Here is a 141,651-nt window from a genome sequence, read left to right on the forward strand (position 1 = left end):
AACAATAGTAAACACTTTTTCCTTCTTTAAAATAAAGTTTTTAGAGTGAATTTTGCTTTTAAATGAGTTTATTGTTTTAAAGTTTAGAATTCTTTTTTAATTTATGAAAAGTTTAATAGATTGTCGACTATATAATATGAAATAGTTATTTTTCTTTTTATATTTGCTATAAAAACAACAACCTGCTTATTATAAAGTTAAGATTTTGAACTAAAAACAAATACTTTTTTAATAAGTGAGTTAAATCTCAATTGTTATTGGAATCATGTGTTTACATTGACAAAGGAAGCAATTATATTCAATTGTCATCGTTCAGATTTTGGACCCTTATTACTATAGTAAGATTGGCAGCCAATATTGACGATTAATAATCTCAGAAACGGGTAGAGATCATAAATTTAAGTTATGGTGTACTAGTTTTATACCTTAAAGGTAATTATTTAACCTATTTCGAAAAATCTTAACTCCATATCAATAATGCATCTACCACTTCAAGCTTGTATACATTTTCTAGGCTATTCTTTTGGTTAAATGAATTGCAGAAATTAAATTATCATTCCACTTTCTGTTTTTGAGACAATCACAGAAGTAATGAATTGAAATTGATCTTAGTGCTTTATAATTATGATAAAAAAATATAATGAACCCGTTTGCCTCAAGAGAGATAAAGAATTTTGATTGGTTAAGTGAGTTCTGAGAGCAAAAACAAGAATGGTCAAAAAAGAAAAATGGAAAAATATGAAAAATTTGAATCTCAGCTTAGGGTACAATGGATTAATGCAAGATTAACTCATTCGACCTAACTTAAATGAATCAAACCTTCAAACGTAAATGAAAAGAAAAAGTTCATATGCATGCATAAGTATAATAAATAAGTGAAAATAAATCAAAACTGAGACTGAAACTGAAAATAATTATTTGAAATATCAGGTTTGTTATTGAGATTGAAGATAAGAGAAATGAAATATAATAATTTGATTAGTTTTGTAAAAAATTCAAGAGAAAAGAGTTTACAATGTTATGCTACAGGATTATTTAAAAGACTATATCACCTCCTAAATCATGTTTAAAAAGAGAAATGGCAGAGATAACAACTTACCATCAAAGCAAACTATCATATTAATATTCAGGTATAATCGACTCTCTTGATATTTTAATCAATCAAATGGACTATCTAATTCTGAATTTTCATTTCAAGATGTGCTTATTAATTTTTATTAATGAAATATTCATATTTATTCTCAAAAGATCTCATAGCTTTATCATCCACTTAGGCCAATAGGAGCTTGATGTTTACTTAAAATCCAAATACTTAATCTTTTGTATATGCAATTTAATCAAACAAAACCTTTTATATATGAAATCAAGATTCATTTTTTCATTTTTCTTTTCCTTGATTTTGTTTAAGAACGACTTTAACTATCATTTAATAAATATTCAAAGTGAAGAAATTGATTGCATGTGTTTAGATAGTTAAATTGAACTCATTGTGGGAATCGTTCCCGCCTTTAATTGGAAAAAAAAAAAAAATATTGGCGATTCTTTCTCTATTTGATATTCCTCCTTTTTTTCTCATCGTTACGCTGCAATCTAATCTTTTAATTTTCAAGAATGGCTGAATCAGAGATTCAGAACTACAATAGTAGCAGCCCTGAAATTAAAGAGCCATCATCCGAGATCCCAAAGCTTCAAACAAAATGGCAATCATCAAGCCTTTGACTCTTTTCTCAGGGTAAAAAAAAATCTCTGTGATAGAGCCATTTTGCCCTCTAGAGGATCTCATCTTCCTGCTGGCTATGATCTTTCAGGGAATTCTACAAAACCCAATTTTACATCTTTATCCTTTCCGATTTCTTAATTAACTACCTGAATATATTCTGGATTATTTAACCGTGCAGTGCAATTGAGATTAAAATACTTTTTTAGAGAAAAATCTATAATTCCAACATGATAACTGACCAACGATCTCAATTCCTTTACTAGCTTAACCATTGGAGTGAATGGTCGGACAATCTCGTCCGATGCTCTTCAAACATCTCTTGGAGATATTTTAGAGCTATGATCAATGAAGGTTATTTTCTTTGATATCACAACATATTTAAGCACCGTTGTACTTGAAGGAACATATGCTCGCATTGTATTGGTAAATGATAAAGCCTTATTCCATGCGAGTTGAATTTGTTTTTTTTTTTTGAAAAATTAGATTTTTATTTTGTTCTAATTTTTTATAGGGCCGAGATTAGAACCGCGGTGGAAATGCTCAATTGATATGGAAACAGGATTATAGACGTTCATTACAGGAGACAGATCGAAGTTATATGATTTAATCATTATTATGTGAGTTTTAAAGATAGAATTGCCCAATTGATCATTGAGAAGATTATTATTACTCCTGACGTTGTGGAAGCTGAGGATTTGGATGCCAACAGTGAGAAAATGGAGGAGGGTTTTGGCTCTGCAGGTGTTTGAGATTTTTATTTCATGTATTTGACTAGGTTGGGTGTTGCTATGATCTTATGGTGCTCTCCTGTAATAGATACATATTGAATAAATGCACATTTGTTAAATAAAAACAGAAAAATACATTTAAGCATCACCTCATCTTTAAAAAAAAAAAAAAAAAGGAAAGAAAGAAAGGAAAAAGAAAAGAAGTAGGAAGGAAGAAGGAAGGAAATACATAGTCCACATCTACTTAAATACAGGATTTACTTGCATTTATGGTAATATAACGATAAGATCTCAGGCATAAACATATGTCTTCTCTCTTAGGCCTATATAAAGCTGATAGTGTTATCCCTTTTTTCTCATATATAAATTAATAAACTTAGTTAGTGCTTTAAACGTATCACTGAGGCTTAGACCTTAAAATGGAAAGAATGGCTTTTACGAATGTTCTCATTGTTTGTCTTACTACTATGGCTATAATCATATCTTCTGTTAGCTCAGGTAATCTCTCAGCTTCCAATCTCTTCATGGCGCATTGTATAGCTTTCCTTTTTCTTTTCTTTTTTCTTTCAATTGTACCCCCAATTGTTAACAATTTGAAACTGCTGCTTAGCAATTTCCAAAAGAATCACTATATCAATTTTTTATATATTTATAAGCAGAAATTGGAGTGGAACGTGCGGTTGATCCATTTTGCTATAAGACCTGCGCAGCATCCTACCGCGACAGTCAGTGCAAGTCGGACTGCGTCGCTAAAAACTTCAAGAATGGCAAATGCCTTTCCGATCAACGCCCTGGCCTTATAGTCTGCTGCTGTAGTCCTTGATGGAAAAAAATATATATTCTAAAATTTTAATCTTTCTGCTTGTATTTAGTAATTTGTAATACATGGAGACGTAGTATTACAATTTACTATTTGAATAATAATAAAGAAAGAAAGAAATTTTGTTAACTTAATTCTCTCTATTGGATTATGCCAATGATTCTATGCTTTTAAATTTTGTCACATAATTGATTTCACTAAACAATGACTTGATTAGCTAAATATGTAAATGGAATAACATGATACCGAATTTCTATTTGTATAGTATTTTTTATTCAAGAAGGTTCAAAGATGGTGAACTACACAATAAGAGTTAGTAGTAGAAAGATGGTAACTCATCTCATTCACCTCATTCAAAAGTAATAACTTGAATTCAAATTTTTCGAAATAAATGTCTTATTCGCTCGAGGTAGGTTTTATGTATTGATTGCAGATTCATTTGAGGGATATAATATCAAATTCAGACATATAAGCAAGGTTTTGTTTTGATAAACATCAAGATCAGATCATGCCATTGAATATATGGATGGTGCTCTTGTAGTAGATATATTAATAAATTGATGAAGATCTATCAAATAAAGATAAGTACACTTGAGCAATTTAACTTGAGGAAAAGAAAAAGAGAGGGACGAACTATAGTTTTTGTACTAGAAAAATTTCAACAACTGAGACTAATCAGTTATGATGATTAATGGAGATTGCTTATCTCTATATTATCTTGGGTTTGATCCTTAGGGTCAACATTAGTGAGAATAAAATTCTTGGAATGTACAAGTTGATACGGAAGAGGCGCCTTTAATGATCAAAATTACTTAATTGCAGGATTTCTTTAGTTGTTAATGAATATAATGACAAGAAACTTCTAAATAGGCTCTATCTAATAAGTCACATTAATTAATAATATCATCAATAGTTGAATTTAACTTAAAATAGATATATAATTAAAAAAATATTTAAAATCAATTATCATATAATGTGGCATCATAAATTAATGTGATTTATTTTTATTAAATATATCTACAAAATATGATATACTCTACATAAGAATTTTTATAATAAAAGCAAAATATATAGAAAAACATCTCTATAGTAATACTCTATATATGAATAATATTTACATAATAATAAAAAATTATAGTTTTAATTTGGGCCAATTATAAATAGAAATAAACTCTCTATTATAATAAATTATATATTTTTTAAGTCCCGCTTTAAAAAAAATCTCTCTATATAGTAATATTTATATATATAATTTTAAAAATATAATATTATATTATATTTTGTCTTACTATATTATTTGTCTTATAAATCTTATTTATATAATATGACAAGATACTTCTAAACTAAAAAAGTTTGAAACAATAACAAGCCGGTGATGTTTTTAGATGTTTTGGGCCGCACGCGTGCTACAATTGATGCATTCAACTATTTTACATATTTTATCTATAGTTTTTGTCAATTCACCATCAATATTAAATGTGAAATCCATAAAATAATTTAGTACTCGAACTTCCATTAAGTTATAATATTTTTAAAGTCATAAATTTTATTTAATTTTAAGTTTACCACTAAAGATTTTTAGTCTAATGGGACAATCGTACGAAGTTGGGGGCAAAGTTTTGAGCTTCCACTTTTCTCTTCCCACAGCATATTTGCTTAATTGCTGAACTAATTCCCGTTGGTAATGCGTAAAGGCCCCAATTTATTGTTTTCTCTCGTAAGTTGCCTAAATATATGATAAAATTTCACCAAAAAAAAAATATTTTAAAGAATTACTTAGATACAGGATTCTCTTCTCTTAAAGAGATCATACAATATAATAGAAAAGAACTTGCATGCCAGAAAGAAAATTGCAGACAAGAGTTGATAGATTAATACAGTCAGGATTCTATTGGATTTCCTCTGTTCTAACTGGCAACATCAGACAGATATTCTTAGTATATATATATATTATGCCTCCCGTTTTAACAAGAAAATACTATCCCAACAATTTCATCACTATTATACAATTACTTTTCAAAAACTTATATATAACCAATCCAATTCATTAGTTACCAGCTTTCCTTGTTCAAAACAATGTGTTGAAACCCAGTACTGAAATGGAAACGGTAATGATCACCAAGAATTTGAATAGCATTTCATCAGACATGCAAGACCCAGATGATTTTCTTGGACCAGCATGCTGCACAGGCTGTGGAGCACCCATAATCATCTGATCACTGTCACCCACCGGAGATGGAGCCGGCGGCAACGCTGTGGCCGGTGGTAAGGCCACAACCACCGGAGTGGTAGTATTAGGACAACTTGGTAACGTTTTCTTCCTAGTGGCAGCTAACACCCCATCAATGCCATGGCATCGAATGGAAGAGCCTGCAGTGCATATATTTGGACTGATGATTCTAACATCGTTGAGAAAGAAATTCCTTCTCCCCTTGTTGGTGATGTCAAGCATGTAGTCAGGGTCAGAGCTTGGAATCGTAGAACCTGATGGGATATGTTGCAGATGATCAAAAAGCAAAGGGGAAGGTATAGAGTGGTGAAGTAGAAAATCAGCGAGAGATTTCTGGGGGATTCTTGATTTCGACAAGATCCGATCATTGGGCATCAAGAAAGTGATATTCCCTTGAATTCTATGATCAAGAGGAGACATGTTAATGAGAGTGACAAAGGTGAAATAGTTAGCTGTTGTCATCTCATCAATGGCAACATCAAGTTCATGGCTTTTGGAAGTGTCTGTTGCTGAGGTCAGAGCAGCTATAAGGAGAAGAAAGTAAATGGATGATGCAGTTATGCAGTTAGTTGCCATTGCTTTTATGCTTACTGCAGGTGAAAGAAAGTATCTCCTGAAGAATGGAAATGTGTGTTTTTAGGTTGAGTTTGGTGTTGGTTCTTTTGAAGGGAAAGTGAATAGTTTGGGAGTTCTAATTATATGGCATGAGAGGTTAGCTTGGACATGCATCTATGCTGCTTCAACAACTAATTTCACACTTCCTGCATGGTCATTTAGTGTTGCTAATTAACTTAATTAAGGCTTCATTCTAGAAAATTAATCTTTCTATCAACAAATTAATTGGAAAGGAAAAGATTACCAATTTGGTCCCATTATTGGTGCTATCACTTATCTGTCTTATACAATGCAAATAGTAGTGAAAGACTGCAGAAAGGAATGATCATTAATACTCCAAAGGATTCCCCTACTCTATATTTTTGTCCCTTTTCTTTAAAAAAAGAAATGTTGCACTTTCATCCCTTAAATTTACATTTATAGAATGTTCCACAAAATAGTTCTTTTAATCGTCGTTAAATCAAAGTATATATATATGGTCAAAATGTTGAGATGTCTTTCTATTGAGGAGCAATGCGTCCTACATTTTAAATTTTAGCAACCAATTTATTATATCAAATAAAAGAATTTAAGGTTCATAACTATAAATCTCTAAAGGTTTTTATTTTTATTTTAAGAGCATCATTTGTATAATAAAATATATTTTAATAAATATTTAAATATAAAGAACAAAAAATATTTACAATAAAAATAAGAAATCTCTTAAATTCTGATTTTATATAATCATTATGTATAATAAAAATTTATACATATAAAAGATACATTAGAGATACTTTTAAATTATTTTATTTTAATATTTTACATTAAGCTGTTGGAAATATCAATATAGTTTATATGACATACAAAATTGTACATCCAAAAAATGATGAATTTTGTTAAAAAGGAAAAAAAAAATGAGAAAGAAGAATGAAAACATAGAATTTGAAGAACTTCATTTACTAAAAAAGAAAATGGAATGACTATGCATGAATCACCCCTATTTGTGTGGTCCGTTCTAGTGATAGCATTCCCACTTTTATTATCACTTCGGTACTGACAGGGGCAATTACCATGTCATTAACCGATCGAAACGTTCACGCTCAGCGCAATGCTAGTTGGGTCTGTAGATCTCCGGTCTCAATCCTTGCACCTGATTGTAGTCATAATTTGTTATCCTTTTTATAGATTCGTTTGTTTGTTGTGAGTTCTCCTCCCTCCCAACATGTGGTGCCTCGACTCTTTAACAGACCAATTACTGTCATCTCCCACCTAGCCTAGATTGCCAAGTTAACCAGCGGAACTTTGCTGAAGGCCGAGCACGAGTGTGTTTCAACGTTTTTGGCAGTTAGTGGGAGATTCAGTGATTAATCGTAGATTATTTACTTTTGGAGAATTGGTCCAGTGAATATAATTATATAAATAATGAATGATGGCTCTCCGTGTCCCTAACTTGAAACAATAGAAACTAGTATAGCAACAATCAAGTGAGCATATCGAAAAAAGTACGAGATTGGCTTAAGAAAGTAGGGGCCATATTAGCCTTTTGAAGGCCGGCCCTAGCTTGCTTTACTATATGTTAAGCTACACAAGCCTCCACTAGCTAGGGCTTTTATCCGCAAACGGAAGGAATTGATCTCAATCTCTCATCGACCACAGCGGTACTTGGTGTTGGTGCTACAAAGAAGACTTTGTGGGGACCAGGTAAGCGATGTTGAATCTTGCCATGATCTTTTCTAGAGTTAGGGTTTTGCAAGGTCGTCAAACGAAATTTTAAAGTAGCAATTCAGAATTGAAGGTTTTACCTTTAAAAGAAAAATCCATGTTGTGAAGGACCTAAAGACGGGCAGAATGACATAATACATGAGCAAGTAGGCATTGATCTTTTTATCATCTTTCTTACTGGCCCGTAGACTTGTTTCCAACGATGTCTAGTCGCATCGGTACAGGATTCACTATGGCCCACCTCTTTGGTGTAGTTGTAGTTAGTTTCTCACACAGTAAGTAAACCTCAAACTTAAGCTAAAGGTGATGAATGACCTGAGACACAACCCTTTTCTTTCATTTTTTGAAGTAAGAGTATGAGCTCGGAGCTTGCTAATCAATCTTTGAGCAAGAGGAGAGGGCCGACACCTTGCCTTTATTCTGTCCTCGTAGAGTAGATCCCTCATCCAAACCAATCCTATTTATGGCACTAGTACTTCGCGTTCTTTCTATCTTGTCCCATTTTATTTCAGGATAGACGGCTAATACTAATCTAATAAGTGAAATAGTCGTCGTCTGACCAATTGGCTCAGACACCAAACTGCTCATGCCCGCCCATTCTGTCTCGCCTTAAATGGAATGGCTTTCTTGGTTAGGTTGCGCCCCAACCCGAGTCCCCGCGTCCGCTCTTTCTCTGCCCGCAACCCAAGGAATTGGCAAAGCCAATAAATATTACTTAGGGTCGTCTCCTTCATTCTATGCTAACCCCGGCTGGGGCCTGGCTTTTTGGGAAGTCTGTTCCCACCACGCTCACGGCCAGTTGGCCTGCCAGCAGTAGTGGGAATTCTCCCATTCTCTGGTCAAAGACTTATTTGGATGAAGGATTTACTCCACGAGGAGTGATACATATGTAGATGATATCATCGCGACCTCTCTTTTCGTACCGCTTGAGATGTTTAACGCCACTACGCCAACTGGTGTTACCTGCACTTTCATGCCTCTCGGTGTGGTTAACACTTGGTATTTTTTAGCAGAGAAGCTTACACCCATTCGTATTAGTTCATCCAGAATTGCTTACCTTTATGGATGAATTATTTAATAAGCCATCTTTTTATCAAGGTTGGAGTCAACTGAGCATCTCAGCGTCAAGATTGAATACTCGGATCGAATCAGAGCTTACATCGCCCGCCCTAAACAAATAGGAGGCGTGAGCCATAGGTCCCACATAAGCCATCAGGTCGCACGATAGAAGAACACCCAACATAATGGTAAGGAACTCTTGATGAACTAATACGAATAGGTGTAAGCTCCTCTACTCGGAAACACCTAGTGCTGACCATACTGAAAGACACAAAAGCGCAAATAACACTAGTTTGCGAAGTGGCGTTAAGCATCCCTAGCAGTACGAAAGGAGAGGTCGTGATGATATCATCTACGTCTGTACCGCTCCTCATGGAGTAGATTCCGCATCCAGCCAAGTCTTTGACTAGGGAACGGAAAAGTTCCCATTACCGTTGGCAGGCTAGTCGGACCGTGAGCGTGATGGGAATGAACTTCCTAAAAATCCAGCCCTTGGCTGGGGTCAGCATAAAATGAAGGGGACGGCCCTAACTAATTTTGTGTTGGCTTTGTCAACTTCTTGGGTTGTGGGCCGAGAAAGAGCGGAAGAGGACGGCCCTAACTAATTTTGTGTTGGCTTTGTCAACTTCTTAGGTTGTGGGCCGAGAAAGAGCGGACATGGGGACTCGGAGCATCCTCGTCGCGGCATTAATAAACATTTAGTATTGAAGACTAAGCGAGCCAGCCTAAAATGGAGCACATGCTACTTCTTCAAATCGAGAACATCTTACCTTTCTTAATAGTCTGATCCGGGCACTCCAAACCCCGATTCTTAGGTTTGATCCAATTCCGAAGCTCGTTTGCTTACTAGTCGATGTCATTTTCAATTAACTTAGTTAGAAAAAAGTATGGAGAAAGCGTACCGCCTTAAACAAGTGCCAAAAAGATGGAGCTACCTATGCTGAGTTATGTCGTAGGCAAAGCTTTCGGTTCGACAAACTCTTCCCCTCCGAGGTCTAGTTCAAGGGCTGGTCGAGTGGCTATGCTCCTACTTTTGAAATTGTTGAGCTCGAGTCTTTAGGGTCAGTAGGCTGAGCCTGCGGTTCTAATAATTTCATAGATACAGAAAGAGCCAATCTCTGCTTTATATTATTTTCTAAAATATATATTTAGGCTTTATTCCCTACGATGACTTATGTGCGACCTATGGCTCACGCCTCTTGTTCTAGGCCAGTTGTCATAGACTCAACAAGTTGTTTATAGAATGCCTACTACTAAGTGAAGAATTTCTACTTCATTTAATAAAGGAAGGGGGGAGGTAGTTTCGCTTAGGGAGCTTTATAAGGCCGACCACTACATAAGCTGTTGTTGGAGAAAGCTCGAAGAGCTTCCCTTTATTCACTTTGTGGTAGCCGCACAACACATAGCTGGAATTTAGAAGGCCCATACTACCTTCCTAACCCTTCGCTTCGAAGGACCGTAGATCGAAAAGCGCCTTCTAAACCACCTCATTCTCATTCATCCAAAAGAGAGGGGAAGGGGCCTATGTCTTTTCATAACCCCTGCAAATTTTACCTTATCTACAGCCGAAGCCAATCTCCTATAGGTCCTATCATCATGCTGCAGAAGTACGGTAAACTTGGCCAAAATAGAACACCCGGAGAACCCACCCTTTCTTCTTCAATAAAACCAACCCTTTTTCTTGCCAGTGCTGATGCAATGCGCACATAGATAAGGAAAGCAGAATCCCAGTGGGGGGAAGAATGGGGTCGGTGCCTTTCTTTACAGCCTAAACTCGTATTTGTTAGCCGTGGGGAACTACTGCTCAGTCGGAGATTCTCTATGCCCCACCTCTTTAGTGTAGTTGTATTTAATTTCTTACACACGAAATGATCCTCAAACTGGAACTAAAGGTAATGAATAACCTGAGACACAGCCCTTTCCTTTTATTTTTTGAAGAGTAATAGCAAATCTGAGCTAGAAGCTCACCAATCAATCTTTGAGCGAGAGGGGAGGTACCTCACTTTAAGACAAATGAATAAAGGGGCCTTACTTAGATGCCTCTTTCGGACCGTTTGAAAAATGCATAATTAGAAGGGAATGATAGCATTTCATGGAAATTCTGTGCCTGAAAAGCATGGATTTTGGGCGGGTGGGAATCAAATTCATTAAAATTCTTGCTCAATACCTGCAATCCGAAAACTGAGAAGAAGAAAAAGGAATTCATTTCTACATTCTTTCTATCAATCAGGAAAATGCAATAATGTCTACGACTTTTGAAAACAAAACATTACTACTAGTCATATTTTAATTGACAACCAGAAACTTTTCATGTTTCTTTTTCTTTTTTGGACAGCCTTTCTTTTTCCTCTTCTATTTTAAGAAAATTAAATTTAAAGAACAAAAATAGAGTTAATTGTTAACAGTAAAATTACCTTAAAGCAAAGCTCTTATAACGGCGGAGAACAAATTACATAAAGCATCTTGTCTTTTACGTTTGAACTTCAATGGAGGGAAGCTTCTGACAGTGCACTTATTATAGTTAAATTTGAGCAACAATAAATGGCCATTGCAATTTTAAAAGAAAAAGGAAAAACTGATGAAAAGAAATTCAAATCATTTAGTTTCTTTCCGGGTCTAATTTAATTTATTTTCTGAAAACAGTAGAAGCTGCCATATGAATATAAATGCATGGACAGTGGACAGTATCCTTGAGGTAGCAGTGAAGCATGTGAAGCTATGAATTAAGTGAATAAAAGAAATCTGGAGGCAGTTGCCTCTGTAATTAATTTGATGTTCAACTTTCTACATTACAAAAGAATACAATAAGCAGTCATCCATGAAAAAATGGAAAACTGATACTAGCATTTCACCTTCTTGGTCCTGCCGATCTTTCACATACATGAAGCGTTGCACAAGAAACAAGATCATATCTAGCCTGTTCTCCAACATGACAGATGAAAGAAAGGGAAGGGCAAAAGAAAATTATAGAACTAATGAAGGAATGTCATTGAACAAATGCATCTCGACAAGAAAAAATGGTCTCCTATCAAGGGAACTGGAATGAGCCTCCAATTTGGTCAGTATTTGAGGGGGGATTGATGGCCACCCAGAGGAGGGATATGGTGATTGCTATAAGTCCTGACCACACAAAAACAATGGTCGGTGTCCTCCCTCGTCTTCCCATCAGCCCTTTGGCAAAAGGGTAGAGATGAGCCAAGACCCAGAAACTGAAGAAAACTCCACCTATTAAACGGCTCCACTGTGGTATCACACTGTATATTGTTCGGCTAAATCCGACTGCGATTGCTATTAAGTTGACCATCATGATCACGATTGGTGGTATCATTAAAGAAGTCCATTTGACAACGTAGAGATCAGCAAACTCATCATCCACATCATCACCAGCTGATTTTGATGTCAAGGTGAAAGAAATTTCAATTCCTGCAACAACCTTCAACAGCCCTTGAAGCACAGCAGCAAGGTGAGCACTAGTACCTCCAATCAACCAAAATTGTTCATTTCTCCACCACTCCTCTAGTTCAATGCCAGACCATTTGATCTCAAGCAAAGCTAGTAAGCATAAAGTCAAAGAGATGACAAGGAGGTAGACAAGGAAAGTGACATTAAGCGTCTGAACAATGAACTGGCCAGAGAAGAGCGATAGTGCAGGCAGGAAGCAGTAAACAATCAAGAAGATGGACGTAAAAGGGTAGATACCGACGTTGAGATATGCTATCCTCTGTAGTAGTTTCATTCTTGGGCTGGCTAGAAGGGCATTGTTGCGGGAGAAGAAAATCTCAACAGAACCAGTAGCCCACCTGAGGACTTGATGAAGCCTATCTGTGAGATTAATGGGAGCAGTGCCACGGAAGGCATCGCGCTTGGTCACACAGTAAACTGATTTCCATCCCCTGTTGTGCATCCTATAACCAGTGACAACATCTTCTGTAACAGAACCATAAATCCACCCAATTCTGTGTCCCCACTCTGTCTTGTCTTCATACCAGCAAGAAATGACACTGATTGCCTCTGCAACAGTTGATGCATCTAGAAGGTCACGAGGAATTGTAAGAGCACCAGGTGGGCGGCCATTCTTAACAGCTGGGTGATCTGCAAGGGGACGACCTTGAAATTCAGCCACTGGAATTGAATCAACGAGGAATGTTGAGTTGCCAAACTTCTTAGGGAACAGAGAAAGGTTCATCTCTTCGTCATCAGAATCACCCATTCTTAATGCCCTATTCTCTTCCGGGGTGTTTCCAACAGAAGAATGCTTCTTGCGACGGGAAAAGCAACAGTCGCAGCAACCTGGGTGGTGTTCTTTTGCTCGAGGAGGGTCAAAGCCATACAGGGCTGTTCTTCTAAAGAGACATCCAGTTCCAACATAGACAGGGCCCATGAGACCATCAAGAGCACGCATATTAACATCAAAGAAAACCGTGTTGTGATTGGCATATCTATCAGAAGGGTCAATACCCTCGAATCTCTGAGGGAACTGAACATAACAAATGCGGTCACCTCCTCGATCCATCATGAAGCACATGCCTTCCCTCATTGCTTGGGAATTGTAAATATAGTGGTCACAATCAAGGTTGAGAATGAATGGGCCATTAGACATGATGGCTGAGGCTCTAACAAGTGCATTCATGGCCCCTGCCTTCTTATTGTGATCATAGCCTGGCCGTTTCTCACGAGAGACATAAACAAGTAAAGGCAAACGAATATCTACATCAGTAAAGTCTATAATCTTCGTATCATCAGCAGTTCCATGCAATGGTTCATCACTAGGAGGTTTCAACATCACCTGCACCAAAAGAATCCATTATTTCAGCCTCCTGAAATCTAGTTTTATTTTACTGTTTCCTATTGTCATTCCAGTCCCTAATTAACTAATTAGCCTTCAATAACATCATTGAAATTTGAAACCACCCATCAGAAAAACAACTAGTTCACTTATCAGCTAGTTTGAAGACCAACATAGAACACTTTGCAATAAAATATATACCTGTATAATACCAGCATGGTCACCCTTAGAATGCTCGGGAGCAGACTGCATCCAAGTTCCTGGCCAATGAGTACCATCTGCCATCCATGTAGCTTTTGGGATCTTTACACTCTCCACAGGTTCATCATCTCTGTTCTGTCTTTGAAGTTTCATGGCCTTAATTTCCTCACGAGCGTGAAAGGCATCAGATCGGCGGCGAATAGAATCAGGCAAGCCATTGATTCGAACCTTGAATTCATCATATTCACGCTTTACCCTCCTCCGATCCTTAACAAAATCAGGACGCACTTTGTTCTTGTAAGGATCCCTCTTCAAATTGAAGTAAGATTCTGGATTCCTGGGCTCAATATCATGTTTACGACAGAAAGGCACCCAAATATTAGCAAAACTTGCTGCTTCTGCCATGGCCTCAAATGTTAGAAGTGCACCTCCATCATCAGATACATAACAAGCAAGTTTTTCGACCGGATAATCAGCAGCTAGAATTGACAAAATTGTGTTGGCAGTGACTAGAGGCGGTTCTTTCTCTGGATCTGCTGTAGAGACAAAGACATCTATGCCTGGAAGATCTGATTTTCCAGTAGGATTACTGGGGGTTGGTGTTTCGAATTTCTCTTTTAAGACATTAAGATCTGTAGCTCGATTGATAGGGCATAGCTTGGGAAGTTGGTCAAGAAGCCAAGAAAAAGCAAACCAAATCTCACAAACAACTGACATTCCCCATAGCCATACTGCATCTTCATTTGGATGTGAGACTCTCCACATCAAGAACAAGGCAAGGACAACAACCCGAATACAGATGAGCAGCCTGTAAATCATATGCAAGAGAAAGGACAAGGTGTTCATCAGCATAAGTAGAAGTAAATTAATGGGATTTCTTTAACCATATTTGTAGTAGACTACCACAACCGTATAGCATGGAGAAGAGTAGATAAGAAGAAAAATAAATAAGACTTTTGCATCATGTATACTTCAAGGTCAAGGCCCAAAAACGAGACAAGCATGTATAATCTCACACAATAGTTATATTCACCCTTCATAAAATTTAAAGAGGGGAATCATTCATAAGGATATCATAGCATAAACAAAAGAAAAATGCAATAACAATGACGATGATGATCATCTCACTGCATTGTTAAAAACACAATATTGTTGCCCGGTGATGTGAGTTCCAAAATACAAACCAGCTATTATTAGATCAAATGCAGTATAGAATCTAACCATATTTGAACAGCTTAAAATGGCAGAAGTAACCATGAAACTAATGATCACTTCTTATTGCTGATTCTACTACACCAATTATGTCCCAAATAAACACAAGGCTACAAAACAGTTTAGATATTTAAGTGGATGCTGTCATAATCTTGCAAATATAGAAGGAGGCATTGTATCAGGAGGCTGTACCTATATGGGCTGATAATAGCAGCTGGTATCTTTAATTTCCGAGTAAGTGGCCTCCATGGTTTATTCATCAACTCTTTGGGTTCAACGACTTCTTCATCTTTTCCATTGCTAAAGCCTCCATCATTTGGCCATATGGCATTCCCATATCCATAAGTCCCCCTTGTTTCAAACAGCCACCTATTATGATCAAAATCCCCAGTTTGGCTCCTCATTAGCACCGACTTCGTGGACTTCATCAATGACAACCTCCTCTCCATTTTGGATACTGTTCCTGGTGGAGGAAGTGGAAGTGGCCTCCCATTATCCACAGCTACTTCATCCAATTCAGTGTTCTTATAAGACTCCTTGCAACCTGGGCAAATTCCACCTCCTGTTTTCACTGCATCAATATAACAATCCCGGCATATCTTAAAATCACATTCACAAGGGAGAATATCCACTCCACGCTCATCACTCATAACCTTTGCATCACAGCCTGGGATTGAACAAGAGGACCCCTTGGCACCAGCCATCTGGGGATGGCTTGTTTCAGACTCAATCACCTTGTCCATAAGATGAGCCCGTGTAACACTATTAAACCCGCCCGTAAAGAGTGAACTCGATACATATTGCTCTTCCACCTTCTGTGAAATAGATGGATCCATGGGTTGGTTATCAGGAGTAGGTGGTATATGCACTGTATAGTTCATGAAATCACTACTCCCCAATTCACTATCAAGATCATCCCTTGAATAGCTGATATAGCGACCTGAGGAAGTTCTCCGGCCAAATGTCACAGTTGGAGGCAGTGGAGGCTTCTGAGAATCATTGGCATCTGAACTCACTGATAGATTTGATCTGCTAAGTTTAAATGATTTTGAGGCCATATTTTATTCCTATCACAGAAAGTCTCTTCAGATCCTGTTGAAAATAAAGATCAGTATCAGCATATACTCATATAAATAACACTAAACCTTAAAATATCAAAACTTAAACCAATAACCTAAATCTGATTAAGAATTTATGTAGAAATGTTGAACCCAATGCTTCACACGTTAATAACAGACCACAAATTATCTAGAATCCATAAATTTTAGTTCATTATTCAACATTATTTTTTTAGAGAGAGAGACAGAAGAGCGCATGAGGCTTATGTCGCCAGAAAATCAGGTCCAGCGGCATCAAAATCACTACATAGTAAACAAAGTAACTGGATAGCCACAGATCATAAACAATCTCAGTTCGGCCGCAAAGAAAATACTAGATAAAGAACATAGAACCAAAATCCCATCCAAAAGTCTCATCAAAATAACGGGGTAGAGTACCATCAGAATTAACTGATTACTTTTGACTTGAAGTTTACTAGAATTAACAAATAAAACAAACATCTAAGATCAAAATTCTACTCTTTATATTTCCTACATTTCTCGGTATTGAAACAAAACCATTTTTGCAAAATCCCCATAATTAGCTGAAATCAGGTAAAAGAAAATCAGCAAATTTCAAGAACATAAGAAATGCGTGTACAGAAAGGTAATCAACATGGACTTAAAAGCAAAACCCCACAACAGCAACAGCAACAATATAGCAATAAGCTACTCTAAAAACGCAAGATCCAAAATCCCATTATACAAGCACTAACACGAAAAAGAAAACCCTTTTAACAACACTCCATTATACCTTTTAAGCAAGAAAAGATGGATCCGCATATTTCAAAAACAAGAAACTACAGATCCTGAACATAGTAAAGGCCTTACCTTTCTCTTTTTAAATAAGAACCAGTCTTTACAGACTGAAGAGGAAGATGGATAGATAGATCCCTTTTGTTTGATTCTATCAGAAATGTTAAAAGAGACTAAAACCTGAACCAATCTTTAAAAAGAAAAGAGAAAGCTCCAACGTCACCAACTGTCCACAACTTCTCACATTAGTTAAAATCAAATAACAAAAGAAAGTTTCTTGGTTGAAAGAAGGACCAGGTCGTGAGAAAGAAACAACAAGCCACTAACAGGGCATGATCAGGACTAAATACTTTATTTTATACAAAAGCTTTGCTGGGTTTTGAAGTGTTTATTTATTTATTTTCAAAATTTATAATTCAGGGAAGACAGAAGGTTCCTGGTTCTTGGCTCAGGGGCTAAAAGAAGAGAACATGAAAGAAAGATTAAATTAAAAAAGGAAGTGGGTTTTCAGTTTTGCCTCGCCGGCCAAGTATTATGACCAGAGCGGCTTCTATAGTTTTTTCCTTTTTTTTTTTTTTCCTTTTGATGTCTGATTGAGTACAAGTAGAAGTTGAGGTCTTAGGAGTTTAGGACCAAAACACAAGAAGATGAAAAGGAAAGAATTTAGGGGGTGAAGGAAAGGGTGAATTTGGGTTTTCAGGCAGATGAGGAGAATCTAAGGTAAGGGCAGTACTGGTATTTGGAAACAAAATGCTTTGGCCTTTTTACCAGAAACAGAGAGTGAGGCAGGTTAGGGACAGTAGGCTCGGACAATACATCGCACTGGACAATGAGGAAAGCAGAAGACAAAGGCAAGCTGTACTTAACATGTAAAGTAAACACGGTTTTGTCTTAAAATAAGCAATAATGTATGATATTATAAGATTTTTAAGACGCATGTACACTTTTAAAACAAAGAGAAGTATATCCTACTGTAATATGACATGTTCAACCAAAGGGGTGTTTTTGCTTTTAAACTTAATAAATTTATATTTATATAATAACTATGTGAATAATAGTTATTTATGGATCTTATTATCTATTACAAATCTACTTAGTGTCAGTAATTTGTTTCATCATATTCGGTGATAAATTTTATTAATATCGATGGACGGTGATGAAAGAATTCGATTCTTTGGTTAATATCTTAAAAACGATACAGAAATAAATAACAGGTCGTTACCGAATAGCTATATAGCCCACGATTAAAATATACCAATTTTAATATTTCTTCAATTAGCTATAATAATATTATAATTTTTGGCTGTTTTAATTTATTATTTCTTAAAATTTTTTATTTTCTTCATAATACATGTAAAGCTTGACTTTTTGAATATAAAATTGACAGTAGCAGTTGAACTTTGAAAAATTAAGATGTAAGAGTATGAACAGGTAAAAGATAACACTAGCTGCTAAAATGCACTTAAGGTTTTGAATGAAGTCAACCATTATTTCTTAATATATAAAAGGAAATAATAAATAAATATAAAAATTAAATTATCTGGAAAATGATATTAACAGTTGAATCACTATTTCTTATTCTCCATCACAAAATCAATTAGCTTATAAAATACAAAAAATAAAAAAAAATGAGGACATATATATAAAAATGACTATGGAGAATGGGAGGGGGCATCAAGTTGTATAGCCATAAATGAAAAAGGAAATAGTTGGGAGAATGCGTAACGTTTTAGGAAGTTGATTTGGTAGATAAAGTTGTTAAAGAATGGGAACAAACTTGAAATTAATTAGTACAAATATGAATTGAATTTGATAAGGAAGAAGGAAGCCCTGCCCTGGATTTTGATTTCAGCTGCTGTTGCCGTGTTGACATGGCAAATGCATGGTTGTTATTTTGCTGTCTTTACTCGCTTTCCTTTCCTTTTTCTGTCAAAAGCGACTTCTTCTTGTTTCAGGTTTCAGGTTTCAGGTTTCAGGCCTCTACTCTTACTGTTTGCCAAATGCATTTGAGGATGCCAACCCGTCCATTAATATCAGGTAATTGAATTTGGAGTGTTCCAATTTGACAGTCGGTAAGTGTGTATTTATACAATCACACGCTTTATTTAAGCTTTTACATATATATATATATATACTGAAACAAATACAATGATTTAATCACAGCTTGTTATATAAAATTATCAAAAACAAACATTTGTCTTTTTTTTTTTTAATCTATAACTATAATAATAGCTATTTTCTAACTTTTACATGTGTTTATTTATTTATTTTATTTTATTTTTATTATCATATATAATATTTCTTACTATATGATAAAATTTTAATTTAAACTTGATTATCTATTTGATATCTTTTTATTTACTAATCTAAGTTGATTAATAAATCTTGTATTTTTTCTTTCCATAATTTAATTACTTTTTTATTGATTTTAATTTTAGTTTTGTATTTATTTATACTTTTATATTTATTATTCATTAATTGTATAAGAATCTAAATATTATATAATCTTATAATATTTTACGATCTTTATCTATAAACGGTATCAAAATTAAAAATTTTATTTTAATAAAGAAGCACTAAAGGTATTTAAAATTTTCTTAAATTGCATTATTTTTTTTCTCTATACTTCAATACTTAAATATTTATTTTATTTTTTATATTACTAATATTCAAATAATTATGAATAATCAATTATATTTGTTCATGCATATTTTGTATTGTCATAAAATAGAGTTTAATTATAAATTTTTTATATATATTTTATAGATTCTCACATTATCTATATTAGTTTTCAATATTCAGATTAAGAATTTGTAAGTTGAAAATAATTGGAATCGAACTAGTCAAAACATAATAAAACCGGTTTAGATCTAAAAGCCGGACAAGACCAATTTTCTTCATATAGAATCAAAATTATTAGTTCCAATTCCAGCTCTTAAAACAATTCATCTTAATTGGTATTTTATTTTTTAAAAATTGGTTGCATCAGGTTGGAATCGGAATTGGCAGGCTCCATCACAATGTCTAATTTTATATATATTATGATAGTTATTATATTTATTTTTCATGTACAAATTAATATCAATAGAAAATATATAACATATATGTTCTATTAATTATTTAGTTTATGTTAAAAATATAACAATTTAGATAAGAATTGAATAATACAATTATTATGTAAGATATACTAAATTTAACCATAAAATATGAATATAATATTAATTCGTAAATAAAATAATATTTATATACTCTTTAAATAAATCTTGTAAGAATTTAAATGTTTATCTTCTATACGAATTTTATATTTCTTAACGATTAATATGTTGCTAACATACTAAGAGCATCTCCAGTGGTGCTCTTTATTTGCTTTTTACTCTTTATTTTAAAAAGTATATGTTGTTTAATAAATAGTCATTTTTATTTAAAAAAAAAAAAAAAATTTAAGTCCAATACTCTCTTAGTTTTTATGTTTATTTTGCTTTATTCAACCAGTATTGATGTTTTAAAAAAAAATTAGAAAAATATATTTTTAAGGAAAAAAGCTAAAAAAATAATAGATATCACTTAAAAAAATGTTTAGGAACTTGTAATATATTAATTACAATAAAAATAAAGAGTGCATTTGACTCTCCACATATAGAGAGCTAAATCCACTCTCTATTTTATATTTTAAAAATAGAAAGTGTGTTAGAGCTTTATATTATTGAATAGCTCTTTATAATAAAAATTTTAACACCAAAATGCTCTAAAGAGCATCTTACTTATAAAGAGTGAAAATAATTTTTCTAATCCAATATTATTTTTATTTTATCTTTATTTTATTTTATCCAATAATTATTAATAATTTAAATTATTTTTCTTTATGTTAGAGAATAAGAGAAAAATTATATTTAAAAAAAATTAAAAATAGCATATATCTATTAATAAAATATGTAGAAATTTATAATATATTAATTACAATAAGAATAAAAACTAGATTTGCCTTATTCTTTATTTTATATTTAGAAAATAAAAAACGCATTGGAATCTTATTTTGTTGAATAGATATTTATAATAAAAAATTTAATTTGTATAAAGAGTCATGCAATACGTAACAACTATTATTATGTATATTAATTTCTTATAAAAAAAAAGTAATAAATGTAAACATAAATATTATGCTCATGCACCGCAGATGTAAATGTGTTTCATTCATAAAATAAAATGAGCCCAATACATCTAATATACTGAGATGTTAATTTACTAATCCAGTGTAAACATTATCATCATTTGGGTAATGCAGCTTTTTACACTGAAGTCGGTCCATTGCTATAAAAAGGGATGGGAAGTGCTCAAATTCCAATATTACCCTTGTCCATCTGATTTGGTAATTCTCCGGAATGACCTTTTGTTGTTGCGGGTTAATTACGGAATTGCCACCCGAATTAAAATGCGAAAAGAGCGGAATGATTGTCGAGTGCCTGTCTGTCTCCTGACGTGGCTTTTCGTCTCATAAGAACACTGTACATTCCTCGAATTTCCATTCCAATCGCTAAACAAACATCAACCGAGGAGCGTGGATATCGCGGCCCAATCATGTTTTAGATATATGATTACGACTTAGAGCCACAAGTGACATAACATTCCAAGTTTAGAGCGTGCTTTGCACGAGCAGAAACATGCTGGTGCTGCTGTCACCAATGGATCAATTTATAATAACTTATTAATTTTTAGGTCATTGTTAGATAGATTTGATGGTATTAATGGAGAGATTAGCTTAAAAAGAAAGTTTTAGTTACCTTACAAACCTGATGAGGTGAGGCCCACAAGAACGGACTCAACGCAGAGATAATTGAGGCCCAAAAACATTTTACTTTCATGAAAGTGAGGCCAATCAGTGGATTTCATGATGGGGTTTGACCCTTTTTTCTATTTTTTTTTTCTTTTTAATGGGAGGACCCTATTTTAAATACCAAAGTATTAACTTTATTATTATTTCTATTTCAGAAAAAAAGAAAGATATTCTTAGCATATTGAATAGGATTTATAGCATGTCATTAATAAGGATTTTTGTAAACAGGTGGCAAATTCTCTAATTTGGTCCATAATCTTGCTATTAAGCCCTTCAAGTATAAATATAATTGAACTCCTAAACGATATGGATTTATGCTTATAAGCCCCTTTTTAATAGACACAAAGAGAATCTAATATACTCGCGGTTAAAAAAAGGGAGCAATTAATTTCTATATGCTAATGTAGAAAGAAAAAAAAAACGAGAAATTCTTAACCTTTTTATTTTTAGAAAAACAATAAAGGATGGTATCATAGGGATATTGGGAATGTCAAAGGTGCTATCTCATTAAGTAAGCTTCTTATATATTGGTTCAAGGGATTTTAATCTGTTTGGTTGGTAGGAAAGTATTGTAAAAAAACAAGAAAATAAGAAGAGAAAGAGAAAATAAAGAGGGAAAAGAAAGGAAATAGAAAATATTGAGCTTGATGTTTGTTCCCTCTCTCAGTTGTCAATAAAAGGAATTATAAACATTGAATTATGTAGTTTACAAGCTACTGAGATCATATGGGAATTGAATATAAACCAATTAATTTCATCTCAGCTTCTAATGGGACTTAAAAAATGACAAAAATGATCATATGGGTATTGAATTTAAACTAATTAATTTCATCTCAACTTTTAATGGAACTTAAAAGATAAGGTGTAATGTGATAAATTCTTAGGTAGATTTAATCTACCACGCCATTTATAAATAAATCTAGTTAAATATTAATATATGATATTATTTAACAAGTGTTATATTTATATTAGTTCATTTATTTATTATTATTAACTACCTATTGTTAAAATCTAATCAATACAAATGCAACAATCAATAGATAATGTTACATAGTATTACGCAATTGATTTTATCTACGGATAAATAACGTAGTAAACTGAGTCTAGCTAATTAAATTTCGATATAATCCAAGTTAGTACTCCTCTAGTACATTTAACCTTCAAATTCATGCATTAGTATTTATATGATAGCACCCATATTAATAAAAGAGCAAAGACGTCGGTTTCTAATTCCTTTTGTTGAACCTATAGAAGTTTTAAATTAAATAGAATGTATAATTAACTATACGCATTAATAAATCCAACAAATATATAAATAATTATAATAATTTCCATGTGACATAAAATAAGATATTTGGGTATCACCACTAAAAGAGGCTGTTTGAATATAAAGTGCTAAATTGAATATTTCAATATTCAATGTATTAAAGTGATAATTAGAATTTTAATCAGTTGGATCGCTGATGGGGTTTTAAGAAGAGTAATTGAATGTCAAAACCTTAGGGCAATTGCAAAGGGAAGGGACGCCAACTTTCAAATGCACCAATTTGCGGAAGAAAATGGTGGGGTTTTTTATTTTGGATTTGGACATCTGGTGGGACCAGGCGGTCAAGGCCACCAATAGAGAATTGACATGTTGGAATGCACAAGTTGCAAATATTGAGTCATGATAATTTTTCTGCTAGCTATCAGGAGGAATGCACGCAACTTTTGCCTATAATTCTAAAAATGCATGTTCTAATTTATTTATTTATTTTGTTTAAAAAAAAGAAAAAGTTTGTCATCAAAATAGTTTCAAAATATGTCCTTATATTGGATTAACGTCACCATTTTATAAAGCTATACAGTAGAAGAAAGTTTCAAAATAGGGAGAATTAGAAGTATAATTGAAACCAACTTTTGCCATCTTCTCTCAAAGACTTCTTTGTTGGAATTAGAGCAAATTAGGAGAAGATTTTATTGAAGGAGAAAAAAGAGTGGTATCAAATAGAGACTGTGATATCCAAGAAGCATATGTATGAATAAAAAACTAAGAAAAACAAAATCTGAAAATCAGTGACGAGAGGGGCCCAAATACGTATGCTAGGCACGACCAAAGGTTCTACGGGGATTTGTATGGTATGATTTTGTGTTTTGTCGAGGGGGATAAAAATGGGACCCACATATAAAGTTCCCATAGGCTTATTCAGGATGACCGTGTGAGCCCCACAAACATGGGCTGGCTTTGAACTTTTTCTAATGCAATTATCTTAGAATAATATATGTGTATAAACTAAAGTAATCATGATGACATCTTGAGAGAAGTTGATCATCTAAACACGTGCTCTCCACCCGGTTTGGCTTTGCTTTCACACACCTTTTGTCTTCTCTATGGTTATACTTAATACTTATATTATAGGTCGCCCCGTTTGCTGCCAATTGGAGTCACCGCCATATTACATATATACAACAATATGCTACTTGGTATTAAAATCTGAATCCTAAAGTTTTTCTTCTTCCTTTTTCTTTCAAGAGTCATGTGCTTTCTCATTCTCCCCATACAAATACAAAGTAGACTTCTAAACACAGTGCAGCGCAGCAGGCGTGTTCACATCGTATCATCTAATCAAAATAGTTTACTACAAACATTCTCATTCGACAGTGCTACAACCATTATTACTCACTCTGCGGTGTATTATATTTCCACATTTATTATTTTAACTAGAAAACTAATAAAAAAAAGTAGTGAATCTTACTTCATCAACAGTTATCATTTAAATTATGGAAGCACATCCCATCTTATGGTAATTCTAATGGTACCCCGAGTAGCAATTCTACTACAATCACTATGATAGCTGAACACCCCCAAGCCCAAATCATTAAAGAAAAGAATAAAAACAAAAACAAAAGAATACCTAAAACTCCTACTTGCGCACAATACTCAACCATCTGGCCCTATGCCACCGCGTCCCAAAAACAAAGAATTTGAATAGGTTCGCCACACTCCTACAAAGGTCTACTTGATTGTGAGATACCAAACGATCCCCGTACTCTATTGCTCCAAAAAACCGGAAAACGAAAATCCTCATTGGTCCTTCATTTTTTAGATAAAGTACAAAAAACATAATATCTACAAATTTATAGCGCCCATAATAATCTCTCCGTAGCCAATTCAAAGCAAACGGATGATCTGACCTATGAGCACTCCCCCTTGGGACATGTATGTTGGACCTTAAAATACCATGAGAAAATTCTACTGACAGAGCATCAAATAATATTTGTAAAATAAAAAGAGATCCAATTGTATCTGACACTCCCGAACCAAAAAAACCAATGAGGACTCGTACAACAAGTATAGCATAAATTTTCTCCAAATCAAAATACCATTAACTTTTTACCAATCAATCATCCAGAAGCAACATAACTAGACACATCTCCCACACCGAAGAACATTTTCTTTAGCAGCTGAATTCGGTGTCATATGATAGACAAGGAATGGACATTGCATCATATACTGCAGCAAGCCACTGCCCAACACATAATCCAACCATGCACAAAGTGGCACCACGGAGCTACCTCATACGATAACTTTTTTATGCAAAATGAAAACCATGGTGAAAGAAGGGTGAAGAGTGAGGATTGATAATGAACATGAAAGAACAAGAACCGTAAACCTCTACTTTTTCAGTTCAGTTCCAAAATCAAATGGCTGAATGTGAAAACTTTATATTAACTAAAAGATTTATAACCACACATGAAAGAATGATTTCACATAAACGAGATCTTAGTCTTCAATTATATGAAAGTGGGACCTGTAAAGTTGGCACGTTTACAATCACAAGTGCATACACTTCTAGATTCTTTCACCACACGCTGTGATCTCCGTGTGTGAAGCTTGATATTTACCAGTTTCCCAGCCATCTGTTTATATCACATAAAAGTAAGAGACACAAAAGAACACCACTTTAGACATGAATCAAAAGACAAGGATGAATTGATCACAAAAAGAATTTCCACCAAAATTACTTGTATAAGCAACATAATTTTAAACTTCAAATGATGGACAAATGCTTTATTGACTCAATAGGTGATTACTCTTAAAGTTTCACAAAATTGTAACCTATAAAGGGAGAAAATGGAATTCCTCCTACATGACTGCAACATGCAAAAAAGGTTCTCATATAATCCGATATCTAGGCTGCGACCAAAAAGCTTTTGCCGTAAGCAATGAAATACATTGACCATTAGAGGCAAAAGAAAGATTTATCATGCCAATTGCCAAAAGACAACAATCACATGGTCAACTAGTTATTTTGATTACCTTCTTATTCACAAACAAACATAGACATGCGTGCACATAAATATAATAGAAGAATAACTTTTAATAAGAGAAGAGATAGTCACTGACCATTCTCCAGACTAAATCTTCTGGACCCAAGGGCTGAGCTGGACTGGAATACAGAAAATGTCTCGAGTACTGAAATACACGAGTACAGAAATAAGTTGTCTCGGATATGAAGATCTCTCTCTCTCTCTCTCTCCTTTCTTTTATTTCACTCTTAATAAGTAGCTACCTTAACATTCGAGGTCAAAAAGATATGAAGGTCAAACATGACTAATTAATATAGAGATAATAACCAATGGAAGATTAACCTAATCTGTGCATTACATACGATCTAAGCAGAGAGGAATAGCAGGGTAGCTGACAAATCACAAGGCCACAACTAGGATTATAGTAAAATGAGCATATTTAATTAAAAAACCTAACTGTCCTTTTCTTGTCTTATATGCTTGTGTACAAGTGGCAGTTCATGATCAAAAGCTGGACCAGACAGCGACGTCCTCAACCTACTAAATCCACCACAACATCTATTTATTCATTTCCTTTTTAATTCCACAACCTCCTAATTATTTATTCCCTCCTTTTTCTCATAGTGTTTATGTGTATGTGTATGTGGATCAAGACAAAAGATACCTCTTGGAGAATAAAAGAAAATCAAGCAATCAATCTGTTGATCACTGAATAATTTTAAAAAATAGCAATTATGTAACCGAAATAGTCACAAACCTTGACAAGGTTCCTTTGCATTTCCCTCGTTTGAGCAGGACTAACATCTTTTAAGAATTTTATCAACCAACCTGGTTGTATGGCATCAGAAGAAGAAACAAATACAGCTATCTGCATGCAAGGAAAAAGTGACCGAGTATTAGCAATCACCTAGTATATATTTCAAGTCAAACCAAGCACTATATTGTTGTTAAGTTTTCCAAATTATACAAAGTAGTTACAACTTGCTAGTGAAAATCAGCAGTCACTATGTCCATAAGGGTTCAATCCCACGACCTCAAAACATGAAGACAATGAAAAACAATTATGTTCTTTGATTTTCTTCACCAAAAACAATAGGTGAAAAGAATTGGCCATGTCATACAATATATGCAGTCCAAAACTTCACTATATTCATGCAATTGAAAAGGTCATAACAAGAAAGTATCCCAGAGAAATTCTAGTAAAGATTGTTGGATCAAATTCCATACTTCCATTTGAAAATTAATATTAAGTACGAAACTTCACAAAAGCAGATGACAAGACTCCTGTGTTCTATGCATTTTTGGTAGTAGATCATCATTCAATTTTAAGGCTCTTTATGAGACTTGCCCCAACTTAAAATGCGAAATTAGACAAATTCCAATTTTTAAACAGGAGGTCAGCAAACTTCCTAGCACAATGACCAAAATAAAAATATCACATCAATGGCCTCAGTTTAAGGCTGTAAAAGATGCACCAAGCAAAACAAACACAATAAAAGCTACAAAAGTTCGTTCACACCTTTCTATAATCAAGTATCCCCTCGAAAGGAAGCTCCAGTTCGTCACTGACTATTACTGGAATGCAACCACTGACAATAGCATCAAATAATCTGGCAGATGATGGAGTATCGCCAGCTGGACTTAAGCAGAAGATAGACCTAAATACAAGGGAACTCCATTGTTTTTAAGGAAATACCAACAGGAAAGCTACATTGAGAAAGAAGTACGAATCCAAGTATGTACTTGCGCATTCCAGTCTGAGCTGCTGCTTTCCCTCCCTCTCCGGCTGTGCCCTCCTCTACAACCACACCCTCTGCACCACTTAGTTCTGCTACAAGTTTAGCACGTATCTTCCCACCCTACAATAGAATACAGCAAATATAGCAAGTTGTTCTTACAAAAAAAATTGGTGAACAAGCAAAAAGGTATATGCTAACACAAACAGAGCTGTGAACGGAAAGATGATCTTATGACATCCCATTCATGATTCCAAATGAACCATTATCAGAATCACCTAATCAGTACATCAGCTGCCAGGCAAGTTGGATAGTATTACTTGTCCTTATTTATTAGTAATAAAGCTAGCCAACCTGAATGAAAACATATAGAAGACTATTTAGGGCTAAAAATTTTATAAACGCTGGTCATTCAGGTAAATATCCTAAACTTCTTCAACCTTATTTTCACAAGTATCAAAGTCTTCATTGATTGAACGGCATGGGGAATTCTCTTTTCCACCATCTCTGTAATGGACATGATAGTCTCCAAAGTAAAGGCTAAAACAAAATTGCCTTTTACATATCTTGTCTGCTAATTAGTAATTATTAATAGAAGTTATCATACCATCAAATCAACTCTTAATCCCCATCAATGGAAAGTGTCATCCTTCTTATTCCACCAATCACACAGTATATAATGCAAACTGATTAATTAACTAAAATCTTACAGCATTTCTTTTAAGTCGCCCACGGAAGAAAAGCAGGGTTGTTCTCTTTGATTCATTTTCTGATGCACACTTGGCATCACACAGATCAACATTTGGGACATAAGGAAGAATCAAATCTTTCTCAAGAAACACTTGTCCTGGCTTGTACCTGAAATTTCAAATGATGATTAGCAGCTGTAATGACTAATCAACTATTCAAACATTGCTTTAATTTCCAAGAGTCATATTGTCACCAGTTCCCTGTAGAGTCCATATCTGGTAGCAACCAAATTGCATTTTTCACATATCTACGAACAGATTTGAAAGACCAGGGATGATGAACAGGAAGAATGTGATCCCTTCCTCCAGATCGTTTCCATGCAGGCTGATCTGTCACCCACTTCAGAGCTTCCTACAACCAGAGGCACCATGACATCATTGCAGGTTTACTAATCTCAAGCCATAAACATCACCGCCAGTTTCATTAATCTTTGGTTCCAACATGGTTTACCAATTTTCAATTGATGTGAAGCTATTTTTACAGTAATACAAGAAAAAGGATAAACTCATTACTTTAACTAGCATAATATACACAATCCAGAACTCTTTGCACTATTCAGAAAACTTAAAGATCAAAAACCAAACTGCAGAACAGTAACACAACCACCAACAAGCAAAGCACATAATCAAAATCACATGATCAAGGCATTCAAATTCAATTAGAGTCGCAGACAACATTCAACATCAATTAATTTATGCGTAATGCCACCTTTCACCAACACAGACCATAATACAGAACACACAGAATAATAGTTAATAAAAAGTAAAAGCTTGAAAGTGCACTCACACCCTATAAAGAGCCTTGCATTGTTGCTTCTCCAACAAGAAGAAGCTTATAGTGGTAAAGAAAGGAATGTAGAACAAATCAGCTTCCTCCTGTCTATAAACCCTAACCACACTTTTCAAAAGCCTTTCTGTCTCTGGCGCAATCAAATCCGCCCAAAGCCAATAATCAATTGAATGCTACACACACAGCACAACAATTCAATTAAAACCTAAGATTAAAAGCAAAATATAAAATAACATTATAATTTTTAGTATTATTAAACCTGCTCAATTAATCGGTGGACGGGGCTGCCATTAGAGGTGAGATTAACAGTATCTCTATAAGTATTCCTAAAAAGCCAAAGCAAGTCATAAGTGAATTTGTTAGGCATTTCATAAACATAGACCCTTATTGGAAACTGGAGAGGATAGTAGGGATCCGAATACAATCTTGCACTCTCTTTTGCAAACATTTTCTCGTCTAATCTATGTAAATCATCTTCGATTACTTCACGAACAGTATCGTCGCGATGTGAAGATGATGAAGAGAGAGATTTTTTAGTGAGGAAAAGTTCGAGAGAAGCGAGAAAGGAGGTGACGGGTTTGAGAGTGAAATTAGGGCTCGGGTATGGGTTATGGGTTTGAGAAGAGGAGAGAGAGAAGAGGAAGAAGAGGAGAGAGAAAGCGAGGAGTGAGAGAGTGAAGAGGAGAATTGGAGATCTGGATCTTGTCGATGATATCATCATGTGGTGAAGTTTATTTGCCATTATTATTTAGAAGAAGAAGAAGAAGAAGATGGTGATGGTGATGATGATGACCATCGATAATGGAGAAGTGTTTTCATTATGATTCTGGCATCATTTTCTTTGCCTATTCAGAAATGGATTTTCCTTTTCTCAGTAGAGAGACCGGAGAGGGTTCTGTTAGTCTGGTTTTTCTTTTTCTTTTTTTCTTTCGTTTCTTACTACTTATTAGAATGAGGGCGAGATGTGATAGTGTTACTGTTATGTCACGCGCTCATGAAGACAACATTTACAATTAGATTTTGTTTTATTTATTCTTATTTAGCTAACATCTTTAGATATTTATTTATTTACCATTACACTTATTTACACTTGAATTTTAGAAAACTAAATTTTCTTTCATATGGATTATGTAATCAGTTTGGTAGTTCGAATGTAATTTCATAAGTGATTTTGAAACATGATTTTTTTAAAGAGTTTTCACGGTGCATTATTTTTAAACTTTTTTTAATGATTTTTTTAAAATTTTTATTTATATAATTTTTCTTTTCAGAATTTTATCAAAAAATATTTAAAATATACTTACAAAATATTGAAAGATTTTTTTTCAAAATTTATATTTTTTTTTAGAATTTTATCAGAAAAAATACTAAAAGTATATCTATAAGATATTGAAAGGGTATTATCTTTTAATTTGTATTATTATAAATTTAGTTTTTATTTTAGATTTTTTTATTTTTTTTATAATTTTGGTAGAAAAAAATACTAAAGTATACCTAAAAGATATCAAGATTTTTTTTTTTAATTTTTTTATTATTAATTTACGTTTTTGAATTTCTTTTGAAAAAATACACTTATAAGATAGTAATATGATATGATTTTAATTTGTATTACTGTGACATCATCAAATGAGATAGATTTATTATTTTTATTTTATATTTTTATGTTTAATATTCGTGAATTGAATGATATTATATGTTTTTTATAGCAATTGCTATATGTTGATAACATGAAGATGTGTGTTTCAAAAAATATGTCAAATATTATTTAAAATACATAAAAGATATAATTAAAATAAAATATAAAAATATTTAACAGTAATAAAAATACACTAAAATGATATCAATAAAATATTAAAAGGATTCTGCAATCCAGTTACAACATCGTACAAATAAAATTTTTTGAAAAAAAATGATAAAGAAAAAGTTTATGAAGAAAAGAGAAAACTGTAAAAATAAAATTTTCAACATGCTTTTTCACATATTCCTGTAAATTTTCCTCTTCTTAAAAATTATTTAGTTGTTTTTGATAATTGGAGTTTTTTATTTTCAATTATCAAGTAAAGTTTGATAATTTAAATATTTTGGATTAAAATCTTTTTACGTTGAAGTTGGATATATGATAAGTTATATCTATATAATCTTAACCATTAATTTAAAATTAATAGATACAATTTATTATTTAACAATATAAAATTTAAATTTTAAATTTTAATAAAAATTTCAACCATTTAATTTTAAATCAAAAGTATAGATTACAAATAGATTGCAAACATAAGATTTATAAGTATAGATTGCGAACTTAAAACGACGTCGATTCAAATATTTTAATAAAAAATTGAATTTTAAGATCTCAAGCTCAAATATTAAAAAGATTCAAATATTTTAATAAAAAATTAAATTTTAAGATGTCAAGCTCAAATATTAAAAAGATATATTTAAATGTAAAAATATTTAAAATAGCATCAAAAAAAACACTTAAAAATATTTAAATTTATTATTATTATTTTTAAAGATAATAAATAACTATAAAACAAAAATTCTGATTAATACTTTTATTAATTTGTTTGATTATAACGACTTCAATAATAATTTTAATTTTGTTGATGTTATTGAAAATAAAAATTATGTTTCACAAAAATAATTTTTATTCATTTAAAGATTGATTGCATTTCATTGCCCGTGTATGTTGTAATCACAAAGTTCTGAAAATGGGAGCGATCTTAACATGCAACAAAATTCACTAGAGCAGAAGGCATAAGAAAGTGAGAAAATATGGGTCATCACCAGCAATCAGTTTCATTATGAGAAGTTCAAGAACCAAACTGTCTGTGCTGCATCAAGTAGGTATATACCATGTCAAGCAATTGTATCAAATCCAACACATAAACTAATTACAGAATTTGGCAGCAGAGAGTGCGAGTATGTGTCATGATGCTAATAATATCCATCAGCCATGTTCATGAAGTTTCCAACCAATTTGAAAATCAAACATCAATTCATGTTGAACACCTAACTGGCCTCACATCAAAGGCCTCTTTCCTAAACATGTAATTATCTCGACTAAGCAGCTCAGAAGCTTATGAGATCATCCTTTGAAGATTGCTGTTTCTTTGGATCTCGCGTACCTTCAGATGTGCCCCCACTTTTCTTACCGAAGATCATTTCATCAAGATCATCCATCATGTCATCATTGCTTCCTCCATGAGCTCCACCCCGAGAACCCGCTGGCTTCCTAATCAAGGCATCTTCTTTTGCATGGATAGGTGACTCGTCGGGCTCGACAGCCACAGGAATCATAGCAGGTTCAGGCTCAGAAGAAACCACTGATGGCTTCTTCAAATCTTCATACTTGGTGAGAACTTTCTGGATCTCATCGTTGACATTCAAAGCTTCAAAAAGCAAGGCTTCATTATCTCCTGCTGTCTCAATGATTCTCTGGACAGTAGATTGTGACTGACGACATTGCTGGACAAGTGTTATTGTCAAATCATCCTGCCAATGGAGAGAAAGCACTTCATCAATGAGATTGCACAACATTAGATGGTTGCTGGCTCAATTTCCCCAGATAGGAAATACTTAAAAGCTGACATGCTGACATATGACCTCCCCGATAGTGTTTTACTCATTCACTAAGGTAATAGCATTGCTTTGCTTACCAGGAGAACAATAAATTCATTTCACCACCAAAAACAGATATACAACTCACGCACTAGTCTTTACATTTTATGTTGCACTACAGTAATCAAAAGAGGGCCAGTTTGGCATTGATGTGGAGCATCCAACCAGCCCGAAAATGTCTTCCAACGTAAAAATCATAGTCAAATCAGGTATCATTCTAAAATAGAAAACATAAAACAAAAAAGATGAATGTACGTTGCATATGTACAAGTACAAAACATTCATGTTTAGATTTTGAATTTCCAATTCCACATGATGATTTCTCAAATAATCACTTTCAGGTACTTTTCTCAAGCATTATTAAGGCAGGACTAAATACAAAATAATTAAAATTGTTGGTGTTGAATAAAATGTGTTAGCAAAGCAACAGCACTAAATGGAGGATTATTTAGAAACAGCAACATATTAGGAGTTCAAGCATGCAAGAGAAAATATGATGAGTGAAAAACCAAAAAAGTCATAGCATCAATCTCCACACTGGAGATAGTTGGAACTTTAAAATAGTATGTAAGCACAAAATTTTGAAAATACAGCTGAAGCAAGCACCAGACTTTCAAGATGTTTGACTGACCCCTTTCCTCTTCTGGGACATGCATCACCAATTCACAAAGAACATCCTTTTAATCAAATCAAGAGTTAGATAATAGACTTGGACAGGTTTTTGTTTACAGATAAATAAATAAATAACCACTGGTATCTAGAATGTGTGATTTCCAATTCATCTATTTGCTTGATTTGATAAGTCATTCTAATACTTGATAGCAAAAGATGGATATGATTTATTACGTCAGTCTGAGATCCTGAAAATTCTCAGGACCTCAAATCACAAGTAGAACCAAGAAGACCAAATATTTCATAACTAATCCAGACCAGGACATGTAAATTAGATAAAGTATAAGATAAAGGTACCTTTAGAGCATCTTGTTCGGGAGAAGAGGACAACACAGTTGTGAGAAGTTCGATACTATTCCTCGCCACATCAAATGCTTCCTTTGTTTGTTCAGCTGTAAAGCTTACCACGGGAATATCATGCTGAATCTGCTGTGCAAGACTAGCATCCACTTCCGCTGCTGAAACTGATCGAGGTGGGGTAAATATGGGTGCTAAACTCTCGTTGTCACGACCAGGGAACCTGATACCCCTCGATCTTAAACTCTTCAATAGAAAAGAGAAAATCCCAGAAAAGGGAGAGAGGAAGGAGTTCAAGAAATCACATATATTAGCAAAAAAATCCAAATTTAATATTTAAATTTAGAGGCACAACAAAAACACAAAAAGCTCCTTGGCAATTCATTCAGAAATGAACATCATTATCTTAGCTAATGTAAAGATGTCCACAAATTCCATCATAGAAGAAAGCTATAGCCCTTATTAATAATACTTATTTAACAAACTGAAACAAATCTCTTATAGCATGACTCTTTGTTCAAGATTCTAAAGTTAATGTTCGTATTGTGTCAGATAAAATGCTTAATTTCTCCCCCATAAGAACGGCTTCAGTAAAATGATGACTAAGACCTCAATTTTAGTTATGAAAGAACGCTAAGCTGAAGTATAGACAATAATTTTCACCAAAATCAATGTTATTTATCATTTATCCAAGCCTAAAAATAATTACACAACCCAAACAAAATATTCCACTCCTTTTGTCAGATTTTCAGGCACCCAAAAAAAGAATGAAAATATTAGGAGCAAGCAGAATGAATACCTTATATGTTTCTTCATAAACAGGTAAATAACGAAGCTCACTAGTTGACTCCCCCCATGATTCAATCAACATCAGAGCCTTATTCCGATTATTAACAACAGTCTGCGGATCATCAATCAGCTTCACCATTTCATCAAGTACCCTCTCAGCTGCAACCTCGGAGAAAGCCTTCTCACAATTCTTAACAATTGTTTCAAGTAATACCAAAGCCAAATATTGTATTCTAGCATTCTTCATCATAATCCGTTTCTTTATCCCACGAATTAATTCAACACTATTAACTCTTTCATGATTAATTATATCACATATATCAAGATTCATAGCCCAATCAGGCTCTTCAAGGGTCTCAGCAGTAGCATCCTCAACAAGTTTATCAGCCTGATTTGGACCTTGGAAAAGCTCCTTCACCTTAAAGCTCATCGAGCTCATACCTGCAGTCATCTTTCTACCTACCTCAGCACCTCCAATCTTGAGTCGTTCTCTGAAAGCATTCACTTTATCCATCAAATTCTCGCCCATTTATACAGCCTTTTCAAAGCCCTACTGCTAATATATAATTGGAGTCCTGAAAATAAAATGCTTAACAAAATCAAACCAGAATACAACAAACTTATTAGAGTCAACTCAACTAGTCATATAAAAAAATTTATAATTCAAAAAACAAAATTCACCTAAAAATCTATTCTTTCCCACAAATTAAACCAAAAAAAAAAAAAAAAAGAGTAAGGAACTAATAGAATCAGAATTTCCAAGAGTAAATAAAGAACAGCCCTGATTATAAAATCTACGATACATCTAAAAGCTATAAACTTCAAACAAAATTTAAAAGAAAAATCTGCTGCTCTTTCGCTTGACTTTTTCTCCACGATAGAAAGTTATACATGACCAGATCGAGCTAAAAGAAATAAGCTTTAACTACTAGAAACAAAAAAAAAAGATAAAATTACCTTAAAAATTGAACAGAAATTAGAGAGTTTGTTGCTGTTGTTGTGGTTGTTGGCGGTGGTGGTGTCACTGAGTGGACTCGGTAAAGTTTTTCTTTAACGTTCCTTGAAGTTTCAGTCTTCTGCTTTCTCTCTCTCTCTTTTTCTCATATATGTTCGCTAAATAGAATTATTTCGCTATTTATTATTTTATTTTGGCTATTTCGCGTTTTTTAAGATTTTGTTTAATTTTTCATTACTATGTAGCTGCAACACATCATAACCCATGGACCTTAGCACTTTGATTGTGTACACGTAATTTGACTAGCGGATCAACTTAAGGAATGTAAAGTAGGGATATAGAGACGTGGGTGTTCATTAACCAGGGTAACCTGCAAACTAAACCAGAATCAAATTCTAAAAGTTTGATTTATTAAGATTTTATAGTTGTTTTAGTAAAACTCAAACCAAACTGCAAGCTGTAGTCTATATATTAATATATGCTTTATTAATTTTTAGTATTAATTCTATAAAACATATATTTTTTTTACTGTGATTTTATATTTTATATATATATATTTGAAATTTTATTATTTTCAATGCAACTTGTGGATTATATGTTATTTTTAATATAATTTTATTTTCATACAACTTTCATTATGTCTTAACTTACACCGATTACATAAAAAGTTATGCTATAAAGTCTATTTTTAAATTTATGGACAATCAATCACTATTATTTTAAATAAATTTTTAATATTATATATTATTCTACTAATTTAAATTGTTAGTGAATTTATATAATTTTTAATTATTTATATAAACTAAAATTATATAGATGGATTTTATAATTATCAAGTACCACCTATTAAATTTAAAAATATATAAAAATTTAATAAAAAAATATATTTAGTTTATCGATAATTAAGTACTTTATATAAGTAACTACTGTAATAGGTATGTGTTAGTTTGGTACGATCAATGCAATTTGGTATTTTATAAACTGATATTTGGTAGGCCGATAAATTAAACGTTTGATAAAATCTTATTAGTGGTACGTTGATATTATATAAATGACTGTTAAATATATACTTTATTTTTAAATATATTTTTTTATCTATATTATTTTTAATGATATAAATTAATAAAAATAATTTATAATAATTAAAAATATTATATTTAATTTTATTTGGGCCAATTGTCTTGTCATTAAAAATATTAAAAATTATTTTAAAAATAAAAATTTAAATTTAAACATTACTAATAAAAAATTATAATTTAAAAAATATATATAAATATCTTAATTATTTAACTATTAAATTTAATTTTAAAATAATAATTATTTATTATAAATTATAAAAGATTGATTATGTGAGATTAACTTAAAGTAACAATTTTTATCAGTACGTTTAAATAAGGATTATATTGTCTAAATAAATAAATCAATTAAATCAGTTATCGGCTGATAAGAAGAAACTTTAAAATAGAGCGAATGCAATCAACAGTTGGTTGAGACTAAATTAATGATAAATGGTTAATTTTTAAATATTTATCAAATATTTTAATATAGTTATTCAGTATAAACAACTATTCATTGTATAAAACCTTTTAACTAAAGACTTTTTATATTAATAAATTATTAAAATTAAAATGATATCAATTTTTATAAATTTATATTATATCACACACTTATGATCCATCAAAAAGACTCTTAAATATAATTTTTACAAATATTTATAGACTTTTTTCTAGAGTGAATAATTTTTAAAAAATTTATTTAAAAAGTTTATGAATTATTAATAGTTGTACGAGATTTAGAAAATTTATTCTTGAATTTTATATGCTTTGTTTTTAATCTTTATAAACATTTATAGATTATTAACTTTCAATTCTTATTAACTTTCTTAAGCTATTACTATCAATTATATAAACAATATAATTATCATTATATTATTAGTCTGTTCATATACTCTTTTTCTTTTTTTACTTATACTTTAATTATATTGTATATAATATTATTTACAGAACTAAATATAATGAATGAAATTTACTCTGCTATATTATATTCAAATTTATTAAAAATTTTGTCTCATAAAATAAATATTATTATTTTATTAATTACAATATTATTTTAAGAAAATCGCCATGACATATATGTTCCAACTATATTATTAAGCTTGTATCATATTTATTATATTTTGTACATAGTTAATTAAATACACAATAATTATTTTTAACTAATCATCCAAATAAAAGAAATTTGTTAGAGAAGTAGGAAATGCATAAAATCAAAGGGTAGATTATCCTAGTGCGTTTGGGCAAAACTAAATGCTATATAAAAAGATCAATTCTTTTTCATAAGGTGCTTCAAAAAAATAATGTATATCTATCTCAATACATAAATATGAAATTTAAATTTTTTATATATATGTGTTTAATTTTTGACATATAAAATTATTATTTTATATGCATATTTACTTTTGACACATAGAATTTAAATTTATATATAATATTTTTATTAATTTATTGATTAAAAGTTACACTTCTAATTAAACACTCATTATAATTCTAAAAAATAATATATTAATAATAAATTAGTTTTCTAGTTAAATAATGATTAGTTTTATAATTAGATAATTATTATTTTAAAATAACATATTAATTATATTTTGATATTATATTAACTAATAAATTAATTTTTAATTAGATAAATGATTCTAATTATAAAAAATAGCATTTTTAAGTATTATATTCATTAATAAATTAATATATAATTATATAATAATTATAAAAAATAGTAATATCAATTATATCAATAGTATTAATTTATATAATATTAAAATTAATAAATATTTTATATTATTTATATTAGGATTGAAGAAAGGTTTATAGCGTTTTATTGATTAGAAGAAAAAGGAGAACATCAAAAAAGTATAAAACCCTAATACAAAAGAGAGCTATATATACTCCTACACTAAGAATATAGAAAAGACTAAACTACTACCCTTACAATATACAAAGAATTACATTATTTAGCATCCCCCCTCAAACTCACGAGGCGATGGTAACAAGCATCGAGAGTTTGTCAGACAGAAAATAAAACCGTTAAGCAGTTAAACATTTTGTAAACAAGTCTGCAAGCTGTAAGGAAGAAGAAACAAAAGGCAATGTCAATGTGCCATTCTGAAGGTGATGACGGGTAATATGACAATCAATTTCGATATATTTGGTCCGTTCGTGAAAAACTGAATTGTGAGCAATCTGAATAATACTCTTATTATCATAATGTAAAAGAGTCGGTTGCCGCAGAAAGACACCCATATCAGCAAGCAACCATCGTAACCAAACTATTTCACAAGTAGTGGAAGCCATAACGCGATATTCAGCCTCCATTGAGGATCGAAAAATGACGTCCTGCTTCTTACTTTTCCAAGAGATAAGGGAATCACCTAAAAAAATACAAGATCCAATAGTCGATTTGCGGTCAGTAGGATCACTGGCCCAATCAGCATCAGAGTAAGCACATAACTCTAATGATGAAGTAGATGAAAGTAGAAGAGTCTGAAACTGAGTGCCGCAGAGGTATCTCAAAATGCGAAGAACAGCAACCCAATGAACTGTAGTAGGAGAAGTAACAAACTGACTAACTATATGAACAGTATATGCGATATCAGGATGAGTGATAGTGAGATAAACCAGACTTCCAACAATAGTCCGATACAGACTCGGATCCAGTGGTAGAGAACCATCAGAAGCAGAGTAACGAGCGTTGAGCTTAATTGGAATATCAACAGTCTTATTATCAGAAAGCCGAGCACGCTCAAAAATATCAGAAATTACTTAGATTGAGAAAGAAGATACCCTTTTAGAAGCAACTTCAATACCCAAGAAGTAATGAAGGGAACCCAAGTCCTTTATAGCAAAACAACGAGTCAGTTCAGACTTTAATAGACTAGTCCCGACAGCATCATCACCTGTAATAATCATATTATCAACACATAGAGAAAGCAAAATTCAACTAGCCGAAGTACATTTGACAAATAGGGCAGAGTCATGGTTGCTAGGATGAAAACCAAGTGAAGTAATCACAGTAGAAAACTTTTCAAACCAGGCACGAGGAGCCTGTTTGAGACCATAAAGAGCCTTCCTGAGTTTGCAAACTTCACCAGGCTGATGATCAAGGCCAGGAGGAGGAACCATATAAACTTCTTCGTGAAGATCGCCATTCAAAAAGGCATTTTTAACATCCATTTGAGTTACATCCCAATGACGAACAAAAGCAACAGCAATGAGTGCTCGAACTGTGGTCATTTTAACAACGGGAGCAAAAGTCTCCTCATAATCCATACCATATTCCTGAGAATAACCCTTAGCCACTAGACGGGCTTTATACCTTTCAATAGACCCATCATACTTAGTTTTAATCTTATAAATCCAGCAAGAGCCAATAGAATGTTTACCTGCAGGAAGGGACACTAAATCCCAAGTATGGGTTTGATGAAGAGCAGTTAGCTCCTCAACCATAGCATGCTGCCAAAGCGGATCAAGAATGGCTTCTTTGAAAGATGAAGGCTCAGAAAGACGATGAATAAAAGCTAGAAAAGAAGCAAATAAACTCGAATAACAAGAATAATCAAAATCAGGTTGTTTAGTGGATTTACGATTTCTTACAGGATAGCGAGGTTCGATAGTATCCGCAGTCTCAGGAGATGATATAGAGAAAGAGCGAGTAGAAGTGTCAGGAATACCAACAAAGGGTAGCTCATCAATATCAATAGCAAAAGGATCAATGTGGACAAGATCAGGCATAGATATATTATGAGGACGATCAGGAATGGTAAAATAAGGAATATGTTTAAGAAAAATAACATGACGGGAGACATATAACTTATGACTGACTGGATCAAAACAACGATATCCTTTTTGACCTGCACCATAACCAAGAAAAACACATACAATAGAGCGAGATGTTAACTTACTACGTTCAACATGAGGAAGAAGGACAAAGCATGTAGAACCAAAGACACGAAGGGAAGAGTAATATGGAGGACAACCATACAATCTTTCATAAGGAGACAAACCGGAATTATGAGAAATAGGAATTTATGTTAATTAAGTGAATAGAAGTAAGAATTCCATCCCCCCAAAATTCACTAGGAACGCTAGCAGACAACAAGAGGGATCGAGCAGTCTCAAGAATGTGCCCATGTTTTCTTTCAGCAATTCCATTTTGTTCAAGAGTATCAGTGCAAGAAGTCTGGTAAATTGTACCATCTAAAGCAAGTAGGTCTTTAAAAGCATGAGAAGTATATTCTCCTCCCAAGTCACATCTAAAACACTTTAATGACAATTGAATGTTGGGTTTTCACAAGAGATTGAAATTCATTATAAATGTCAAAAAAGTCTGAACGATGTTTCATAAGATAAACTCAACAATAACAAGTGCAATCATCAATAAAAGATACATAATAACGAGAATTCCCTTTTATAGAGACAGGAGAGGGTCCCCATACATCAGAATGAATAAGTTCAAAAGGAGTAACAGAAAAAGTAGTACTTTTAGATACAGGCAATGCAGTAAACTTTGCTAGTTTACAACCACTACAATCAGAAATATCATGAGTTTTTAAATTTTCTAAATCTCATGTAGAGACCAAAAATTGCAAACGAGACATAGAGATATGACTAAAGCGAGAATGCCACAAATAAAATACAGACGAGGATGGACTTAAACGAAAGGATGACAAATTGACACCAGAAGCAGATGCTGCAGTATGAGGAGTTTTGAGCTGATCCAATACATAAAGTCCTCCTTCTCTATGGCCGATTCCAATCACCTCCTGAGAATGTGGATCCTGATTTGAACAAGTAGAGGAAGAAAAAGAGACTGAGCATCTAGTATCATAAATCTGACCAACAGAAGCTGGATTCACAGTAAGAATAGGAATGTGATAAACATTGGATAAGGATAGAGAAGGCGTAATAACTGAACCAACACCTTGCAATGGCATAGGTGTACCACTTACATTCATAACAGGGACTAAAACTTTAGAGGTTAGAGAAGTAAATGATGATAAATTAGGTGACATATGGTTTGAAGCACCAGAATCTAAAATCCAGGAGGAAGGGGATATACCTGAAGAACTAGATGGCAAACCTATTTGAGAGGAAGCAAACATGGCATGAGGCTGAGAAGCAAAGAACTGCTGAAACTGCTCGATCAATGATGGGTCCAAGGAGGAAGTTGATACAGCATTGTGAGGACGAGGTAGAAGAGGAGGTCCATTGTGGAGAGGCGGTGGTCAATAAGACCACTATTGAGACTGCTGTTGTTGCTGCTGTTTTCCTCTGCCCAATTTCGGACACTGAGATTTCTAATGACCTTTTTGCTTGCAGAACCCGCATTCATCCCGAGCAACAGATCCAGATGGTCTGAATTGAGACTTAGAGTTTCGAGGAGGCATGGCAAAAATGGATGGAGTAGAAGCTGAAGAAACCTCTTTTACAGCCGAGTGCTTCAGATTAAGACGAATTTTTTCGGCCAAAAGCTCACTAACAACAGAGTCAACAGAAGGCAATAGATGACGATGTAGAATAGACCCGCGAAGTCCTTCAAACTCATTACGAAGGGCCATTAAAAACTGTACCAACCTTTGCTCCTCTCTTCGTGCAACATATGCCCCAAAGGCTCGCAATTCAGCAGATTCTGTGAGAGCCAATTAATCCTACAAATCTTTCATAAATTCATAAATTTCCTGAATACTCGCATTTCTCTGCTGAAGAGCACGAATGTTAGACTCCAACTGGTATTGTTTTACGAAATTAGACTGCGCGTACAGTCTGGCCAGATAATCCCAAACCTCCTTAACTGTCTCAAATTTTGCTAGCTGAGTGCCTATGGAATGTTTAACAAAATTATTGATCCAGGTGATAATTTTTGAATTATCGACCTCCCATTTATCCAGTAGTGCCACATAGTCCACGCTTGCCGCACTATCTTGGGGCTTAACAGAGACACCCGAAATATATCCCCACTTTTGTTTACCTTTTAGAAAATTTTTCATCACATAACTCCAATAGGCATAATTTTACCATCTAATTGAACACTGATTGCTTGGAGTGAGTCATCCCTAACTTCAGCCATCATGCCAACAGATTAACAGTAATCAATTACCCAAAGTATAACAGTCAACTTACTATAGAAAAATATTTAGCAGATAGTACCAACAAGCCAAAGTGAAGATAGTACCAACAAGCCAAAGTGATTAGCATAAAGAGAAAATGCCCACCCCTTTTGTACAGAAAATCAACAAATCAACAACATTCGATAAAACAACACACAGTCTAAAACACTAACAAACGGAAGCGAAACTAATTTCCAAAATCAATTTCAGTCTGAATACCTTCTTTTAGCTCATATGAAACGACACTGTTTCACAACAACAACAAAGAATCGAAGACAACACAACTCTACACAGAGACTTAGACGACGAAAGAACAACACGCTTAATCAAAACCAAAGAATAACGCATTTAGCAGAATAAACGGAAGCTAAACCAATTTCCAAAATCAATTTTAGTATGAATACCTTCTTTTAGCTCATATGAAACAATACCGTTTTACAGCAGCTCTACAACAGCAATCGACGCAGCAAGAAGAAGAATAGCAAGAAGCACAAAACGATGCACAACAGTCGACAAGCTTTGATACCATGTTAGGATTGAAGAAAGGTTTATAGCGTTTTATTGATTAGAAGAAAAAGGAGAACATCAAAAAAGTATATAACTCTAATACAAAACAGAGCTATATTTATTCCTATACTAAAAATATAGAAAAAACTAAACTACATTTACAATATACAAAGGATTATATTATTTAACAATTTATATTAATAAAATTTAAATAAAATTAAAATATTTAAAAATATTTATTTTGTTATTATCTTTTAATATTTTAAAAATTAAAAAATTTATTAAATTATCTCTATAAATTTAATTTTATAATTAGAATAATAATATAGCAGACTAAACCATTAATATATATAAAAAGCGACGTTGCCTTTCATAAAAGAGGGAGAGTATATATATCCATGCTAAGGACGTGGACGATGGTTTGCACAAGTTTGAATGAAAATGGTAAGACATGGAACATCGTATAATTTCTCTCAAGCAGTTGAGGAGATGTCAAAGTCCACGTTGAAGGGTGATGGGTCCCTTTCTCTGTTTCGCCGTTGATTATTTATTTATTTATTTCAATCTTGTCCTAATGTTACCCAATGGCTATTAGCAGGTAATTAGAACATAGTGATTTTAATTGATTTAGATTTTTATTTTTAATAAACAATTTATCTAAGAATTACTTTTTTCTTAATTCGTAAAACTCTAATGAACCATAAATTATGCAACATGAAATCATTTAATTAAAGATTATAGCCAAATTTAAAAGTAGTATTCATTTTCTGCTTATTTAGCATATAATATAATTTATAATTTTTTTATGGAAATAATTTATAATTTTAAAATTGTTATTTTTAAACAGCTTAAATTAATATTAAAGGAACATGTCTTAGCATTTAGTTACCGTCACATTTTGTTTCTTTATGTTAAAAATTAAATTTAAAATCAGATTCAAGAAACAGCATAATTTACTTATTTAATTTTAAATCAATCCATAATAAAGGTTCAAATGATATACTTTGATTATTTATAAGGACTAAGTTGTAATATAGTCTAGACTCCAAAGTCCAAACCTGAGAATAGTAGAGAGCAAGGAGTGAAAGAATGAACGCGGCGAAGAAAAATTGAACGCAAGAATCAGAAGAAGAAGAACCCATCTCAATTTATGTGACATTTGATTCTATTGTAAGCCACTCCTCCTTATATAGAATTTTAAAATCTTCTCTGGCTTCTTCTTATAGTCGTTGATTAAACAATACCATGTGTGTAGTTTTTAATTTTTTTTTTTTTTTTGTGCGTGTGTGTCTGTGTTAATGGCAGAGTTTTTATTGGAGAAAGAGGACTGATTCTTATCTGGGATTGATGGATTTGAGTTGGCTTAGTGCCATTTTAGTAGGGGCAGGCTGTCTTGCTTTGGGTTACTGCATTGGTTCACGCCGTCCTGCTTTTATCTTTCTTAGAGCTAAAAGAGTGGCTAAAGATGCAAAATTTGGGAATGGAAACAAGAAAAATGATAAGAAGGTTAAAGAGCCCCTTGAAATTGAAAAGCTTGCTGATATTCTTGATGATTTCAAAATGGTACATGTTTCTTTCTTCGCTTCTAAATTTAAAGATCTGTTCTTTAGCTTTTAATTTATTTATTTCTGTTTATCAGTTTTTTCTTCTATGCAGATTTTGGTTGTTAGGAATGATCTTAAGATGGGGAAAGGAAAAATTGCTGCTCAATGCAGGTAGCATAGTTCATTTCTCAGTTTAGATAAACATGTTTTGCTGACTTTATAACAAATACTTTTTTCCCCCTTCTTTTCTTGGTTATCTCTATGAACAGTTTCTGAATTCACTGTGAACTGCCTTTTATTGTGGAATTAAAAATTTCTGTTTTCATTTTGAGATTGCTTTGATAGGGGTCTAAATGGGAAAGTTTTGGAGATTAGATCAATGGACTCTTAAAAGAGCTCGATTCTTCAATAGTATTTGTACTCTAGGGTGCTTGACAGAGATACTTTCTGATTGTGAAGAAATCCTATGGTGACTGTTGGCTTACTGGTGATATGTTTCTTTTGGAGGCCAACTGCTATTGTCTTCCACATGTAAATGTGAAGATTTTCTTAAACATTACATGGGGTATAGGACTTAATATATTTTTGGGGAACCACAATATGCTTGTTACATTTGCATATAAATTTATGATGATGAGGGATGCATATAGTTTATGCCTGGTAGTTTTGAGATGTCTAGCTGCATCAGTAAGGGGTTAGGATGGGTACCACTAATTTACTGGCCTTTTGGAAGTAGATTTGACCATAAAGAACATAAGGCTAATAAATCCATTTGCCTAAGCTGTCAATTAAGTGTTCAGTGTTAAAATCTATGTCTCAGTTCATTGATCAGCTGAAGAAATGACTAATTTTAGCTTAAGGCTAGTGAAGCTACTACTGGTGCTGGAATATTATTATTATTCTTTTTTTAATAAAATAAAAATCTTTTACTACAAATGTTGTTCTTTTTCCTAGTTTCTCTTGCCTATTGAGTCAGGATTTTATGGTTTTTTCTGTATAAATGCACCACATTATAAAATGATGTTTTAACCTTTCTTCCTTTTAGAATATAGTATTATTCAATGAGATATTGACACTAGTAATCCTTTATTAATTCATTTGTCAATATTTTTTTCTTTTGCTGTTAAACTGTTCTTATTTTAGTCCGTGACCAGTGTTTTGTCTATTGGCAGTCATGCAACTTTAGGCCTATATAAAAAGCTCCTCCATCGGGCACCAAAAGCTTTAAACAGGTACAGTCACATGCTACTCTGAATAACATAATGCAGATTTATTTTTCTTTTGTGTTTTTTTCTTCTTCTTCTTCCTGCTCCTTTCCTGATTTTAAAGTTTTTCTTAAAATTCAGGTGGGAGATGTGTGCACAGCCAAAGGTTGTTGTAAAAATTGAAAGCGAGGAGGATATGCTTGTATTGCAAGTCAGTATGCCTTAGATTTTTCTTTTATGATGTTATAGTAGTTAAATGTTAACGTCATTTTAGGATCCATATACTGTTGTTCTAGTTGATATCAGTATAACATCCTCACTTTTCATTTCCTCACATATTTTATGTAGCTGAATATTCTGGTTAAATGTATTCATATGTCATGAATTGTAAGACGTGTATAATCAAAAAGTATAAGTTATAGATTTCCCAGGAGTACTCGCTTACTCTTATTTGTACCAGCTCTTACTTTATCCAACTTTGACAGGAGAGAGCAAAATCACTTAAATTACCAACTCATATTACAATTGATGCTGGGAGAACACAGATTGCCCCGAGTGAGTTGCTAAGCTGATTTCCTTTATTCCTTGCCTTTGGCAGATGACTTGTTTTTTGCATTGATTGTGTATTTTTTAGTTTCGGTTTGGGATTCAAGTCTCCATTTTGACCTGGACTTCTTGAAGTCATTTTCATTTGCATATTTGAAGCATAGCCTAATCATGAGTTCACATACATGTATTATATTAATAGTGGAAGAAAAAAAGAAAAGAACACTATGGTCCATATGGAGAATGGTAAGCAAGAGTTGAAAATTGGCTCTGCAATAAGTAGAAGCAACAAGGAACCACGGCAAATGCTTTTAAGAAGCTGACTATGAAGCAGTATGAAAACATTGCAACAAACCAGGAAAGCTTTTTTAGTTCTAGTTGCAAAGAAAAATTGAGTTTGCGCTTCTAGATTACTGATTTTGCAAAGTGGAAGCCAAGCTATAATGTCTCAGAATGCAAGAATGTGTAGGATAAGATTGTTTGCTTAAATCACCTGCTTTATCCCATTTATTTTTCCCAGAGAAGTCTGTTTTTCAATTACAGATTTTCAATAATATCCTTCTTTTCAGGTCTACCATCCAACTTAGCTTACACCGACTTTGTTTTTCCCCTAAACAAATGATACTAATTTTCTTTTATTTTATTTTCTTGCTTTTGTCTCAGATTCAAGAACGGTGATGGCTATTCTTGGTAAGTTTCTTCATTCCAGTAGGTGTTTACCTTGTGAGCTATCTGATTTAGTTGTAGGGACGACTCAATTCCTTGAACAGCTTCAAACTGGAGTTATCAGTCATACATATGTAGCTATGCTTCGTAAGTGACTTGGCAGACTAGGAAGTAGAGCATCTTCAGTCGTCAGTGTGCTGAATATCATTCATTCGTCTTCAACAAAAACAAACTCCAGATTTCTTCATTTATCTCTTGACAATCCTATGTGCAGGACCTGTTGAAGTGGTCGATGATGTGACAGGCGGACTGAAGCTTTTGTAGATGCTTGTCCATCAAAGTGTATCAACTGTGCAAATTCCACATTCATGAAAGGAACGGTGCCTCTTTATGTATGAGAAACTTCCAGTCTATGCAATGCAAGCCTTAGCCAGCAATGGTTGATAATTAATCTCTCCAATTTGCAACTATTGTTACTGATAATGGCGAAAATTCTGTGGTGCCCCATTTTAGTTTTAGGGGATGGATGGACAAACACCATGATATTTTCTTCAGGATTCTCGGCATATTCTTGTCATCTGTAATACCCAGTTGATAATATTATTAAGGAGTTGGGCCTTTTGAGGCTCATTTTTCTGCCAATCAAATGTGGCCTTTATTAGTAGTAAACCAAGAATTGTCTCTTTGATTTTCTTTTCAATCAAGTCAAATTAATTTAACCAAACAAATCAATATCATTTTCATTAATAATTAAAAAATGTATTCTGAAAAAAAACTCTTACTTATCCTAGTTCAATAATTTTTACAACCATTAGGGTCTCCTATTTGCTAACCATTATCCACTACTTTCACCGACAAAAGTCCTCCAATTAACCTGGCACTTTTATGTCTCACTGACCAATCAAAAACTCAAGAACTGCTCCTTCTCTCTCCTCTCTCTCTCTCTCTCTCTCCCTCAGTAGATCGGTCGACACTTGCACACACCCCTGTAATTCCTTCAAATATGATCCAACGGTGGTCCTCAGTGGGAGAGCAAAGGCGAAAGTACTGGACCGTTGACTTGGAGGCAGTGATAGTAGGACTAGTAGTAGTGCTTATGATAGACTACTCAGAGGAGCTGAAGTTGAAGCACCCAATGCATGGAGTAGTAGATAGAGTTAACGAGAATGGAGGTCCTTATATTGGCTTAGTTATGGCTTACCCTACTGAAGAAGTGGCCCTTCAAGGCTCTGGTTTCTTTGTCCCTAGCTCTCACACCCCTTCCGTTGACTTGGCTGGTACTACCCTGCTTCTATCCTCTATCCTGTCTGCTCTTTTTTACATGTTCATGAAAATTTACTTGTTTTATGCTTTACTTATGGATAAGCTGAATTAAGAGTCTTGCATATTTCGGGTTTATCGGAGGCCAATGAGCTATAGGTTACACAATAGTAGCTATTTTTATAGGTATATAAAACTAATAAACTTTTATGATATTAGTGGCCGGTGCACCCAGCGACTCAAACTCGAAGAGATCAAATTCTCACAAATAAAAATACTAATTATACCGCTCCCTAATTTGCAATTTATGCTGTTGTTAAACTTTGAATAGTCTCAAGTTTGAAGTATATGTAGGATGTTATGATAAGCCAATGCAATCACCAATTCAGTTGATCCACCCATTAATTTTACTGCACTTTGTTGGTATATTATATATATACATTTATAAAGGCAAGTTCAATAGAAAGTTGATTATTTTGGGTTTGAATCTGGTGATCAGCATTCAAGAGCGCACTTGAAGAACTTGATAATGACAAAACAGTTTAATTTATTAGCCGGCATTGTATAAGTTTGATGTGCCTAAATGTGGTTCTCAATCAATGCTTAGGAAGAAGATTCCACATTGGGAAGATTAGTGGTATTGATGTGATCTATGTCATGACTGGAGAGCAAATAGTAAGACTTTCATTTCACTTTCTTTTATTTTAGTTTGGTTTAAACAAGAGTCAAGTATCTTAGCTGAACCCATATCACAAAGAAATTTGATCAAATTCTTTTGTTTTCTCTTTTTTTTGTACAATTCATTCATCAATTTCTTTCAAATGTCAGTTTGAGTTTGTGAGTTTCTTTACATGTTCTGTTTTATATCATTAACCTTAGTATTAATATTGGAGGGTATACATACAGTTAAATGCAGGAATAACTGTTCAAATCCTTGTTGATGCATTTGACATTAAAGGGATAGTTCATTATGGAACAGCAGGAAGTGCTAATGACTCTTTGTCCTTCGGTGATGTTAGCGTTCTAAACTATGTCGCCCTTACCAGTTCTTGGAAATGGAAGGTACAATTTTCAAGTTCGAGCCTATGTCTATATTTGTTACTGATTGACCTTATATTGCCATTGGGATTTCTTTTCCTTCTTCTGCTTAAATCTTGCAGGAGTTCAAGTCAGGAAGAGGGCAATTACCAGAACTGAAATTTGGAGCCTTCAATTTTCCTGAAAAAGGAGATAATTTATTAGCAAAGATTGAATTCACACCAACACAGGTGTACTCCACCGGGAAAACCATGGAAGAGATGTTCTGGCTTCCAATTGATTCAAACTGGTTTAAAATCGCATTTCAACTTCAGGTTTGCCATTTCTTGATTTCCTCTACATAAGTTGATGTGAACCGTAGCAGATTAGTTCCTCAAGTATACTTGTTAAGTATTATCTCAGTAACTACGAGCACTTCTGCAGGATCTAAATTTGCAGCAATGTGTAAACGACACCTATTGCCTACCTAAAATGCCAAAAGTTGTGTATGGACTGAGGGGTTCTACTGCTGATATATTCCTTGCCAATGCAGCGTACAGAGAATTTCTTTACAAAGAATTTAGTGTTTCAACAGTAGATGAAGAGAGTGCTGCTATTGTCATGGTCAGCAAAGCACTTCCCTATAATATCTATGAACTTTAGCATAAATATTCTTATTAACTAATATGAAGTTGGCCCTACTCGTGTTGATACAGACCTCTCTATCAAATGGAGTACCTTGCATTGTATTTCGTGGTGTATCAGATTTGGCTGGTGGAGGAGGAATACTATCGGACACAAGCCTGAGTTTTCTGGCCTCTGTCAATGCTCTCAATGTGGCTATTGAGTTCATAAAACTAGTAGGTAATGTATATGCAGCTCAGGATCATTGAAACAATTATCGCTGTTGAGCCCTTTTGAGTGATATTAAAATTGCTCAGCTCTATTGAACATTGCTTTCTAATGGTAATTCTCATATATTGATTTATGCCTTCAGAGGTAATTTGGGTATATTTGCACTTCATCAACTTATATGGATTGCAAATGGAAAAAGATTACATTGATTGGTGAAGTTCAATTTTTGATAGGAGGAGATGATTCCAGTAATCAATAATTCGCCCTGAAATTTGTCGTTCCACTAACAGCACAAATGAAACTTACAGCAGCATTGAAAGCATTGACAGAACCCAAATAGCTATAGCTATCATACCCAGTCGATCCGCCTGCCATGTTGGAGACACCCCTGAACACAATTACAGGCACCTCATTTGATAAAGCTACCTGAAAAACCAAAGATAACCAATAACAGCAAGATCATTGTTAATTCCAGAAAAGTTTTAGATCAAGGGTATAATGAAAATAAACTGAAACTGATCTTTTTATCACTAACCAGTACAACAGAAGCAGTCTCTTCATCCACAATTGAGACCTTGAGTTTCTTGTAAAGATATTCTCTATATGCTACATTTGAAATAAACATATCAGCAGTGGAAGCTCTCAATCCGTAAGCAAGTATTGGTGTTCTAGGTAGGCATTTATTCTCAAGACATTGTTGCAGTTCTACATCCTGCAGTGGAAAGTCCATTTTAATATGGCAGCCAACAAGAATAGACAAATAGTTGTATGATTTGCAAAAATTTCTTGTTGAAAAGAACCTGAAGCTGAGTGGCAACCACCAGCCAGCTGGTGTTGATGGGAAGCCAGAACATGGTCTGCTCTTGTTCTGATGTGTACAATGTAGACGGTTCGAAGTCAATGCTCCCTAACAAATTGTCACCTTTTCCTGGATAATTGAAGTCTCCAAATCTCAGCTGCCCTTTCTTTGATTCAAAATTCTGCAGATTTTACATTACAATAGCAAAGTTTCATTTTTCAACAAGGGAGGAAAGAAGCATATTGTGGTAATTAATAGTTATAACAATCAATCATTTCAGATTTGAACCTTCCAATTCCAGTGTCCAGTGAAGGCGACTTGCTTAGGGACAACGACATCACCAACTAACAATGTATCATCAACTGCTCCAGCAGTTCCATAATGAACAATTCCATCAATACTAAACGTTGATATCAGGAGTTGCACAGTTGCAGCTGCATTTGCCTAACAACACTCCAGTAGTACAAATTAGAATTAAGAAGGAAAGTAACCCAAAGCTAAATCATAACTGATTATTAAGAAAAACAAAACACAGATAGAGAACGATCATACTGTTGCGTCCCCAGTCAATACATAAATAATATCAGCATCCTCAATCTTGCCAATGTGGAATGTTCTGCCTAATTACCAGGAATTAAAGAAAGAAATTGCCAATAACTTCTCGAAGGTATTGTAACTTAGAAAAATAAGCAGAACCCAAGATTGTGCAAGGTAGAGATAAGTTTACCTGACAACTTCAGGGAGGGTGTGTGATTGCTAGGAATGAAGAGATTGGAGCGTAGAAGAACAAATTCATTAGTTTCATATTCCAAAACAAGACCAAGGTAAGGGCCTTCACTGTTTATTTGTTGAATGATGCTGTGAAGATGGTTCTTTAAACTCAGCTGCATTGACGGCTGAACCATAGCCAGTAGACCAAGCACCACCACCACCAGCAGCAGCAGTTCATGACCCCATTTCCTATTAGGCCATGCCATTGATCTTCTCTCCAGTATGAGCAGAAGCAGGAGTGACAACTAACAGCAAAAATGTTGTGATTATGATCAGGTATGAAAGAATTTTCTCTTCCCCCCTTAGTGGTGAAATTGAAATGACTTTGTGGACTGGAATCTTACACATAAATGTTAGGTCCCTGTCCAACTCTTTAATGAATTTACTAAAAAGAAAATAGATATTTCTAAATTATACTGCAAAAGCAGAATATTTGTGGTCTAACTACAAAAAATTAGCGCATCTGCTGGCTCAAATTAAAAAAAAAAAAAAAGAAATTAAAAAATTGCACATCTTATTAATATCCACCAGAATTAGTGTGCATGATAGTTGAGTTTGATATTCAAAATTAACACTTTTTATTTTACTTTTTAGGGAAATATTAAAAAACTAGCATGACTACTTTTTTGTCATTTGTATGTATTTTTTATATAAAAAAAACATGGTGATAATTTTTATAAAAGCTATTTCATGTTGGAGTTTCAGATTTTCAACCATCTAGTCATCTTCATTTTTCTTAATCATTCATTATATACAAATATATAAACTCCTAATATTATTACTTAGTCATCTTTATTTTTCTTAATTATTATCATATATTGTCCGAGTCTGATTATATGAATTTTATAGTTTAACAACTTTTAATTCTATTATTTTAACCGTAAAGTCAATTTCATTATATCAAATGACTTGTTAAATCGCGATTTGATCCTATATATTTACTTTAGAAAACAATGCCAATTTTTTAAAAAATATTTCAAATAAAAAATAAAAAATAGAATTTTGTGTTTACTTATACTTATTTTATAAAATAAAAATAAAAAGTAGTTTTTTATGTTTTCAAAAATCTAACCAAACATATTGAAGAATTTTGAAAAAAATTTCAAACATCTTTTTTATATTTTTCTTTATATATATATACATAAATTTCACTTTATTTATTCTAAATTTTACACTTAGACTTAAAATATTATTCAAATAAAAAATATTTTTTATATGACAATAAATAAACCTATTTCAAAAAATTTATAAGTTTTCTATAAAAATAAAGAGTATTCATTTTTTTTAAAAATTAAAAAATAAAATAAAAGAAATTCTCAACAACTAAACTAAACGAGCCGGTGTCTAAAACCTAATTTTACAGTTATCTTTTTCCATTGTCGTATGGAGAGGAAACGTTTATGTTGCATTTGTTGATTGGAAAAGTCGTTGTTTGGATGAATTATTTTTCTTGATCTTGGTCATGGCAGAAGTCATTTATCGTCTTAGAGTGTCACTCACCTAAAATTTAATATAAAAGGAGAAGAAATTAAAATATGTTCAATAATTTTCTTAATAATAATCCAAATATTGATAAATTTATTAATCTATTTATAATTTTTAAAATTTAAATAAAAATATTTTTGCATTCGAACTTAAAAAATATCGTGTAATGATTTTACAATTTCAAAATCAAATAAATAGAAATTAATTATAGATGTTAATGTTAACTAATAAGAATTTTAGATATTTAATTATTAAATTAATATATAAAAAAGAAAAGTTGATTATATTCTTTGACGGACTAAAAACGAAATTGACCTATCAAAATTGAATAGAGGAAATAGTTAACTTCAATCGTGGATTGTTTGTTAAGTGATGCTTAATTTGAGTTTGATTTTGTACATATATGTGATGTGTCTTTCTTAGTACTTGCAAGTGTACGAACCATTCCTATAGTAAAGGTAAGTTCACCACGAGGTCGATCTCTCAAGGAATTATGAGACTACTTATTATAAAGACTAATTATCAACATAAAACAATAATAGTAAATCTAAACACTATAAATCAGTATGTTGGGAGAGTAATATTCATAAAGTAAAGTAACTAAACAATAAATAAATATGCAATGCAAATACAAATGCTTATGATCTAAAACTATATGTTAAAGATAGTATTTAGTCTAGTCATTTCCTTAGTAATCTCCTTGTTATACTTTAAGTCTAGATATAATAAATGAGATGGTGACGTGCCTTTTTTCCTAAATCACTTAAGCTAATAATGCAACCTAAGTTTCTTATATCAACATAAATTAAAGTAAAGATGATGTTTCTAATACTTTTGACCTAAAGATTTTCATAATAAATATTACCATAAATTGATATGATGATCAACAAATAATAATAGATGAAACTAATAAATATATGAAGGCAAAAAAATCGTTTATTAAATAAATAAATAATAAGATTCATACAAAAGTAAAAAGACTAAACTAAACACTTATGAAAACTAGCCTAACATATTTAACTCAATGACTATGGTATTAAATAGAAAGACATAAAACAAGACTGAAAATTAAAGCTCCCTCTAGATCCATGATTTCTTCAAGTATGAAAAAGATTAGTCATCAGTCTCTATTTCTTGAAAAGCTTCTTAGATCTTAAAAGAACAATCAAAATTAAAACTAAATGTTTATGAAGAACTGTAGAAAATTATTAAGAGAATAATAGTTAGCGGGTAGGAGCAAAACTCCTACCCCCCTCTTTAATTAGGTTTTGCAAAGATATATATAGAGAAGAGTCCTCCTCTATATAAATCTCCCTAGAGATAAGTATACTAATATAAATCTATCTAATAAATAAGACTTAAAGTATTTTAATCTCTACTAAATACTATTTCATAAATAACTTTTAATATAAATTCTAATAATTATACAAAACAACTAAAATATCCCTTGGACCTTGTAATTAGCAGTCATGCGTATTAATCTTGGGCCTTGATACGAACATGTCCAATTAAGCTTCTTTTAGTTCCATATTTTTCTCTTTTTGCTAATATTCCTGAAAATAGACAACTAAACTTAAGTGAAATAAAAACACATAGTTTCACTATTTTATATATATAAATATATCATCAAAGTTTTAAAATATACTTAAATATTTATACATAATTTGGACCGATCAATATGAGTTTTTAGATTGGTACTTTTTTGTTGTGTAACAAAGACAATTAAGCTCCCTGATATGAAGATCATAGGGAATTTTGATGGAGAAAACATTTATCAACGTGGTGAGGAAAAGAGTTTGATGATACACTATCATTATAGAATGTTTGGGTTGATAAATTCATAATCGTTAGTCTTAAATTTAGACATAATTAAGCCATAAAATTATTTATATTAAACCTTATTTTATATAAATATTTAGTCCATAGTATTAATTAATTGTATTTTTTAGTTACATTTGTCCATTTTAAGAAAAATATTTTCTTCAGCTGATATTTTATGGATAAAAGGTCAATTTGGTCCTTGAACTTGTATTAAGGGATTAGATAGATCCAATTTCATTTTCTCCAGTTATTAGACCGATAACTTCTTTTTTGAAACCAAATAAATCCAAATCTTTACTATATCCAATGCTTGCAGTTTTAAATGGCTTTTTTTTTTAATTAAAAAAATTTAACAGAATTTTCAATTTTCTAAACTGAAGAACAATTTTGTAATAAATTTAGCAATTGAACACAAGTAACATTCCAAATTTTTTTTATAAGAAATGAAACTCTAATTTTGTTAAAAAATGTTTGAGCAAGTAAAGAGGCCCAACATTTTGAGATAAAAAATATTTATAAAAAATGAATGAAGTGAGGTAGTTTTTGGTTTATTACTTACCAATGCAATAGCAGCAGTCTCTTCATCAATAATAGAGACCTTGAACTGGTTGGCAAGGTACTCTCCATATGCAGCGTTGGTGAGATACATATCAGAAGTGGCAGCTCTAGATCCAAACACAAGTTCCGGTGCGTCCGGTAAGCACTTGTTGGCGGTGCTATTAATAGATTGTTCAAACGCTACATCCTGCAAACTCGGAAATATTATTGTTAAAATTAATTCTTTAATGGCATCCAACAGGATTGCATGAAGAAAGTAAACAAATTAACAGTAGATTGCGGAATTTGTGAAGCAATTGATATCAAGACGAGAACCTGAAGTTGAGCAGCTATATCGAACCAGGCTGAGTTGCTGAGGGGAAGCCAGAAGAAGGTTTTTTTTTTTCCTGATGGAGTGTGTAATGTGGATGGTTGGAAGTCTATGCTTCCCAGCGTATTGGTTCCTGCGTCTGGATAATTGAAGTCTCCGAATTTCAGCTGACCTTTCTTTGTCTCAAAACTCTGTTTTAATTATTAACCCAGAAAAACTATGCGTTAATTATCAAAAAAGGAAACACATGTCACATATGTAAATTAATTTTTCTTCTAGTTTTTCTCTTTGTAAAAGAAAGATGGTAATTACCAGTTTTAGTAAGTCCTTTTCTAAGTTTTAGTTTACATTAGAGGAAAGGGGTAATCGGACTTCAATTTTCATTTAAATTATATGCACCTAGAGATGAAGCTGAGGAGTTTGGAACTCTCTTTTTCCTGTGTCTCTCTATCTCTTTCCTTCATGTTGTTTCACATTAGGGGATTTTGGGGGCTGTCTGTGGTTTTCTCCGTCCACAGCCAGCCCAGTGGCTTTCATGATCAGTTTTAGTTCTATTTGTTCATCTTTCTTTTTTAAGCTTGTTTTTAGATTTAGTGCCTTTAGTTGGACCTTGTGCTGGTACTTTTGTTATAGGGTTTCCATTTGCTGGCTTGGTATAGCCCTTGTTGTGCGGCACTGTTCGCCCCTCAAATCCACCGGAGTCCTTTGGGAGTTTGTCGTTTGACAGATCTGGGAGAGAGGAAGGAGAAGCTGCTGGGTCTTTTATGAAGTGTGAGCAGAAGTCGTGTTGATCAAGATCTCTTCTTCAATTGGCTCAGCTCCACCTCCGCCGGAAGATATAGATTAGTTGGGTTGTCGGCAATGCGTCAGGTTTTCTCCTCAGTATCTCACCTTTTTCTAGCGATTGTACTCTAATGTTGCAAATCCTGTGTTTTTGGCTCTTAAGCTTGGGACAAGAAGATGTTTTAGGGTATTTGTGCTACAGGAGGTTGGGGATGGGGGTTTCTGACATTCTCTGTCAGTGGAGCTCAAGGGGAGGGAAAATGATCTGGTTGCAGACAGTTTTCTTAGCCAAGGACCAATTTGCTATTTTTACTTGTTAGTAGGCCATGGGGCCGATTATTGTTTGGGCCTTGAGCCCGGTCTTTTAGGTTTATTGGTTTCTAAACCCTTTGTATGTTAAGGGCCTTTAGCCCAGATTTATTTGTATGGGATGAAATCTCCTGTTATACACTGAACTCTACTGTATTATAATCCAGCAGTTTTCTTATTGTCCAAAAGAACAGAGATGAAGCCAATCCGGTTTCAATTGGGGGCGCGAGAAGAGAGGGTGGAACATTAGAAGGTATATATTAAAATTTTCTGAAGGGTTAATATTTTTTAAAAGAATTTTAAGAGTTTCTTTTTCTTTTCTTTTTTTAATATTAGGAGAGAGCTAGGGCCCTTCATCCATGTATGCATCTATCATCAGGATAAACTTATGAGCGCTTAAATTATCAGGTATTAATTATACCTTCTATTTCCAAGATACTGTGAAGGCAACTTGGCTAACTAAAACAACATCACCAATGGCTAATGCATCATTAACCGCTCCAGCACTCCCATAATGAACGATTCCATCTATGTCAAATGTATCAATGAGAAGTTGCACAGCTGCAGCTGCATTTACCTGTAATTAAGAATGACAACAATATCAACTTTGTAATCAAGAAGAAAATTAACAAGAAAAAGGAGAAAAGAGTAGAAGATGAGGTAGAATATAATAGTCTTACTGATGCATCCCCAGTCTTCACATATATAATATTAGCTCCCCCCATCTGGCCAACATGGAATGTTCTTCCTAAGTACCCAGAAGAGAAAAAACCATATTTTAGACTAGTGTTCATCAAAACTGATTAAATAGAAGTATTGAGCCATTGACCACAATACTCCAGTGACCAATAGGCAGGATTTCGGTATTGCAAGAGCATAGGAGTTGAATTCTATACCTTAACCAAAAATTATAGTTATTGATTAATGTTCATGTATGTGTTTCTTTTTCATAATAATAATTTCTTTTAAAAAGGTTAGAAACTCCTGTTTAAATAGGAAGACCTACTTTTAAGGCAAAAAATCCAAACTTTTGAAGTACCAGATTTTAAAAGAAAACGAGGATAGAATAATGAACATAAATTACAGCAGACTGTTAGCTAGAAAGAGCGAGAGGTTTACCAGCCAGTGAAATAGTAGGGATGGAGTTGCTAGGAAGAAAGGAATTTGAGGCATTAGGAGCCTTCTCGTTATTATCAGAAACCAAAACAAGCCCGAAGTAGGGTCCTTCATCGTTAATTCTTCAGATAACACCATGAAGAGGGTGCCTCGAGCTCAGCTGCATGGACAACTGCTAGCTATGCCTCGAGCTCAGCTTGATTTAACCATGTGATATGCAACCTATTCTTGAGTATTGAACTCCAAATTTGTTTATTTTGGGCTTATCTTGACTTATTTGTGCATTTATATATTGGATTATGTTGATAAGAGTATCTTGAGGTTTATTGTTTTGATTAAGTCCAATCTCACTTGAACTTTGAATATGAGTAGAATTCCTATTTGAAATATAATTTCTTTTGTCACTTAAACTTCTAATATCATCAAGACTCTTTATTAAATTATGATTCCTAGTAAAATTAGAATTTCTTGTTAAAATAGGATTCTTTGAGCAAATATCATTTTCATTTTTAAGATTTTTTATTGGAATAGAATTTCTTGTGCTACATAGATTTTCATCAACCACCATCCCACTTCCTATGTCGTGCGATTGATTTCCTCTCCACTGAGAAGCCAAAGTATTTAGTGAAATGAGGAGACTGAGTTTTTTAGAGCAGATGTGATAATTGTTTGTGTGAATAATGTGCCCTTTTATAGATGTGTAGACAATCTTTTATCCACAATTTTTTCCATTGTTTAGAATTTCTGTTTATCACATGATCGATTTTCTTAGGCCAAAGTTTTCTTTCAGTAGTTATTATTATTATACTAACATATAAAATTTATTTAATAAGTTAGGAGTTAAAATCGCTTTCACTTTTTGAGCTCCAAAAATTCTTTTGTAAGTGGACTAACATGCACACTGCTGATCCAGCTCATGTGGTCTAGAATAATTATGCGTGGAATGACTAAGATATTGAAGAATTAAACAAAAAATGGATAAAAAAATGAGTCGTATATTTCATCAACTAAGAGGAAAAACAGATGAAAATGTTTCAGTTCTGCATTAATAATTGGTGAATTTTAATTTGTATAGTTTAAAGAGGAAAAAGAAAAGGATGAAAAGTGTATCATTTATGCATTAATTATGGGCACATACAATTTACTGAATTGTACCGGTATAACTATAACTCTTATAAGTATTGCAGATGAATTGAGTTGCTTTATTTATTAGATGAGTTTAAATTTATAAATCCTCTTTTATTAAATGTGTTGAATACTACTGAGTTAATTTTATGTTCACAGCGAGCCCAAATTTTATTAACAAATATAAATTCAAATTAAAATATTTTCAAATATAAAAATGAACTTTAAAATCACTTGTTATATATTTAAACCAACTTAAAAATATGTTTCAAATTGTCATTGAGTTTCTAAAAAGTGAGTTTGCACTTTTTTTTTATTTAACTTTTTAATTTTTTATAAATTATTTTTTTAGAAAAAATATTAATTCACCTACCTTTTATAAAAACAGTTTTTAAAATTTAAGAATAATATAAAATAAAAATTGAGATTGAAATAACCCAAACACAATTTAAATGGATCTTTATTAAACCTAGCCATCAAACTATCTTTAAATAGCTTAATTCATTTATAACCCTACATTATATGAAAATATGGACATCTAAAAATATTGTGCACGTTTCAATTAGTCTCTGTCATCTTAAATTTGTCGCATCAGTAATGCAGATTCTCTTCTTCTTCTTTTCTCTCTCTTTCCATTCCAAATAATATTGAATAAATTAAAATTAAATATTTTAACTGTTTTTTCATTTATTGGAAAATTCAATTTGTGGAGTTGAGCAATGCCACACAAAAATAATGGGTTTGAATTGAATGTCTTCTTTTGGGCCTCTTTTTTCTTTTTTGTCAAAACCTTTTCAATTTTTTTTTTTTATTTTGTTGCTATCTTTGTATTAATTCTGAATCAAAATAAAACATTCCAAAATTTATAGCACAAATTTTGAAATAAGTCTAATATATTTATATAGAGCAGACCAAGAATTTCATCCAATGTCTTGTTCCTGGCCTTATTTGATTCCATTAGTTCTTTGGTGGGGTTTTTTTCATCCCTTTGAGCCCTATACTTCTTGGTGGGTTTTCCTTTAATTTTTAATATTTAATAAGACTGTCTTACTATGAAAAGAAAAGAATTCCATCAAATGTGTCATACATATAGATTTGAAGTGGCTACCGTGTGTCTTTTCTATAATACCAAATTGTGTAAAATTAATATAATCTGAGTATTAATTTAAATGATCATATGTAAATTCAATGTAATAATATTAGAATTAACACAATTATATAATTTTTTTCAATTTTTCCTTACCATTCATTAGGAATTGCCTAAACCAGTCAACCCTCTATTTCCTTCAATTGCCCTATTATATAGTAAGAATAAAATAAAGTTCCTGTTAAAATAAAAAAATCTAGCCGTCAATCGGTAAAAATCGAAGGATTAAAATTACAAATAATAATAAAAGATATCTACATATTATTATTATTATTATTATTATTTATTTATTGATAACTAATTATCTGGAGGGTTCTACATCAATGCGATAGATCTCGTTCCAAAGAAAGATATAGATCACATTTTTCTTTAGCAATATGGTCGGACACATGCTATATTATCCACATGTTTGGTTAAAAGAAAGCCTATGCTTCAATTGATATTTTTTCAAGAAAAGCCAACATGAGATAACAAATTTAGGCTTTCATTAAAATTTTAAATAACTGTCCGAATTTAAATTAATTATATTTTGTCATTTTTAAAAAAAATAATAAAACAATTCTCAATCATGATTCTTGCGGAACGGATTATTTTGCATTTATATGTGTCGTAACCTAAATACTTCTCATTTCTATAAGTTTTTAATATACTCTAGTCATTTTATATAAAATTTTATAGTTTTGAAATGATTGTTAAATGTTCTATTAAATTTATATACAATGATTCCTACACTATTTTACTTCATTACAATTACAATTAATATAATTCAAAACATAATTAATAAAATTAATTTTCTTCATAAAATTTGTTCTTATTGACTAATAAATTTATAATTTATACAGATAATTTATATATATTATAGTTTATTACATTACTATCATATTTATATCATCTGTTTTATTATATGATTATGTACTTATAAATATTCAATTTATTATTTCTAAATATATATAACTAGTAATACACAGATTATTATTATTATTATTATTAAAGAATATTAATCTTTAGATATTTTTAATACTATAAAAATTCTATTATTGTTTATTTATTTACTTAAAATTCTAAAAAAAAAAGTCTTTTTTTCCACGTAGCTTCCTATTAATTCATATTGTGAAGAGCATATTTACCTTATCCTATTTACAGTGGTCCATTGGGGGATGGACCGGTGCAGATATGTGTTGTATTGCCCACTAAAATTGGCTAATAAATGAAGGACTCAACAGTCACAGCAACGACCACCAATACCACGTGGCTAATTTTAGTGATTTCTGCGAGTGGAACTCGTTCCTATTTTCAGGCCACCTTCACAGATGCGGCAAATGGGAGGAGGGAATCCCCTGACGCTTCCCATTCCTCATGTCCTTTCTAACTTGTCCTGTAGTTTTCATTTTTTATTTTTTTCTTACGATTATTTCAATAATATTGTGTATATATCTTTCTATAAGACATAGTTTTGAGAGAATGTAATGCCTCTGTGAAGATGACTGTTAGCCGATCTTGTGTCTCTACATAGATTCCCCTAATAGCCCCCTTTGTCACCATATATCTCTAACAAAATGGCAATCTAGTCCGATGTGTTATGTACGTCCATGAATTTGTAGAACATATATATTTATGATGATAATTTAATTTTTTGTCGTCATAGTAAATATGAAAAAATAATAATTTTTTTTGTTTTTTGTATAAATAAAAAAATGAGAATTGCTTATGACACGTTTAGCAGCAATAATTTGTCAAAAAATAAATAAGTCTAACACAAAAATAAGAAAAAATAATAATAATATGATGCGAACATTTCTCTTGTACCTACGAGACTATTGCTAATATTTTTAATTATAAATTAGAACTATAATTTATTATTTCAAATATTTTATATATAATAATTAACTAATAATAAATTAAATACATTTTAATAAAAATCTAAAAAAAATATCTTTAACAGTAGTAAAATCAAAAAAAAAAAAAAAAGAAGAAGAAGAAGTTGTTTTACTATTGAACTTCTTGATATCTTAAAACTTTCTTCCTTGCATAAGAAAAATATGATTGATACATTATCCTTTAAAATTAAGATAATGATTTAATATAAAATTTGATTTATCAATTAATAGAATGTTGTCCTATCTTTTAAACAAGGATAGACTTTTTCAGGCTACAAGCTTCCACGTATTTGTTTCAAACTTCGAGATATGGCAGGCTTTTCATTCAGCATGCGCCAAAACCTGTTAATTGAATGTCCGGCATCCCAAGATATTACAATATTATGTTGCGGTCAAATCTTGTCTTATCAAACAAAGAAAGTAGACAAAAATCATAAACATTTAAAGTCATTTGAGCATCTTTAATGTCACTTTTAATATTGGTGCAACTCTTTATTTTTAAAAATTATATTATAAAATAATATTTAATTTAAATATAAAATAAATAAAACTATTAATATTTATAAAAATAACAGCAAAATAAAAATTAAATTATAAAAAACTTATTGAACTTAATAAAATATTTTATTTTTATATAAATATTTTTTAATATATAACTTATACTCTTTAAAATAAAATTTTAAAAATTAACTCATATTCATACATGACAAAAAATCCTCTCTCCCTACATGATCAAGAATAGTGCCAGACGGAGAAAAACCTTCATGAAGCTTGTAATTGTTCATTCTCAAAATATGACATCTAATATTATAGCCCTCGAATTATCAATAAAACTAGGATCATTCTTATTATATAGTGTTCAGTTCATACATTAATATGAGCTATGAATTAAAAAGAAAATTAAATATAATCAGCCAAATAATCAACTTATATTGCACCATAGAAGACTTTCATTGTCTTTGGCTTCTAAGTATGTGCCTAATATTCATCTTCCATATAATTCGTAAAAAAAAACATATAGATGGAAAAGTATTAGTCACATTCAGTACCAAAGGAAGTTCGCAACACAACCGATAAATGCATATGCCTAAATTAGTATTTTTATTCTTTAAAAATTTGATATATATTTTTAAAATTTAACCAGTAATACTTCATAATCATAAATTTATTTATATAATTTTTACTTATGACAATGATTAAAAATTATATATAAATCCATCGACAATTTAAATTTAATAGAATAACAGATAAAATTAATAAATTATTTTAAGAAATATCAATTAATTTTCTATAACTTAAAAATACTTTATAAAATAATAATGTATCACAATAATACTTTAGCAGAAATCGAAAAAATAACAGAATTTTAACTGATGTTTTTGCCAATTGAAAATTAAATTTTAATGATGAAATTCAAATGGCATATGAAGTTAATTATTAAATGAATAGTACTTTTCAGGAGCTTTAACTCCCCATTTTGGAATAATCCAGTATTGATTAGAGAAGCTAGTTCATCATATTCTTATAAAATTAGAAAGTATGAAAATAAGGTATTTCAGTTTAATTGTATAGAAAAATTTAAAATTCCTCGCACGAACCGGGTCAAACTACCCGCTGATTATATTGGGGCTCTGCTTTTGAGTTATGAACATCATTCTATACATATTTTTATGAAACTATTCTACGAGCAATTTTTATTTTCAAATTATTAAATGAGATAAAGAAAACTAGTTGTTACAATTAATACAAAAAAATGATGAAAAGAATTTCTCAATCTAAGACTAATTAAGAAAAATAAAAAATATCAATAAATGATATATTAATTATGAAGATGAATTATCAGACATTATTCAAGGACTAGACACTTTAAGGTACAGTTCCAGAAATACCCCTTTAATTATGAGATATACTTTTACCAATATATATTATCAGTAAATCTAACTAGATCAGAATGGCATTTTAGTAATATTTTTTTTTTATTTTTATGGAGTCATATGTAATAATGTTAATGTAATGACTTGGCTGTCTTTAATGAAATTTGATTTTAAAATTAAGATTTTATTCTAGAATTTAAAATTTGAAAATAAAAAATATTCTTAAGAGAGAGAATAAAATAAGTTCAGAATGACTCTCTTGTTTTAACTTTTTCTTTCTTTTTATTTTTATCTTTTTGAATTTTTTTTATTCTTCTCCATTTTCTCTTATTTTTCTCTTTCTTTTTTGTTATGAAATTTTATATGTTATTCAATATATATAAATTTTCCTAATTCTTCTTCGTATTTGTATTTTTCTTATTTATTTATGAAACTGCAATTAACTTATTGAGTTATTTAAATCTTTAATGAAATCATATCCTATTTCATCTTTTTCATAATCGGTAATTTGTGCATCTTCTCCTACATAGCCGGGATATCCATATGTACCTCATTCTTTATTGCTTTATTATCTCTTGTTTTAATTTTCTTTTTCTCTATCCTTCTCTCTCTTTAAGTTTTTTCTTGTTCTTACTTGCTCTCTCTTTTCTATTTTTCCCTTCCTTTTTGTCATCAAATTTTTAAAATTTTTCAACATATATGATTTTTTTTCTAGTTTTTTTTTTCTATGTTTACATTTTTTTGTTTATTGGTGAAATGTCAATTCACTCGTTAAGTCATTTAAATCTTCAACAAAATCATATTCTATTATATCTTCTTCATTGGCAACATGTGCATTTTCCCCTGCATAGCCAGTGCTTCCGCCTTCTCCTCCTTCTTCATTGCTCATTGTATTTGGATTACCATGGCTTCTATTAACACCTTCTATTAAACTATCGTCTTAACTAAACCTAAATATTTTTATTAATTAATTTTTCTGTCAGTTATTATATATTATCCATTAAAGAAATCTAAAAATTAAATTGAATTAACTCTCTAGCTGTTGAAATTAAATTGCTTTATTTTTAATGATCTTTTTATTAAATTTAGATTAATATGAAAAAAAGAGAGAAATTTTAGTGTTAGTAATTGGATATTATAATAAAAAAAAAAAGAAAGAGAGAGATTTTGATAAAAATTGTAATGGTAATCTATGCATTTTTTATGACGATTTCTTTTATCCTATTCTAGTGCTTAAAATCATTAAAGATGTTTTGATAATTTTGCTTTTCAAATTTTTAAACTGATTCGGATCAATTAGCAGCACCCAATTTTTCAGTTTTATTTTTACAAAGGTTAAAGATTTCCATTGATTTTCCATCTCTCTTTTACACAGGGTCCCAAAAAAATTATGGAGATGAGACATTGCAGTTTATTGGGCAAGATAATGAAAAGGAATGTGTATCCATTCCACTATGCAGGGAAGATATAATTTCCCTCTGCCCGATGCAATTTAGGTGGCCCAGATTCTGATTTGCTGTCTTTTTCCTATTAATGACTAATTATGATGGATTTTTCCACGTTTGTTGAACCTGACACTGACTGAACCAATATGTTTTCTTCCCACGTTTTTATTTTATTTCTGGTCCTTTTCATCTTTAACTCTAGATAATTTCTTCATTAGTAATTCTTTTATGTATTAATATTTACTTAAATCATTATTAAATGATATATAGGTCAAATATTTTATATTTAAATAACAAAAATTTCATACACGTGTTATTAGTTTATTAGTAATGAAATATCATATATATATATATATATATATATATATATATATAGTTAAAAGAATAATCAATTTCTTTTATGAGCAAAAACGACAAATAACATGCTGATAAAAAGATGATTAGGGTTCATTGGTTGAACATGCAGATTCTTTTCTCCATCCAATAGTAGAAGACCAAATATATGGTTGGTCCTAGAGATGAAAGATAATCAATCACTATAGACCAATAATATCATGTAATAGTGTCATAGACTTTGTCAAATGCCGACAAATAGCTTTGTCTTAGGCATGGAATTTTGCTGATTGTTTTATAAATTATATTCCTCAAACCTAGTTTTGAGAAAGAAAAAAATCGATTAATTTATTGTTTAAAAGTCATTATCGAAACTTAAAAATAAAAATAAAAATTAAATTTTAGGTTAAAAAATACTTTTTTCAATCTTAATAACAAATAAAAATGATTTAGAAAACTCTTAATGCCAAATGATCTTATAGTAATTGCGTTCTTCTTGCTGTGAATACTGTAATAATCTTACTATGTTAAGAACAGACAACAATACTGTTATTTCTCCTCCACAATGTTTAATCTTCTACTTATTTAAAAGGAAATAAAAAAAATTCACATAAGTTATCTGTACTTTTTTGTCGTTGTTTTTAAAAAATTAATGGTTGAGATTTTACTATATTACATTATATATTTATATTGTAATAATATGAATCATTAAACAATTTAATAAAAGATCTAGTAATTTACATTTATACATGAATAATGGCTACATATTTAATTAATTATCGAATATTAATAAATATTATCTGTATATTTTGTTTTCTTCTGCTCTATAAATTGGGTGGAGGGTTCTACGTAAAAGCAAAAGGTATCATCAAGGAACATTATAGATCATGCATGTGTCAATTGATATTGATAAGACAGATATGTCCAGTTTTGGATTCTGAAAAGTTTTCCAATAAAAGCACATGCGTTACGTTTGCACACATGTCTGGTCAAGAAATAGTCGTACTTTTTGGACAATGAAGTGAATTTGGCAATTTATAAATGCAGTAAAATTTTTAGATTAATTGAAAAATTGACCCCACTCTCTCACCCAAGCATATTTAGGAGAACGTGGGAGTGGACAATTATAATGACTATGACAAGTTAAAATGTTCCGGACACTAAAATGGCGCACCTGTCTAATAGTTTGTGGATAAGGAACGGCACGTGGTCTAAGGTCCCCGCTCTCCGCGTCCATCTATGTACCTCCGTAAATAATTTTATGGGTAAATTTTAGCTGCCATCAACTATACAGCAAAGTAAATATGAATTTTGGTCGATTAAATTTTAATTTCAAATTTTTTAAATATTATCTTTATGTGGCAAATTATTAAAAATAATAATACTTTTAATTTTATAATTTAACTATAGTTTAAAACTCTAATATTATAACTTTTTAGTAAATTTTAAATTGAGTATATTTAAATTCTGGAGTTTAATTTATTATTTATTGAAAAAATTTAAATTAAATGTATTTGATTTTTAAATATAAATTAAATATTTATTTACTGAAATATTTAAATATAATATATTTAACTATTAAATATAAATTTAGAGGACAAATTGATCATTTATCCTAATTGATTCTTTCGTCTTTGTTTATATTTTATAATTTAGATAATTAAGTACTTATTTATAGTAATTATTAGTTGTTTAAAAAGTGAGTTTAGTGTATTAAAATAATTTTGGTTTAGAATTTTTCTTATTTGATATATTAAATTTTAAAATTTTATCTATTAATATATTGTATAAAAATATCCATTTATTTGTTTTCAGATTTCAAGATTTAAAATTAAAAATAATTTTTTTTCTTTCATGAAAGGGTTCTGTCCACTATAATACTACTAAACAAGACTTAATATGTACTTAATTATTTATGTATCGGTTTGGTAATTATTGATACTATTTAATACAAACCTTAAAACTTTAATTAAATTAGTGAGCTCTTCGTAATTTTTATAGAAACTAAATTATTAATAAATAGCTATTCATAATTAAAAAATATGCAACATAATTTCTTAAAAACTTCTGTTTTAGTTTTACATACATTGTTTGCATCTTGATGAAAAAAATAGAATCTAGCAATTACAATTTATTTATTTATAATTCCATTTTTATAAATTTCATTATTATTCATTTTGTTATCTAATCGCAATACTGATCTTTCTGTTTCTAGTGGATTCATCATGATCAACGACCAGAATGCATCCCTCGCACTCGAAATATTCATGGAAAAAAGTCTTCTTAGATCCTACTAGTACTAAGCTTTCTCACTACATCACTTTGGCTTTCGCACATACTGATATCTCTCCTTTAAGGAAAAACAATGGCGCCAGGACGAAAGATTTGGGCTATGGAATTGGCGGTGGTGATGCTTGGAGTGTTGGCTATGGCACAGCAGTCCATGCAATACCCTCTTCCTCGGTATGCCCATAGGAACAGAGACGAAGCTTCAGCTTTCGGTATCATTGTCACTTTCAAGGTCTCCGAAAGGGCACTTAATAAGTCTGGTTTATTCCTTCCAACTTCATATGTTGACTTGTTTGGTAATTCATTCTACTAATTTTCATTTCATTAAACCTTACTTCCTTGATGCCGAGTCTGTAATTAATTAAGAAAAACTAAATTTATATGGTTTACTTAGGAAGAAGATTCATAAGTGGGACTATTTATGGATCTAATGTTGTGTATGTAAGAAGTGCTGGCTCTCCTTCTGTATGCTTTACTTCCTTTATAGATACATAAATTCTTGCTGAGTTTTTAGGTTAAATACAATACCTTCTCGTTAACACTTTTGGATTATGGATTATTTAGCTACATGTTGCTGTAACACTGCAAATAATGGCCATGAACTTCAACCTTCGAGGAATCATTCATTATGGAAGTGCTGGAGCCACCAACGAGACGTTGGAACTTGGCACTGTTCATGTTCCTGCCCTTGTTGCCTTCTTAGGATCTTGGGAATGGCTGGTACAGAGCAAAGACTCTGATATGGTTTTGGAGCTTTCCCTCCTAATTTTCTTTTCCTTGAAGAAAAGAATAATGAGTTTTTTTTCTTTTATGTTGTAGAGCAAAGACTCGAAAACCAAAGGCCAGCTTGATATTGGAGATTTCAATTATCCAGTGAATGGTGAAAATTTGCTGGGAAGCGTAAAATATGATGATATAGAAGTGTATGTTAAGGACACACTAGAGGAGCGTTTCTGGCTTCCAGTTCATCATGAATGGCTTTATTATGCTGCCAAGATTAAAGTATTATTTTCCTTGTATATTTATATACCTTTATGCATTCAGGCACTCTTTTATTAGTACTAGCCTAAAGCATTTCCAATTACAAACATACCAATTTGGTTCACTCATGTCATCGCGTGCAGGAGGTTGAGTCAAGAGAAAACTGCATCATCCCGTCGTCATCAAATTGCCTACCTCCACCATACGAAGTGGTAGTTGGACTGAATGCTTCTAGTTCTGATACTTAAGTAAACAACCCATCATACAGAGAGTTCCTCTACAAGACTTTCAGGGTCTCAACTGTTGATACATCTGCTATTGCTGTTGCACTGGTTAGTAGAAAACATCTATTTACTATATATTTTCACACTATGAATTTTAGAAGAATATAATCCTGAGGTCTCTTGGATATTAACATTAATTTTATGGTGCATACATAAAATTTTCAGGGAGCTTATTTAAATGATCTGCCTTTCATTGTATTCCATGGAGTTTCAAACAACGCAGGTGCTGGAAATTCAACAGGAGCAAGCACTTTGGCCAACACAAATGCTTTGGAAGCTGTAACCCGTTTCATATGGCTGCTAACTGTGCCACGCGCCGCTCATTGAGTATTGAATCATATGCATGTAAATTTGTAATATGGCCAGCTTTGCCCCTCTTAAGTGAACACTTACATAGACAAAATAAATTACATTAATATGTAATATTATCAATTAATTATTATATTTATATTAATTAATTTTTAATCATGAATAGTTAGTGATAATAAATAAATAAATTAATATAAATATAAAATTTAATAAACAATACTGTATATTAATATTTAATTTAATTTATCTATGAGTAAAATGGTAAACTAAATCTATTTAAAAGAAAGTTTTCAATTACCGTTTCATTTAGGAAAATAAAAAGAAACTAGAAAAGGAAAACATGGTATAAAAAGTATCATTGGTATCAGAATTATAAAAATTTTATTTTTAATAAAAATAAAATTGATATTTATTAAAAAATCTAAAGGAATACAGTTAATGATTCAAAATATATACGAGACAAGTGCCAAAGTTTGGGTCGGAAGGGCAAGAGAAAGATAAGGAGTTTGCTCCCTCGTGTTCTTGAGTTATTTGATTAGCTAAATTATTGTTTCATTCTAAAAAGAATTTACTTTTAATTTAAATAAAGTCTACCGTTAATGTAATTAAACATTAAGAAATATAAACTAAGTGGATTAAAAATAAAACGTGCTCGCCAGGGGCACAAGAAAAGCCATGAAAATACTGTGGGCGCGCATATATGATATCAGTAATTTTGTCAGAAACGGCTACGGATAATGATGGGCATTTGAAGGACCAACACAATTCTGACGCCTGTTCCATATTCATCAAAGAAATTCTCAGGCTCGCTCTCCCCTCCTGAAATATGTGTATCAACGGGCACCACTGCCACCTCATTCCATGGTAACACATTTTAATAGTGTTTTTTATTTTAAATAATATATTCTTATAATAATAAATATAATATAATTTGAAATAACTGAAGATGTAATATTAATGTATAAAATATACTCTTATCCGTGGAGAAAATTAATCTTCCACATGGCTGAAACTGTATAATTTAAAACAAATCGAGACCAATGGGCAGCTTGTTAAGTCTATAAAAACGGGCCGAGTAGCATCCCCGACAATCATCAAACAACTTTCTCACTGCTAATATTTTCATCACTCGTCTCTCTTACATACTCTCTCTCTCTCCAAATCAATGGGGCGAAGAAATATGGAAATGGTGGTGGTGGTGCTTGGACTGTTGGCTATGGTTCAACAGTCCATGCAACATAGTTTGAAAAACCCTCTGCCTTTATTATCCCGCAACATGAGAACCGACGACACACCAGCATTTGGCCTCATTACCACTTCCTACAGCGCTGAGAAGGCACTTATTGAGTCTGGTTTCTTTGTTCCTATTTCATATACTGACTTGCTTGGTAATCTCTAACTGTATATATACATTTTTCTTTTAATCATATTTTATATTTCACTTTTTTTTTATTGCAAGCACTTCATTTTAATTGTTTTTGGTTACATAGGAAGAAGATTCGTGGTCGGGACAATTTATGGAGCCAGAGTTGTGTTTGTCAGAACCTCAGGCAGTCCATCGGTATAACTCTATTTCTGTGTAGCTGCACACTTTTAGGTTATGCATGGATCATTTTCCATGAAGTCAGGTTAAGATCTTGATTGGAGCTGGAAAGCTGATCTGTGTGATATTCAGGTACATGTTGGGATAACTGTGCAAATTATGGCTGACAACTTCAATCTTGCCGGAATTGTTCACTTTGGAAGTGCTGGAGCCACTAATGAATCTTTGAGCATTGGAACTGTTTCTGTGCCCCGCTTGGTTGGCTTCACAGGATCTTGGGAATGGCTGGTATAAATCATCAAACCTCTATTGTTTTCTCAAAAGAAAATTAGAACAAAGAAAGGAATATTAATTTAATGAATGGTTGTTGATTTGTGGTCTTTTTATGTTGTGAATTAAGAGCAAGGACTCAAACGAGCAAGGGGAACTCGTATTTGGAGAATTCAACTATCCAGAAAATGGTCAGAATTTATTGGGAAGTGTGAATTTCGGTGACGTAGAAATTTACTACAAAGGCAAACTATACGAGGGTAACAATTTTTGGCTGTATCCTAGTGCAACATGGCAACGTTACGCCTCGAGGGTTAAGGTTAACTAAATAATCAAAACTCTTCTTCTATTTGTTTTTAATAACAGCATTTACTGGTGTGGCAAACTTACTTACAGAGAGAGAGAGCTGTGTTTGCAGATTGATTCAGGAGATGTTGTCGTTGGATTGAATGCTTCCAGTTCTGACATTTACGTAAAAAACCCTGCATACAGAGAGTTCCTTTACAAGAATTTTAGAGTTTCAACTGTCGACACTAGCAGTGCTGCTGTGATATTGGTAATAATTATTAAATGTTTTACAGTACCAGAATTTATTTAATTTTTATTATGTGGGGATAACAGATCGATGAATGATCAATTTGCAGGGAGCAAAGTCGAATACTCTCAAGTTTATTTCGTTCCATGGAATATCAAACTACGCAGGAGCTGGGAATTCAACGGAGAGTGCTACTGAATTGGCCAACAAAAATGTTGTTAAAGCTGTAATTAACTTTATTTGGCAAGCCACTGTTCCTCGCTATGCTCATGAAGCAGATGCCTAAATTTTTGTATCCAGCGGTTGGTTTTCTCTTTTGAGTACTAAATAAATGCTACGCCCAGATGTACTGTAATGGGTTAATTTCGTTGTGGCAGTGAAGTAATATGTTGTTTATCTGCGCGGTCTCGTTTAACAGTGGTTTGCCATCTAATTTTAAACTAATTTTGATCGGTCTAATTATGGACTAAAATTACCAAAACATTTATGCAATTAAAAAGATTAAGTTAATAGATAAAACACTATAAAATTTAAATTTTGAATACTAATAGATTTAGAAAGAGAATAATAAAATCCTACAGGTAAAAAAAGAGTTCTATTTATTCGATATACATGTCTCTATTTAACATATCAAAAAGCAACATATTAAATAATTAAATATCTATTAATTATTTAATATTAGATTGTAATATTTATGTATTACTCAATTACACATTGTAGTGTATATAATATAAAAATAAATATCAAAAAATTCGAACATATACATTTAAGTTCTGTAATTATCATCCAAGAATATTATTTAGATATTATTGCCTTTGACTAAGAAAAGTGTTCATGGCCCCTTTTTTAATTAAACATCAAAATATCCTTTTTCAATTTCAATTTAGCACCGTAGAACAGATGTGCAAGTTTTGTGACAGAGTCCGCTGCAATTACCTAACATTTAAATAAAATGTTACTGTAGGCTATGCGGTTCAAAATAATTTCTTACAGAAGAATGAAAAGAAAAAATGTAAAATAAACAAATAAATAAAGAAGAGGGAATTTTCTTAAATAACCAACTTTTAATTTATGATTCTCAAATTTTATGAACATAGAAAATTGGTTTTACATTTCAATAAATTACAGTAAAAATTTTCTATAGTCATATATTTGGGATCAAATAAAATTTATAACTATGAAAATATTATAACTTAATGGTGGTTTGAGTATTAAATTCTTTTTTTAACTTAATACTTAATCTTGTAGATGAAATAATATAACTAGAGATAATATATATTAAAATTTTATAATATTATACAAATAAAATTTAATGAAATAAAATAATATTATAATAAAATTAAACATAGCATAATATATATCTTTTTACAGTTATATATACAAATATTTTCTTAAAATGGAACTTAAAATTTTTTATAATTCATTACAATACAGAGGTTATTTTTATTTATAACTAGTACAAATTGGCACTGTAATTTTTTTATTACTTAATGGATTATTACTATAAAGAGATTTTACTGTATTGTTGTTATTCTTTAATTTTTTTAAATCTATCTTAATCAGTTTGAATTAATAATTAGTTTTTAACTTTAGACCTAAACCTAATTGATTACCTTTATTTATGTAAATCAATAATTCAAACCACATTCATTAATAGGCAATTCTTATTTTTGTAGAATTTTCTCTATTAGAATTATAGTCTTATAACATGTAAAATATATCTCTTTTCTCTATCTCCATATTGTCATGCATATTTTATTGACATGTGTCAATTTTACTGATATGTTATAGAATTATCTCCATTGACATAAATCATTAATACAGGGATATTTTATTTATTCTAATATTTTTATGGAATTGTAAAATAATAATAAATTTCTTAGTTGCCTTTTACCATTATTTTCTAAACAATAGTAAATAGTTGCAAATTCTATAAAATTATCATTTATATACATAATTATGAAATTATAAATATAATTAATAGAATAATTGATAATATTGGTGGAGAGGAAAGAAATTCTAAGATATTGCATTTGATATGATATTGTCAATTGGACCATTTAATTTCCTGATTTTTATTCATAAATTTATTGCTGACTGAATCATCACTAAATATTTCTTTATTTGACAATGCGATATCATCTTCAGCATAATTTTACTTTTATGTGTTAATAATCCAATTTACAGAATATTCTATTAGTTATTTTTGTTTAAAATTTAACTTCGGACAGAATTTTAAAAGTCTTAAAAGAACTGCATATTCCAGGTTATAACCAAACTAAAAGAGACCAGTGTAGTTGCATATCTTATTAGTTGCTTTAGCTTCCGCTACTTCTTTTAATTTCTCAATTAAATGAATGGCATCAAGATTATAGGCGAAAAATGGGTTGATACGACAGACTACTTTATTCTGTATTCTATCCTAAAATGAAAATCTGAATTCTTGTTATTTATTTTACAATTTGCATATGTGATCGTTCAAAACGTGCTCCTCAAGTGTACAGGAAAAATCCATAAAAGTTTTGTCAGGAGGCATATGAATGATATTAATAATGTTTGTCGGAAAGGGCTACAAAAAAAAAAAAAAAAATGAGGAATGGGCCAAAGATAATGCTGAAAATCTGAACGTGGACGAGAATTGTGGTGGCTCCTGTCTCATGGTTACATGAAATCCACTCGTTAGGGGGTCTGCTAGTACAACTCATCCCTTTTGGGCAAATTACTAATTGCTCCATATTTATGGGTAATGATTCCTCATATATATCATATTATATTTTGATTAAATCCTTTTAGTTCTTTTTAAATATTTTGATTCATATTACAGAATAGTCCTCCAATAGGACCAAGTGAAATCTTTGCCTTGCTGCAGAAGTCTATAAGAAGGCACAAGTAGCACTTCAACAAGCATCACACTGCTTCCTTACTTCTACTATATTTCTTCCTTCATCACTTGTCTCCAACCAAAGTCAATGGCGCGAAGAAACATGGAAATGGCGGCGGTGCTGCTGCTTGCACTGTTGGCTATGGCACAACAGTCCATGCAACAGAGCTTGAAAAACCCTCTGCCTTTATCATACCGTAATATCAGAACCGACGACACACCAGTATTTGGCCTCATCACCACTTCCTATAGCGCTGAGAAGGCACTTAATGAGTCTGGTTTCTTCGTTCCTACTTCATATACTGACTTGTTCGGTAATATCTCTAGCTACATATATACACTTCTCTTCTGTATTGTATATACGTTCTCTCTTTTATTGCAAAAGCTTCATTTTTAATTATTCTTGGTTTCACAGGAAGAAGATTCGTGACTGGAACAATTTATGGAGCCAATGTTGTGTATGTCAGAACCTCAAGCTCTCCATCGGTATGATCTTATTTCCGTGTAGCTGTTACGGATCATATTCTCTGAAGTTATTTAGGTTTACATCCTCTGAAGTTAGGTTAAAATTTCATTGGCACGTGGAAGCTGACTGTGATACCATCTGATAATGTCGTATATAAATATACAGGTACATGCTGGGATAACTACGCAAATTATGACAGATTACTTCAACCTTATAGGAATTGTTCATTTTGGAAGTGCTGGAACTACTAATGAAACTTTGAGCATTGGCACTGTTTCTGTTCCCCGCCTTGTTGGCTTCACAGGCTCTTGGGAATGGCTGGTATAAACATGCTTTTCAACCATCAATCTCGTATTGTTTTCTCAAAAAATAAGAAAAGAAAAGTAGTTATGAATTGATAGTTATTGATGTCTTGTCTCTTTTCTAAATTTGTTGTAAACTAAGAGCAAAGACTCAAACGAGCAAGGGCAACTCGTAATCGGAGATTTCAATTATCCAGAAAATGGTCAGAATTTGTTGGGAAGTATAAAGATCGATGAAGTAGATGTCTATTACAAGGGACAAATAGCGTTCAACAGTTATTGGGTCTACCCTCATCTAAGTTGGCTAGGGTATGCCTCGAGGATCAAGGTAATTAACAAATTAATCTGAAGTCTCTTCCGTTTGTTTTTTTTGTTTAATAATAAAAGTAAAAACTTACTTATAAAGAGAGAATTGTGTTACAGATCGAGTCGGGAGATGTTATTGTTGGATTGAATTCTTCCAGTTCTGATATCTACGTGAACAACCCTGTATACAGAGAGTTCCTTTACAAGAATTTCAATGTTTCAACTGTTGATACTAGCAGTGGTGCTGTTGGATTGGTAATTAATCAAATAATTATTTACAGTATTAGTAAAATTATTTTATTTTCTCATGGAGATAACATATAAATTGAATCCATGGATATGATGAATTTGCAGGGAGCAAAGTCGAATAGTCTGAGTTTCATTTCGTTCCAAGGAATATCAAACTCGGCAGGTGCTGGGGACTCCAGCCAGAGTGCTACTGAATTGGCCAGCAAAAATGTTGTGGCTGCTGTAATTAACTTTATTTGGCAAGCCACTGTGCCCCGCTATGCTCATGATTTCTAAATTTTCCCTTTTGACTACTAAATAAGAGATGTGCCCAAATGTCTACTCAAATGGGTTTATCTTTATATTAAAATGTTTCCTTTAAAAATGATTTCCTTTTTATTTTACGTATCATTTTATCATGACCGAAGCCTCGCCTGCTCATTAAAAAAAAAAAATTAAAATTCAAAAGAAATCCAAAATTCTTTTGTAAATCTATGTACCAAGAAAGATAATTATTCCACCACATTTGTACACATAAAATCTCTCATCAGTCAAACTAAAATATAATACTTATACATTCCACCACATAGTTGAATTCCCTTTGGAAAAACCTTAATGTAGTTGTACAATGAAAAATACCCACCGGCTACATACATCTCATGAACAAACATCCTAAAAAATGTAGCATTTTGAGTTACCATTTAAATATTCTTTAAATTAATTTAAACATTTAAGTTGGTTTATATTAAAATGTTTTGATAACATAAAATCGACAGTTTAAGACGTAGGATTCTTTTTAATATCTTAATTTTTTATAAAATCTAGACATTTTAATTGATTTATTTTGTGATATATGATTTTATTCAATATTTTTATTATACAATACACAAATGTTGAAATGTTATTTGAAAATAATATTTATATATAAATTTTTTTAAAACAAGGTACAAAAATAGTTATAATATTTTATTAAATTGTATTAAAAATTAAAATATTGAAATAATAAATAAAAAAATTGAGATATTTAAATATGCGCATTCTACTTTTGAGATAATTAGGACTTTATTATACATCGGATTCACATGGGTACAATGTTGACATAGGATATATGATTTCTCCAAAATGTGGGACTCACAGAAATGCAAGACACATGCTTAATTTTTGTGGTGTGTTCAGTTGTCAAAATTATATTTAAAAAAAAAAAAAAAAAGTATATATTTTTATCCCTAATATTTAGTGAAAATAACGGATTAGTCCTTTAACTATTTTTAGACTCTTAGAATATCAAAACCTATAATTTGAACCCTTCTATTTATGTTAAGTTTGTTAGAATTAGAAAAATGAACCCACCACATAACTGATTTGTGAATGAATTAATGATTGGCTAACAATATCTATTAATATACTAAAGAAACAAATAATTGTCATTAAAAATAGAAACAAATAATTTTTGTTAAAATAAAATAATAATTGTATTTACCCTTACCAGCTATCCACTATCACTGTCGCCATTACCACCGCCACCGTCAATCAACAGAGAAGCTTAATAAAATGAACGACACAGATACGCATTGAAAGTCCAAGTAAGAGGTTTTTCAAATAAACAGATCGAATTCTGAACCTTTCTCTGTTTAAAAAAATAAAAAGAAACTCTGGACCTTTGATTTCTCACCGGAAATCTCATCACTAAGCAATGGCGCACTAGAAATTATCCATAAACAAGTTAAAGTGAAAACAAAATAGAATTCTGCATACTTGCTAATGGGCCTCGCTTTTTGCATACTTGATCTGGAATTTCCATGTGGCAAGCTGCTGCATTTAAGGATGGAAATTGAATTCAGGCAATATTTGAAATAGTTAAAATCTATTTGAAATCTGAGAGATGAGAAATTTTAATGTTTTTTTTTTTAATTCTAATTAAGCTAAGAAATGCAATATATATTACAGGCCTGTAATTCTTTGGTAAAGGTCATGCTGAGGTTACTTTGTAATTTCAGTAGAGAGACTTCCATTTGCTGTGGCAAGACAGAAAGCACCAACAGAATCTGTTGTGAGAATAGTTTGAGAGTTTAAAGGTGAATTTGCCCTCTCAGCTTGGAGTCAATTGTCAATTTATTCAGATTTTAAATTTTTGGCTATATTCACCCATTAATTTGGCAAAAATGGCAAATTTAGTCACAAAATTAAAAGATTGAATTCCACGCATCATGCAAAGCAAGTAAAAATTTAATTAAAGGATCTAATTACTAAATAAAATTCAATTTAGTCCTTAAAACTTTATATTAAGTGTCAAACTCAATTAAAATAAAATTATTAAATAATTTAAATTTAATAATAGTAACTAATTACTAGTTTTCTTATTCACTTGACTAAATTATGCTAAAAGTATTAGAAATTAAGATTAATTATTTAAAAAAATTATTTTTTAAAAATTTTAATAAAAATTTAAATTTGCACGAGTTTGATTTTATTATTTAATTTGAATTTCTTATGACAAATTAAAAATTTAGTTATTTTTGTTATATATTATTATTAAATTATATTAAAATAAAAATTTTACTATATAAAGTATTTTACTAAGTTTAATACATAATTTAAAGTTCAAGGACTAAAATGAACTTTACTTATTCATTACATTCTTTATTCACTTGCTTTGCATAATTTATGAAATCCAATCTCTTAATTTTATGAAAATTTAAATTAAATTAACTGTTTTTATCAAGCTGGTGAGTGAAATTGACCGAAAATTTAAATCTAAGTAAATTGGCCATTGACTCCAAGTTGAGGGGACAAATTGACCTTTAAATCATAGTTTGAGTTGATGGTGGTAATAGAAGAAAAAAAAAATAAGCGGCAGTAATAAGGAAGAAGAAAGAAAGATTTTTTTTAATTAATATTTTAAGAAAAAAATTAAATAATAAAATAAATTATAAAAATTATTTTATTCACTTAATAGGATTCATTTGTGACACCAACATTTGTTAATATCATTTCTGTTAAAAATAGCTTAAATTTTATATTTTCACTATTTAAAAAATTTATTTAGGTCCAAAAATAGTTAAAAAACTAATTCCCTCCTTGCATCAAAATGCATCTATCCGCTTTAAAAAATGGATTTTGTCGTTATTGCGATTATCTCAATTTTCCTGGGCCCCTCCATGGATGCGGCGAAAGGAAGGCAGTCAGACTCACCACTAATGTGCTGCCACGCCATCCGCATTCTTCAATTGTTCACATCACATGTTTTTCTTTTTAAAGACGAATAAATATATTTTAATGTAAAAATATAAAAATAATATCAGACATTAAAAAATTACATATAAAAAATTTATTTTTAACAATAACCAGATATATTATTATTATTATTATAAATTTAATGATTATATTTTAATTTTATTATTTTATTATTTTTTACACGTTCTATTAACTAAAAAAAGATTAATTTATAAAAATTATTATTTAATTGAAGGAGTTTTGATAATACAGTAAATCAACGTCCCTAGATCTAAATTGTTCCTTTAATTAAAGCATGTTTTCTTTTCTTTAAGTTGGATTTACCCCATTCTAGACATTTGTCATTCGGCACTTTTAATTGTTTCTAGTTTGTCTTGTTCTACTTTTGAAGTGTATGTGAATAATGAAGAGCAATCAATTAGCAATTAGGGTGAATAGAGTGATTATTAATCTGAAAGTGGTGCATAGAGTAAAGAAAAAAGAATAATTGAGTGTCACGTTACGATTAGAAGGTCTAACATCCCTTTGCTTTTCTTGTTTCGTAATAGCCGTTCTTTTTGTTAATCAGTAGGTTTAGTTGGACTTGATTGTATTTGTGTACCAGGCTTTCATTAAAAAACTACTTTCTTAGGTTTACCATTCAATTTGAAGGGATACAATTTTTTTTTTTCTTTTTGCATGAGTCAAATTATTATAATATTTCCAAATTATTCTCGAACGAAAATGACTTGTGGAATTTATTGCTGTGCTATAAATTTCAAAAGAATGGAGGTAGAAGACAATGTTGGTGGCACATTGCAATCAGGCCAGGTAGCGTGCATCTGAATTGGAAAATGAAAAGTGATAAGGTAGCCATTGTCAACATCTTCATTGTACTATCGAAATTGGCACGCATTGCAACTGTACGCAGTACGCCTCGTTAACAGAGCCTTATCTCTTTGCAATGATGCCACCCTTGCTGCTTTCTTTTCTGCTTTTCTCCATATGAAAATATCGATTTTGTGCAAGCCAAGGCTCCTTTGTATAAGCATTGGATTGTTAAGTATGCTCATGTTTTTAGAGAAGCCAATACTTGTGTTTTTTGTTAGCTCACTCCAAATCTATTACTCATTTGAGTATGCAGGTGTATGATGAGCCTCCTGCTAGTAATTTTTAGCTTGTTATTAGCTCATAGGCTACTATTAAGCTCCATACTGTAATTTTTAAAAGGATTACTATGATTTTTATTAGAAAATATTTTAAAAATAGAAGGATATTATCAATTTAATCAGAACAATAGTCTAACTAGTTCAATCGGTTAAACTGTTAATTAAATAATTGGATCACCGGTGTAAACTTTTTGTACTATTATAAGTTAATTAGCAATAGTTTTAAAATTGGATTGATCCGCTGAATTAAACTAGTTTAATAATAAATTAATAGTTAGTTTAGTTCAATTATTTATAATAATTGGATTTGCAGTCAAAGCGAACTGAATTGGTTTGAGCTAACTAAATTAGAAGAACCGATCCAATTGGTTTGTACTAAGTAACCATCGATTTTCCAAAGAAAAGAAAAGGATTGAACACCAAAAAGATTACCAGTTACGTTCTAAAGAAAGATAGTAGTTTTATTTTAAATTAATGTTTATACTTTATCATTTATTTTCTAGTAATTGTTTATTTTATTTTTATTATTTTATCATTTATTTTCTAGTAATTTTTTATTTTATTTTTATTATTTTACTTATAGATTTGATGATAAAAATATTATTCTATTAATTATAGACGTAGTTAAGAATATTAAATTTTGATATTTTGAGTTTTATTTATTAATTAATTATCTTGTTTTAGACTTTTGGTTCATAATAAATTAATATTAATTTGTTATTTTATAATATAACAAATAAAATGTAGTAAATTTGCATTAAAACCCGTGGCTTAACCTATTAAATGATTTGATGATAGATTGACCTAGCGGTCCGGTTTTGAGTAAATAATGGAAGAGAAGACAAGGCAGTTTATGAGAGATAACGCGGAAAGGGCAATGGAGAACACTGTATCGATTCTGCAATGCAGGGCAGGTACAGTTTCCCTCTGCCAATGTAAATTGTAAGGTGGGTCAGATCCTGAAAAGTTGTCTTTTTTTCCTGTTAAATTACTAATTAATAATGATGGGTTCCACGTTTGTTGGACGTAATACTGACTGAACAATGATGTTTTCTTCCCACGTTTTTATTTCAATTTTGGTCCTTTTCATATTACCAGCCCAACTGATACACAACGTACTCATCATGCGCTGCAGAAAACCATTGTTCATTGGTTGAACATGCAGATCTTTTTCTCCATCCAATAGTAAAGGAAAAACCCATTCTCAGCCCCTTGCACTTTTTTTTTTTTACTTTACCCCCTTGCATTTTTATTTGTCTACATTTTATCCTTACACTTTTATTTTGGTATACATTTCATCCTTGCTTGAGAGAGCATTAGAGCGTGTAGTACAAACAAAGTTAAATGAGAGTCGGCCAACATTACTTGCTTAGTAGAACTAAGTGGAGGCCACATGTTGTCATGAACAAGTAATATAAAATAAATTAAAAACATAAACCATTGTTATGTTAGTATAAATTTAAACACAAATTCGAAATTGTGAGACCCAAAACCCTAAATTGAAGCAAATGAGTCTGAAATCCCTAAATTGAAGAAAATGAGTCCACATTCCCTAAATTGAAGAAAATGAGTCCCATTGGTTTTATTTCTGAAATCATCAAAGGTGAAACCTCTTTTCGCATTGCTTTGTAAGATCAAAGTATGCATTTTGGTAAGGCTACTATTTAATCTGAAAATCGAAGACAATTGGTCGTGCGTTCGATATTGACAGAGAATAATCTTTACTGTCATTATTTTGGTGGACCTGGTTCGCTAACGGTTAGTATTGTGTTTTTTATTATTCGTGTTATGTTGTCTCCATTAAGGTTTGTGGTCCTAGAGTGAATTATTTTAATAAGAAAACGATGAAAGCTTGCATAAAGTATTATTTCGTTCACCTTTCAATAAAAAATTATTTATCTTTGCGTTTTCGTGTTTGTTTGTGCATATGGTACGCTGTTGAGTTCTTTGTATTGTTTTTAAATTGAACAATGGTTACGGTTACGTAAAAGTTTTTAATGCTTTTGTATGAAAGTTACAGTTATGTTTAAATTATAATGCATTGTTATTGTTTATTGTAGCTATGACTATGGATACTGTTGATCTAGTAATTTATCATAGGGGTTGTATTGTTAGGGGAAATGTTAATGACTACGTGGGTGGTGAAGGAAGTGTAGTTGAAAATTGTTTTAACCTTGATTTACTGTCTTTCCCGAATATTATGAGTTATGTGAAGGAGTTAGGTTATACTAAAATATTTGGGTTATTTTTTAAGAAGCGAGTGCATGGGGAGTTTATTGCAGTTAATAATGACAACAAAGTTTTACAGTGTTGTAACTTTATTAGAAGTGGGAAAGAATTGAGGTTTTATATCGAGCATGTAAAGGACAATAATATAGAGAGGAAGGTTACAAGAAATAAGTCTCAACCCTTTGTACATGTAGTAAATACTAATGGGGTAGGTTTAGATAATGTTATAAAAGGGTTGTCTGCTGAAACACTTGAGGTTAGTGATGAAGATGAAACTTGTCCTGAATTTGTACACCACCAGACCTTTGATAAGATTTGTGTGAATGTTTCATGTATGACTGACGATGAGGATGAGGAGTTGCAAGAAGCTAGGGAAAAAGTGAGAGTCTTGGTACAGATGACTAAAAGAAAAAAATGAGAAGGTTGGGGAACAAGGTGACAAAATACATGTTGATATTACTGATGACTGTGAAAAGGCTGTAGAAGATGATGAGATGCCTGATATTGATGACGGTAGTGATGGGAATGAGAGTGTGTACTATAGCAGTTCATATCTAGGTAGTTATGTAAATGAAAGTGATGATGAAATTGGTGATGATGCTTTGAGAAGAACCAAAACTTCTATTTCTTTCGACCCAACTGCCAAAATTCCAGTTTTCTATCTTGGCATGACTTTCAAAAACATTCAGGAAGTGAGAGATGCGGTGGCTAGATATACTGTTGTGAAGGAACTGCATGTTCACTTTGTGAAAAATGAAAAAGATAGGGTTAGAGCATAATGTAAAAAGGGTTGCCCTTGGGTGTTACTAGTAAGCATACATAATGCCAGAAACAACCTTATTGTCAAGACTTATAACCCTCATCACAAATGCAACAGACATAACAAAACTAAATTCTGCAACAATTAGTTCTTAAATAAAGTTTACAAAAATAGGATAATGGCACAATCCAGTATTAAACTGAAAGACTTTAAAGCATTGGTTAGGGAAGAATTGAAAATTAGTGTTAGCATGAATGTGTGTAGGAATGCTAAAAGGAAAATCATTACATAACCGATGGGGAGTTACAAAGAGGAGTTTGCACTACTACTTGATTATGTTGCTATTATAAACAAAAGCAATCCAGGAACCACATATTTTGCTAAGTCATGTTCTAAATAATTGGAGGGCAAGCCACTGTTTAATAAATTTTATGTATGTTTGGAAGCTTATAAAAAAGGATAAGTAGCTGGCTGTAGGCCTATCATTGGCCTTAATGGCTATTTTCTGAAAGGGGTACATCCTAGGGGCAGTTAATATATGTTGTAGGTAGAGATAAAAATAATTAAATGTTTTCTATAGCTTGGGTGTAGTGCAATTAGAATCAAAGGTCACTTAGGGATGGTTCTTGAGGTATTTAAAAGCTAATTTGCCTTTGGAAGATGGGACTCGATACACTATAATTTCGGATATGCAAAAGGTAAATTCTATTTCATTGAAATTCCATATTAACTATTTTTGTACTTGTCATTTATAATAACTATGTTGTCTTTTTCAAGGGCAAGAAGGTGCAATTAAAGATTTATTATCCAATGTTAAGCATAGGATGTGTGCTAGACACATCTTTACTAATTGGGCAAAAAAATGGAGAGGTGAGGAGCGAAAGATTGCTTTCTGAAACTGTGCAAGGGTTATATTTGGGAAAGTCAAGGTTAGGCTAGATGAACTTGAGGTGTTAAGGAAAACACTGTTCAAGACGATTTGAGATATGATATTGAGAGTTGGTGTAAGGCTTTTTTCAACACTAATGTTAAGTGTGATGTTATGGACAATAATCTGTCTAATACATTCAGTGGGTGGATTTTGGAGCCAAGATGCAAAGCAATCATCACTATGTTGGAGGACATTAGGGTTCAAGTCATGAATAGGTTATGAAATAAGAGGGAGGAAACATCAACATGGATTTGTAATCTGTCTCCCCGATCTATGAAAAAACTAGATAAAACTAAAGAGAAATCATTTTCTTGGTTGATGGAGTGGACTGGTGACATTGGATTTGAGCTAATAAGTGTATATGACAAGGATAACAAGCATATAGTTAATATTGACCTCAGAAGCTGCACTTGTAAGGAATGGGATTTGACAGGGATTCCTTGTCAACATATGCAGTCTTTGCCATCTATTATAAGAGCAAACAAATAGAGGATTATATGTGTCATTGGTACTCCAAAGAGTTTTATCTTAAGGCATATGCCTATACAATTAAATGTGTACCTAGCAATAGGGCTGAGCATGGATCTCGGTGATTCCCGCCCGAACCGAATAACCGTACCGAAAAGTACCAGAACCGAAAAAACTAAAAGTTTTTATAACCGAATTGAACCGATTCAAATTTTTTTACTATTACGGTATGGTACTGGTTCTTTAGTAAAACCGCAAATCGTGACCGATCCGTCTTGTCTTGATCCGGACCAAACCGTAGAACCGAATTTTTTACATATATTTATAAATAATTATTTATATTATATAAATAATACATATATTAAAAAGATAATACATATACTCTATAAAAAATTATTTTATATTTATCATTTATATAATTCAGTGCAATTGTTATCGAAATACAAAAAATAATACATATTAAAAATAATTATAATATTATAATATACTTTATACTCTATAAAAAATATAAGTTATATATATTAATATGTCACATAGTATATTGATACTAGTAATTTAGTATACATACTATAATACTAAATTTAAAATTTATTTACTATCTAGAAATTTTTGACAAGTTAATTAAGAAATTACTTAATTTAATAAAAAGTTATATAAATTAGTAAAAATTATAAAAAGATATTATTATATAAATATAATATTATTTACACCATATTTATTAATAAATTAATTTTTAATTATATAATATTTTTATTTTAAGAATAATAATATTAATTATACTAAAAGTATTAATTTATATAAATATTAAAATTAAGAAATAATTAATTTATTAACTTTTAAAATATTACAAATTAATATTAAATTATAAAAAAAATATTAAATTCTATTTATAATTTTTTTTTTAAAGGATCAAACAAAACTTGAGAAATAATTGTCAAAACATCTTTTAACAATATAGAAGTTCTTTACTTCTTACAACAACGGAGGTCCTCATTTGTTGTGAAGATTGACTTAGAAGTTCAAATAAACCTATCCAACTAGAAGAATCAATAAAGAATATTTAAAGCATAGAGTCGGGTAATATTTCTTTATTTCTTACATATGTTTGTTTATTGTTTATGCTGTTAAGTCTTATTGACGTAATTTTTTACTTTTATTGTAGAAATTATTCAAGATCCTGAGATTGGTGAGTCCCTTATGCCAAGATTAAATGTAGAGTGTTAATTTTAAGGGGAGGTAATAACAATCCTTTGCTAATTTTGGACATGTATTTTAGTACTACATAAAGTCTGTAAATTTATTTATTTTAATAATTGTCATCTGTAAAATATTTTTATACTAGCAGTAATATTTATTTTAATGGTTTGTATTTGAATATTGAATGAATTATTGTATTTGCAAGTGATTGAATTGCGGAACAAGTTGTTCAAGAATGTGATTACAATTTTAATTCAGATTTTCATGCTACTTTTTTTAGGTTGGTAATCATATTTTCTCTAAATGTATTTGATTAAAGATGAGATTAAAGTTGTATTTTTAAAATTTTTTAGAACCGAAAATAGCACTGAACTGAACTGTATTGAACCGTAAAATTAGTACAATACGGTATTGGATCCTTTTATGTTTGGTACGGTACTGGTACCTTCAATTTTAAAATAACCGAGGTTTAATATGATACTGGTGATTTATAAATAACCGAATTGTACTGATCCGTGCTCAACCCTACCTAGCAAGCAACATTGGGAATGTACTAGAAAAGAGAGAATTGAACCCCCAAAGTTCAAGAAAATGCATAGCAGGCCGAAGAAATCAAAAGAAAAGACAAGGATGAAGCTAAAAAGACAGGCGAGCTTAATAGATCTGGCAGGATTATGACATGTGTCTCTGAAGAAGCTGGACATAATGTTCGGAGTTGTCCTAAGAGGACTGCTGATACAGTGGTCGGACTTCTGCACTTTTATTAAGAGTTGCTAATTATACATTATTGGTTTGTTAAGTGTGACGTGTGTACAAGTCAAAATAAGGAAAAAAATAAGAAGAAGCAAAAGGTTGAACCATCTCAGTCTAAGGAAAGTGGTAGAAAAATAATGAGATGCAAAATTCAAGTAAGATCACTAGTGCTAACCTAATTAAAGGTTACACACAAAAAAGGGAAGGGAGCTGCATATTAATTTGTGGGAGTCTTTCAAGATTTGATATAAAGGGCAAAGGACTAGGAGAAAGTAGCATTAATCTTGGTTTACTGTCTGCTGCCATGCAATATTCCAGTCCATCTCAAACAGTTCAGAGAAATAAATTGCTTAAACCAAAGACTATATGTGGTGAAAGATGTCATATTCATATACACACTAGGGAAGCAAGATTACAGGTATTTTAGACACTTCATGTGTAACTGTCATATTACTAATATTGTTGGAGTGTTAATTATTGAAATTAGTTATTTTTATACTTTGCAGAGCATAAACCAAAGACCAAGACAATTAATTGGAGGCTTTAAGTCTGCTGGTAAGGCCACATATATTGTTAAGTTCACAGATGCAATTCAGAGGACAGCCAAGGAAGCTTCAAGGGCACAACAACAAACAAGTTTGAAAGACATGATTATACATAAAGAGTATATTGATGCAGCTTTTAAGGCAAGAGGACTTCAATGGAATGGTGCACCCTCAGCCTCCTTCAAGGATTTAGAAGCAGATAGAGCAAAGCAAATGGACAACTCAAAAACCTTAACCAAAAGATAATGAATTTTATTGGAACACTCTGATAGGAAATTTTTTTGTTTAGAACTTGATTTTTTGATCAACTTGAAAGTCTGGCTTGTTTTGTTATTGTTGTGGCTACTATTTTGTAAAATATATGACTTTTACTTACTTTTTTGGGTTAACTATATATATTTATTCGAATTTTATTTTAACACTCTAATAGTTACTTTTTTTAGTTAACCAAATATATTTCTTTGAATGGAATGGTGAATACTCTAATAGTTAACGTAAGAAAATCCAATCTTCTAGATTTAGATAACAAAATCTATTAATATACTACAAGCTCCATTACAAGTTTACAACCAACATATTGCAATATGGACAATAATATCCATTTGCAATCAAATAAACTAAAATCCAAAAAGATACAAAATTTCAGATGTAAAATGAACCCCCTAGCATTGCAATTACAACAACTACGAAAACCAGAAAGAACATCATACTGCTAGAATCCACCTTTCTTTATTTTCTTAGTTCATCATATTTGCGTTCCCTACATTCTAACTTCTCTTTAAATAAATCAATCTCCATAAAAAGCAGACCCGATTCTTCTTTGAGCTCTTGATTTTCTCCTTTCAAAATATTGTTTACTTCTAATAGTGCCTTGTTTTGTTCCTTGTACGCCTTCATATGTGCCAATCGACACTCAGCCTTTACATTTGCTTCCCTAGCTAGCACCAGAACTTCATTCCTTTCGTTCCTCAGATCAGTCATTTCCCTTCTTATACCATTCACATAATCCTTTTCGTAATGATTCAACTCTCGATCAACCCACATTATAAAATCATAGATTTGTTCCTGTACAAGAGTAACAAACCCTAAAATTACACATGAAATCAAAATCTAAATAGAAATAAAAGAAAAAAATAGTAAATGTTGGATTACATTAAATCAAGGACTGGTATAGACCCTCCTCCCTGGATTCCTCTCACAGGCAGAAATTTAAAGTCGAGCTTAGTAGCCACACCCACACACAGGTACGTCTGCTTCTGCTTCCATTTCTTAATCTCTTCTAAGTTCAGATGAGAAAACAAATAAAATCCCTTTCTGATCTTACAAAAACCCTAAGTGCATATATAGTGAGGAAGATCTATTAAATTAATCTTTATAATACACGTGTGTTACATCTTGATGATATGGCATTCTTTCTTTACATGTTAGATCGACATGGACAATCATTTTACAGAAAATTGTTCTATTACCATGCTCTGTCAAGCAGGGATGAAATGTATACCAAAATAAAGTTGTAAGGATGAAATGTGGACAAATAAAAGTGCAAGGGGGTGAGAATGGGTATAGCCAATAGTAAAACAACAAAAAATTCTAGGGTTTCTTTTTTCTCTCAAATATTATCTCCATATAGCCAGAGGAATATCTATATATTCTTAAAGAATATGCTCCATATGTACTGTAATTTTTAATTTTATTTTTCTAATTTATTAGAGACATAATATTTGCTCTGTGAAGGCTACACAATAAAAGTAAGTAGTCTGTTTATTAATGAAAAGTAATAATTTATTGATTAGAGGCGAATGGTACGGGTAAATGACTCGGCCTATTAGTCTGTGATTTTCTGAAGGAGCTTGGATTAGACATGCTTAAACCATGAAAATAATGGAGGCCCTGTTTACACAGAGAAATTATTAGGTGTGTCACTTTTATAGGTAAGTCCTGGAATCATTATTTGTGAAAGGACAAAGAGATAGAATTGATGGTATGTGTCATTTTAATAGGTTAGTCCTGGAATCATTATTTGTGAAGGACAAAAAGATAGAATTGACGGTATGTGTCATTTTTTATAGGTAAATTATTTATTAAGGACAAAAGGTAGAATTATAACTCTATCAGTGGAGGGCCAATCCTCTTTCTTTTCCTTTTTTTCAAAATACGTGGAAATAAAATAAAATATAAATAAAAAAGTATTGAAAGAATAGTGACCAAAATTAAAATGTAAGGATATATGAAAATTTAATTATAATAATGAAAAGGATGTAAATACCAATTAATTAATAACTTAGGAGTTGAGATAAAAGAAAAATAAAAAATTTCGAGCAAAAGAGGAAAATAGGGTGGATGGAAAATGTGCATAAAATAATTAAAAAATATCTATATTTTGTATGTATATCATAATTAATAAAAGAGTGAGTCTTGTAATTTCTTTTTCCTTCAATTCTGGTGAAAAATCTTTCCAATAGATATAAATTGATAAACAATTACTAATAATTTATCATAATAGAGTTAGTCAAACTGCCGACAAACTTTTGTGGATTTTAGATGGGTTAGAGTGTTACACACCTTCTATCCATGCAACAAGTTGAATTAGAAAAGTAGTATTTAATATCTGAGGTTGCAATTGCAAATATAGTAATTTTTCACTTATACTTAGCTACATGTGCATAAACCATCTACATAGCTAATTATGCATAGGGGAATGTAGTTAGATGCTAATTATCTAAAAAAAAAATTAATAATGATTAAAATTAATTAACATTAGTCGTTTAGCCGTCCATCGGTTATTATTATCTATTGGTGCGCACGACCGAATTAGTCTCCTCAATCGGGAGATTTTGGGTTCAAATTTTCTTATCCCACCAATAACAATGATATTAAACCTCCAAGAAGTTTATGTTACTGCGTCTGCTTGTAATATTCATCAATCAAAAATCCAATAAACTTACTTTATCTTAAGAAGTATCTACAGATTATTAGGTGACACTTACTTATTCTAGTTTAACTGTGTATATTGTAATCAATAACACATAATTTGATAATTTAGATGTGCAATATTTTAAAACTAGCTAATAAATTTGTGTTATTCAATTGTGAGTTATTGTCTTAAATGACTATTTGACATTTCATAATCGGAGTATAACTAAAAAAATAAAAATAAACAGCAAGCTTAACATTTAACGATCAACCAATCTATTTTAGTGTATAATTACTATATTTAATTATTAGTTCAGTATATGTTCATATACTAATTTTTTAGAATTATATTAGGTGTTATTTTTAGAAAAATATTAAACATCACTAATAATTATTTCAACTCGTGTGACATGTAATATTTTTATAAAATTACTCAAAACCTTTAAAATATTAAAAAATAATCTAATAAATATATTTTATGCAACGTGAAATAAGCAATTGGTAAAATAAATAAAAGTGGTAACGTTACTCTTATTTTTAATAAACAATATCAGCAGTACACATGTTTGAATTATTTGGAGAGTTCTACAGAGAAGTATGGGATATCATTTGATTATTTTACAAGGAACAGTTTCATACATATGTTTGATGATCAGACATATTTGTTCAATTTGGATTCCTTAAAGTGTTTACTTATATAATGCACACATGTTCGGCCAAGAGATAGTCGTACGTTCTAGAATAATTTATCTCTTTAACTTTTTTGAGATGATGAACGAGTGGATTACAGGACCCCAACTCCATATTTTAGATATTCCATATATATTATTTCTCTTAGCTTGAGTGGACATATATCATAAGGCACTCGATAAATGTTTTTTAAAATAGTTTATATATTTAAAATTATCTTTAAATATTGACATCAAAGATAAATGTACCACCAATAAACTTTATTATTATTACTTTGAGCTGACCCGTTGGTACTCATTGGTGGGCCAAATATAATTTTGAGAACGTGGGAAAGAACGATTGGAGTGACAATGACAAGTTGAAATAGTGTCAGACAAGAATCATGCAGCTGTTGCGGATAAGATTATCTCCAAAGTTTCGAGTCCCGGCTTTCCGCGTCCTCTCTGGGGTAAATTTCACCCTCCCTTTAACTCACTGCCTATTCCTTTTCTTTTCTTCTCTTCTCTGTAGTGTTTGTTTGTTAGAAAGATGTAAGAGAGATCAAGAAAATTGCAATGAAAAGGGAGAAAAATAGAATGAAGAGAAAATTTTAAAGAACAGAGAAAAATATATATGTAGAATGGTTAAACTAAGGTAGTAATTTCTAAAACTTTTAAATATTAAATTTTCATATTTAAGATGCTGTGTCAATATGCCAATAAATCCGGCAAAAGAATAATTTTAAATTACAATTTTAGAATCATTAGTTGATAACTTGAAATTAAAAAATATTTTAGCGGAAAAAAAGGACTACTCTAGTGACATGAATTAAATTTGACTTCCGTCAATAAACTTGAATAATTTTATAGGTGAAATTAGTAAGTTGAGTATATATATATATATATAATTTTAGTTAGTTATTTACTAACTCATAATTTAGAGATATTGTAGGTTAAATTTTATAAGATATGTCAATATTTGTTATATAATAAAAAATTGATCATTTACTTTTGCCTGATTTTTTTTATTAAATATGGTTGCACCTAAAAATACTTTAGTTGTATTTCTTTTCCCTTTAACCAGCTTTATAGTAGACATTTCAATTTAACTCAGATTGTTATCCTCTCTACATTCATTTCAGATGATAATAATGCAGCTGAAATTATTTTTTTAGAGAAAAGTACGGATATTGTATTTCTAAAAATAAAAAAATTAATATAAAAGATGAAATAAATATCAAATATTAATATATATATATATATATGTAATAATAATAATAATAATAATAATAATAATAATAATAATAATAATAATAATATTCATTTTTCAATGGAATAGTAAATTGTAATTTTATGAAAAGAAAATAATGTAAAAATAATTTAAATTTTAAAACAAATATAGAATAATTTTTCTTATAATCTTAATAATTAAATTCTAAATACCACGGTACGCACATGACTTCTATTCTATATAAGTAAAGATTATTAATTAATTAGATTGAGATATTAATTTTTTCATTTAAATAAAATAAATTTTATTTAAATCAAAATATAATCTATCATTAAGCTAAATTTATAGGTATAAATCTTGTGTTTACTAATTATAAAAGGAAAATTCTTATTTATACCATATGTTTATATCACAAACGAATAAAAATATATGAGTGTCTTACAGTTTGACATTGAATGATTGACATATATTTTATTATTTAAAATTAATAAATAAACATTAATCATCTATCGATTTGGTATATAAATAAGGATATATATTTGGACTAGATATGAATTTTTTGAATGAAAAAATTATTTAAAAGACCAAAACATTATATTATTTATGAGAAAAATTATATAATGAATCTCATACCAGCATTTGATATGAAATGATAATCAAATAGAAAAATGACATAAAAAAAGAAAATAATAAAATATTAAAAACTACCCAACAAATATTTACTAAAAAAATTAAACAGGACTAAATTATCTTTCTATAGATATATTCAAAATTTATTTCACTTATTTTAATATTCCAAGTAAAGTTAAGACAAAAATAAAATAGGAATGCTATAATTGCTCAGTGTCGTATATTATAGAGCGGCAAAACAACAAATACACCTGAATCTTCATTGGCCGAAAATTCTACACCGTGCACTCTTCGAGAATATTCAATATTCTTATTCTAGTTATGATATTATCTATAGACCATATCAATTTTACAGTAATATATGATTTTATTAATTAAATTTTAATTATAAATTGTTAATGATAATAAATAAATTACTGTTAAAAAAATGGTTTTGAGGTTGTTTGGTTGTGGTAATCCATTGTCTTAAGTGTTCATTGAATCAAAACCTCCCATGGATATTTCAAAATGAAATCTTCTAAAACACTTTCAGTTTTACATTGTTACGAATAATAATAATTCTTAGATGTGGTCATAGAAATAAAGTGAAAATAAAATATCTCTGAGAAGATTACAGAAGCACCTCTCAAAATATACAGTTGCTAGCTTTGAATGAAAGCCAGAAGTTTCAACTTGTAAGGACCATGGAGTTACATATTATTTACAGCAAAACCAAATGCTATTTTATGTTTCTTTTCTTCTTTATTTTGCTATTTTAAGTTTTTTTAAAAAATTATAGGACCCCAGAACTGTTATCCGATTGTATTCTTTTCATGTCATCTATTTGTTTTTGTATTCTATTGCTATTGTTCAATTTGAAATATCAAAACTTTAAATTCGGGGAGGCTTTTATTAAAATTTTAATTGGGTTTAAGTTACTACAATGTATTATTGTTTTCAAAGTTATTTAAAATATTATTCATATATTTTATATGTCTATGGTTATGTTAATGAAAAAAATAGTATGATTTCCATCTAAATCCAGTTATGATCATTATGTTATGAAATAATTTTAAATAAATAAGACCGACTTGATAATTATGAAGTTAAAAAGTTTCAAGTGGATCAGTCATGATCAACGGCCAGAATGCATCCGTCGTGATCAAAGGATGCATGAAAAAGTTCTCCTACGGATCACAAAATTTCCTATCAACTAGACTGCTGCTGCTGCTGCTACTACTAATCTTTCTCACTACATCACTTGTATTTCGCACATACTGATATCTCTCCTTTAAGAAAAAACAATGGCGCCAGGACGAAAGATTTGGGCTGTGGAATTGGCGGTGGTGATGCTTGGAGTGTTGGCTATGGCACAGCAGTCCATGCAATACCTTCTTCCTCGGTATGCCCATAGGAACAGAGACGAAGCTTCAGCTTTCGGTATCATTGTCACTTCCAAGGTCTCCGAAAGGGCACTTAATAAGTCTAGTTTATTCCTTCCAACTTCATATGTTGACTTGTTTGGTAATTCATTCTACTAATTTTCATATCATTGAACCTTACTTCTTTGATACCGAGTCTTTAATTAATTAAGAACAACCTAATTTTTATGGTTTAATTAGGAAGAAGATTTGTAAGTGGGACTATTTATGGATCTAATGTTGTGTATGTGAGAAGTGCTGGCTCTCCTTCGGTATGCTTTACTTCCTTTATAGAAACATAAATTCTTCCTGAGTTTTTAGGTTAAATACAATACCTTCTCGTTAACACTTTTGGATTATGGAATATTTAGCTACATGTTGCTGTAACACTGCAAATTATGGCCATGAACTTCAACCTTCGAGGAATCATTCATTATGGAAGTGCTGGAGCCACCAACGAAACACTGGAACTTGGCACTGTTCATGTTCCTGCCCTTCTTGCCTTCTTAGGATCTTGGGAATGGCTGGTACAGAGCAAAGACTCTTATATGGTTTTGGAGCTTTCCCTCCTAATTTTTTTCTTCTTCAAGAAAAGAATAATGAGTTTTTTTTTCTCTTTCATGTTGTGTAGAGCAAAGACTCGAAAACCAAAGGCCAGCTTGATATTGGAGATTTCAATTATCCAGTGAATGGTGAAAATTTGTTGGGAAGTGTAAAATATGATAATATAGAAGTGTATGTTGAGGACACGTTAGAGGAGCATTTCTGGCTGCCAGTTTATCGTGAATGGCTTTATTATGCTGCTAAGATTAAGGTTTTTTACTTTACACACTCTTTAATTTGTTAATACTACAAAACTTGGTTCACTAGTGTCATCGCGTGCAGGAGGTTGAGTCAAGGGAAAACTGCATCATTCCGTCGCCATCGAATTGCCTACCTCCACCATATGAAGTGGTAGTTGGACTGAATGCTTCTAGTTCTGATACTTACGTTAATAACCCCGCATACAGAGAGTTCCTCTACAAGACTTTCAGGGTTTCAACTGTTGATACATCTGCTATTGCTGTTGCACTGGTTAGTAGAGAACATCTATATACTATATATTTTCACACTATGAATTTTTAGAAGAATATAATCCCTGAGATGTCTTGGATATAAACATTAATTTTGTGGGGTATACATAAAATCTGCAGGGAGCTTATTTAAATGATCTGCCTTTCATTGTATTCCATGGAGTTTCAAACAAGGCAGGTGCTGGAAATTCAACAAGAGCAAGCACTTTGGCCAGCACCAATGCTCTGAAAGCTGCAGCCCGTTTCATTTGGCTGCTAACTGTGCCACGTGCAGCTCATTGGGTACTAGTGAATTTGTAATATGGCCAGCTTTGTCCCTTTTGACTGAATACTACTTATTGAGTTTAAATAAGGGTTGGCCAAATCTGCTCATTGAGTACCACTTAAACTATTATTAATTATATGTTCTCTCTCTGAATATGTGAAACCTACTGCGCATAACCAATAACTTTCTGCACGAAAATTAAAAATCATTACGATACTAATGTATTAAGCATCAAGTAATTAAAAAGTATATAATATAATTTAATTTCAAATTCTAGCATTGTAAGTAAAATATTAAATAAATACCTTTCTTTCAATTGTATAGCACTACTAAATACTTCGTCTTGTCTTCTGATGATAATAATAGTAATAATAATAAGAGCTAATTGTTTAAGTTTATTATTGAGTTACTTTTAACAATTGAATTAAAAGTTCTACTGTTCTAATGTAGAACTGTTTAAATCCCTTTTTTCTTTTCTTTTCCTTTTGTATGCTTCTCGAAATAATGGTAGAAAAAAATATAAATTTATATTAAAATGTAATTTAAATTCAGTATTACATAGTATTTATTAAATTTGAGGAAAGTTTGATCGTAAATAATGAATAATATATATTTTAAATATTCTTATAATTGAGCATCAAATAATTAAAAGATATTTGGCGTGAATTATTTAAATTTAATAAATATTTATTAATTATTTTGATTTGATATATTAATAGAATATATAGTTATTAATTTTTATTTTAATTTTTCAAGATTTAATTTATAAATTTTTTAAAATGTAAAGATTAACTAAATATAATTATATTTGTAATAGTTAATAAAAGATATTTATGAAAATTATATATCAAATGAATAATTGTAAAATATAAATTATAGTTTACTATCAATTAAAAAAATAAAAAAGATCTCTTAAATGAAAAAATATACACGGTTCAGCCCGTCAATTCATAAACGTGCTCATTGGAAACGTGCTTGCTAAAGGGAAGGGAAAAAGCCACAAAAGCCTTGTCGGGACGCATATGAATGATATCAATGATGTTTGTCCGGAAAGGATACAAATAATAAATAAAACTAAAACGTGGCATAGAATCTTTATTAGGGTCACTGTTTGCTTGTTCACATTATATATATATATATATTATTCCTTCCTCTTTGAAACGATAGTTTCTTTTTGTCTCTCTTAAATTATAGTTCATCTTTTCCAAATGTATTTCTAATAAAACATTATTTTATTAAACTATAATAATAATTTTTTATTTTAACTTACTTTAAAACAGTACTTCTTAATGTATTCTAGTTGGTTGCAAACTTTTTTTCATTTTAGGTCCGTTTGTGTCTAAATATAAATATTAAAATATCTGATTATTTTTTAAACAAATTTTAAAACATTATTTCTTTAATATTTGGCTAAAATCAGACTGCCTGAAAAAATTATAAAGGCATACTAGACTTTATCAAACTCTTGAACTTGTGTATTAATATTGGACAAGTCTAACTTGAATCTAATTTGGTCTAAATTTTGAACAGATTTAGTTGTAAGTTATAGTTCATCTTTTTTTTTTTAATTATTAGTTAGTAAGTAATTATTAAATATATTATTTATTAATTTACATAGATATTATTATGTGCAATTAATTATTACATTTTATTCTTTAAAAGTGTAGCTTCTATCAATATTTAATAAATTACTTGAGATAAATACTAACAAAAAATTAATAATATTAACTAAGAAAAATTTTACATTTTAATTAAAATGATGTCATTGAATTAGAATATTAGTTACTATTATATAACTATTATATTTGAATCAAATAAAGGTTTTTTATATTTTAATAGTATAAAATATATAGTCCTCTCATAAAAATAGGACTCGACTAGTATTGATTACGTCTCAAACTAAGTACTTGCAAGTGTACGAACTAAATGACAGTACTAAATAATAATACGGGCAACTTCATCACGAGGTCGATCCTATAAGGAATTGTAGAGTATATACTATAAATCGACTATCACATAAAAATATTAAAAATAAATCTAAACACTCTAAGTCAAATATTAAAAATAGTTTTAAGATTTATAAAAGAAATTGAATAAATTAGAAAGTACAATATGAAAATGAAATGTTTAATGTAAATTATATGATAAAATAATATTTAGTTTAGCTTATACTTAGAAATCTTTTTTTTTTTCCTTAAACCCAAATATAATGAATGAGATGGTGCTGTACCTTTTTCCTAAGTCATTCAAGCTAATGGTGCAACCTACATTTCTTATACCAACATAGACTAAAGTAAAAATAGTGTTTCTAATACTTTTAATCTAAAGATTTTCATAACAAATATTACTATTAAATTGATATAATGGTTAATCAACAATAATAAATGAAACTAATAAGTATAAAAATAAAAAAAAAATATTTATTAAATTTATAATAAATAAGATTCATACATAAGTAAAAAGCTAAATTAAATACTTATGAAAATTAGCCTGACATACTTAACCTAACGGTTACTAAAATTAAATAGAAAGACATGAGAAATATAAAATAGAAAACTAAGAGTCCCTTAAAATCCAGAAATTTTCCAAGGGATGAAGATGATCGATTCTCACTCTCTACGTCCTTAAAAACTTCTTTGATTTTTGAAAAGATAATACAAAACTAATTAAATGTTTATGAAAGATGAACCGTGGAGAATTCATAAAAAGAAGAATGATAGATAGATGTTTTATCTATCCGCTATAAATGAAATATTTTATTTATTATGTTTTAAAGGAGAATATAAAACAAAACTAGAAAATAAAAGAAAAACGGGTTGTGGAGAAAGAAAAGTTATAAAAATCTTAACTTATAAATTGTTTTTTCAATTAATTTCGAGTTATTTTTTTCATTTCATATTTTAGATAGTTTGATTTGTTCAACTTTTTCTGTGTCTCAAGTCTCAACACGTTTTCTTGATTTGCTCACCATATAGTGGAACCTCTGAATTTAAGTAAAGAAGATTTATAAAAAAAATTTCAAAATTTTTTGTTTGGGGTAAAAGTAAAGTAGAAAATGGAAGAATGAAAGTAGAGTGAAAACTATAAGATCAGAAAAAACTTTTTTTCTTTTTTGTGAAAGAAAGAAAATGGGAGGAGAAAATGTAATTTATACTATTTAAAATTAATATTTAATCAGTTGTCTTTTCTCTTTTTAAAAAATGATAATAGAAATTTATCTTTTTATTTACTTTTCATTAATTCTCACGCTAAAAATTGAATTGAAGAGAAAATATAATAGGTTTAATTGCCTAAAAATTATAAATTTTACATTTGTTATAAATTTTAGCACATAATTTTTAAATTTTTAATTTTAACACCATATTTTAATATTAATTTTAATTTTAATACTTATTAAAATTATCTATTAGATATGCTAGCTTGGTAGTTGATTCATTCTATTACTAAAAATATTATCATTTAAGTACGTAAATTTGTTTTCCTTAATTTTAAAATTTTATTAATTTATATATTTAAATAATAATATTTTAACAGTGAAAATAGTTGATTCAATTTTTTTTTTATTATTGTTGTTGGAGTTCACGTCATGTAAATATATTTTATTGATAATTTCGAAATTAGAATTAAAATTAATATTAAAATTTAATACTAAAATTTTGAAAATTTGAACAGCAATGTAAAGTATTAAATTCTTTTTACAACTAAATCAATATAATATGCATTTATTATTTAATTTTTTTTTCTCTCGTATTTTTTGAAATTCTAAGGTTTATATAAACTAGCATAAATGGGTTTCAAATCTACTGTTAAAACAATACATGAATTATTAAAAGTGAACGGAAGTAATTCTATCTCTCTTTTCCAAAATTACTTTTGAGAATTAGACTTGACTTTTAAGAAAAATAGAATAAACCATATTTTTAAAGAATATATCTCAAAAAATAATAAAAATTAAAAATATTTAAATTAAAATGATTAGTCGGAATATCAAACTAGTCCTATATTGGCGACCTGAGTAGACTTAAATAGTAATATCAATTGAGCTATTTATAATTTTGAAACAACCGATCAATTATAATAAATAACAAAAACCGAACCAGGGTTAAGCATCTGGAGTCTATAAAAAGGCCCAAGTAGCACCCCAAGTACCGCACAACTTCCTTACTACTTCATCTCTTGTTACCCTCTCCAACAAAAATCAATGGCGCGAAGAAACATGGAAATGGCGGTGGTGGTGCTGCTTGGCCTGTTGGCTATGGTACAACAGACCATGCAACTGAGCCTGAAAAACCCTCTTCCTTTGTTATCCCGTAATATCAGAACTGACGACACGCCAGCATTTGGCCTCATTACCACTTCCTATAGCGCTGAAAAGGCACTTAATGAGTCTGGTTACTTTGTTCCTACTTCATATACTGACTTGTTTGGTAATATCTCTAGCTACATATATATACTTCTCTTCATTGTTGCATATATGATCTCTCTTTTATTGCAAAAACTTCATTTTAATTATTCTTGGTTACATAGGAAGAAGATTCGTGACTGGAACAATTTATGGAGCCAGAGTTGTGTACGTCAGAACTTCAAGCTCTCCATCAGTATGATTCTAAACCCAAAAGCAACATACGGATCATATTTTGTGAAGTTATTTGGGTTCATGTTCTTTGAAGTTTGGTTAACACTTCGATTAGCACATGAAAGTTGACTGTGATGCCATCTGACTCTAATGTTGTGGTATATATGGACAAATATTCAGGTACATGCTGGAATCACTGTGCAAATTATGGCGGATAACTTCAACCTTGCAGGAATTGTTCATTTTGGAAGTGCTGGAACCACTAATGAAACATTGAGCATTGGCACTGTTTCTGTTCCCCGCTTTGTTGGCTTCACAGGCTCTTGGGAATGGCTGGTATATATAATAAATTATTAAAAATGCTTAAATCATAAAAACTCCTACTGTTTTCTCTAAAAAAAACAAAAGTGTTAATCAACTGATAGTTATTGATGTGGGTTTTTTGTTACTAAATTTGCTGTAAATCAAGAGCAAAGACTCGAATGAACAAGGGGAACTCGTTATCGGAGATTTCAATTATCCAGAAAATGGTCAGAATTTGTTGGGAAGTATTAAGTACGATGAAATAGACATTTACTACAAGGGAAAAATCTTGGAGAGTTTCTGGGTCTATCCTTATGCAAGGTGGCTATTGTATGCCTCCAGGATTCAGGTTAACTAATTGATTAAACTCTCTCTTTTCTTAAGGAAAAAAAAAAAACTTAATTTCCTGCATTTGTTTTTTATAAGAGCATTTCATGCAAACTTACTAATAGAAAGAGTTGTACTGCAGATTGACTCAGGAGATGTTATTGTTGGATTGAATTCTTCTAGTTCTGACATTTACGTGAACAACCCTGCATACAGAGAGTTCCTCTACAAGAGTTTTAGAGTTTCAACTGTTGATACTAGCAGTGCTGCTGTGGGCTTGGTAATTTATTAAATATATAATTATTTTAATTTATTTTTTAAAATATACGGGGGATAACATGTAAATTATAAACTTGCAGGGAGCAAAGTCGAATGCTCTAAGGTTTATTTCGTTCCAAGGAATATCAAACTCCGCAGGTGCTGGAGATACCAGCCAGAGTGCTACTGAATTGGCCAGCAAAAATGTTGTCAATGCTGTAATCAACTTTATTTGGCAAGCCACTGTGCCTCGTTATGCTCATGAAGCATAGATCTTTAGATTTCATGTATGTTGCTGATTTTCCCTTTTGAGTACTAAATAAAAGCTATGTCCAAATGTACTCAAATGGGTTAATTTCGTAATGGCAATGAAATAACTTGTTATGTATATGTCTCCTATCTCTCTCTCACTTTTTAGCAATTGTTTTGCCATTTCATTTTGACGTACCATTTTATCATGGCTAAAGCGTAGCTACCCAATATACAAAGAAAAACAACCGCAACGATAAGACCCAACAAATAACAAATCCAATATATCTATCTGATATAAAATTATATGCCCACATTATTTTTTACATAATAATTTCTTTGAGTATTCTCAAAAGATAAAAGGGCTCATGGCCCCTTTTTATTAAAAATCAAAATAACCATTTCTAATTTTAATTTAGCATCAGAGAAGAGAAGTGCATGTGGCGTGCCTGATTCCACTGAAAAAATAAAGAATTTAATATGATATATGAGAATTAAATCTGCAAAAGCTATTTTTGTCCTGGCGTGTTTGGTTCGATTCGTTTATATACATTAATTGTATTTTAAAGAATTTTTAGATTTTTATTTTATTATCATCACGTCCTGTTTTTAAAGGAAGAGTATACAAAAATTAATCCTTTTTTCTCTCATCTTGCCGTCAAACACTTTCTTTGATTGCCATATTTTAACAAAACTCCAATGATTATGAGGGAGCTATTTATGAAGGCGTTTCTCGGTGAAGGCAAAGTTTTGGGCAAGGAAGTTAAAAAGGGGAGAAGGTACAAAAATACCTTTAAACTTGTTACAAAAATTTAATTTAATTTCTATTGTTTTAGCTCAATTAAACTAATTAATTTTTATAAAAGATCTAATTAAATTTTTATTTTTTTTTAACCAATTAAATCCATCAATTTTTATAAAATGTTCAATTAATCCATAATGCTAACAACGTTCAAAATACCGTTAAATATAAGAGTCTCATTATTTAAAGAGTACGAATAATAACCGCTCTGAATATTTTAAAATTACGTTAATATTTTAAAATAGGTCCTACAATCGTAGAACTTGATTCCAGAATTGGTCTCCCTCCACGAAATGTATATCTTTGTGGTTTTATTACAAAAATATATTAGAAGTAAAGGAATATAATCTAAGTTAACAACTTGCACTCATGCTCTACATACAAATGAACATGATGAAAAAGATAAAAATGTTGTTGCCATTTTAGGCGAGGAAGGAAATTATTACTTTTCTTTATAAATTAGGATTTATAGATACTAATTGTGTAAAAATAAAGAACAAGAAGTGACTTTCTCTCTATCACGTGATATATGCGTGATTTTAAAATATTCAGAGTGGTTATTATTTACGCTTTCAAAGTAATGAGACCTTTACACTTAACGACATTTTGGACGCTGTTAACATTATGGATTAATTAGACCTTTCATAAAAATTAATGGATTTAGTTAAGTCAAAAAATAAGACGAGAACCTAATTAAATCTTATATAAAAACTAATGGATTTAATTGAATTAAAAAAAATAAAAATTTAATTACATTTTTCTAATAATTTAAAAAGTAGTTTTATACTTTTGCCAAGTTAAAAGTAACCCAAATAAAGGGCACTGAAAAAGTGAAGAAACCAAGCATGTTGGTTGGAAAATGGAAAACACCTCCTGATCTTGGGATCAAAGAGCACAAAACTGAGAATGATTTTATGTCCATTTGCAAGGTCAATATCAAATTGCCAGATTTAAAAGAATTAATAGTATTATTTTAATTTTAATTTTTGTTTAAGTGGTCCTAGAAAATGACTAGATTTGCAAGAAGCTTTTGATTAATTATACTTGACCAAGCTTTGTGGTTGTGGGTATGTTGGCTTTATGTTTGGGTACGGTGGCTAGGACTATTTTTATTTAAAATTTGTTTAAAATCTTATCTTTTTTTTTAAAAAAAAAGTTTTAGTTTTTTGTTGTTTAATATTCTTATATTTAAACTTTTTATATTAAACTCTTATTTAATAGGGAACGTATGACACTCACTTAACATCTATTAAAAAATGATATAATGATGAGAAAAAAGAAAAATTTGAGAATTTTTCAAAATACAATTGAAATATAGAAACAAACTGAAGTAAACATGAAAAATTCAACATTTAAATTTTTAATTGTTTACTGCAGGCTTTGTGGTTCAATAGAAAATGTTATATGGAAGGACAAAAATGTGAAAAAAAAAAACTAACATTTTCGTGAATTATTTCAACATTTAAATTATTGATTCTTAAATTTGATTAACATGAGGAATTTATATTCTATTCCGGGATTAGTTAGGAGTTAAAGTTTTGTTATAGCTTAGTAAATTTCAGCATATTCTCAGGAAATGTAACCATCAATTGTTGTTTAGCTAATACCAATATTCTTTACCACTGCAGCAGAATTCATTGGTTTGGTCCATTTATTTCTAGAGCGTAATGGAATCTAATCAATTAAATAACGAAATTCAAGAAATAATACAATGCAATATCTTCATCATTTAATTACCATATTTAATTATAATATATAAATATAATGTAATTGTAATTTTTATTTTAATATTTTATTTATTTATGATAATTAGTATACAACTAAAATATTAAAATAAATTATTTAAAAGTAATATTAAAATTATTTTTTAAAAAATCAATCGTCAAAATTTAATTGTCAATCTCGGTTACCAGCCGTCGAAATTTAGTTGTCAATTACTGGAATCTAATAGTTGGAAGTGTTTAAATTATATTGATAAAATATATAAATATATTGTAAGTAATTATGATTATACAGATTTTATGTTTATTGGACATTATATCAAATTAAAAATAATTGATTATATTATGTAATTATCCCACAGTAATGAAATATATAATATAATAGTGATTTTATTACACATTTCATTACATTATACCAAATATACCCTGAGAATCTAGCCAAATGTTCTCAAATAGAATGGAACTCACTAGTGGCAGTGGACATGTGGCTATAACAGGTGTAATAGCACCAAGTAATTAAACGAAACTATTGTATTTGTGAGATAAATAATATAATTCTCAAATAATGTCATTTTACTTTTTCATTGTGAAATTTTAAAATTATAATAAAAATTTAAAAATAAATTAAAAAAATAAATATTCATTTAAAATTTTAAAATGATTAGGTGGAATTATTAAAAAATATGAGATCTATTAATTAATTGATAATTGAAACATGAATATAAATAATAAAATAAATTACTTTCTACTTTATAATAATAATAATAATAATAATAATAACTCGATTGTGAATGGCACTTTTGTCTTCTCTTCCAAATCTCTTATATCTATGTGATTATGTAAATACTTGTATTAGCAAATTGGCTCAGCTATTTTAACTTTTATATATACGCAAATGTTCTTTTCAATCTTCTCTTATTTGTTGTTCTTGTTTTTGCCTTTAATTTTTTAATTCAATTATAACATAAAATACTAACATTGTTATGAAAGATTTCAACCGTTAGATGATTTATTAATAGTTTTCTTTTTAACGTTTTAGTTATTCATACCACGATTTTCCATATGAAACTGGATTCTAAGTTTTTCAAGTTTCAGTCTAAACTCAACCCCTTCGATTCTTATAGACTTAAAATATTCATTAAATCTGATTTGTCATTTAAAATATAAACTTTTTATTTGTAATTTTTTGAGCGGGCCGATCTTTGTTGGACCAGCTTGTTCAAAAGAAATATCTTCTAAATTTATCTAAAAAATAATTATATATTTTTGGGTTCAAATTAGTGCTCAGATAGCCGTAAAGTAAAAAGAGGAATTGATTGTATATATATTTTTTAAAAATATTTGTAAAAATATTTTGAGTTTTACTTTATTACATTTTTACATTTTCTCTTCATTTTTTTACTTTTTTTAAAAAAAAAAATATAGTCAAATTCAAACACCTCTTTTACTCTAGTCTATCAATAATTATGAAATGGTGATGTCCAAGGCTGAAATTTATAGCACAAATATTTTTAGGGGCGAGAAATTCATTTGTGGTATCAGATTGAGTTAATGATACTAAAAAAGATGGTGTTTCTAGTAGCGGCAGTCAAAGGATATAATTTTTCTCTCTTCGAACTATCCATTCCAGCAAGAATCCAACGATGGATACTGAATGAGCAGGTGGAGATCGGTTTGGAATGGAAGTATGGTGGTAAGACAAAGCCATTAGGACGTTGGACGATGAACAACAGAGGTGGTGATGGGAGAGATAATCCGTCGGTGAGAGAGAAAGTGATGGAGGGACTGGAATAGTTTTTGGCTACAATGCAAATTGCTATTAAGCCCTTCCTTTTTAGAAGTTTACACTATTAGGTCCCTCCTTTTAATATATATGTAAATGATTTATAAATTTAGGGCAAAATCATTATTTCATAAAATAACTTAATTAATGAACCACACCTTAATAATTTTTTATTTTCTGAATTAGAATAAAATAAATATAAGAATAATATAAAGGAAGTCTAATAAAATAAATTTTAAACAATGAAATAACACTCACATATATATTAAAATAATTAATTAATCAAAGATGCTTAGGAATTAAAATATTTATCAACAACCAAATAAATTCTTGATACATAAATATTAAATTACTAAAATGCCTTTGAAAAATTGTCGTTAAATAAAATCAAAAATTCAAAGTATTATATAAGTTAAATGATTTTTGTTGATGTTTGATTTATGTTAAAAGGGGTATGGTTTATGTTTTATTGATATTTAGTTAAATTTTCTTTATTGTCTAATCCCTATTTATTTAGATTTTGATTTTGTATGTTAATTTTTATTTATTTAAATTTTTTGTAACTGGTTGATTTTTAGTTGATTTTTGTTGATATATAATATTTTAATAATTTTTAGTATATAGTTGATTTTTAATTAATTTTTAGAATATTTAACTTAACGGATTTTTGTAAATATATTTAAAATACCCCAAGCGAAAACTATGTTTAAAATATTCAAACAGATTTGGGCAAGCCGATGGATACCCAGACCCGTAAATAGGTGCAGGATCCTTTACCCTTTGTCCGAGAAAAGAAAGAAGTGGTGAAAGGTACTTTAATAGATATATTACTCCCTTTCTTTTGCTTTCACGTTTTCCAAACAAATAAAAATTACATGTTCACTTCACTACTTTTTCTCTCATTCCCAAACAATTAAGAGAAAATAAATAATTTCTTCTATAACTTTCTCCAACCTCATCTTCTCCCCTCACTACCTTATTTTCCAAACAAAGGGTAAGAATAATAGCAGAACTTTCTGGCTTTCTGTCGACCCTAAATGGCTAAAGATTGCCTCTCAGCTGCAAGTTTTATTTGTTAATCTAATATTTTATTTACATGTATATGAAATGTTGCAGGATTTGGAGCTGCAAAAAATGCAGTACCACAGACAAATTGCTTATCTAACACACCATTAGGATCCAGGGCCCCTAGTTCTAATATCTACATTGAAAATGCAGCAGGCATCTAGAGAAGTTCTTCTAAAGAAATTCAATGTTTCAACTAAGGATACATTGAGTGCTGCTGCTGCTGTGGTTGGTGAAATAAATTACAGACAGTGACTAATGACCATACAACAATTTCATTTGGTTCTAATGAAACTGAAAGTTGGCATGACAGCTCATTTACTAAACCAAGAGAAATAAAAATGACTACAATTGCCAATGGAATAATCTGTATACAATGTAGTATTCAACCATATGAAGGTTGATTAATTTTGTAAAATCATTGTATAATGAATCTAAACATACTACTAATTTCCTAAAGCTTAATAACAATTATTGGAATTAAAAGATGGCTTCCTTTGTTGTTAGAATTAATCCAAAGCAAAATTTTCACTGTCAAGCACTTGAAGGCACTTCAGAGGCAGACTTGCCGAATTTTGTTGGAGTCTTCTGCAATTTGCACCCCGTTCTGGCCCTTTTGCAACCACTCATCAAGAAGGGCAATAATCCTGTGGAATCAGGCTTTACCATGTCAAAATCACCATTATCATCTTCTCCCCTCACTTTAATCTCTGCTGTTTCCTTAGTAGATGTAATAGTTCTTTTAACAATTCCTCGCCATTCATGGTCCATGTTCTTTAGAAAAGAAGTTAAATTTATGTAAGTGATGAAAGGGCAGGGATTTAACTAACCTCTGCAAATGTGGACGAGGTCTAGACAGTTCAGGATTTTTTGGGCCTTACCTTGCTAGTTGGAATGGGTTCACTTTTAATGCAAGAGACCGTTGCATTTGTCGGCAGGCCGACATTGTTGCCACGCTTTGCCTCGTTTTGAGCCTTTTGAAACATCCCATCTTTTTCCAATCTCCGGGCCAAGTCTTCCATATCCCATATATTTTCCCTTATAAATAGAATAATTTTGCCTCCACATGCACAAGCAAGAGACTTAATATCTGAAATAACCCAGCAAAAGAACACAAACATATTAATATAGTGCTTGGACATTGGAAATGAAAGAGAAAAGGATTTGAGTAATGCCCATATGTGAAGTAGTAGAGATGTAAAAATAAATATCAACAATTTTTCTTGTACCATGAAAATGACAGAGGAGATTATAGCACTGATTACACTCCAGGAAAGCCAGGTAACAGTCACGTTTACAGGTGCGGCAAATAACAGTTCCATGAGAATTTGGTAACAGCATTGATGAATCTCTCGTATTTTCCACATTATTCACTAGCTGCCAAAAAGAATTATTGAAAATCCGCATGTGTTGTATGAAGAAAGACTTTACAGATTTACTAGAGGCCATTTCTGCAGATGAGCAACCAAATTCTTCATGTGTCAAAAGACGAGCTATTTCTTTACATAGGATTTCCTCACATGGAAGGATTGCCATCATGCCAATACGAGCATATAGCTTGCTAGCCAGTGCCCCAAACGGAAACCAATCACCAACTGCAAAGTTTACCGCCTCCCCACAACTGAAACCTGAGATGCACAATATAGGCATAGATTGTGTTCAGCAAACAAAGATACAAAGTGCAAAATAATGAGCATAATTAAATACTAAAACGTAAAAGGGTAGAGAAGTTTTTACCATTACTAAACCCAGCATGGTATGCTCTGGGAAAGGTGACAACAAACTCCCCTGGCATCTGCACAGCCTTGTAAACTGGAACACCATGTTGTAGCAAGATACTTGGCGGGAACATTGTTGTTTTCTCAGCGAGTTCTTTAAAAACTCCATCCTCATTATCAGTTGATAACATGTTATGAGCATACACATGATCTAGTACTACTTTTTCAAATTGTAGAGCTGCATGACCAGGAACACTATACCATGTTTTCGGAGCGCCAGTGTGATGATAATTCATGCTGACAGTGGAAAGATTCAGGTATACAAATCAAATTAATGAACTTGAGAAATAGGAAGAAATAAAAGAGAGACAGAAAATTTACCTGTACAAGTAGTGATCTTCTACATGCCATGCAAACATACTAAATAGCATTCCAATATAAAGCATAGGAAATGTTATTCCCTGAATATAAAAAAAAGAACTTTTATTAAGGAAATGCTTGTCAGAAAGGAAAATTCTGTGGCGCAAGAAAAATCATAACCATACAGGAATTTCATGTTCAACCAAATGTAATATGGAATTGGGCAGCCTAGGCAGGATCTGAAATCAGAGAAACCAGAATTAGTTTGAGGATGTATTGAAGAAAAATAATGGGATAATAATGAAAGTTAGAAATACATGTTCAATAACTCACAGTCCAATATGAATGGCAAAAAAAATACCTTTAAGTTCCATTTGCTTGCTCCTAGCCCATCATCAGGATCAATAGAAAAGGCACTACCATCAACATTGACTGCATACTCTACTGCTTCTTCCTTTCCACTGGACATTTCAAGCCAAAATTTCTTCTCCACATATTCAGGAGAAACATCTTCCGAACCGGGGAATCTGCGGACAAAATCTTCCTCTGCCATCCTCTTAAAAGTATCGAAGGTATGATTTCTGGGAGAACAACAAACTCACGCACAAAACGGACGTACAACAGATAAGACATATATTTTCAGCACTTGGTTTATCATCAAAACAGAAAATAAAACAGAAAAAGTGCATCCAAAATGCTGGTAAGACTGCAATTTTAGGACCTACGATGTGTAGAACTCACCTTGCTCCTACTGAGAAAGTGACCTTGTCATCCACATCCCACTCAGCAAGCCGAAGTGGCTGCACATAAGTTTGAAATTTGAAGTCCCTTAGTACCTCAGAAGCTTGAACAGAAGCCTTTAGAGGTGATACAATCTTGCAAATTCCTAAAGCGAAAATTATAATATGTTAAACAACACCATGGAAATTTTCACCAAAATATTAAATTAAAAAGGTTAGCAGGATTAGAAACAATACTTTAAATACAATCCAGGAAGTCAGGAACATTTATATATCCCTTGTGAAAAATGTAACTCGTGTAACATGAGAACGAATAAAAAATTAGTAGATCAAATCAATGATACCATATTCTCTAAAAACAAAGGAATGAATCCAATCAAAAGTCAGAAGCAGCCTTATTCATATCAAGTGAAAGGATAAAAAAATAACATGGCTATGCACTCTGCAGTTAGCTGCATTCTGTCTTAAAGTATGCAAATGAACATGACAGAATTAACTTTCATAGCTTGTTGGAAAACCTGATATCAACAAACAAAAATATAGAAGCATGTATATCAATATCACATACCATACTCAGAAGCTTCTGCAGAGATTTTCCGCAGATAACTGAAAGGATCCTCAAACTCCTCATTTGAAGGAAAAAAGACAGGACATCCTGGAATTTCATCAGTCCACTTGAAATCAATCAAGTCATACTTCTCTAAGGTGCACTTATCTTTTTCAATTGAAGACCTATTAGATTGAGAGAATGGAGTCTTCTTGGTCCTTGGTCTCCTTCCGCGTGATAGAAAAGTTTTCGAAGCATTTTCTCTACTGGTTGTTTTCATTGTGTTGCTAGTTGCAACTTCGGTAATACCGCCAGATCTTATGTCAAAAATCCTTCAAATGCTTGGCCCTTTTTCTTCCCCAACTGTAATAGTCCCTTCTTATCACCTGGAAAGGAAATAAGCAACAAAGTTCTCATTACATTATAAATATCACAAAGAAATTGCGAAAAGCGCTTGAAAAATCAACTACATGGCATTCAAATTAGGCATAATGTTAGTGGCTCAACTTTTTTCCGCAGTCATGTTAAGTAATGCACTAAAATCCTAACCATACTTGTCGTATAATTCCCAAATATGCAATAAAATCCAGGTATCAAATTAGTAGAAAATATGGATTGCCAAATATAAATAGAAGATAGTGAGAGATGCATGAATTTATTAGCAATGACTCGCAAGTCCAACGAAGCAAAAAACTGAGCCAATCTTAATATTCCTGCAATAATTTTACCTTGCGAGACATAGAGGCTGCGATTCTTTGATTTATTCCTGCTAAACAATTTTCAGCAAATGTATTAATAAATAAAGTACGAAAGAGCACACATCTGTTATGTATAATAAATTTCATATACTAAATCAAATAATCTATCCTTCTCCCTTTGTCTAAAGTGAAGAAACGGTCTAAGTGCTAAAATACTTTTATCAAATCGGACAATGCACCATCTGTCCTTCTTTGCTAATTAGCCCACCATGATGTAGCACAGTGATAACATTATATCCTGACTTGACCATTACTAAATTTAGCCTACAATTAACACTACCATAGGAAAACTGGCTTTACTAATCGAGATTCAAATTCTCAATTTTAATGCTCTTACATGCAAAATTAAGATGGATATAGACCTTAACGCATTGTTGAATAAACCAAGTGCAAAAGTTCAATTCAATTCTTGCAAAATCATATCAATTTTGGCATGATTTCAGGAAACTCTTTTTTTCTTTTCTTTCCTTCTTTAAAGTTGAAAGAATCAAATTAACTCTAGCAACTCTGAAACTTTCCAAAGTTGAGAACTGAGTAATAGAATTGAGATCTCGCATTTGTTAGATTTTTTTCGAAACAATGAATAATACGACCGATGTATTACGAAAACATAATAACTAATAACCCTGCTATCAATCCTGAACTGTTCGATAGGAATACAAAAGAAATCAATACTGCAGAGGCTTCAGGGGTTGCTGGAGAACTCAAGAACTCAAAAAGACAAACAAAAAACAAAATTGAAAGCGAAAAAGAAAAGCCATGCAGAGTATACAGTTAGAGAGAATGTAAAAACTATGTACCTGAGAAGATTTTCCAGGAAAGTTGACGTACTATCCATAACTCTGGAAATTCTGAAAGATTTGGAATTTCCTTGTAGTTATGTGGGTGTTTGGCCTTTTATAGGTTTTTACAATCGGAAGTTGACAACTGTATATTCTTTAGATTCGACATTGTGTAATGGTTTGTATGGGTATGAGTGACATGCATGTGATGTTCGCCGCGTCAACTTACAAAATCTTCCTAATGTTGTTGGATACGGAAAATTTTATAACTTTTTGCCAATTAATTTCCTTACCAAGAAAAAGGAAGTCTATGGCTTCAAAAAAAGAAAAAAGGAAGTTTATATTTTCCTTCCGAATAAAAGTTTTTTCAATTTAATTTCCAAAGATTCTGAATTTAATAAACTATAATTAATTATCTTTGGGTACGACCATTATTAAATGACGTGTTTTATTATTTTTATAAAATGTGCCTAAGAATAGCAATACGGTGTTGGTTTAGTCCCACACCAACTAAATTTAAAGTAATTTTAAACTAAAGTTTACAAGTTTTGAAAAAGACAGAATTCTATAGTTTAGCCCAAAAAGAAGCTCTTAATAAAAAATTATAAATTAAATTTATTTAAAAAATAAATAAATTTTATTTTATTTATATTAAATGTTCGACATATACAATGTAATAAATTGGAAAATGATAAATATAATATAAGGATTTTACACTTTTTATCTTTTTTTATTTGCATATTTCAGAGGTTTGGTCTGCAGAATAATTCAAGCATTATTGAATTGGTAGAGAGTAGGCCGGAATCAGTTTGTGCTTGAACATTATCTCCCTTGAGGGCCATATCAAACGAATTTTTGGACTTGAGGTGAAATTTAAAAAGCTTAAATAGTGTGATTAAATTGATATGATCCAGTTGAAACTGTTCAATCAGGACTGGTAAGAAAATATATTTATGTAAATCAAATTTATATGAACTACTTACTAAAGTTTTATATCCAAAAATGTCATAGTAAGAGTCTTCTATTAATGGTTACATATATGAATTTTTAATATATTCTATTTTTCGTTTTCTTTACATATAAATACAAAATTAAGTATGACTACACGTTTATTATTAGAATACTAAGTCCGGTTCAAATACTATTTATGGTTGACTAGGATTCCGGTTCTGCTTGGTACCCTCCTTATAGGAGACGGTTCAGCCTAGTTTATTCCATGTAGGATTTGGCTCCAACTGGTAATCTTTATCAGGATAAAAGCTCCCTTCAACACAAGACAGGTAAACATAAGATATTAAGAGATATTTAATCTAATTGATAGTTATTTTTCATTAAAAGCTTTTAGTAAAAACTAAAAAAAACACCCGTTGTTAGCTGATTTAATTCCAATCAGCTATTAACTGTATCATTTATGTTTTAGAGTTTTAGCGAATAACTAATTTGATTTTTTATTTATTTCAACATTATTATTCTTATTAAAATATAAGATTTTGCTAGAGTACTATTGTGGTATTCTTTTATTATATGTGTATTTTTAATCTTCAAACAATTAATCAGTACTTTTAAAATAATTAATTAATTATATACATCCTTCTATTAATTAGATTGTCAATAAATTGATATATAGTTTTTAATTATTTATAAAAATTAAAATTATGTAAGTGAATTTTATAGTTGTAAACTACTACTGATTAAATTTTAAAAATAAATAAAAAATATAAACAAATAAAAATAATATATTTAGTTAATCAATAACTAAATATTATATATAATTGATTAGTCTAGTATATAATTTTAAAAAAATTATAATAAATTAAAATAAAATTAATTTTATGAGTTTTTATTATATGGTACACCTATAGTAGATTAGAATGATTCTAAAATTTATTAATAATAATATATTTTAAATTAATCTCATATAATTAAAATTGTATATATTATATAATAAGTAATTATTTTTAATAGTTAAATAATTATAATATTTATAATTATAGTATTTAAAATTAAAAGTTTTGAATAGTAGAATTTAAATTTAAATTTTTATTTTGAAATAATTTTTATAAAAAAATTTAATAATTGACCTAAAAAATAAATATAATATTTTTAAATATTATAAATTATTTTTATTAATTTATATAATTAAATGTAATATTTAATAAAATAAATTATATTTTTAACTACCATACTAACAATAACTATTAATAAAATTTATTAAATAATTTAATTTATTGGCTATCAATCATTAACCCGAATCAAACAACCCTGGGATACCTTAAAGAAAAGTATTGCTCTTTAGCTACCATTTTTGGTTCAGTGACTGATTTTACGACGGGAGTGAATATTTAAGGCAAAGTCCAGTATTTTGTCTGACTTTGTTTGTTAGAAGAAGATTCAACTCGGTTTATATTAATTTCTCTGGGCCGGTCTTCAATAAGAAGCTCATACGAATAGAGATCCCAACCTTCACCCACAAAGTCTCCTATTTACTCATCGCAAACAGCAATAAAAACACTAAAATGACGTCAACTATTTTAGAGGAGACATATAACTTAAATATTATGAAAATGATAATGCATATAATATGAAAAATATTACTAGTTATAGAAAAGTGATATACATTACATTAATTTTTTTATTTCAATTTTTATTCATTTGACATTGCATATAATAATATTTTATTTACATATCTTTTAATATTTTAAAGTTAAGAGATAAATTAATAAAAATATTATATCTCATATTAAGTGAATAAAAATTGAGACAAAAAAAGATGTAACGTTTGATATTTTCATAACAAAATTATTGAGTTAGATTTAAGAAATGTTGATTTTTATGAGGGTGTAAAATTTTTATCGTTCCTTTGTAAGATAATTATATTGGACTATTAAAATAACTTCTTTTTTAGTTATAAATGATAGAGGAATAATATAAATTTAAGAATTTGTTTAAGTTTTAATATTAGGAATCTCACTAAGATGTGTCAATTATTACTGGACTACTTTTAATTTAGTGGTATTTTATCTTTCTTTTTTATTTAGAGTATTTTCAACAAGCTATCATGTCAATTTTCTACTATAGAAGGCGTACTAAAAAGAAAATAGAATTCTAAAAAGTTCCTAATTCATTTTTTTTTCTATTTTATCTATATAGAAAGTCTAATTGACCGTGTATAGTCATTTTTTTATATTCGGTATAAATATAAAAATTCATTTAATGTGGAAGTGAATTTGAACTCAAAAATTTCACCGTTCAAAAATAAATACTTTTACTAGTTGAGCTACATTTCAAGTATTTTTTCTTAAAACTTTTAGGAGTTACATTTTTTCATTCTTAAATTTAATTTTATCATTTATCTCTATATTTTTTATAAAAAAAATAATAAAAAGAATTTTAAAAAATTAGCCACGGACTATACATTAATAATAATAATAATAAAATTCACTACCACCCTTTTTATATATTATTGATATTTTATCTGACAAAAAAAAACTATATTTATAACATAAAAGAATAATATAAAATATTCTTACATTTTGGAAAAAAAAAAAAAAAAAAGTTATCACATGAATGATTATTGTTATATTAAGTGATTCAGTACCGTCACGGAACATTCTTGAAAACAACGATAAAAACAAAGGAAAACGGTTAGGATATCGTGAAGAACACAATTTGCCGCCAATCACGTTATTTCTTTTTTTCAACTTACACGTAAAAATTTAATACACTAAAATCACCTTTTATTTTTTTTAAAGATTCTTTCATTTGAACCGAGTGAGCAATGACCAAATAAGTCATTCAAATTATTATCTATATTATAAACCCCATTCTACTACTCTTACTTGTAACTGAAAATTTAACAATAATAATAATAATTTAATCTAAAACTTTGCTTTTCATTCATGGAGAAATCCATCACAATAAATTGGTTTGATTGACATATTTTTCAAATGTATTATTCATTCTTTTATTTTTAAGTTTTCCTTTAAATTTAACTATTTCAAATTAAACTTTCTGAAATTACTAAAAGAAGTGCAAAAATAAAATGTCATACTATATAATCCCGAAAGATTGTGCCAAAAATATGGCCTTAAGCTATTTCAATATACTCCGTACCCATTGAAGGCAAAGTTAATGGCATACATCGACAATCAAAAAATTGATAAATTATATCTGAATTGTTATTTTACCAATATGGAATTGTAAAACTTTTCAGTTTTTAATTATTTTCATTATTCATTAATTTTTATAAGAAATTTATGCTAGCGCTTTTAAGTCTCATAAAAAATAATTGATAAATCAAAATATTATATAACATTATTTTATCTAATATAGCCTTTTGTGAAATAATTTTTTAATTTTTTAATAAATATATAAGACAAACTTTATTATCGAATACTAATAAATTATGTAAGAGTAATGAATACAAGGTGCAAGTCAACGGAACACTTACACTTTGGGAACCACTTATTGTCTTGATGCAAAGAGTAGGTAGATTTAGACAAAATGGTTTAATGTTGGCACGTTAGCATTAAGCCAACAGCTGCTTCCATGTCCAGCCACATTTTTATATCCGAAATTCAGACCCTTCACAATGCCTTTTTATCCACTTTGCTTTATATTTAGGTAATGTTTTCAGGAATTCCACCAGTCACGATTATGCACGTAATCTGATAAGAACTGAAAATCGAACCAGAACCAAAACCAAAATTTAATTTGGTTTAGTTATCTTATTTATTTGGTTTAGAGTTTTAATAGTTAACAAAAATTTTAAATTTATTTCAATTAATTACTGAGTAAAAAGTTTCAGTTAAATCCAATCAAACAGAAATTTTATATTTATTAGTAGCATACTATTTTTAGCAATATTATGAAATTTTAATTTCTTGATATAATTACGTAATTGGAGAATGTTTTTAGTCTCCTAAGAGTATTAACGAAATAAATAATTTCAGTAATACGAAAAAGAAATATGAAAATAATAATATTTCAACTCAAAATATTAAAATTGAAAAGAATCTTCAACTGAAAAACCCAACTGTTTTGAGCCTTTTTCAGTTCGGTTTGGTGACCCCACTACACGTAGGCATTTTTCTAGATCCAAAATTTTAGCCTGTGAACGAGTTCAAAGGATGAAGAACGTTGAATTTCAAGAACTAAAGACAAAAGAGGAAGGAAGAAAAAGGGACAGAAAACATAGAGAAAGAGATAAAAGTTGTGAGGATTGTGCGGAATTTGATTATTTTTTCTGGAACTTGGAAATTTTCTAGGAAATGATATGAAAGTAAGAAACAAAAAGCTTGCCTTTAGTTTGGATTGGTTTTCCAAGAAAGTGGGTTTCTGAATATCTGGCATATGGAGAATTCTTTTTGATTCAAGATTCTTGATCAAGAGAATCTTGGCAAGAATTCAAATCTTTAATTCATGGAGGATTCAGAAGATGCAAGATTATAGTAACTGAGTTTCAAGTTTTTATGCAACTTTCAAATGCAAGAAAGCTCAAAATCTTTAGAGAGGGACCAAGAAACAAAAATGAGCAGAGGAAAAGATCCTGTGAAACTTGACGATGAGCAACTGGCAGAGCTACGTGAAATATTCAGGTCATTTGATCGAAACAAGGATGGTAGCTTAACACAGCTAGAACTCGGATCACTGCTCCGATCACTTGGCCTAAAACCAAGTGAAGATCAATTAGAGGCCTTGATACAAAAGGCAGACAAGAACAGCAATGGTTTGATCGAGTTCTCCGAATTTGTAGCCCTTGTTGAGCCTGATCTTGTTCAGGCTAAGTCTCCCTACACAGAGGATCAGTTAAAGAAGATATTCACCATGTTTGATCGGGATGGAAATGGATATATAACTCCGGCAGAGTTAGCGCATTCGATGGCTAAGTTGGGGCATGCCTTGACGGCAGAGGAGTTGACAGGGATGATCAAGGAGGCAGATACCGATGGTGATGGTTGCATCAGCTTTCAGGAGTTTACTCAGGCTATTACCTCTGCTGCTTTTGACAATTCTTGGTGCTGAAGGTATTGAAACTCATCAGCTTTCTCAAGTCCTTTTTCCTTGACTTTCATAGTTTCTTTCCAAGATGAGGAAAATGGAGAAAAAGGAATTAAATACTTGGAAAATTGTTGCTTCCATATCCTTCTATGCAGGACAAATTGGGTGCTTTAGAAATGATATTACAGATCCTTGAAAATCTATAGAAATACATGTTTTTTCTTTTCATGTTTAAACTGTAATCGTAGTTTCTGTTTGCAATCATCTAGTTGCCTTGCGGCTGGCGCAGTTTTGATGCGGAAAAGGAAGATTGAGAAGGCAATGGATTGGATTGGTGTTTTTATATAACCATTTTGTAATGATTCATGCACAAGTTTAATCATTATGTAAAGTTACGTCTGCTCTAGTTGGGCTGTTTAGCTGTTTGTGATTATTCTTGGATGTTATTTCGACAAGCCCCGAAATGTCATGGATGTTAAATTTTGTATCAGCTTCAAAGGGTCTGTTGCTGGCTGGTCATCTTACCTTGCTTTAGAAATTTTGTGATTCAGTTATGTAATCTCTCTGTTGTGTTCTAATCTCCTCTCTTTGCATTAATCAAATGGATTGCTAGTTAAATAAGTGCAATCGTCACATATTTTACCACTGAACATTTGCTGCAAAAGTGTGATAATAACCATTCTTAAGTTCCTCGTCATTGTACCCAGAAGTACAATTCAATAAAAAGAGAGCCATGAGCATGCTTCTGGCCCAAAACAATTTTGCTGCTGACAATTCAAGATTGCAGCATTCAAGACTAGTTCAGTTAGGGAAAACAAACAGTAGTAATAACCATAAAATGAGAGGATATACAATAAATGGGAATCAACCAGAAATTTATTTATTTCTAACAAAAAACAAATTCAACTAATAAATGACTGATTACACAACAATGTCTAATATTAATTCAATAATTTAAGAAACAGTGAAACATTCAAGAGATGAACTGCTGATTTTATCTTGTATATATAGAAATGCCCAGCAAATTTGATAACGTCCTGTACCTACTTTAGAACCAACAGGATAACAGATAATGTTCACATGATAAGATCCAAAAACTCCCTACAAAGTTATCTACATAACATCGGGCTAATCAAAGGAGCAAACAGCATTAATGCGAGCTCTTGGACATTTGCTCGCTCATATTTGGAGAGTCAGTCCCGTGGATTTGGGTGTATCCTTCTGCTACTTGATTCTGCTCCTCCTCAGCCAAAACCTTCTCTTTTGTCTTCTGCCCCACTTCCCCAGCTGCCTTAGCAACTCTGTTGAATGCACCAGTAACCCATGAAGCCCCTGTTAAAACATACCGGTTCTTCATGATAGCAGATCCAGCATTGCTAACTGTCTGCTCAGCAGCTGCAAAGGCTGACTTTGTTGTCTCAGAAACTCGAAACTTTTCATCCACTTCTCTCACTTTGTCATTGACAAGGGTTGTGCCAGCACTAATTTTTTCAGTCAGACCAATTTTTTCATCCAGAGAAGCAACTTTAGAGGTGGCAGTAGATGTGAATTGGTGTTTCTCATCAAAGGCCTTTGCTTTATTGACAGCATCTTTTCCTAGAATGAAGCCCTTAGCAAGCATGCTGCTTACGATATCTTCAGCCTTTTGGAAAGCAGATTCGGCACCGGATGCAGTACTACTTTCTGTAGCCTGGGGTCATAAAATTAAAAATATTGGAAATTAGTTATCAAGAAGACCTTAATAATACCAAAATTAGTCTTAATAGTCCATCAATGGTATTACAGTAGTGGGCACAGAGGCGGCAGCAGGCAGCTTATAATCTGGGGCTAGTTCTATGGTCACTGACTGATCAACAATAGTCGCGCCCTGAACAATTCCAAGCAGATAAATAACATTAGATAACAAGTTCTTATAAAACGAGTGCTAGCTAGTCAACATCAAAAGTAAAATAACAAGAACATTTATTACAACAAAAGAAATAATATTAGGGCACTAATATATGCATTAGGTTCTTCAAATTGGACTTAAACTTTGTTGGATAGCCATGAACTGCAACACTATCTATCATCAGAGAAGCCAACTCTTTTTGCAGGAATAAGGGAACAACGGAAAGAGCAAGCTAATAAACCAAGCCAGAAGCATCAAGTAGAGCAATGTAAGCTTTGCAGAAAATTCATAGAATTTGGAGCAAAATGCAATTAGTCCAATAAAAGATGAGAAATAATTTATCATAGCAGTCTTATACCATGGCAAGCATGCTTATATTGTAAAATACCATTCAAAAGACCTGGCTGTCCATAGTTTGATTCGTTCATTAATCATAGCAACTGCATACCAGAATACAAATGGCAAGCATGCTTATGTTGTAAAATATCATTCAAAAGACCTGGCTGTCCATATTTTGATTCTTTCATCTTATCTTTGTGTCAAGTTTCACACAGAAAAATGATAAGAATTAAAATAGAACAGCAAATACAAGTCAAATTTAAGTTTCCAAATAATATCAAACTGTACGTTCCAGCAATGATGACGACAAAGGAAAAATTTAACAATAAGTATATTATAACAAAAGCCCATACACTGACGCACATTAAGAGACAGCATCAGGAAAAGGCATATAACATAAGTACATACCATATTAGCTTTTGAAGGTTCAACTTTTGTTCAGATTCAAATGAACCTGTTTGAAAATCTTGAGAATACATCTCAAGTGGAACTAATTAATGCAACTTCCAAAAATAACTAACTGTATATCTGTTTTCAACATCAGCAATTCCTTTCTTGTTACGAAGAATACACTATTTCGATTAGCACTAGAGACGATAGTTTCAGTAATCAATATAAGATTACATGTCTAGCAGAAATAACAATCAATTCATTATAGTTTATTCTGTCAAACAAAAGAGAGAGAGAGAGAGAGAGAGAAGAACTGCAAAACTAAGTTAGTGTACCGAAAGAAGAACTGCAGTCTCAGCCCCTTGCTGATCTTTGAACGTGACATATGCAATTTGAGACCGCTCATTGTCACTGAAAAAGAAAACAGAAGATATCTATTGACATGATTGACATCATAAATCACCAGCCAGAAGCAACTACAAACCCATTCTATTTGCAACAAAGAAAGCTACTTTAAACTCCAAAATATCTTTTCATTTGCTAGGCAGTCACTCATGCATAAAAGCAAAAATGTTAATGTAAAAATGGCACAACTAAAAACTAACCCAAGCAATTCAACATAATCAATGTCACCAGAAAAAGAAAAGAACTCCTTTATATCTTGCTCTGTTGCACCTAAAGAAACATTGCTGACTTTCACTGTTGTTATCTGTAACACATAAGATAAAGAAAACATAAGAATTTCTCTTTGAACAACTGAAAACATAAGAACCAAATACACCAATCAAGGCGCGTGTAAATCATATTAAGGAAACAAAATAAAAAGGGCTAATTCATAATACATTGTTGAAAAAGGAAATTGAAACATTCATGTTACCACCCACAAAAAAAAAAAAAAAAACAATCTATGAGCATCAGAAATTGTATAACAATACATATTACAGGTATATCCTTCTCTAAAGAAACCAATAAAGTAAGTTTATCAATCAAAAACCCAAAAACAAATGATCTCAACATATTTGGGTTTTGGCTAAAATGATACTATTTTGCATGCCATAAAAATATTAAACATACAACTAGCAGAAAGATTTGACATTTCCAGAACCCTTAAGCCTAAATCGATCAAATTCTTAATTCTATAACAAACTGATAGGCTACATACACTAAAATCAAGCATAATTTCTATAAGATTGAAAAATAAAAGTTGAATCTTGAAAAGTACTGAACAGAATTGATAGATAAAGAGAAAAGATTTTTGACCACTAACCGCCATGAGAGTAATTTCAGAGAGTAACCAACTAATCAAACCTTCAAAAACAGTTCTTCTTATGGTTCATAGAACAAGGAGAAAGAGGCTCTTTAATAAGATATTTATTTATATTTTTTCATTTTTATACAAACCTGATATTTACCCAGGGGAAGTAACGAAAATAGTATTGTCTGTTGTCTGTCCTATGATAGTTATTAGAGTTTTACGCTTTACAAGGATGTAAAGTGTTTCAAAACTTAAGGGCAAGGATAAATCTGGCTGGAATGTACTATAATAAGATGCGTGATAGATGATAGCGTAGAAAAAGCTGGTTGTAGAGAATTCAGATTGGAGCATGACGTGGGATTAACGTTGCTGGAAGAACGTCGTCACGCGGTTTTCATTTTCGAGGTTTTTCCTTGTGCCAAAGCTGCAAAACTCATAAATTGGCCCTAAATTATACACCTTTTGCCTATTGAGTCCCTCAACTGAAATTATATATTATTAAGCCCCATCTTAGGAGGATGATTCTGCAATGATTATATATTATTTGCTTATTTGTTCTAATATTTTAGAGTTATTTCTTAAAATATTTAATCAGTATATTAATTATATTTACATAGATAATACTAAAAATATAATAAACATTACATGAGTATTTATAATAAATACAGTGATTATACATTAGCAATTTTGATATATATAAAAAATTTTGAGACATGTGAGTAGTTGCTAGATAAATATAAACATTTTTATAATTTTAGAAATTAATAATACAGTTATTTATCTAAAAATATTTATAAAATCTTACTGCATAATAAATTCTTTTTATAAATGTCAATAATTGACAACACCTTATTAAATTCATTTCTAACATAAATTTTTAATATTTTAAGATTTTTCTTTCAAGTATTAGCGGTTAGTATATTAATTAATTAATAATAAAATTATAATTAATATGTAATTTATAGGATTAAAACTTATAATTATAAAATAATTTATTAGTTACTATACTTTTACAAATTAGTTTTAGAATTAAAATAAAAATATAATAAACAATACATATTGTTGGTATGTTTATATGTCAAACTAGTATCACTCGTCACACATGTTATCCAAGTAAACTATTTTTATAAAAATTATAATATTGATTTTATTTAATAAATTAATATATAATATAATATTAGATAATAAATAATTATATTAATAAAGTATTATTATTATTATTATTATAATAAATATATAAATAAAATAAAAAATAAAATATCATATTTAATTTTTCTATGATTCATATATTTAATTTTATAAAAATTTATATCATATTATTTAAATTTCATATATATATACATATAATGTGGTATAAAGTAATTCATTAATATTATAAAATTAGAGAAATATACACACGAATAAATTAATTAATAAAATAAAATTAAAAGTATTATATTTTTTATTTTTTATTTTTTATTTTTAAATTTTATAAAATTTGGGAGTGAATTATTTGAACTCCATTATATATATAATCTAATATAATAATTCATCAATTTATTATAGGATTATGAATATATATAAAATTATAATAGAATTAGAATTGAGTTGGATTAATAAATAAATAATTTTATTAGGATTAAGAATAAAATATAATTTGTTAGATTAGTTTTTTTTTTGGCCAACATAAAAGAAATTCCAAATTTCGAACATCTCAATCAGTAAGCGATAGAAGAAAAATAAAATAAAATTATAAGTTCCACAATATAAATATATATATATATATATATATATATTTATTTATTTATTTACTTATTTACTTTTGAGCCTTAAAATTTTTTTATATGTAAAAATTTTAAAAATTTTAAGGATATTTAAAAATAGTGAGTTTACTTTGTCACAGCCCAATTTATGGGCATGTAACTAGAACTAGGGAATGGGTAGACGTAAGGCCACCAAATCCCGTAATAAGTCTGATCATTTACTAACTCAATCAAGGTATAATCCAATTTCTAACTTTTATAACATTAATTCATCACTGACTTTTAATCACCCAGATATTAAACCTTTGATTCGGTCTGCCAGCATAATTAGGCAAAACCTGAATTTACAAAATGATAAGTCTGAAATTTCTACTATAAAGATTCTAGAATTTTAAAAGTCAAACACACCAAAAATCAGTTACATTAACCCGAAGATGAAAGAGCCAGACTACTAGAGGAAAAGAACTGCAGAAAAGCTAACAACACCTGAAAAACAGTTAAACTGAAACTGTCAGTCTCGAGAATGAGTTAAAATCATATATCCAAAACGAATACAATACTTCAAGAAAATATTTCTTTAACTAAAATAAAATACTACATCATGCAAAAACACGTGTCATGTCATGCTTCTATAAAATAAATTTTACATACTACGAGATGAGTACCTCAGCAGAACCCTAACTCCCAACACTAATAGTCTTAGCCTTTTGGTTCTCTCACTTCAATAAGATTGGCGCCTAAAGAGCGAAGCTCGACCAGGGTCCTTAAATCCAGTCTAGCCACTTAATTTCCAATAAAGCCTGCGCCTAGAGAGCAACGCTCGACCAGGAACCTTTACGTTGACAAATACACTCTACACAGCCCACAGAGTTGAAATCGACCAGAGCAAGTCCCAAATTTACCTATTACTACTTGTTTCAGATTCACACCGGTGTGCATACTGTCCTGGTGCAATCCATTAGGTGGCATGTTCTACTGTCACTTCATCCTGAGTCAACATGCAATTATGTAGAAATTGATACATATATAAATAATAATTAAAATAAATAATTAACATCTTAAATTATTTAATCAGAATTGTTTACGTAAAACTTTAGCATGACACACATGTAGCAGATATATGACTTTAACTTATAGTTCTGATGACCTCATTGCTCTGCTCCTAAGCCTCGGGTGGAGCGAGTTGAAATAATGGATTATCTATTCACGGTAATAATTCAATCAATAAAAGTAAAGCATTTAATAAATAATCTTAAGCCTAGACTCCTAGAACTAATTGTCTAAGAATTTCAATTCGAAAATTCTACCGAAAATTTGACAGAATTTTCTCTAAAATACGAACGTTTACCTCCCGTATAACGGATTTAGGACATGTCAGAAACACCTTAAATTTTTAACAATTAATTAACGGGAGTCGGGCCACTAAAATTACATTATTTTTTTCGACTCCGCAATACATCACAGATCACAATTATTAGCAGACGATCGGCAATACTAATTATTTCAACAAACAAACCTCACGTAACTTTTATGGTGCTCAACACAGTAAATAATTACATAATTTTTATCAACAAACTCTAGAATCAACGGGCTAGAGGATTACCGAGACGCTTGATCACCTGGTCGACTCACCTCTAGTTGTCGGAGTCTGATCGACGATCCAAGCACGCGCCTACGGACTCGAGACAACACGTTGATGATGATTCCAACACCCGATCCTTCGATCTGACTTCTGATCAACTGGATAAATTCACGGACGATCTCGATCGTCAATTTTCAAACGGAGCCCGATCGCTGTAAAACTAGTGCCATTGGAAAGCTAGAGGTGAGGCGAATCCGGGTATGCCCTCTGATCGGCTAAAACTCGCCGGAGATGGCCAGAAAAGCTCAAAATTCTGGCTATCCTCACTTCGTCGGAACTTCTTCCTCAGGCCACCATTGTCGACGCTGCTGCTCCCAAAGGGAAGCCTACACTTAGGTGAGTCGATCACCACCCGACTCGGCAGCCCTTGCCACCGAAAATGCCCCGCACGGCGTTGACAACCGCTGGCTCTCTTTTTTTTCGCTGCAGTGCCGCCGCCACCAGCTCTTCCACCAGCTACTGCCACCGCGCCTCGAGCTCGACGAACGACAGCTTCTCTTCTCTCCTTCTTCCTTATTCCCCGACATGTCGATCTCCCCTTTCTTTCTTTCTTTCTTTCTTAATCAAAATTTAGTCCCTAAACTTTTTCTTAATAATCATTTAGTCCCTCGTCCTTTTTAATTACTAACAATTTTTTCCTGTAAAATTTTTATTTAACCCTCCAATTTTTTTTAGCTTTTCAATTAAGCCCCTAGATACTTAATTTGGGTCAAATTATAATTATTAAAATAGAGAATTACTTATTTACCCTTGCTTTTAAAGATGAAATTACTAAAATACCCTTACCGACCCATTTAATTACGAAAATACCGACCATGAAAATTTTCATTTAAACCCCATATTAAAGAAATTATACTTTTAGTCCTTATTTCAAAACTAATTGTCAAATTAGTCCTAACATTTAATTAACTTAAATAATCAATTTGCTAACTATTTTTCAATATAAATCAATACCATTTGCTAATTAAAATTTGTCATTCTCCAATAAATTCTTTTATAAAAATACTATCTACTAATTATTTCATAACTTTCAAATATAATATTTAATCCATATATTCATATTGGAGAAAATTAAGTGAACTATATGTATATATAAAAACATAATTTATCCCCTAAGAAATCTACTTAATTTATTTATTTAAAAATTAAACTAATTAGATATAGAAAAATAATCCCTTATGTTTGTTTAGCATTAAAATTCTATTTTAAATCATCCCAATTAAATTAATTAAAATAATATAAAATTAAATTAAATAAAAACTTGTTATTAGTTATTACTAATAATATTATTATTATTATTATTAAAAAAATACGGATATTACAACTATTATTTTTAAAATTTTATAAATTAAATATTAAATATTAAATTATTTATTAAGTTGTATTTATCAACTTGATTTTATAATAATAATAATAATAATAATAATAATAATAATAATGAATAACTCATATAAAGTAAGAAAATTTTCAAAAAAAATACATAAATTAAATTTTTATTATCGGCATAAATAAGAAGTTTACTTAGAATCTTAAGTTATAAGAATACATGGTACGGGTTTAAATTTATAAAAATCCCATAAAGCTTGTAATTAGAAGTCTCAGAATTTAAATTATTTTAGTTGTTTTAATTACTATTTAATTATAAAAATATTTTAACTAGTCTAATTTTATACATATATATATATATATATATATATATATATATATATATATATATATATATATATATATATATAGTTAGAACTGTTCGTAAGTGTCAAACTATATCATTGACACTTCAAAATTACAAAAATATATCAAATATTGTTTAAATGGGCCATTATATCTTTTATGGCCAATTATATTGAAAAGTTTGCATTTAAAAGGGGCTCGAGGCCTATAAGGGTCCCCAACCAAAATAAAGAAAAATAGATCGAAATCAAATCCAACAAATAGGGTTCAAAGACAATAAATAAAAGGACTTACCACCAACCTAAGTAATATTACTTTATATTTTAAGGCAAAAGGCCCAATTGTATTTCAAATTTGACCTGAAAGTGATACAAGGGTGTTTTCTATTTGAACATTCTCAATTATATGAGAAATTTCTACAATTATGAGTCTTACTTTTGTAAATGGGAAATCGAGATAAGATTCCCACAATTTCTATTTGTCATTTTGTATGAACTCTTCTCTCCATATAAGGAGAAGTTTATTGAATAAAAGGCAAGCAAGTTTTTCTTAATTTTTTATATTTCTTTTCATAAAATTAAACCGAACCAAATTAAATTATTTTAGATTTTTTAAAATAAATATAAGGCTACAACATGTAAAATTGCAAGAGATAATTAAACCAAATAAAAGAACCAAAGGTCCAACTAACATAACTCTTAAAAGTATTCAAGACACTGCCTAAAACCTTTTAGCTAAATGAGGCCTACAGCCCGCAGCAGGCCAACCAGATTGAAAAATAAAAAATTGGGTTCTTTTACGTGTGTTGCACAATTTTATTTTTATACTCTATTCTTTTATACTTTTATACTTAATTTTTTTATTATATATTTTTTTAACTACATACATAATATCTTTTAGTATAATTTCTATTACAATCTATGATGACATCATTTTTATTTATTTCTTTCTATACAAATATTTAAATAGTTGCTATAAATATAAAATTATTATTTTTTATACTTTTAAATGATTATTTTATTTAATTTTAATTTTACTTTTATATAATTTTTTATTATATTTTGATATTTATAGCATATTTTTTCAAATGTATTTTTTTATTGTTATCAAAACACAACACAGTAACTATTAGATTTCATTCAATTTAGGAATATCAAACAAAAAAATATATTTCACTTGAATTATTTAATAATCTTAAAAGTTAAATATATATTTTCGGCGTATAAAAATAATAAAAATAATTTTTTTAAAAAGTTGTAAGAATAAAATTTGAAGAAAAATTATAAAAAATAATATTTATTTATAAAAAAAACACTGTATACCATGAAATTTTTTCAAAATGCCATAAAATTCCGGATCTTAAAATTTAATTCCAGAAGTCGCTACTGTCTTGTTCATCTATTCCGTCCCCAGTGGACACCTTGAAGCTCAAAAGCTCAATAGCAAGCCAACGCCTAAAGATGAAGCACCACTGAACCTTGATTTGACCCACCAATTTGAAAAATATAAGCTTAGGAAGCAACCCATACACAATTCATCATATATGCCCATAAAAATGCTGCATCTCCCTTCAGAGGCCATGAAAACCAAAAAAGATAAATTAGAAATTCGACCTTAATTGTTACTGAGCAAAGAAGTTAATGTCAGGCTAAAATCTTTTCTGCCTCACCGAAATCATGCCCGTCGATGACCGACTGGCAAAAGCGCCGGGACTAGGTTTTGTGGTAAAAAAGGCTAACTATATTTGAACAATAAAGTGAAAAATCAAGAGTTTATTTACGAAATTAAGTACCAATGAAAATGTTATTCAATAATATTAGTCTTGGAAATCGGTGAAACCTGTTTGCCTCCACCTACCTCAAACACCAAGACTTTCTGATGAATCATTTGTTTGGAAAATTAAGGTGCAACTTTCTTGTTGCGAATTGCAGAAAGAAAATTGACATATTTTATGGGCGATAAATTAATTTTGTCGCCTAAAGTGTCAGTCCCTGGCCTATCGTTGTCCAGTCTGTCATATATTTCTAGAGATGTTTCTTAACTCTTTTGAGGGTATTTAATTCGTTTTGCATCTCAAAATTGGAATGGAATTGGATGCTTTGTTCCCTTAAAAGAAATGTTTAGATTTTACCAAATCATATTTTAAAGTCATTTTTAAAATTACGTAAAATTCGGAAATATTATAAATTTAAGAGATGTTTTAATATAAATTTTAAACTCTTTGATTTAAAGGTCCTTTCCATCCAAAAGAATAAATATATTATTCAAAATATTAACAATGTAATATATATTAATTTATTATTTTTGATAAATAAAGTTGTTTTATGCTCAGATAGACATATATCGTGGTACACCTATTATTTTGACACGACATGAACTATGGCAAGAACTTATTCTATATCTTTAATGAATACTTTCTCTAGAAAAAGAATAGATAAATACTTCAATTAATCAAATAGATTTGTTTAGTCAGTCGCGCTAAAATCGGCCATCAATGGAAGTTTCCGCCAAAACAATAAGTAATAGTAACAGACCGCCCTCGCAAATATAAAATATTCCGAACTGGCGCTGAAATTTTCCAAAAATCCAAACAAGCCCTTCAAACATCTTGGGACCCACAAAGAACCTTCGTGCCAAGTTTGACTTGGACGGTACAACAACTAACTAACTTCAACCTCAATTCCAATTCCTCTTTTTCTTTTTTCTTTTTTTCTTTCCTTTCACCTTTCTATCAAATTCCCAGAATCTATACACGCGCCACAGAAAAAAGAGAGTTTTGATTTCAGTTCTTGAATAACAAACAGAAAAATAAGGATGAGTTTTCAAGATCTTGAAGCTGGAAGGTCATTCGTGCAAAAGAAGCAACAGCCAAAAGAGCCTTCTCAACTTGTAGCAGCAGGAATTTTCCAGATTAATACAGCTATTTATTCTTTTAATCGTCTTGTTAGTTCTCTTGGTACTCCTAAAGACACCATCGAATTGCGTGAAAAGCTGTTAAGTATTTCTATTTCATTACTTCTGCTATCCTGTCTTTTTATTTTTATTTTTTTTATGTTTTGTTTTAGAAATCTTGATGGTTAAAGAAGTTGGGTTCTTATTTTTCTTTTTGTTTCGTTGTATTGGGTTTTTCTTTTAATTCTTGAACTGGGTTTTGATTAATAATTAGTAACTGGCTGCAATTTCTTGTACTTTTGATTTTTATGTGTTTTTTAGTTTATGATATTATTGGGTGCTGGTGACTTTGTATTGACACTAGATTGACTACTTTATTTGCAGGCATAAAACAAGGCAACGTATTTCCGAATTGGTGAAAGACACTTCTGCTAAACTTAGGCAAGCTAGTGAAATTGATCATTATGAAGAAGTTAGTGTAAGTGGGCCTGTTTTCTCTACTTATGTTCTTCTTCTTTTTTTTTTTTTTTTAATCGGGATTATGTTAAACGTGAAGATGGACCAAGACTAAGCTTGCTTCCTAAAATTATGTAAACAGTTACGCAAGGTGCAAAAATAAGCTCCACTTGTAATTACTCAAAATGGTTCCTCTTATACGTTCCTCTGCCCTATCTTAGCCTACATTACTGTCTTTGTTGCATGGTTTTCACGTCCAACCTGGGCTGTGCTAAACAGCTTTAACTTGCTTTTGTAATGGCTAGTAGTACTCCAGTGCTTTCTAGCTCGATTGGCTATCAGAATTTCCGTTTGTCATTTTGCTTAAAATGGATTCCTTTACATTTTAAGGCGCTAATAGTTCTGCCTCAACACTGCTTTATTTCCGTCTCTCTTTCAATTCAGGAGTCAGAACGCATTTGTGCTTAAGAACGTATAATTTAGCATTTCAATGTTAGAACAGGATTATTTCTTTTGGTTAGTTTGTTCCTCACATCTCCACATATTCTCCACCTTGTTCCCTTACTTTCACTGTATGCTTCTAGACTAGGTTGCACGGAAACTCTAAATGGGTTACGTTTCTGTGTCGGACGCGTTTCAGACGCCGAAACTACACGTTTCAGAAATTTCAGAAAACGTTTCTAATTATTTTTTATATTTTTATTCATTTTTGAAAACTTTTAAGAATTTTTTAAAAAAAAAAATCTTTCTATTTAATTGGATTTCTTATTTGAGAAAGATTTTTACTGTTTTTCCTATTTATTTTGTTTTCTATATATAGATGATTCTTAACTCTTTCCTATTATATAATTTTTTTTTATTATATGAATATTCTTAATTCTTAGTTATTTAATATTTAAGAGTCTCTATATACATGTATATTTTTAATACATTATTTTTTTCTTGGTTTATAGTAATTATATAATTGTCAACATGACCAATTATATTAATTGTGTTTAATTTGTATCTTTTATGATGATAAAGACAATAACGTTTCCATAACGTCTCGTTCTCTAGTTTTTTAGAAAATCTCGTATTCCCGTATCGTATCGTGTCTTGTTGCATTTCCCCTTTCCGTTTCCGTTTCCGTTTCCGTGCAACTTAGCTTCTGGATATTTGTTTCCTTTCTTTCTAGTCACAATGCTGATAAGTTGGGAGAAATCTTAAATATAAAGTTGTAGTTGTCAATTGTTTGGGAGGTGTTGGGTATTGTTTGTCAGGCACTGAAACTTCTTCTTTGGGTTGCAGCCTGCCAAAAAGATTAATGATGCTAAGCTTGCAAAAGAATTTAGGACAGCTCTTAATGAGTTTCAGAAGGCCCAGAGGCTTGCAGCTGAGAGGGAGACAATGTATGCCCCTTTCATTCCCAAAGAAGTCCTTCCATCCAGGTAACTGTTACCAGACACCAGCATAATATATGTCTGTATGTATGTGTTTGCTTAATTGGGTTGTGATAAATATATTTTTGTTGGAAATCTGAGCATATTATTATTTTTTTCTTAAATTTCATTCTTTTGTATGGCATTGCCTAGTGAAATGCATGACATTAAGAAGACTGTTGTAAGTTATATAACTAGAAGTTGGCTTGGAGGAAGAATTTGAAAACGGTCTTATTGCTTAACATTTTTGCATAAGCGGTTGTTGTCAAGTTTTGAGCTTTGTGGTTGCGAACTTAAATCTTTTGCTATTGCAGTTAGAAATGGCCCCAAGTGAAATGCATAGCACTTATCAAACTAAAAATTCGAAATCTCGGACACTTCAATTCTGAAATGGTTAATGTCCTTAAAATGTTTAATCTCTATTTTGGTTAATTATAAGAAAAATATTTGGACAAATAATTAGCTTATATGAGAGCCTATTAAAATCTTCTTCAGTTTGGAAGGAAGATATGGTGAAATATAAGAAGCCAATCAGCGTGGCTACTGTCTCCATTCCTTTACTGACATTCACACATTAACTTAAGATAAAGATTTTTAGAGCTATTTCTATCTATTGTGAGATATAAGTTGGCCGTCAAAATCACATAACATATTTGGTACATATTGGGGAATATCCTGTCACATCGAAATTGTTTTTAATGTAAGATGTCATTTGTTTCAGATGAAAATCTTACCATTCATTCCTTGCTGTTAAGGGCTGAAACTAACAACTCAATTACAATCATTACTGGTACATGCTTGATTTGTTTAACTCTTTAGTTGCCGTTGGTGCAGTTCATTTTATGATATGATAGATATTCAGTGTGGCTACTCGATTTCTATCCTTATACAAGCAGTTATCATGTTTTAGGAAAGTGCCTATAATATTTTAAAATCTTACACATTCCGCATTGATTTGTCGGTAGCTTCTGGTATAGGTCAACACTGATAGCAATCAAACCTTTTCTCTTTGTTAAATTTGCTTAAAGTAATTTCTCTTCTTAAAAATTGGTACACATGTTTATAGATATATGATTTCAATTGCTTACTTCATCTAATATCATTAACGAATATTGTGCAGCTATAATGCCCAAGAAGCTGAAGCAAGTTCATCTAGGAGTCCTGAGCGGCAATCTCTTCTTGTGGAATCTAAAAGGTGAGAATGTCTATTGTTGTCCTCTATTTCTTGCTCACTCATGTAATTTTTTGTTCTCTGTGGTAATTCCCAATAATTGTTCCTACTTATTTGTTTGGCATGCAAGGGATGTAAAACACGTTACAATATTATTGGTTGATTCTTCTAAGTCCATGGTTACTTGAGATTCTCTTGGGTAATATCATGTTCTTCCCCATGTTTCCCTAACTGAGTGCAGAGAGAAAGTGCCTTTTCCTGTGATGCCTAATCCATTTTTAAGGGGAACTAAAAATTAAACGAGAAAAAGAAAAACAATAACAATGGACCACCAGAAGAAGTTGCTTTCTGCATGTGGCTTTTGGCTGTACTTCAAACCATCAAGCAAGCTCTTTTTTCATTTGTAATGCTTCATTACAAATTGAGTAACTGCTATGTCTAACGAATTATTTATTGAAACACAACTTGCGCAATTCTGTAGAGTTGTTCATATGTGTATGGAGGGGATCATTCTGTTTTTGAAGCTGAATACTTTTCCTGGATGAATTTTATAGTCAAAAGGAACTATAAATCTTAATAAGATTGTTTACCTTACCAATAGGTAAATATCCCTGAGTGAATTTTTTTCTAAGCCACGTTTTGATGGTCTCTTGCAATGTGGACAATGCCTATAGACTCAAGATCTATTGAAGGAATCATAGATCTCGCACAGCATAGTAACTGCGAAATTGAGCAAGCTACCTTATTGGTTTGAAATGCATACTGACATAACAAATAGGGCTTTCAATTTTGTTATTAATATTCTTGTTGCAATGCTTATTTGACTGATGTGCCTCTCTCAAAGGAGGGAGGTCAAACTTAATATGAAATGGGAACTTGCTTTCTGAAGTAATCGACCATTGAGTTTTAGTGCCTTTATACATAGGAAGTTTTCTTCATTGTGCTTTCTCACTTTCTATTGTATTTTGTGCAGACAAGAGATTGTATTGTTGGACAATGAAATTGCATTTAATGAAGCTATCATTGAAGAAAGAGAGCAGGGAATTAAAGAAATTCAGCAACAGATTAGTGAAGTAAATGAGATATTCAAAGATCTAGCTGTCTTGGTACATGAGCAAGGAGTTATGATTGGTAATCTTGGGCCTTTTTGTCTACATAGCTTTATCTTCAAACTTTAAAGTTTCCTGCACTTGTGTTTATATTCTCTGTAATCTGAAACTATTTCCTTGCAGATGATATTGGTTCTAATGTTGAGAACTCTCATGCTGCTACTGCACAAGCTACTTCTCATCTTAAGCAAGCTTCCAAGATCCAAAAATCTAATTCATCCCTGGTAAAGTTTTACTAATGCTATATTATTTTCTTATATGGTATCTCTACGTACATTTGAACTATGCTCCATGTTAGAAGTTGTATTTCACATCGCTTAGTTACTGCGCTGTTTTTAGTGTATATATGTGGATTGGGCATCTTATTTCTTTGAGCTAGCTTTTGGGAATGAATTCTACCCAAGCCCATTTATCATGGTATTAGAGCCGGCCTTTTGTTTGCGATGATGGGTTTAGACTCAACTCGTCTTTTTTTGAGCTAGCTTTTGGGAATGAGTTCTACCCAAGCCCATTTATCACTCCACATATATGCTGATGGTTTGGGTCACGCTTTAACTTTTGTTTACTATAGGTTCGGTTTTAAGTTGTATTTTGAGGTAAAAGATAACAGAACTCAAGGGAGACATGTGATCTGATAATCATTACAATTAGCATTAAATTATCTTTTGTTTGAGGTCTTGTGGATATTCTATCCAAATGCTACATGCAGATCCTGGCATTCAGATAGATGCCACAGGGAAGTAATTTTGGTTGATAGATTATACCGGCATCTGTGTGGTCCTTTATATGTTTTTGGACTACTTTGCTCTATGTTTGTCATTGAACTCTTTGGTATCTATGCATATCACCTTTTAAGATTTTAATTTTAAGTAACAGCCTAGCATATGTTTAATATCTGATACTTATGTTGAATTCTACTGAATTAGGCAAATGTTACATGGTCAAGGTCTGAATTCGCTCAGCTGATATAAATGTAACTGGATGAGTGATTTAAACTTGACTTATCATTGGTTTTAATGGAGTTCAGGAGCATAGCTTTATTGGCGTTAACTTTTGTTCTTATCCTTCTCTTGCCATCATTTTTATGATTCCATTGAAAATGCTTTGATAGATTGCACTGTAATTTTAAAAAAAAAAAATTTTAAAAAATTGTTTCATAAGTCTGGATAGAGGATTTGTGAGTTAAGATTATTTAAAAATGCTTTTTTAGATAGTCCTAAATTTCTTTGATTTTTTTCAATTTCTGGATTAAGTATTTGACACGAAAATTTTCTGATGCAGTTGTGTCTGCTCCTTGTGATTTTTGGGATCATCCTGATCATTGTCATTATAGTTGTTGTGGCTTGACCAGCATATTTTGTTGTCATTATCTGAGCATAATCTCGGGGTACAGTCTACCTCTGTAATATCGTTGGTGGCATGAGCTTCTGCCTAATCAAACTGGATGGATCTACCCTCAACATACAGCATAGAATGCTGTTCTGGCCTGGACTAAGAGACCGTCATTAATGTACAGTTTTAGTTGGCAAGCAGTTAAATTCTCTATTATATTGTCGACTGTCATTCAAACTCATACTACAAAATTGCCCGTGTAAATGTTATCCAGCTGTATGATCAGTAAAATAAAAATTCTAGCCTTATTTTCCATAAATTGATCGATTATGCTCATTTTATGGCACCTAAAGGATCAGTAATGGTTCCGTTCTCCGTTGCTATGCAAGGTGTGCTCGATGTTTTGTTTTTAGAAGAAAATTCTGTATGTGATGCTGATAGTAGAAAACTGAGTTTTAGGTCTTTATTCTGGCAAAATGACCGCTTGCAGTTCTTGGTTCTCTTTTCCCTTTTGGTTTTTGGAGAGCAATTACCCTTCCACTTAGGCATACTGGTTGATACAGATATCAGGGTCTTTATTGAAGAGGAAGCTATCATTGTTGGTTGATATTGCTACATGATTTAAGGCCTGAACTGCACCCATTTCTGATATATATAGCTGAAGGTGATTTGACACCGAGATTTTAGAAAGTGATTGCTTTTCCTTGTAGCAAAACCATCACAATCATCACTAAAGGGGGGTATATTCAGATATAGAAACAGTAAAACAGAAATTTCGATTAAACTTTCTTCAGAAATCAATATATATATATATATAATATAGGCGCCACCAGTTTGCAGAACAAACTAGTAGGCTAAATACTTTTACAGAGAAACAAACTGATGAGTGAAATAATAAACAGGCAACTGCAAATTGAACGGAGTTGAGTTGCCATAAAACATAAACACTCTTGTATGTTGGACATTCATATGATAGTGTGTGCTACCACAGATTGATGGTCCATGCGCAAATCGGTATTTGCTGGAAGGAACCAAGTTATGCTTTGGATGCAGCATCGATGGTATCTATTACCCTCAAATGCTGCAATTAAGCTTATTAGTTCTAATATTATACTGCTTTAGCATAGACTAGGATCTCAACTACACAGGTGAAGGCCTGTGGAACAGATCTTCAGGTATCGCAGAATTTCCAAAGATCATCGTTGGAGAAGTATTGCTCTCCGTTCATACACAAATATTTTGCAGGGTCTTCGCTATAATACTGACTGTTGCAGCCAGTGAAGAATCCCGGATTTGATAGCAGTTGAGGATCTACCTGTTTAGAACAGAAAAAAGTAAGATTATTATTATTTTTTTTAATAATTGATACAGATCCTCTATATAAATTAGCTAACCACATTCACAGACTCTGACAACTTCGGCTTATAAGACATGCTCCTTTCTCACCTCTTCTGACGTTGCAATATTTGTTGCTTGATTTTCACAAGTCATAACCTGACTTGTCTCATCTTCACCAAAAGTTGGGTTGTTACTCTTTAGATTGTGATCCTGATGTTCAAGATCATGAATGCTCATGTTGTGAACAAGTTCACCTTCATTGCAGTCAGGCGTAGTACCTTTTTTGTTCTGGTTCTTAAATAGTTTACAGATAACAAAAGCTCTCTGCACAAGATGGAAGCGAGAAACAAGATGAGCTCAATTGATGTAGGAAAAACAAGATGCAGAGCGGTACCCATACATATATATAGTATATATATGTACCTGGTTATGTAAATTGAATGTCGTACTGTATTCATATATAGTCCAACGAGTCCTTACTCTTTTACGAGGACCACCTTCATGGAAAACAAAAGTCTTTTTGGTACCAATCTGTTTCTCTGCATGTCTAACTTTACGTGTTCTGCAGGTATCTTTCCACAGTCCATTTTTTGTTGTTCTGCTTGGCCGTCCGCCGTTAGGATGAAAGAAGTACCATTCTTGTTCATTTGAATTTACTCCTGAATGCTCTGCATACTCCGAAAGGAATCAGATTTCAGAGGATGACAAAGGATAAGCGTGATGGAAGAAATAAAAAGAAAAAAGAGAAAATACGAGAAACTAACGGATTAAATCCCAGGGTTCGAGCTTGTAGACGTTAAGTTCAGGAATTCTACAAACTTCTTGATCATAACCTGAAATCTTTTTGTTGAGATAATGATTCACCAATTCTGCTTCCTTAGGACGGAATCCATCTCCAACATCACGGGCTGATTCTGATAGAGACGGTGTGCTTGTCATCGTTCTAGTTACTAATTTATATCTGCAAGTCGATGGATCAAAGTTTTGTTAAACAAGAAATCATGAATAATACAGAATAGAACTGTGAATAGTGTGACTCACTCAGTGAGAAGAAAATATTTCATTCCACTTCCTAAAACAGGAAAAGAGAAAAGACTTGGAGAGCCTGATGCTTTACTCTGCAACTGAAGACTATCTGAGTGATGAGTGTGGGAGTCTTGTACACAAATTCACCACTTTATAGAGAGTTAAAAGAAAGAGAAGGAATGTGGAAAAAGTGTAACCGTATTAACCAAATATTGTAAAAGAAAAAAAAGTGAAACCGTGTCTAAACTTCTGATTGGCTATTGTAAAGTAAAGGGCTCCGGAAAATTACAGGGACTTTCTCCTACTTCCTATCCAAGTCAGTGGCTCCACCAACTTCCACTGCAAGTTTGGAACATTCTAGACTACTGGCTAACTATTAGTGAGCATTCTAGAGAACATTCTAGAAAAACACTTTTGTTCGTTTTATTCTATTTCCCGCCGTATCATTAGTCATATATTAACCAGATATAAGAACATCTTTAACGGTCCTGTTTTTATTTTTATCTTTATTTTACTTTATCTAATAAATATTAATATTTTAAATTATTTTTTTCTTAAAAAAAATTACTCTTAAAGCAAAAAACTAAAAGATAATAAATATCAATTAATAAAATATATAAAAACTTGTAATGTATTAATTATAATAAAAATAAAGAGTGAATTTAGCTTTTTAAATATAGAGAGTCAAATCCACTATCAACTTTATATTTTAAAAATATATAACGTGTTGAAATTTTATTTTATTGAATAGCTATTTATAATAAAGAGTTTAGCTTATATAAAGAGGCATTTAAAGATATTTTAAGAAAAACAGTTGGTATTATATTAAACTTACTGAATTTATTAAATGTCTAATTTAGTTGAATTTTATTCTTTTTAACAAATTTTTCTTCCCGAATTTTCACTTTTGTAATGAGTATAAGTCCATACCCTATTAGTCCTCTCTCATGAGTCAAAAAAAATATTTGATCTTTTGATGAGATAGAACATTTTCTTTAAGAGAAAATGAATATGCAATACACTTAAAGTAAAAATTGCACAATTTTACACCATCTTAATTAAAAGAAGGTTTTCTAGCTTGTCTCACTAATGTCTAAATTCTCCTTCCCTTTAAATATATTGGAATATATATATATATATATATATATATGACGTAGAATTTCTCTTAATATTATCCTTTTTTCTTTTATACAATTTTTGTTGGTTACAAAGTAATATAGATACCATCTTAATAAATCAATAATACAATAATTTTGTTTTTATTTTTTTCTTGTAATTTTCATCATAGATCTAATACTACCGGAGAAATACACTCTCTTCTCGTATCTTTAAATACTAATTACCAATTTAAATAAATTTATAAATTTATAGTTTCATTCATTTGTGAAAATAAATTGTGATTTATTTTTTAATAAAAGACTAACTGTAGTTTATTCAGTTAATAAATTACTGTCAAATATGTTAACGGCGTTTATTAGCTTTAATGTGATTTCATATTCATACTATGTGATTTTTTTTATTATGACACATTTATACTTTGTGATTTACTTTGTTAATATTTTAGTGTTAAATTAAATTAATATAATAAATATATTATAAAGTATCTCTTAAATTAAATTTGATTTTAATACAGTAATTATTTTTTTGAGTAATTTAACTAATTGTTTCAGGCTTGAAATAAATGATAATAATATAATTTTTTATAATATGTAGTTAAATTAAAAAATAATTTTTAAATATATTATGAATTTTTGAAACATATAATTATGTAATATTATTATAAAAGTATTTCTTATTGATGGTTCATATTATATTAGTATCAAATCATAAATATTAATTCTATATTTTGATTGAGATATGTAAGAGGTAAATAAAATAAAATATAGAGTATGAAAATATTACAAAGATAAATCACAATATATGAAATTGTAAAAATATAAAACCACATTAAAGCAAATAAACGGCATTAACATGTTTGACACTATATTGTTAACGAAGTAAATTGTATAGTAATTTTTTATCACAAAATAAATTATAGACTTATTTATGCCAATGAATCTACGCAGTATTTTTTTCTTAAATTAAATGTGTCATGTATGAATATGCAATTGATTTTATAAATAAATAACATAATTGACTAAATTTATATAAAAATCTGTCATACATGGAACACAAATGAGCAACAATATTTCATTTTTATTCTCATTTTCACTAAATATATTCATAAATGATATAATTTCCATAATGAAAAGGGTTTCTTTCTTTTAATACTTTGATACCGTATGTTAATAATCTAATATCAAACTCAATAGATCGGGAACCTCAGTAATTACAGCCCTCACTTTCTGTCCTGTCCCTATTTTCTTCCACGTGTTTCTACTCATCTTTCCTGCAATAATTCTGATGAAAGTTTTTAATATTTTAGACTTCTCCTAATTTGTTGCAAATACCCAATTCATGCTTGTTTTTTTCTTTTATCCGCATTAATACTTTGCTTTTTTTACTCATTTTCTTATTATGAGGCAACATTATGATCAAATTTTTAAATTAATTTTATCAATAATGCGACTTTCTTTCTTCTTTTTTTCTTTTTGATCGAAAATAATGTGACTTTCAATTCGGAATTTGTTGGGATAATTTCTAATTAATAACATGTTCTTTGTTTATTAATTTCTTCTAATAGAATCATCATATTAGTAATTATGGTTTTTAAATGCTAACGGTGTTAAAAGAAATCCACATATGGCAAAGACCAGTAAAGAAATGTCATTTCATCACATTCTTAACACAGGATTCATTGGCACATGAAGGAAGCTTGTGTGAGCAAACTACTGATAGCATCACACACTTTTACAGTCTTACATAGCAACAAGAACAGCAGAAAACCATAAAACATGCATCATACACACACACAGAGACACTCTATTTTTATACTGACAACACACTCTCTATCTTATTATTGATGTGCTTGAACTCAGCTTAGTCCCAGGTGACCTTTTAAATTCATTCCTGTCGAAGGAACTTAAAGGTCAATGGACTGAGCAGCGTAAAACACAAGGACCCAGACTATAGTTTTTGATGCAGAATATCTGCCCCTTCTATTTTTAAGCTACCACTGATCTGTTTCCGGCTCGGATAAGAACTGAAAATCGCCAATAAAAACATTATAGAGGCGTTGCTCTGCTTGCATTTCCCATTCTGATGCAGAATGAAAGCTAGGATTCTGCTCACCCCAGCCATTGGATGTTTCCAGATATGGCTCTAGTTCAGCATCAACCTGTAGAAACAATCACAGAAGGGTACGCATACTAGTTATTGTCCTGCTCTATATATTTAAGCCGTCAAAAATGATTTCCTTCAAACGAACGAGGGTGAGCTTTAACTGGTACTAGAACCGTCTCCAGTACCGCGAGTTCGAACACCAACATAACATGATCAATCAAATAAATAAAAAAATTTAAGAAAATCATACAAAAGACATGCTCCTTCTTCACCTGTTGTAGAGTTGCAGCATCTCTTGCTTTATTCTCAGAATTCATAGACTGACTTATTCCACCATACTCAAAGCTTGAATAGGTAGGGATCTGATACGCACCAGAAACTGTCATACTGCTACTCAGTTCATCCTCATAATAGTTTGGCATGTTACCTTCACTTCCATTCGATTTGTCGATTATCTTACAGAGAACAAAAATCCCCTGCAAGACAATTGCAAGGACATGTCAAGATGATCACTGAATTTTTAGGAAACAGAAGAAGCGTAACAAGGAAAATAATGGGCAATTCTAACAATCAAGAGCGTTATATACCTGTTGGTTTGGGGAAAACATATTAAGAGCTGCACTATATTGGTGCATCTTCCACCCGGTCAGTTTCCCATTGGGAGTACGACCTCGATAGAAAATCAAGATTCTTTTTGTACCAATCTCTTCCTGTCCATCCTTAATTTTGTGTTCGTTACCAGTGACTTTCCAATATCCTTCTTCT

At 30.8% G+C, this 141,651-nt stretch overlaps 18 protein-coding genes and 3 long non-coding RNA genes across 29 annotated transcripts in view; 11 read left to right on the top strand and 10 right to left on the bottom strand.

Annotated features, from left to right (window-relative positions):
- Positions 1-5,135: 5,135 nt before the first annotated feature.
- On the bottom strand, positions 5,136-6,214 carry LOC8280465 (FAS1 domain-containing protein SELMODRAFT_448915). The gene has a single exon (XM_002519984.3). It carries the CDS (start codon positions 6,072-6,074, stop codon positions 5,337-5,339), a length of 738 nt encoding a protein of 245 aa, XP_002520030.1. The 5' UTR covers positions 6,075-6,214; the 3' UTR covers positions 5,136-5,336.
- Positions 6,215-7,545: 1,331 nt separating this feature from the next.
- Positions 7,546-11,641, top strand: LOC125371351. Its single transcript, XR_007217657.1, has 2 exons — positions 7,546-7,793; positions 11,517-11,641. It is a non-coding gene; the product is annotated as an uncharacterized LOC125371351 (long non-coding RNA).
- LOC8280467 (cellulose synthase-like protein D3) lies at positions 11,597-17,738 on the bottom strand. Its single transcript, XM_002519986.4, has 4 exons — positions 17,001-17,738; positions 15,265-16,164; positions 13,861-14,668; positions 11,597-13,659 (listed from the first exon to the last, which is right to left on the bottom strand). Exons 2-4 carry the CDS (start codon positions 16,128-16,130, stop codon positions 11,902-11,904), a joined length of 3,432 nt encoding a protein of 1,143 aa, XP_002520032.1. The 5' UTR covers positions 16,131-16,164; positions 17,001-17,738; the 3' UTR covers positions 11,597-11,901.
- Positions 17,739-25,352: 7,614 nt separating this feature from the next.
- On the bottom strand, positions 25,353-30,522 carry LOC8280468 (probable arabinosyltransferase ARAD1). The gene is made up of 9 exons (XM_002519987.3): positions 29,581-30,522; positions 29,321-29,494; positions 28,726-28,883; positions 28,493-28,640; positions 27,790-27,905; positions 27,566-27,704; positions 26,804-26,914; positions 26,144-26,212; positions 25,353-25,656 (listed from the first exon to the last, which is right to left on the bottom strand). The coding sequence occupies exons 1-9, from the start codon at positions 30,061-30,063 to the stop codon at positions 25,531-25,533; spliced, it is 1,524 nt and encodes a 507-aa protein (XP_002520033.1). The 5' UTR covers positions 30,064-30,522; the 3' UTR covers positions 25,353-25,530.
- A 1,562-nt stretch (positions 30,523-32,084) lies between these two features.
- LOC8280469 (TOM1-like protein 1) lies at positions 32,085-35,829 on the bottom strand. 2 transcript variants are annotated; one of them, XM_015719733.3, is made up of 4 exons: positions 35,655-35,829; positions 34,708-35,286; positions 33,909-34,154; positions 32,085-32,813 (listed from the first exon to the last, which is right to left on the bottom strand). In XM_015719733.3, exons 2-4 carry the CDS (start codon positions 35,224-35,226, stop codon positions 32,391-32,393), a joined length of 1,188 nt encoding a protein of 395 aa, XP_015575219.2. In that variant the 5' UTR covers positions 35,227-35,286; positions 35,655-35,829; the 3' UTR covers positions 32,085-32,390. The 2 variants fall into 2 exon arrangements, with proteins under 2 accessions (XP_015575219.2, XP_002520034.2); XM_002519988.3 differs by having other exon boundaries at positions 34,708-35,272; positions 35,655-35,828.
- Positions 35,830-44,337: 8,508 nt separating this feature from the next.
- Positions 44,338-47,924, top strand: LOC8280470 (peptidyl-tRNA hydrolase 2, mitochondrial). Of its 3 annotated transcripts, XM_048370004.1 has the most exons (9): positions 44,338-44,491; positions 44,627-44,884; positions 44,978-45,036; positions 46,038-46,097; positions 46,212-46,281; positions 46,556-46,625; positions 47,280-47,306; positions 47,387-47,429; positions 47,557-47,924. In XM_048370004.1, the coding sequence occupies exons 2-9, from the start codon at positions 44,669-44,671 to the stop codon at positions 47,564-47,566; spliced, it is 555 nt and encodes a 184-aa protein (XP_048225961.1). In that variant the 5' UTR covers positions 44,338-44,491; positions 44,627-44,668; the 3' UTR covers positions 47,567-47,924. The 3 variants fall into 3 exon arrangements, with proteins under 3 accessions (XP_048225961.1, XP_048225960.1, XP_015575168.2); XM_048370003.1 differs by having other exon boundaries at positions 47,280-47,429; XM_015719682.2 differs by lacking the exon at positions 47,387-47,429.
- A 138-nt stretch (positions 47,925-48,062) lies between these two features.
- Positions 48,063-50,570, top strand: LOC107261310 (bark storage protein A-like). The gene is made up of 6 exons (XM_015719697.3): positions 48,063-48,559; positions 49,150-49,217; positions 49,449-49,604; positions 49,703-49,894; positions 50,004-50,183; positions 50,276-50,570. Exons 1-6 carry the CDS (start codon positions 48,286-48,288, stop codon positions 50,450-50,452), a joined length of 1,047 nt encoding a protein of 348 aa, XP_015575183.3. The 5' UTR covers positions 48,063-48,285; the 3' UTR covers positions 50,453-50,570.
- Positions 50,571-50,572: 2 nt separating this feature from the next.
- Positions 50,573-52,537, bottom strand: LOC125368662 (bark storage protein A-like). Its single transcript, XM_048370002.1, has 6 exons — positions 51,941-52,537; positions 51,766-51,833; positions 51,502-51,657; positions 51,215-51,394; positions 50,950-51,126; positions 50,573-50,840 (listed from the first exon to the last, which is right to left on the bottom strand). The coding sequence occupies exons 1-6, from the start codon at positions 52,188-52,190 to the stop codon at positions 50,667-50,669; spliced, it is 1,005 nt and encodes a 334-aa protein (XP_048225959.1). The 5' UTR covers positions 52,191-52,537; the 3' UTR covers positions 50,573-50,666.
- A 2,011-nt stretch (positions 52,538-54,548) lies between these two features.
- LOC125371300 lies at positions 54,549-56,292 on the bottom strand. The gene is made up of 3 exons (XR_007217602.1): positions 56,164-56,292; positions 55,850-56,035; positions 54,549-55,022 (listed from the first exon to the last, which is right to left on the bottom strand). It is a non-coding gene; the product is annotated as an uncharacterized LOC125371300 (long non-coding RNA).
- On the top strand, positions 55,845-57,396 carry LOC125371301. The gene is made up of 2 exons (XR_007217603.1): positions 55,845-55,986; positions 56,090-57,396. It is a non-coding gene; the product is annotated as an uncharacterized LOC125371301 (long non-coding RNA).
- A 10,866-nt stretch (positions 57,397-68,262) lies between these two features.
- Positions 68,263-70,175, top strand: LOC107261309 (bark storage protein A-like). 4 transcript variants are annotated; one of them, XM_048379842.1, is made up of 5 exons: positions 68,263-68,688; positions 69,021-69,176; positions 69,276-69,472; positions 69,581-69,769; positions 69,945-70,175. In XM_048379842.1, the coding sequence occupies exons 1-4, from the start codon at positions 68,533-68,535 to the stop codon at positions 69,651-69,653; spliced, it is 582 nt and encodes a 193-aa protein (XP_048235799.1). In that variant the 5' UTR covers positions 68,263-68,532; the 3' UTR covers positions 69,654-69,769; positions 69,945-70,175. The 4 variants fall into 4 exon arrangements, with proteins under 4 accessions (XP_048235799.1, XP_048235798.1, XP_048235797.1 ...); XM_048379841.1 differs by having other exon boundaries at positions 68,264-68,688; positions 69,887-70,175; XM_048379840.1 differs by having other exon boundaries at positions 68,270-68,688; positions 69,276-69,458.
- Positions 70,176-71,111: 936 nt separating this feature from the next.
- Positions 71,112-72,774, top strand: LOC8280472 (bark storage protein A). Its single transcript, XM_048379838.1, has 6 exons — positions 71,112-71,418; positions 71,521-71,591; positions 71,706-71,861; positions 71,974-72,162; positions 72,262-72,399; positions 72,488-72,774. The coding sequence occupies exons 1-6, from the start codon at positions 71,196-71,198 to the stop codon at positions 72,662-72,664; spliced, it is 954 nt and encodes a 317-aa protein (XP_048235795.1). The 5' UTR covers positions 71,112-71,195; the 3' UTR covers positions 72,665-72,774.
- A 2,492-nt stretch (positions 72,775-75,266) lies between these two features.
- LOC8280474 (bark storage protein A) lies at positions 75,267-76,946 on the top strand. The gene is made up of 6 exons (XM_002519993.4): positions 75,267-75,573; positions 75,675-75,745; positions 75,891-76,046; positions 76,170-76,355; positions 76,451-76,588; positions 76,688-76,946. The coding sequence occupies exons 1-6, from the start codon at positions 75,348-75,350 to the stop codon at positions 76,856-76,858; spliced, it is 948 nt and encodes a 315-aa protein (XP_002520039.1). The 5' UTR covers positions 75,267-75,347; the 3' UTR covers positions 76,859-76,946.
- Positions 76,947-94,403: 17,457 nt separating this feature from the next.
- LOC8280478 (bark storage protein A) lies at positions 94,404-96,142 on the top strand. The gene is made up of 6 exons (XM_002519997.4): positions 94,404-94,771; positions 94,870-94,940; positions 95,040-95,195; positions 95,300-95,482; positions 95,554-95,742; positions 95,862-96,142. The coding sequence occupies exons 1-6, from the start codon at positions 94,552-94,554 to the stop codon at positions 96,039-96,041; spliced, it is 999 nt and encodes a 332-aa protein (XP_002520043.2). The 5' UTR covers positions 94,404-94,551; the 3' UTR covers positions 96,042-96,142.
- Positions 96,143-100,148: 4,006 nt separating this feature from the next.
- Positions 100,149-101,860, top strand: LOC8280479 (bark storage protein A). The gene is made up of 6 exons (XM_002519998.4): positions 100,149-100,433; positions 100,534-100,604; positions 100,763-100,918; positions 101,052-101,234; positions 101,355-101,492; positions 101,572-101,860. Exons 1-6 carry the CDS (start codon positions 100,208-100,210, stop codon positions 101,740-101,742), a joined length of 945 nt encoding a protein of 314 aa, XP_002520044.1. The 5' UTR covers positions 100,149-100,207; the 3' UTR covers positions 101,743-101,860.
- A 5,486-nt stretch (positions 101,861-107,346) lies between these two features.
- LOC8280480 (lysine-specific demethylase JMJ706) lies at positions 107,347-110,920 on the bottom strand. The gene is made up of 9 exons (XM_002519999.3): positions 110,477-110,920; positions 109,910-110,054; positions 109,530-109,749; positions 109,354-109,407; positions 109,190-109,269; positions 108,828-109,105; positions 108,320-108,718; positions 107,972-108,180; positions 107,347-107,864 (listed from the first exon to the last, which is right to left on the bottom strand). The coding sequence occupies exons 1-9, from the start codon at positions 110,733-110,735 to the stop codon at positions 107,625-107,627; spliced, it is 1,884 nt and encodes a 627-aa protein (XP_002520045.1). The 5' UTR covers positions 110,736-110,920; the 3' UTR covers positions 107,347-107,624.
- Positions 110,921-117,114: 6,194 nt separating this feature from the next.
- Positions 117,115-118,645, top strand: LOC8280481 (probable calcium-binding protein CML18). Its single transcript, XM_002520000.4, has 2 exons — positions 117,115-118,021; positions 118,265-118,645. The coding sequence occupies exon 1, from the start codon at positions 117,480-117,482 to the stop codon at positions 118,017-118,019; it is 540 nt and encodes a 179-aa protein (XP_002520046.1). The 5' UTR covers positions 117,115-117,479; the 3' UTR covers positions 118,020-118,021; positions 118,265-118,645.
- A 271-nt stretch (positions 118,646-118,916) lies between these two features.
- LOC8280482 (binding partner of ACD11 1) lies at positions 118,917-122,034 on the bottom strand. Its single transcript, XM_002520001.4, has 5 exons — positions 121,880-122,034; positions 121,218-121,321; positions 120,948-121,023; positions 119,779-119,862; positions 118,917-119,685 (listed from the first exon to the last, which is right to left on the bottom strand). The coding sequence occupies exons 1-5, from the start codon at positions 121,883-121,885 to the stop codon at positions 119,146-119,148; spliced, it is 810 nt and encodes a 269-aa protein (XP_002520047.1). The 5' UTR covers positions 121,886-122,034; the 3' UTR covers positions 118,917-119,145.
- Positions 122,035-129,526: 7,492 nt separating this feature from the next.
- On the top strand, positions 129,527-135,619 carry LOC8280483 (syntaxin-22). Its single transcript, XM_002520002.4, has 7 exons — positions 129,527-129,915; positions 130,199-130,292; positions 131,558-131,697; positions 132,809-132,883; positions 133,833-133,990; positions 134,092-134,192; positions 135,250-135,619. The coding sequence occupies exons 1-7, from the start codon at positions 129,737-129,739 to the stop codon at positions 135,313-135,315; spliced, it is 813 nt and encodes a 270-aa protein (XP_002520048.2). The 5' UTR covers positions 129,527-129,736; the 3' UTR covers positions 135,316-135,619.
- A 436-nt stretch (positions 135,620-136,055) lies between these two features.
- LOC8280484 (NAC domain-containing protein 14) lies at positions 136,056-137,904 on the bottom strand. 3 transcript variants are annotated; one of them, XM_048369976.1, is made up of 5 exons: positions 137,680-137,904; positions 137,472-137,599; positions 137,062-137,306; positions 136,747-136,962; positions 136,056-136,615 (listed from the first exon to the last, which is right to left on the bottom strand). In XM_048369976.1, exons 1-5 carry the CDS (start codon positions 137,700-137,702, stop codon positions 136,472-136,474), a joined length of 756 nt encoding a protein of 251 aa, XP_048225933.1. In that variant the 5' UTR covers positions 137,703-137,904; the 3' UTR covers positions 136,056-136,471. The 3 variants fall into 3 exon arrangements, with proteins under 3 accessions (XP_048225933.1, XP_015575179.1, XP_002520049.2); XM_015719693.3 differs by having other exon boundaries at positions 137,119-137,306; positions 137,403-137,599; positions 137,680-137,901; XM_002520003.4 differs by having other exon boundaries at positions 137,403-137,599; positions 137,680-137,901.
- Positions 137,905-140,420: 2,516 nt separating this feature from the next.
- Positions 140,421-141,651, bottom strand: part of LOC8280485 (NAC domain-containing protein 62) — a 2,011-nt gene continuing 780 nt past the window's right edge. Inside the window, exons 3-5 of the mRNA XM_025157490.2 lie at positions 141,474-141,651; positions 141,159-141,362; positions 140,421-140,941 (exon numbers count right to left, since the gene is read on the bottom strand). The exon at positions 141,474-141,651 is cut by the window's right edge and continues 76 nt beyond it. Coding sequence (XP_025013258.1) covers positions 140,774-140,941; positions 141,159-141,362; positions 141,474-141,651 — 550 coding nt within the window. The 3' untranslated portion in view covers positions 140,421-140,773. The remainder of the gene's footprint in view (positions 140,942-141,158; positions 141,363-141,473) is intronic.

The sequence above is a fragment of the Ricinus communis genome, chromosome 10 (genome assembly GCF_019578655.1).
Source record: "Ricinus communis isolate WT05 ecotype wild-type chromosome 10, ASM1957865v1, whole genome shotgun sequence".
Classification (NCBI taxonomy): Eukaryota; Viridiplantae; Streptophyta; class Magnoliopsida; order Malpighiales; family Euphorbiaceae; genus Ricinus; species Ricinus communis.

Coding starts and splice junctions, on each gene's coding strand:
- LOC8280465 (XM_002519984.3), bottom strand. CDS start 6,074: ATGGCAACTAACTGCATAACTGCATCATCCATTTACTTTCTTCTCCTT.
- LOC8280467 (XM_002519986.4), bottom strand. CDS start 16,130: ATGGCCTCAAAATCATTTAAACTTAGCAGATCAAATCTATCAGTGAGT. Junction 14,669..15,264: donor GCTATTATCAGCCCATATAG/GTACAGCCTCCT, acceptor TATGATTTACAG/GCTGCTCATCTGTATTCGGG. Junction 13,660..13,860: donor ACCATGCTGGTATTATACAG/GTATATATTTTA, acceptor CTTTTGGTGCAG/GTGATGTTGAAACCTCCTAG.
- LOC8280468 (XM_002519987.3), bottom strand. CDS start 30,063: ATGGCAAATAAACTTCACCACATGATGATATCATCGACAAGATCCAGA. Junction 29,495..29,580: donor TCCACCGATTAATTGAGCAG/GTTTAATAATAC, acceptor CTGTGTGTGTAG/CATTCAATTGATTATTGGCT. Junction 26,213..26,803: donor TGCAAAGGAACCTTGTCAAG/GTTTGTGACTAT, acceptor CGTGTATTTCAG/TACTCGAGACATTTTCTGTA.
- LOC8280469 (XM_015719733.3), bottom strand. CDS start 35,226: ATGGGCGAGAATTTGATGGATAAAGTGAATGCTTTCAGAGAACGACTC. Junction 34,155..34,707: donor TTTATGAAGAAACATATAAG/GTATTCATTCTG, acceptor TTTCTATTGAAG/AGTTTAAGATCGAGGGGTAT. Junction 32,814..33,908: donor CCGAACAAGATGCTCTAAAG/GTACCTTTATCT, acceptor CTCCATTGGCAG/GATGATTTGACAATAACACT.
- LOC8280470 (XM_048370003.1), top strand. CDS start 44,669: ATGGATTTGAGTTGGCTTAGTGCCATTTTAGTAGGGGCAGGCTGTCTT. Junction 46,098..46,211: donor GCACCAAAAGCTTTAAACAG/GTACAGTCACAT, acceptor CTTAAAATTCAG/GTGGGAGATGTGTGCACAGC. Junction 46,282..46,555: donor AGGATATGCTTGTATTGCAA/GTCAGTATGCCT, acceptor CAACTTTGACAG/GAGAGAGCAAAATCACTTAA.
- LOC107261310 (XM_015719697.3), top strand. CDS start 48,286: ATGATCCAACGGTGGTCCTCAGTGGGAGAGCAAAGGCGAAAGTACTGG. Junction 49,605..49,702: donor CCAGTTCTTGGAAATGGAAG/GTACAATTTTCA, acceptor TAAATCTTGCAG/GAGTTCAAGTCAGGAAGAGG. Junction 49,895..50,003: donor AAATCGCATTTCAACTTCAG/GTTTGCCATTTC, acceptor GCACTTCTGCAG/GATCTAAATTTGCAGCAATG.
- LOC125368662 (XM_048370002.1), bottom strand. CDS start 52,190: ATGGCATGGCCTAATAGGAAATGGGGTCATGAACTGCTGCTGCTGGTG. Junction 51,658..51,765: donor TATTGACTGGGGACGCAACA/GTATGATCGTTC, acceptor GAGTGTTGTTAG/GCAAATGCAGCTGCAACTGT. Junction 50,841..50,949: donor AGACTGCTTCTGTTGTACTG/GTTAGTGATAAA, acceptor TTGGTTTTTCAG/GTAGCTTTATCAAATGAGGT.
- LOC107261309 (XM_048379840.1), top strand. CDS start 68,533: ATGGCGCCAGGACGAAAGATTTGGGCTATGGAATTGGCGGTGGTGATG. Junction 68,689..69,020: donor GTATCATTGTCACTTTCAAG/GTCTCCGAAAGG, acceptor TGGATTATTTAG/CTACATGTTGCTGTAACACT. Junction 69,459..69,580: donor ATTATGCTGCCAAGATTAAA/GTATTATTTTCC, acceptor CATCGCGTGCAG/GAGGTTGAGTCAAGAGAAAA.
- LOC8280472 (XM_048379838.1), top strand. CDS start 71,196: ATGGGGCGAAGAAATATGGAAATGGTGGTGGTGGTGCTTGGACTGTTG. Junction 71,419..71,520: donor TTCATATACTGACTTGCTTG/GTAATCTCTAAC, acceptor TTGGTTACATAG/GAAGAAGATTCGTGGTCGGG. Junction 71,592..71,705: donor GAACCTCAGGCAGTCCATCG/GTATAACTCTAT, acceptor TGTGATATTCAG/GTACATGTTGGGATAACTGT.
- LOC8280474 (XM_002519993.4), top strand. CDS start 75,348: ATGGCGCGAAGAAACATGGAAATGGCGGCGGTGCTGCTGCTTGCACTG. Junction 75,574..75,674: donor TTCATATACTGACTTGTTCG/GTAATATCTCTA, acceptor TTGGTTTCACAG/GAAGAAGATTCGTGACTGGA. Junction 76,589..76,687: donor GCAGTGGTGCTGTTGGATTG/GTAATTAATCAA, acceptor ATGAATTTGCAG/GGAGCAAAGTCGAATAGTCT.
- LOC8280478 (XM_002519997.4), top strand. CDS start 94,552: ATGGCGCCAGGACGAAAGATTTGGGCTGTGGAATTGGCGGTGGTGATG. Junction 94,772..94,869: donor TTCATATGTTGACTTGTTTG/GTAATTCATTCT, acceptor TGGTTTAATTAG/GAAGAAGATTTGTAAGTGGG. Junction 95,196..95,299: donor TAGGATCTTGGGAATGGCTG/GTACAGAGCAAA, acceptor CATGTTGTGTAG/AGCAAAGACTCGAAAACCAA.
- LOC8280479 (XM_002519998.4), top strand. CDS start 100,208: ATGGCGCGAAGAAACATGGAAATGGCGGTGGTGGTGCTGCTTGGCCTG. Junction 100,605..100,762: donor GAACTTCAAGCTCTCCATCA/GTATGATTCTAA, acceptor ACAAATATTCAG/GTACATGCTGGAATCACTGT. Junction 101,493..101,571: donor GCAGTGCTGCTGTGGGCTTG/GTAATTTATTAA, acceptor ATAAACTTGCAG/GGAGCAAAGTCGAATGCTCT.
- LOC8280480 (XM_002519999.3), bottom strand. CDS start 110,735: ATGAAAACAACCAGTAGAGAAAATGCTTCGAAAACTTTTCTATCACGC. Junction 109,106..109,189: donor GAAGATCACTACTTGTACAG/GTAAATTTTCTG, acceptor TTCCACTGTCAG/CATGAATTATCATCACACTG. Junction 107,865..107,971: donor AACCCATTCCAACTAGCAAG/GTAAGGCCCAAA, acceptor TCTTTTCTAAAG/AACATGGACCATGAATGGCG.
- LOC8280481 (XM_002520000.4), top strand. CDS start 117,480: ATGCAAGAAAGCTCAAAATCTTTAGAGAGGGACCAAGAAACAAAAATG.
- LOC8280482 (XM_002520001.4), bottom strand. Junction 119,863..120,947: donor AGACTGCAGTTCTTCTTTCG/GTACACTAACTT, acceptor GGAATTGTTCAG/GGCGCGACTATTGTTGATCA. Junction 119,686..119,778: donor CCGCCTCTGTGCCCACTACT/GTAATACCATTG, acceptor TTATGACCCCAG/GCTACAGAAAGTAGTACTGC.
- LOC8280483 (XM_002520002.4), top strand. CDS start 129,737: ATGAGTTTTCAAGATCTTGAAGCTGGAAGGTCATTCGTGCAAAAGAAG. Junction 131,698..132,808: donor AAAGAAGTCCTTCCATCCAG/GTAACTGTTACC, acceptor AATATTGTGCAG/CTATAATGCCCAAGAAGCTG. Junction 133,991..134,091: donor TGAGCAAGGAGTTATGATTG/GTAATCTTGGGC, acceptor ATTTCCTTGCAG/ATGATATTGGTTCTAATGTT.
- LOC8280484 (XM_002520003.4), bottom strand. CDS start 137,702: ATGAAATATTTTCTTCTCACTGA. Junction 137,600..137,679: donor AAATATTTTCTTCTCACTGA/GTGAGTCACACT, acceptor ATCGACTTGCAG/ATATAAATTAGTAACTAGAA. Junction 136,616..136,746: donor ATATTGCAACGTCAGAAGAG/GTGAGAAAGGAG, acceptor TGTTCTAAACAG/GTAGATCCTCAACTGCTATC.